Below are 144,179 nucleotides of genomic sequence, written 5' to 3'. Positions count from 1 at the left end.
AAGTTTGTCCACTCTTGCCTTCTTGTAACGTCTCACACACCGCTGCACTGTCTTATGAGATGCTCTATACTCGTTTCGTAGAAGCAATTTCCGCTAAGCATCACGGAGCTGTCTTATTGAAACAAAAGCTTCTAAACGTCATTGATTCGTATCTGTAACGATCTGAGATTCATCGTTTTAAAAAAAGTAAGGACCAATAATTCCACCAATTCATAAAATACAACAAGCAGTTATTTTTGTTGGTTGCAACAGTGTCTTAAAGTTTACTTAACCAATGATTTTCGAAATAAATGCTTACAATTTGGAAGCGTTCGTGAAGTGTCAGTCCATTCTTGTTGAAATAAACCCTCAAACCAAAATATACATAAATCATTTGACAGCTAATAAAATGGCTGCCAGTTCAAATAGTGCTGCCAACTTAAAGTTCTTTACTTAAAAAAAACACTCGTTATAAGCTGACAATTGTTTGACAACTGACAAATTAAGGCATAGTAAACATCCAGGATTTTCCAATAAAAGAAAAGGTTTCCAGTTTTTGAAAATATTTTAAAAATAGCTGAGTTTTATTATCGCCAAGAACCCATATAGGTTAAATCATTTTTATCCGCCCGTTTGTTTACTTTTCAAACGTTTTCTGTCTCTTTTCTTTCAACTAAAATTCACACTACCTTACCATTAACAACACAATATACACACCTACCGGCATAGTAACAATTAATTCTAAAGTTGTTGAAATTCATTTTAGAAACGAGGATCACACATTTTTCTTTAAGAACAACGCATTTTGGTCGATCATAAAAGATAACTAATAATGAAAGTTTGTTAGTAATGGAACACCTTCTGGTTTTTGAAATTTTAATGGCTCGTTTTGATTAAAGCTTAAATCAATCACTGATCAAGTCTTTTTGATCTTTTTCAATTACGCTCTTAACACTTGGCAAAGTTTAATCAACATTTTCGATTGTCTACACCCTCAATTTTCCATTTTTGACTAATCCTATGAACTGTCAGCAGTCAAAGAGTCTTTTTAAGAGTTGCCAGATGTGCGGAGTAAAGTTTGTACAAACAGAATAAGCATCATTATTGTTTTAAAAGTTTCGGTAGCCCTTACTTTATGAACCCTAAAATTAGGCAAACAAAACTTGACTGTAAAAGACTAAAAGTTCATCAAGAGTGATTAAAAAGAAAGTTTTTAACCAAATCCAATACTTGTACTGTATTATTTTTTTCAAGTTAGGAAAACAACTTAAAGTCACAGTCACACTTTAGAAAAAAAGAAGGAACAAGAATGAAAAAATCTCCTTTGGGAAAATCAAAATATCAACCTACTTCAAGTCAAGACGATACCGACGACGACGAACGCCACGCCACGCCATGCCATGCCACACCACGCCATGCCACGTAAAGAAAATGCTCAAGAACTTTGGTTAGTTTTGAAAAACAGGAAACATTCCAAGAGCATTATCCGCATGGTTCCTTATGTTTTGTGTTTTTCTTCCTTTTTTTCATTTCTGAAAAGGCAATGGTAACGATGATGATGTAGCTACAAACATAGCATATGTAGGTTCAATGTAGCTCGTGTCGTGAGACTTTAAAGTGTTGGAAGTTGGGATTGAGAATGATATGTTTTTTTTTTATTTTTTGTAACTTTAGCTCCCCTATATATTATTTTTAAGTAAATCTGATGATGGCAGAGAGAAGAATTTAGGGAGGGTGGAGCCCAAGCTCAAACTCGTCAAGTCAAAGCAATGAGGGTGAATATTTTTTTAAAAATTGTTCCTTTTTTTAAATGTTGCTATGTGGTACGAGTATTGTGGAATTCTACTTCTATGCTTTTGCGGTTTGAGATTTTTTAATTCGCAAGAGGGTAGAAGAATTTCCATTCCATCAAAATGTAAACAGAAATTCACTTTACCTTAAGTTTTGAATAATGTTGATGGTGTTTTTTTATTTTTCTTATTTTTAAGAAAGAAAACAGAAAAGTTTGGCAGCAGTGTGACAAATGTGAGATATTGGGGGATGTTTCTTTGACTGTTTATTCAAATATATGGCTGCCTACCTATTTGAAGTTATTATTGGAGCAGAATAAGTGGATAATATTTCTTTCAATTGTTCAAATATTAAGTTGTTACGAGTGCTGGGGAGGGTGTAGGTAGTTATCGTAAAGAACCGAGCGTGTGGTTTTTATGACAGATTTATAACTTATAAGGCGAAAGAAATATGTCTTTTTCGAGCCATTTTGAAAAAGTTTTTCTTTACAACATTTACATATTTTGAGTTGGAAAATAGTTTTTTTTTACGTACAAGCTTAGTTAAGCAAACCTTTAAGAAAAAGCCTCAAACTTTAAAAGCTGAGGTAGTTAAGATTGTTGGGTTAATTGTATTGGAAAACCTTGAAGAAATACGAAAAACTTGTAATTTTCTTTTAATTGTTGAAAAAATAAGCAATTTAATGTGTACTTTCGGTATGTGTTTAAGTCGCTAGAGTAAGGTTATGAAGGCAGAACAAAGTTTGTTTGATGGCATAATAAGGGGCTTATTAAAGCTCCATAACAAAGGAACTAAATTTTATTTGTGGGCCCTTCACAAAAAAAATACTCATTTAAATGTTAGGGAACTATTAACTTCTAAATAAATAATTTAGATGGCTAAGTTAAGCGTTTTATTGTTCTCAAAGCTACGACTATATTGTGTTGAAGTTGATATTAAGTTTGTATAGAATTCATGCATGAATTTAAAGGCAATTTAGCAGAAGGGACTTTTAAGTGTCAATTTACCCTTACATTTACATCGGAGTATATGTTTCGTATAAGTATTTTGCAATCACAACATAATCGCCATCCCAAATACAGCCCCAAACAGTGACACGTTACGTGTGAAGAAGCTTTTCAACAATAATTCTTCGATTTTCCGAAGATCGTTATTCAAATCATGTTGATGAAATATTCTCAGTTGTTTTTAAACGAAGCATACGGTTTTGGTTTTCACACTACTATCACTGGGCTATTATTTCAAAAATTGAAAATAATATTGAACGTAACACATAACTATAGTAGGGGAACCTAAGAGGGGTTTTGGGATTTAATAAAGCGTGGCATATTAATATATCAGATCAGTAATAAAAATCGATCATCTAAAATTTGACGATAAGAAGTAGTCGGGTTACAAACTTGTAAAAAAAACGTCAAATTGTTCTAGTTTTAAGTAGTTTATAGGTAGAATAGGTAATTAAAGTTAGCATTAAGTTTTATATTAAGGACCTTATTTTAAGTAGTTAAGTAGTAAAATAAAAAAAGGATATCAATATTAGTTTTTTTTTCAAATTTTCTAATAAATACAAAAATAAATAAAATTAATTAGAGTAAAATAGATCTTAGGGCCGAAATTCATTAGAATTAAGAATTATTGTTTAACTTAGAGTGTCAGTATGGGACTATTAAGTTAGTTGTAAGTTATGGTCCCCACCGATGAAAGTGTATATATGGTATGAAATGTTTTTCTTCTTATTATCTAAGCTACGCAATCCAATAGGTCTCTTTGATGCTCGAGTACTATTACGTAAAAGTCTTAAGCGAGGAAAAATGTATAATCATATTGGTAAGTGCTTACATTTTGAAATAGCGACTTTATATTTTTATCGTGAAATTTGTTTACTAAGATGTGGCAACACTGGAAACGCACGTGTCTTGTTTTGTTTTATTGTCAAACATTTTTAATTTGGTCTATAATATAACCATGAACTGTCTAACAAACGAACAACGCTTGCAAGTTATTGAATTGTGTTATCAAAATGCGTGCTCTATTTAAAAAGTTCATCGCGCGCTTCTTCCATTTTATGGTCAGTTTAATCGACCCACTGAAGCGGCTATTTGGGCTATTGTGACTAAATTTCGCATCAAATTTACATTGTTGGACATTAAACTACCAACAGGCTTACGTAGAGTGCGTTAATGATTTATCGATTCGTCGCCGTTTAAAATACAGCTGGTGTAAGAATTGAAGCTGAACGACCTACTGCATTGTAAAATTTTGTGCTATTGGAAAGTTGTATGAAGATCCACTTTTTTACCGAAACATTGTCAGCGACGAAGCTCATTTTTGGCTCAATGGATACGTAAATAAGCAGAATTGTCGATTTTAGAGTGAATGTCAGCCAGAAGCATTGCAAGAGCTGCCAATGCATCCAGAAAAAGTCACAATTTGGTTCGGTTTATATGTTGGTGGCATTATTGGATCGTACTTCTTCAAAGATGCAAACAAGGTGTCACATGTCACACACCACGCGCAACAATGGACTTATTGACAGGCGAGTTCGGTGAACATTTTATTTCACGTTCGGGACCGGTCAATTGGCAGCCTAGATCGTTCGATTTAACGCCTATAGACTATTTTTTGTGGGGATATATGTCTATACAGATAAGCCCGTTTTCAATTGACGCATTGGAAGACAAAATTGAAGCATTTATTCGTGCGATACCGGCCGAAATTTTGGAAAGAGTATGCCAAAATTGGACTAAGCGGATTGAACATTTGAGGCGCAGTCAAGGCTAACATTTGCATGAAATAATCTTCAAACATTAAATTATATGGACCGTACTATCGATTCAAATAAAGATTTCATGCATTGTTCTGAATTGCATGTGTTTTTTTTTTTTAACTTTCCTATAGCTTTTGAAAATCACCCCTTATTAATAATTTATTAAAGTTTTAGACAAATCAAAAGACGGACAAGGAAGATGTTAGTTTGAGTCGCATCTCAACCCCTTCTATTAATATAATATTAGAAAAGTAAGCCATAACAGAATAAGTCTAATTCGGTTTCTCAAAGCCAAATTAATACAGACTACTATTTGGGTACAGAAATAACAACATCAGAAACATTTTCTTGCAAACTGTGATTTCAATTGTATTGAAATTTTGATTCATTTATCCTACAACTTTCGAAAGTGGTGTAGTTTTCAAATATCAAATGTTAAATGCTTAAAGAATTACAGCTACCCTAATAGTGGGCTATTGAAAATGAAAGCTTGAATTAAAAACCCTTTACAAGAATTAAAAGAGTGTTCCATTAAATTTGAATTTTTTTTAACTACATGTCCTTAAAACTGTTGTAAAAAAGAAGTTTTTAGGTTGATTTCCTGATTAATTCTGTGATGAGAGTGGGTTTGAAAATCTTACGAGTTTCCTTTCATCAAAAAATTTGATGAGCTTACGAAATTTTAACAAGCTCACATTATATAAAAATATCTCTTATCACATCCAATCTCATAGGGGATATTAAGAACAGATTTCTGCCTTGATTGGGGCTCGAATTCACACTCATACACTAAGTTAGAAGTTAAGCTATCCATCCACTACGCCATTGATAGTTGAACTTTAAATCCCCCACACAAACCTAAGCCATTGCAATACCACCTTTACTTAACTTAACACTTAGAAATAATGACATCATGGAATTCCAAGAATCATGTTTTTTCACTCTCTGAAAAAGAAACTACAATCTCCTCTTAAGTGGGGATGACTACGATATCTGATGTATCCTTAACCCTCACCCCATCTTATTCTACATACAACGAGGTTGGAAACTCTTATTTGTCTCTCCTCTTCTTTTAAAACTCACTCGTATTTCTGTGAGAAGCTAAATTAAAAAAATTATAAAAAAGGAAAAAAGTTTCCAATTGCATTTGAAAGGTGTACTGCATGTTAACTATATGTATATTCTATCTATCTCACATACCTCCTAAAAGGATTAGAGATTAAAGTACTTTTATAAAATGTGGTGCTAAGCTTCTGTCTTTTGTCATCTGTTTTACCTTACTCAAGAGTAAAGCCAAGCAGAAAACTATACGACTTAGACTTGACAGGAAAGAAAAACCATTGGTAATTAATTTTCTCTTACCTCTGAACTGTATAGCTACATCAGACACGAGCATTATAGCCTCTGTTGGAGATATAAGGTCTAGAATTACAACGAAAAACATTCTCTTCCGTTGAAAAGAGGAAAACAAAAAATACATGAAACAAAGAGCCATTTGAATACGTAAAGGACACACTCTTCTGATGGTCCTCCTGATCCTGCCAGACTATACCGAACCGAGTGTATACCGACCGACATGGAGACGACGACGACGATGAACAACGCGACTTCTTTTAGGTCTAATGGGGATTTCTATTATATGGATGTAGAAATGTAGATATTTATTTTCGATTCTCGTCACATTCATGTTTTCATTTTCCAAATGAGAACACAACTGGATTACCATTAGAGACCATATAGTAGAGCTTATTTTGTTAGATCTGATGGGGCTTTGAATCCCTCGCTCGTTTCGTTTACTAAAAGAGTAAAACCTAAAGCAAAGGTTAGGACTTAGTCGAATTTAGAGGCAAAACGTTTATAGGCATACATAGGCGTCAGTTAAGGGTCATTATAGCTAATCACTTGCGCTAACTGGTCTTCCAAGCAGAGTACAATATCCATCAGGCCGGGTAGTGATATAATGGACAAAATAATCCAAAAATAAAAACGAAGGTGTTGAGAGAGGGTTTAAATCTCGAATAAATATGGACGTTCACCCCGAGTTTGGTGTGTTTAGTTTAGTCTGGCATTGGCATATTAAATTCAATAGGAAACGATGACTACGGACGACGCGACGGACGGACGACACCATCAAAGCGAAACTGATATTGTTGAAGGATATCAGTCCAAACAAACAAAAATGTGGAGGTGATTCTACTTTGTTTTTTAATCCATTAGAGTAATCCATTTCATAGTCTGGTCGATATATTTAAGGGAGGGATTCAGTTTGAAATAAAATTCAAAGTAATGCGACGAACGACGACGACGACGAGACGCACGGTGGCTTGATGCAAAATTGACAAATTTATATATACATACTTGATATAAAGCAGAGGGAAGAACCTATAAAATGAATTAAAAGAGATATTGCTGCATAGATTAGTTTCAAAGGTATTTTTTTAGGATTGCAATGAAAATCAGCTAAGCTTGTGTTTTGTATTCTTTTCAATTTTATTGACTGACTAAAAAATCGAAATCTTTTGTCAGTACTTCAAGGTTTTAATTTGATGCCGAAACAAAAGTATATTTAAGAAGATTACTTTTACATACAGTGGTGTGAAAAAATAGGCTGAAAGATCTTCAAAAAGGCATATATAAATTGTAAATGGAAACACAGACGCGTGAAATTAACATAATTTATTTGTTTGTATCCACTTTAAAATTATATAAAAAAAATATAACAAAAACAATTAAGTTTGATCCACAGACGAATTTTAACAATTTTGTGATGTGCAAAAAAATAGGTGTAAGAACTTGAAACTCAAAGTAATCCGAAAATGAAAGAAAATCTATGAAATTTTCAAGGATTTTCTTAATGTATAATGTACATCATACTTAATATTTTGTTCCGAATCTATTATTATTAGGAACACTTTGACACCTTTTTGGCATTGAGTCCACTAACTTTTGACACCTGTCAATAGGAATAGACTCCCAAGCTTTTTTTACTGATTGCCATAATTCTTCTTTTGAGGTATGTTTTTTTTTTTAGCCCAGAGTCCTCTTTACATCACTCCACAAGTTCTCTATTGGATTTAGATCCGGAGACTGGGCCGGCCACTCCATAACATCGATCTTATTCCTCATAAACCACGTCTTTGCTGCCTTCGACGTATGCTTAGGGTCATTATCTTGTTGGAATAACCACCTAAGGGGCATTTCTTCCTCAGCATATGGCAACATTACATTTTCCAGAATAATTATGTACCCTGCTGATTTCATAATGTCCTTAATCCAGAATATTGGACCAACACCTAACCAGAAAAAGCATCCCCATAAGATGTTCCGCCATTTTTCCTTGTTCCATAGAAGATGCTGCTGCGCAAAGTGTTTTCGTCTTTGTCTATGTCGAACAGTTAGCAATGGGCGTTTCCTCGACCTTCTAGAGGGTACTTTGTTTTCCAGCAACCTTCTCCTAATTGTTGAGGTGTTTAAATCCAGGTTAAGGTCCTTTTTTAGTTGGGTTGAACTAATAAACGGGTTGGTCTTAACAGCCCTTGTAATGTGTCGATCAGTGGTTATGAAAGTTTTTTTGGTCTTCCTCGAGTTTCTGGGTGGCTGGTCCATTTTAAGGCATTTGTTACCATATTTTGAGAATAACCAACCAGTCTCGCGATTGTTTTATAGGTATTTCCTTCACCTCTAAGCTTTTTGATAACTTCTCTAATCTGATGAGAACAATGTCGTTTACGGTCCATTTTTACTTGTTCTAAATCAATTTAAAAATATTTAAAATAACTTCATTTTAATGCACTTATTTTCTAACACAGCGAATTTAAACAACGGTTAAAATTAACGCGTCAATAAATCAAATGCAATGGCTGGATGCACGTGAAACAGCAAAAAGGCGATACAAGAGCATGCAACATATTTTATGTATCATTTAAGTAGCACTTGTTTCACTCTTTCTTAAGGAAATTAACACCTTTTCAACCTATGCAATATTGCACCTATTATTTTTCACACCACTGTATACATTTATTGTTTTCAATTTTAAAATGCTCTTCCTTCCTTTTCCTTTTTTTTCTATGCTTAGAGGAGAAAACTGAGCTGTCAAAAAAGATTTGTGTTTCTTTTTTTCCACAGACACATCAGAGCGCTCGGATCGTGTTTCTTTTTTCGATAAAAGCCAGCTCAGAGGGCGCTCTATGAATTCTAAATAAAATGAGTGAGCTAATTGAGAAAAGAGCTGTTTGATTTTATGTTTTTTTTTCGCATGGTATGAAAGAGACGGATGGTAAGTTATACACTTATTGATAATATTTGCAAATCTTGACAGAAAAAAAGAATACAACCGCATTGTTAGTTGACATATCAAAAGCCTTTGACATGGTTAATCACGAAATTCAGATTAGCAAACTTAAAAGTGCTGGTTTCGAGGTTTAATTAGCCATTGGTTAAGGTCTTAATTGTATATTATAGCTCAAACCGCGACAAATAAAATAAAATCCAATGTTCAGCTTGCCTATGTATAAGCGGATGGCTTCGCACGACTCCATCTGCGGCACTGGACACGTTACTCTTTCTAACACTTCCTGATATATTTAGCAAACAAATAGCTGCAAGCTCTGCTATTCGCCTCAAATCTGCGTCGCAGTGGACTAACAACAACATTGGCCACTCCGTTATTCTTAGGTATTTAGAATCAATTCCAAAAGCATACAGACTACACCATCCCCCAACTGCAATTCGACAGAAACTTCCAGATTTCTATACCTTCCACATATTTCTGGAAGGATAGGGCATTCTTGGAAGACGAGTCGTCTATTTAAACCAGTATTGCCAACAAGATAATAGCACAGATAATAAATGTATATAAATTTATTATCTGTGATAATAGTTAAAAAAACAACCTTTACAAATATTCTAAGCAGTATGATGGTTAGTCCGTTATAGGCTGTCATTAAAGAGGCCTTGGATTTAATTTCTTAAACATTAACTAATCGTTATCAATAATATTTTCCATTTGATAAAATAAGTCTGATTTCAAAATCGGTTTTTAAACCCAACATTTTTAGTGGAGAACCAATTTTTGACAGTTCTAGCAACAATTTTTTGACAGTTTTTATTTTTTATAAATTAAAAAAACAATTGGATTTTTCTAATAACATCATCTTATGTTAACCATACAATTTTTTAGATTCTCATTTTTTTTTCAGTTGAAAGTTTTACATTTACGAAAATGAACCACTTAACTATAGCACAACGCATACAAATTTTTAAAACCCACTACAGAAAAGGTGATTCAGCCACAGAAACATATCGTGTTTTAAAAGAAGATTATGGTCAACCTATTCTTTCAACTACGCAAACAATAGGCAAAATTGTGAAGAAGTTTGACTGGATTGGTTACAGATATTGTAAGGCCTGTGCATCATCGTTTCGCTCGCTGAAAATATTGCTGCTATAAGTAAAATAGTGGCCAAAGACGAGAATCGTCGTTCTCAGGAAGAAGGACTGCCTTACGAAACCTAATGGCGTATTTTGCATTTGGATTAACACCTTCATCCATATAAAGTTCAGCTTACACAACAACATTCACAAAGTCGTGGATACGTCGAATGGGTAATTAATAAAATGCACAACTGGGTCGCACGAACTTGCTCCTGTATGCAGAGAGTCTGTTTAAAAAAGTATCTATGTGTATAAGATTTAAAAATATACCTGAAAAATAAGTTTGTCTTTAAGGATATAAATGCGATTCATCCCAAGACACAACTCATCCTATACATGTCATCAAGGAAATGACAAATACTTGTAAGCATACTTAACGAAAACAATTTTTTGTGTATTCAACTAGTTTGTTCAAAGATGTTTGGATAGATTTATTTCAATTTCATATTAGAAGAACCAGGATGGAGAATAAATTATCTGAAGATAAGAAAGAAGCAGAACACGTATGTTTAAATTGTAAAACGATCGCTTATTGGTTATGTAGTTAGGAAGGTGTCTAATACGAATAAGGAATAGTTCATTGGCGTGCTCAGCTTTATACAGATAGATCATGTGCACTTTTGATAATCAAATATTGTTAAGGCAACATAAGAGCTTATTAAAAAAAAAATAATAAAATCGGTTGATAAGTTGCTGAGAAAATTAAAAAACAAAATAACGGTTTTACGAACGGTACTTTTCCGAAGCAATACAAAAATATGTTTTTCTTATTTAAAGAAGCCAAGATAAAAAAATCTATAGGTTTGTTTTTGAGAAAAATCGAATTTTCGTTTTTTGACCGAAAAAAATTGTATGGGGGCCATTGTTACTTTTGACGGCAAAATTTTCTTCAGCGACGAAGCACATTTCACACTCGGTGTGTATGTCAATAACAAACCTGCCGAATTTGGGGTTCTGAAAATCCTCAAGAAACTGAAGTGAGGCCATTAAATTCGCAAAAAGCAACTGTTTGGTGCGCTCTTTGGTCCGGAGATGTGATTGGAACTTACTTCTTCGAAAACGAAGATGGAACAACTATCACCGTCAATTTGGAGCGTTATGGTCATATAACAACTGACTTTTTTTCCTGCTATTGAAGAATACGGCTAAGAGAATATGTGATTTCAACAAGACGGTCCAATATGCCACACAACTCGTGCGAATATGGATTTATTGCAAGAGACATTTCCTGGCTGGGTATTTTCTCGTCTTGGTATCAACTGGCCACCAAGATCATGCGATTTAACACATAAATTAAATTAAATAAATTGATTGGCGCAACCGTCCGTAGAGAACCAGGCCCTAGTGACTTACAACTCGCAACCATTCCTGCGTGCGAGTATTGTTGTCAGGAATGGAGGGGACCTACAGTTTTAAGCTGAATTCGAATGGACAATTTGAGAATGCACTTTTCATGACAAGAATTACCCTTGGAGAATTTGTCAATACCTCGCAAGAGGCTACACGAATGATTGTTTTATGCAGATAAACCTTTAACTCTTGAACACTTAAAGACCAACATTCGTAAGTTATGGATGAGATGTGGTCGAAACTTACCTCAAAAGAATCGATGCTTGCAACAATTCGCGTGGTGGTCATTTAAATGATGTAGTGTTTTACACAATTTCAAGGCTTAGTACCCAACTACAATTTTAAGGTTTAAACTTTATAATAAAAAATAAATATTATGAACAAAATTATTTTATAGTATGTGTTTAATTTACGTTAACTTTTGAAACCGCATAATGGATAACATTGTAAAATAAAAGTCGTTTGAAGAAAAATTGTTTCCCAAACTCTCCCAAACACTCATACATTTATCTCTCTAAAATTCTTTAATTAAGATTAACAAGAGACATTAAAACTTCGAAAAATGTCAACTTTTTCAACTCGACAAATCGGACAGATTACAATAACTTTCTATGGAATGTTAAATATCTTTAAAAAATACTTTACTAATATTCTATAAAAATTTCTTTTCGACAAATCTACCAAAAATGTCAAATTAAACTGTTTAAAAGTCATTTATATCTCGACATCGACAAAAAGAGCATACTTTTTAAAGTACACATTTTTCATCTTGTATAAACGTCAATGAAAACAGTTTTCTGTCAAAATTAGTACCTAAACTCTTTTAATCCAATAATTCGCAAAATAAGGAAATTATTTAATAATACTTCCGGAAGATAAGAAAATTCTTGTATTATTTTCCAGAATTTTCTTTTCCTTACCTTTTGTATATTTTCCTAATTTCAGTAACTTATGACGCTCTGTTTTTTCCTATGCTAAAGTACCTCTTTTATACTTATACCTAACCTTCCATCTCTCCTTAACCAAACTTTCCTCAAAACAACGCAACGCAGGTATAACACATCAAAATCCCTTAATCGCTCGAAAGCAAAATTCTAATCCCAAAAAAAACATGGTTATAATTCCCCCGAACTAAAGGCCCAACTTGTGATGAACTTTTAACTTAACGTTGGTTGATGCCATTCAACCATGTCGCTGTAGCACATTTTAACCTGGTTCTGCACCTTTCATAGGAGCATAGGTACAAAAGTTAGTTATGGGTACATATACACAAAAAAAAAATAAGTCTGCTAAACGAGCTCCAGTCTCTTAAAGCAATACAGGTAGACTTCCTATTTCCATTCCATTGAGCAATTTGTTACACTTTTCTAAGCAATAAGCTCGTTAGGTATATAGTAGTTAGCAACCTTATAATACTAAAGGTTTAACAACAACAAAAACCTATATTTTTCTTTGGTTATAGGTACTAGCTATTTTCTAATCCATGTTACATGTTTACCCACAGGAATAACAGACCAATCCTTCTTCATCCCCCTATCATATACCCATTTGGGCATTAAAAGCCTTTAGTTCTTTTTTCTTTATTATCGAACGGAAAGAAGTACACATCAAAACGAACCATCAACAAAAAAAAAATACTGACGAAACAAAATAAAATGAAAGGCAGTTTCAGGAAATGATTATGTCGCAACCACCCCTTAGGCAATAATCACCATCCCCAGTGGGGGAGTCTCAGTGAAACCAAACCCACATGTTCTCGTAAAGAAGACGACGAAAAAGCAAAAAGAACTAATGCAACCCAACGATAACGACTAACGTACAAACGCACTTACAATTCTGACAGACCTCTTTTGACATCCGTCAGTCAGTTAATTTGTATCACGCGTTTCGTTCAGGAGCCAACAACAGCAAATAAATTCTGCTGAAAAAACTGTCTACGACCCATTACAATCCCCTTAGGAGAAACAAAGCCATACAATTTCGATTTCTTTTTTATTTTCCCTTTATAGCTATGCAACGCAACCCTTTAGAAGAGTTGTACGAGCTTCAAATATCTACCACCCCCGCCCAGCGACCGCCTCCTGTCATCACTTACCTTGCCATTTTGATGAGAAATTTCCTCCAAATTCAGGTCCAAGGAAAAAGATTGGTTTCCAATATTTAATCAGGAAGTATTCCGAGAAATTTCGTTCGAGTTTATCAAGAGTTGTTAATTCAGGTATCAAGAGGATCAAAAGTATAGCACTTTACCGAGGGCCTTGAATACGCACTTTAAGAATGACAAAGATTGATCGAAAATTTAATGTTCGTAAGTGAATTTCCAATGGAACACACGAGCAGCTCGATGACACATGAATTATTCTTGATTTCGCAAAACTCGTATCGTACGTATGACAATTCGGAGGAAAAGAAAACTTTCGAACTAAAATATTTCCCGTCTAATCAAATTACACGCTATCGATTGTACAACATAATATCTGCTTAAATTATAGTGAGAGTAATGTGAAACCCCGGGGGTAAATATTATACTTAAGGACCGTTGCCATTGCTGACTAAAACCATATTTTTGGCCACACGATGATGAAGTTTCCTAAATTACACGCAATTAATTGGAAGAACAATATTTCACTAACACACTCTCATGACTCGTATTCTCTACACGCATCTGCTAAAATTTATAATTGATATGTGGACGAGAAATGATTGAAGAGTTCATTTATGAAATGCACCTTCGAGTTCTCAAAATTCTGACAGACCGAACGAATGTAAAATTTTCTTTTTTATTCGCAAACCAAAATCGTCCTTTACGCCAAACGACCGAATGTCACCAAATTCATCCTCTAACTGAATCAAGTCAACAATGTTTCTAGCAAAATTACTGTTAGAAATTATTCGTGTATGGTGAATAAGAAATGCAATGTGGTGAATATGCAATTTTGTGAAAAGTGACAGATGATAAATGCGCATGACATTTGTTGTGTTTTATGCTCTCAAAAGCCACGTGATATCCTTTTTTGCTTGTTTTCTTCTTTTTTTTGTTTGCCTTTGTGTTTGCTTTGTTGGAGTCTCTCTTTCTAGGTAGGTTTATTATGCTATGCAATTTTTACTCCCCTCAACGCCAAAAAATAATGCAATGCAAACATTTGTTCCTGTTAATAACACAATGAAAGCCACCACCATCACCACAATGCCATGATGATGATGATGATGATAATAATGGAAAGGCAAAAATTCAAAAGAAAAAGGCATTCGGAGAGGAGCGGGAGAGGGGTGGACTGTTGAATTAGTTGGAGCCGAGTTAAAACAGTAAAAAAGTAGGTATGGTGCAATAGTATAGATGGCGTAGGTATACAATAGAGAGTAGTTTAGTTTTGTGCCCCTACCCATACTTCTACCCTTTCCATTCTTTGTTGTACATTTTTCCTCTGTCATTCAGCGAGCTCTCGAATGTCAAGGTGGCTAGATATCTACTTCTATAGTCAGTTTATTTTTTTTTACGCCTTACTGTACCTTTTTGTGTCCTTATTCTTCTCTCTGTCTCTCTCTCTCAATGTCAAGTAAATGAGAATTATTAAGGGTTTAAGTAACGGCAAATGGACAATTGGTGATGGTGGTTCGATGCCACTTATAAATACTCTTCTTGACTGACTGGGACTGCAACTGGCTAACTATGGGTGTTGCACTTGGTTTGAAGGATACCGTATTCGTATCCTTGTTTTGTTGTTTGTTACTGAAACCGACTAAAAACACAAAGTCCTTGAAAAAAAAGAATAAAACACTTTATAAAAGTGAAGGCATTTTTATTGGACTTATGATTTGTTATAGGAAACTATACCTTATACTTACGGATTGTCAGGGACTTACAGTGTGAGGGTACAAGTATATGCGTTTGAATTTGAAAAAAGGATATTTTTAAGGACTATTGACATTGGAATGGTTGTGTGTAAGATTGAAGGTAATTTTGTGGGTGTTTAGTTGGTATTATAAGTTTATCGATTATTCGAGGACAAGCACAGGAATTTAATAATGTAATGAGCTAAAATTTAACGGAGGATTGATTGATTCAGTAATTTTTTAAAACTTTAAAGAAACGTCATATTTAGTTACCTATGAAATGTTTGTGTTATGTTAAAAGCCTTGAACCTGAAAGTTATCAATCAGTTTTAAAAATCATCATTTAGACTATTTAAATGATGGATTAATATTTCGAACTGACATTGACATTTCTGACTGACATCTGGTGCACTTGTCAGTTAAGTCAAGAAAGTCAATATTATTTCACAGTTGAATGCTGAATCAAATGTCATTATACTATCACAATAGTTTATGATAATATGAAAAACTTCGTGATGTGAAGACAATGTTTTCTGTAGATGTAAATAACCAACTAGGTCTTCATTTTTTGCTTGAAATCCTCCTCCACTTACTAGCATAAATACATATGTCAATTTAGGTAAGTAACATTTTTTCAGGAAACTATGGTTCTATTTCATAAAATGTGAAAATTGTGACGGTTGGCAATAGAAAAATACCCTGCAATTGTCAAATTTTCGTTTCATCAAGATATTGTCATGACATGACAATTAATTGTCAAGTATTTTCCAACAATTTTCAATAATTTTCCGACTAATTTGTGCTGACAATTCTTTTATGAAATTTTTAGAATTTACATATTTGTTAGTATAAAATTGACAGTTGCGACAGGAAACTCAGTTACAGTCAAGTGTTGACAGTGATTTTGTGAATGAAATATATTTATTTATTCACTTACATTGAAAATGTTATTCATCAATTATTATTATGTTTTATGCACTTTTTTTTTAATAATAAAACGCGATTTTGTAAACTTTGACATTTAAAATTGGAAAGAATCCGTTACTTGTAACATCGAACAAATTTGGTCGTGAAACGATGTAAATTGAAACAAAATGCTAAGGTTTTATTTCATGTGTCAACATTTTTTGATCATAAGACATTTCAAGATTATACAATGAAATTTTCACGATAAATGTGTCAGCAAAAGACAATGAAAGAATTATTATGCCAAATTTATGATTGTATTTTTTAATAAATTTGTCACCTGTCAATATTATACGAAAAACAGATTTTACGGATAAGTTAGACAAATGTCAGCTGTAATAATTTGTCTTCTTTAGATCAGAGCAAAGACAGCCTATTATGAAGATATAAATTCTCAGTGGCCATTTTGTTTTGCTCAAGTGCCAACAAACGGCTGGTTTAAGAGATAAGAGAATTGAATGTGTGCGTGAATTGTTTGCCAAAAAACTTAGGAGATAATTCTATGAATGCGTTTATGTACACATGATCAATATGGATGATAGAAATGAAATAAAAAAGTAGACTGGAGACTTAAAATGTGACTCAATATTTAATAACTAGATGAATCCAGTTTTGTGTAAACATTGCCATTCCATTTTTATGTTGCTATTATTTCTTTTTTCTAATTCATAAGAAATACCTAACAAACAACGAAAGTAGAGATGAAAGATGGCTGTCAAATAACTATCAACATTATAAGTAATTTTAAAGTTCTTCGTGTAATAATGAACACATATTCGAATGAGAGTTCGAAAAATAATAGTATAGACGTTTGTTTTTCACTCTGGCAATCATTTTTTTGGAGTAAGTCTTTTTGACAGCTGTCACTAGATTTATGCTTAGTTTGGTTTGCCAAATCGAACTCGCTGGTATCGAGGACATTCTCGAGATGATTAGAGTTTGTAACCCGTCCTTTCCGATGCATAACTGTGAAGTGAATGGTCTTTATAGGAGTGCCATTGTGGTACTCAATAAAGAATCCTTGGCTTCTCTAGCCTTAAACAAGGGCTCTATAAACTATGGCTTCGAATCCATTGAAATTCGAATTTATAAACAAGCTGAGGTTAACGCGGAAAGCGCCCCTCCTGCAACAACCGAAGGTGAACTCGCGCTTGGTGGGCCTGGGACTTCATCGTCTTCTCTCCTAATAGAGGGTGACAATGCACCAATGCCCTCTAAAAAAGTCGGAGACATTCCATCCTTAATGGATACTGAGGACGACCTTAACAAGATCCTTCTGAACGAGGACGAACTCTTGGGTTCATCTTCAGACTCAGAGGATCAGAACAAAACCAAGGTGGAGGTTGATCTGCCTAATTGTAGCCAAAATGCTGCAGTTACTACAGATTAATTTCCAACACTCCATAAAGGCCTCGCCCTCACTTCTTCTCCGTCCGTCAAGAAATGGGGAAGACATTGCCCTCGAAATTATCGGCAAACTGATTCTGCTTCATATAGGAACTCGTTACAAAGTTTACTAAAACCTGGACTATCTATAGTCCTTCCTCGAATGCTAATGAACTTAACAACAAAGTCAATGACCTTACCTCAGCTATGAACAGATCGCTAGAAATTGTTTGTTCACTTATACACATAAGAGGAAAAAGGAAATCACAATGGTGGGCCTAAAAGCTTGATTTCTGACATAATTGCACCAATCCTTGAGGCAACTTCTACCAGCTGTCTTTACCTGGTCCATGTTCCCTCGGCATAGAGAGAAGTTAAAGTGGTTTTTATAACCAAAGCAGGTAAATGCTCGCAAGTCAATCCTAAAGATCTATGACCAATAAGTCTATCATCATTCCTTCTTAAGACCTTGGAAAGATTGATTGATATCCATTTAAGGGCAAGTATTGATACAAGACTTCTTTCTTCGTCTCAACAAGGCTACTGTAAAGGTAAATCGGTGGAAACAGCGTTACACACCTTAGTATGCACCGTCGAATATTCCCTCCATCATAAAGAGTTCACTATGGTTGCTTTCCTTGACATCGAATGAGCCTTTAACAACGTGGACACATCTGAACTAACATCTCTAAATGTAGAGAGTTCGCTTCGGGAGTTAATTCATTTAATGCTTACTAGCAGAATAAATAACTCAAAACTGGGCAACTCTTCTGGTAGACAATTCGTTAGTGGAGGGACACGGCAAGGTGATCTTCTATCCCCTCTCCTCTGGAACCTGGTGGTAAATGAAATCCTAACTGGTCTGGATGCGGAGGGTTTCAGAGTGATAGCCTATGCGGGCGACGTTGCTATAGCAGTTTCAGGAAAGCATCTTAACACCCTAAAAGAACTATTACAAAATGCCTTGGACAGACTAATACTTTGGGCTGATCGATGTGGACTGGGTGTTAACCCACACAAAACCGATTTGGTTTTATTTTTGAGAGGATGCAAAATTCCATTTATCAACCCTCCCTATATTAAAGGAATCCAATTAAAATTTTCAGACGAGGCTAAATACTTGGGTCCTGTTTTAGATAAAAAACTAAATTGGAAACGCAACGTACAGGAAAGAGTCAAAAAAGCTTTTATAGCTCTCTTTTCTTGCCAAAAAGCTATTGGTAATAAATGGGGTTTACAACCCAGAATCACGCATTGGCTATACATATCGGTAATCAGACCTATTTAAATGTACGGTGTTGAAGTATGGTGGACTGCTTTAGAGAAAGGTATAAACATTGATAAGCTAAATAAAAACCAACATTAAGCTTGTCTGTATAAGCGGATCACTTCGCACAAACCCATCTGCGGCACTGTACACCTTACTCTACCTAACACCGCTTGACATATTTATGTAGCTCTGCTATTCGCGTCAAAGCTTCGTCGCAGTGGACTAACAACAACATTGGCACTCCGTAATTCTTAGGTATTTAGAATCAATTCCAAAGTACACAGACTACACAATCCCCCAACTGCAATTTAACAGAAACTTCTAGATTTCTAACCTTCCAGATATTTCTGGGAGGATAGGGATTCCTGGAAAGAAGAGTCAATCCATTTTTATACAGATGGTTCAAAAACAAAAGAAGGGATTGGTGGAGGTGTGTACTCTGAACGATTGAAATTGAGTATCTCATTCCGCCTTCCCAATCATTGTAGCGTGTTCCAGGCGGAACTTTTGACGATAAAAGAAGCCTTGTCCTGGCTTAAAGAAAAGGTGATATCAACATTTTACATCCGTGTCTTCTCAGATAGTCAGGCCTCTATCAAATCTCTGGACTCTCTCTCATCAAACTCTATAACAATCCATAACTGCCGATAATCTCTAATGGAGATGGGGCAACAGTTTATTATTCACGTTTGCTGGGTGCCGGGCCATAGAGACATTCCAGGTAACTGTAAGGCAGACGAACTCGACAGGAATGGTACAGTACAGCCCATCCTACCACGTCTGGTAAATGCTGGCATACCAATCACTACTTGTAAACTGTTGCTAATGCAAGACGCTGTGAGGAGGGCAGGCACCAGGTGGAACAACATCACTACGTGTCAAGTCACAAAAAAAAAATCTGTCCAACAATGGATTTAAAACGTTCAAGGTGCTTGCTCTCTCTAAGCAGATCGCATATAAGCTCGATAATAGTTGTCATAACCGGACCCTGTCTAATAGGAAAGCACGCCTCGCGGCTAGACGTATTATCAAATGGCTTTTGCAAAAGCTGCATGGATGAGGAAGAGGAAGAAACAGTTCTTCATCTTTACTGCACATGCCCTGCTCTGGCTCGAAAACGCAAGAATTACCTATTAGAATATTCTTCTTTAACGATCTAAATCATATCAGCATAATCAGCCTCTCACGTTTCGTAAGGAACTCAAAATGGTTCCATTGACCTTAGGAGGAAGCCTAAAGATTCATGTGGTATCACAATAGGCCATTAAACTGGCGTAAGTGTGTCCGAACTATAACCTAACCTAACTTAAGGTAATTTAACTCAGTTTCAGCATTTTTTCGTAAGTGTCCGGTATCATTTTTTATATTGTTACAGAAATGTCATGTTTTTTGTAAAATGACTGTCAAATGTCTGCTGTCACTTGTGACCACCACCTTACATAGTAGAAAATGGTGGATTTCATCGATTGTCATTTATCAAACATCACCTTGGGCGATTTCACCCCGCCGTTTGATTGAAAAGTTTAAACATTTTAAGAAACTCAGTAGTCCTATCGATAGTCGCTTGTCTCAAGGTTGCTTAAAGCTTGATGCTTTATAACGATTTTATTATCTTCAGCTCTTAAATGCACGCAGACTTGTTTACATAATGGTCTCTTAAAATTATACTGCACCATCGTATTTTGTCACAATATCCATTATCTGCAATTGAAATCTGCAAAACACTCAACCATCTATTTGATCTTCAATCAAATAAATAAAAAAAAAATAGAACTCTTAAAATGATTATTTCTTCATCTTGAATCATATGAAGGTATATTCAAAGTCCAACTCAAGTTAGATAGTTCCTACAAAAATATACTAAATCTTCAAAGAAACCCCTTAAGTCGAAAACGATAAAATTGATGAAGAACCTAATCGATTATTTACCCCGATATGTGCTTCCATCGTCATCATCACAGGCCCAATCACCCAAAAGGTCACTTTTTTAGCTACGTCTTCGTGGGTAAGTAAAAAAAACCTTTCCTTCCTTTCCAAAAAAATAAAAATAATGTCTACATAACCATAAGTTTTCCAACATTTTCCTCCTAGAAAGGTATAGGTAGATAGGTTTGTACCTTCCTATTGTAGGTATACTTGAAAAAATCGAAGACAAAAGAAAAACGAGGTCAAAAGAAAATGATGAAATAAGACAAAAAGCAACAAAAAAATCAAAAAAAAATATATTATATCGAAAAAAAGGCCGCATTTTCATTATTATATCTATGACCTAATTTCCCAGTACTTTTCTTTTTCGTCCTTTTTCTGTTTGTCGTTCTCGTTGTCGCTGTTAGTGCGATTTGCCACCACCACCGCAACTATAATATGTACATATTTTCTCTGTGTGAGCAGTGAGCCGCTGCCATAATTTCCGGCATCAGAAAACTGACATTATATGCGGCAGCTCTTTTGTGTCACTGATGTTGACATTTAACACATCAGCAATATATAAAGACGAAGAGGACGACGACTACGACAAGGATGAGGATGAGGATGAGGATGAGGATGAGGATGATGAAGAAGAGAATAACGATGAGGATATGACGATGACGATACACTCTCGGAGGATGCACCCACTATAAAATGCACACATCAGGATAAAAGGATATATAATGGGTGAAAATTTGGACGAACCTATGGAATGGACAACATCTGGGGTGAATTTCCCTTAACCATAGAACAGTGTTCAATATGTGCAGTCAAAATAATAGGAACATGTATTATTTTTGAGGATAACTGTTTTGTTCCACTTCAATGAGAAAAATTCGAGTTTCTTAAATGGCGCCCAACGTGGGATTTTTTTAAAACGATTTCGAAATAAAGTTAAAGCTTTGAATATGTCACATTTTAACATTAAGCTGAAAGTCAATCTATTAATCGCAACATGGGTGAGATTTCGAAACGTAAGTCAGCTCTGGAACGGTTCTCAGAGAAATTTTCAATTAAATGTGTTACTCATTTCCTCATAAAAAGATGTCAGTAACTTGACAGAATAAAAACTAGAATAAATTTAATTAAATAAATTTATTTGTTGCTTTCAGCAACTGAACTCCTGAATCTTCAAAACCAATATTACTTACAAATCACAAATAAACAACTAAACAAATTGATCATAAAGTTTAAGAATTTATTACTGATATTACGCAGGCACCTCTTCTTATTCGGAGCCCAGGCCTATAAGGAGCGATTTATCCGGCTCCCTGTCCTTGGAGTTATACTAAGGATCTTCCCCTCCAGTTTCGGGTTTGTACCGTCCGGGTGACTTGCTGGGAACGTAATAAATACCTTAGTTGCAAAGTACCAACCAGCCTCGTATACGGAAGGATTTACTGTTGACAACCTACGAATTAAGGACAACGAACTTCGGATATGCACGTGAAATGTTAGGTCCCTTAACCTCGTGCGGCAGACATCAACAACATCTAAGAAGTGCGATGGGATGACAGAGCAAACGCAACTAAAAGACTGGCATGTATACTACGGCGACTATTTGGGTGTGGATTTGTTGTTGGAACTAGACTCAGGCGAAAAGTCTTGAGCTCCAACAGTGTGAGCGAGTGCATCACGACAAACCGCATCAAGGGTAAATTCGCCAACATAAGCCTAATATGGGCACATGCCCCAACAGAGGAGAAATATGAAGACACCAAAGACATATTCTTCGAGCTCTTGGACAAGACATATGAGCAATGCCCTGGCTATGACATTAAAATTATCTTAGGAGATTTTAACGCCAAGCTAGGAAGAGAAGTCATCGGGAGATACAACCTGCACGACACCACCTACGACAACGGATTCAGGCTGATCGATTTCGCTGCGGGGCGAGCCATTCTGGTAGCTAGTACGCACTTTACACATCTCAATATCCACAAGGGGACATGGAAAGAATTCTCCTGATCAATTAACTGTCAACCAGATTGACCACATTGTGATCGACACACGACACTTCTCCAGTATACAGGATGTCCGAACGTTCCGAGGGGCCAACATTGACTCGGACCACTACCTCGTTCTAGCCAAGGTACGGCTATGGATATCCTGATCCAAGCTAAAACAAGAAAGTACTGTGAGAAGTTTCGACGTTAGACGACTACAATAGCAAGAGACTGCCATGTCCTTTTCCGATCGAGTCTCTAGTAACCTCTTAAGGTGCCCTATGCTTCCTGCGTTAAGCATTGAAAACTAGTGGCAACATTGTCTTGCAGCCATCAGAGATGCCGCCTCTGAAGTGCTAGGTTTCACATGGCCAACACAGCGAAATCCCTGGTTTGACGAGGAATGCCGGCAAGCGCATGCAGCGAAATGGCAGTGCATAGGAGGACTAGAGCTGCTCACGAGCTCTACGAGCAGAAGAGGAGAGAGGAACACCGGCTTCTTAGATGGAAAAAAAGAGAGCATGAGAAGCGCGCGATCCAGGAGATAGAGGGATGTCACAACAGAAATGAGGATCGTAAAAGGTAAAAAAAAACCTCTCAAGGGTACCAGTCACGAACCGAAGCCTGTAAGATCGATCAGGAGAACATCGTAGTAGAACCCCAGTCTATGTTGAGGATATGGAAAGACCATTTCTTTAAATTATATAACGGCGATGATGAACTGAAAACCTTTGTATGGGAAGGCGACGCAACAACAATTCCCACTACCCGACCTCGACGAAGTGAAGATAGCTATATCTAAACTGAAGTCAAACAAAGCTGCTGGAGCTGATGGCATCACAGCCGAACTATTTAAATTAGCAGGCGATGATTTGGTAGGGAGCATTCACCAACTCGTCTGCAAAATAAGTTCGGAAGAAAGAATGCCCGATGAGTGGAATCTCTGCATAGTTTGCCGATACATAAGAAAGGCGATCTTCTTAATATCGCCAACTACAGAGGTATCAGTCTCCTTAACATTGCGTATAAGATCCTCTCTGCCGTATTATGTGAACGTCTAAAGCCATTCGTCAACAACCTGATTGGTCCTTATCAGTGTGGCTTCAGACCAGGAAAGTCTTGGAAAAAACCCAGGAACTTCAAATCACCATCTCTTTATCGATTTTAAAGCCGCTTATGAAGAGCTATACCGAGCAATGTCTACTTTTGGCTTCCCTGTCAAAATTATCCGTTTGTGCAGAATGACGATGGAGAATACACTCTGCTCTGTCAAGGTCGGAAAAGATCTTACCGATGCATTTGGCACAATCTTCCAAGGCCAATCCAACTACTCGGATACGCAGATGATATTGACATAATTGGAAGATCAAAGCGTGATGTCAGTGGAGCGTTTTTGAGCATTGCGACGGAAGCGAAGAAGATGGGTTTAGTGGTCAATGAGGGCAAGACCAAGTATATGCTGTCATCAAAAAAGGACACTGAACGACGACGTCTTGGACAAAACGTCACCATGGACAGCTATAACTTTGAGGTAGTTAAGGACTTTGTCTACCTAGGCACCGATATTAATGCAGACAACGACACCATCGCTGAAATCAAACGAAGAACAACTCTTGCAAATCGCTGCTTCTTTGGACTAAGAAGGCAATTGAGAAGTAAAGTCCTCTCTCGAACATGTAAAATCACCATCTATAAGACACTCATCATCCCGGTTCTCATTTATGGCGCTGAGGCCTGGACCCTGTCAAAGATAGATGAGAGCGTCTTAGGATGCTTCGAGAGAAAAATTCTTCGGGTGATTTTTGGCTAGGTCATGTAGAGCGGATGGACATCAACGCTCCAGCCCGGAATGTCTTCGCTCCAGCCCGGAAGGTCTTCGAATCCAATCCCGAGAGGCAGCGCAGTAGAGAAAGACTGCGACTCAGGTGGCGCACCCAGGTGGGAGAGGACCTCAACCAACTTGCCGTGCGAAACTGGTGACAGCTAGTGACCGAGCTGACTGGGGATGCATGTTGGTTGAGGCCCAGGTCCGCCCCCAGACTGTATCGCCACCTTAAGTAAGTTAGGAAGTAAGCTTTAAAAAGAATTGATTTTGTTTTAATTTTTCCATCATTTTCTCTATATTTTCGCAATGAATACAGATGGACCTTTTCTATTGGCCGATCAAAATGTCAATTTATTTGAATGCTTTGCAGGAAACGTTTCTAATTCAACGTAATTATTGTTTTCGGCCTAACTCTTTCTTATAAATAGGTAAGAAGATATACATGCTTTGAAAATTCACCTACAAAAATATTCATGCAAATCTATTTTAAAGAAAAAATAACTCATCTTTATTGGAAATGGTGTGAACCTATTGTGTATTGACCGGCAGTGTATATACCTTCCCTAAAGGAATTCTAAATTAAGAACGAAGTCTATTCACAAGTGCTGAAAGCTTAGTTATCGAAAATGAAGTTGTGCTTCTATTATTTTGGCCATAGCTGTTCTTGGGTTTGTAAAGGATGGTAAGTACTATTATTTCTATTATTGTGTCCTTTTTTACAACAACATTACACAATATTAAAAGTTCAATTGTTTCCCCCACAACACCGTCCAGCCCCTCCCTTTCTTATCGACGACGACGGGAAACGATGATGGCTATTAAAATGTTGAAGAGATGGGATGTGTTCAAAGATGCATTTTAAGTGAGTAATTGCACAGATCTATTACACTCACCCGCATCACAAATTATTTCAAGGTTCATGAAAGCCTCCTATTTATGGTTGGGGGTTTGGCTTTCTGCCGGAGATTTTTTTAATGTCTATAGGCATCAGGCATCAGTTGGACAAATCTTAAAGCAATGAGTATAGCTTCACTTTTGAGGTTTAAAGCTTAAAAGCAATTTATCGAGATATAAACATTGACATTTAATCCTTAATACGATTATTTCGATTATATTATGTATTTCTTGTGGTGTGTGTGTGTGGCTTGATAATGCTGCGAACAATTAATTTGAGCATTTATTCATATGTATGTATATGCATGCAATATCCTTTAAGGAATGATAACATTTTGACTAAAGTGTAGGCGGAACCTATATAAACAATACTCGAATATAACACTTGTGGATGTTTGAACGGAAATATAATGTTTGCATAACACTTCAGGATTAGGGTTGTTGAATATATTCTCCTGATGTGGACCTACCTTCTTCTTCTATGCTTACTCGGGTGATGATGACTAAAGCTTATAAATAGTTGCTTTGAAATGATAAGAGCTGCTATACAATATCCTTTGTCATTGTCGGACCCAAAACGGAAGGATGCCATGATACCTTACACATATTATTTGGACAGGATATTCATGTGCATATCATTCTGTGTGGTCACATACCTATTGCACATACATTTGTTGGATTTGTGCGAGAGTTAGTGTCCATACATATTTCAAGGAACAAGCAAACGGAAGGACACAAATGCATTCCTCAAAATATAGGCATGTAGATTTTTTGAATCTAAAAAGTTTGTTTAATTTAAGAATTCGAAATAGATGAGTTCTCGGACAAATAAAGTCTATGGTAAATAGCAGGTATTATAGCAAATGTGGGTATGCATAGACATATAAGTTCTTATTTAACCTTTCAAAGACCCTAACCATAATTTTCAAATATGTGCATGGGTGTTCCACCTCAAAGTACCTAACCTCAGCATAAATAGTTTGCATTTTTAATTGTGGTGTGGGTATACTTTGGGAAAAGTTTAAGATTCCTAAAAAATGTTTGTTTTTATATAACATAGTAAAAAATAGAGCTTACCCTTTTTTGTTATTTTTCTATGTTTTGAGGGTTTTTCAACACAATTTCTGGTTTTGTTGTCAATACTCTAAGAATAGAATTAAGCATTAGCCATGTTTTTTGGTATTCCATATATTGTACAGTAAGAAATTGCCAAAAAACGATCCACAATAGTCCAGTGTATATATATTTTTGAAAGTTGATACAATTGAATATTTGCCAGAATAATTTATCAAAAAATTGCAAAAAAATATTGTGAAATTTACACCAGCGGTGACACCGGGTAAGCTGATTTTTAATAGTTGACTATCAAAATCAAGAAAATACGTCGTTGTAAGATGGTTTCAGAGTTTTAACCAAACAATTTGACATAAAATAAAAACTTCAACTAGAGGGTTTGTTCGTAGACTACTACATTAACACTTCAGAAGAAACATCGAAACACCATTTGCATTTTAGAAAGTGATGTCAAACTTAATCATTTTTAAATCTTCTTTAATCTTCTTTTATTTAATCTAAACTGAGATAAACCTTTGGTAGAAAATAGCAAAACTAAACAGTTAGTCCATTTTCATTAACAAAACTAAATAATATCAACAGTAAGAGATTGATTTGTTCTCAAACGGAAAACACATGATTCCAAATGCACAACTACTCAACGAACACAGCCATCGAGATAAAAATGTAATATCAATCGTCAGATCCATTTGAGACTCGTATAAATGTCAAAAACCCATCCGAAGTAAGATTCTACTTTAACTTTTATCGGTAGTATTCATACTACGGATATTGTTTTTGTTATTCTTGTAAAATTCTACTATACTATTCATAGATTTTCCAACAAAACACGGGTATTATAAAATTGGGAAAAGAAATTCAAAGCTTATTTGGTTCCTGTATGAGGATGAATTGAGAACTCTGTTTATAAATATTTCATTCTCCTGCTCTGTCATTTTGAGTGTGAAATTATCAGAAATATAAACTGACCAATAAATTTAAAAGAATTGGACAAGTTTAGCAACTTAAGGGACTTTATTCTTAAAATGAAATAACATGCAAAAGTTAATAAATAATCGATTAACAAAGTTCAGCATTTTGTTAAACGAAAAAATGTGACCAGCTGAAATTTGGAACACTTAAACTTGACTTGAAAGTAAAGGATTTTATTTTTGACTAACTTTCTAGTCAACTTTCCAATAAAGTTATCTTAATTGGAAGGCAATTTTTTGTCAGCTAGCAAATCATATACTTAAAGCCTGCCTTACCTTCAAGTACCTTATGTTGTCTAAACGTGCCTACTTCAAAGAGTCCAATCCATCCTTCAAGTTGTTTTGAAAGTGTCAAATTGTTCTTCATATTTCTTAAGTATTTTTTATTTCATGTAGAATGTAATATAGGGTTTTAAAATGGGCGCGGGTAGATTTTGGTGCCCCGTGGGTGGTTTTGGTGACATCTGTCAAATCTTGTTTATTACTCAGTTGTTTATGCCAAATCTCATGGCAAGTTTCACGATTGAACAGCACGTTCAAATGATAAAACTTTATTATAAAAATGAGTGTTTGTTTGCGCCCATTTAACAGTAGACGTGGTGGCCCTTCACAGTCGACTCTTCAATGTTTGGTACCCAAATTTGAAACGACCGGTTTAGTAAAAAATCGGCTAACACCAGTACGTTCAAGGAACGCAAGAACGGGCGAGAACATCAGCAGAACCCGAGGCAGTCCATTCCTCGCCGTGCACAAGAACTCGACCTTTCGCAGACTTCAACTTGGCGAATTTTTCGTCGGGACTTGAGTCTACACCCGTACAAGATCCAACTGCCCCGGGAGGTCAAAGTTTATGACCTTAGACAATGACATTTGTTCGCTGACTGGGGTTCGAATCGTTTGGAAGGGGACCGCAGTTTTAAATGGCTGTGTTAACACGGCGCGTAATTGGTCCGTACTTTTTTGAAAACGACGTTAGTGAGGCGGTCACTGTCAACAGCGAGCACTACATAACGATGATAACTAACTACTTATGGGCCGAATTGAACCATATGGACCTAGTCGACATGTGGTTTCAACAGAACGGCCAGCGCTACGTGCCACACTGCAAACGCCACGATATCTACACACAACATCTACCCGCCATGAAAAACCCATATTTTCGTCGCTAAACAAGTACCTAAATGATTTTTTAATGAGCTTACAAGCTTATAAATCATCAAACAAACACCTACTTCAAAATTTAAGCAACTTTAAATAAAGCGTGGTTACATTTTAAGGTTGAATGTGAACCAAACCCAAACGTCAAGTTTTGTCTGCATTTTATTTGACATTTCTCAATTTCAGACAGAGTCGTCTACCTCAACGTTGAACTTCAATTTGCAACAATTCAAGAGCTTAAAGATTAGATAATTCGTCACATTAACGGCATAGAACGTCAGATGGAAGTACGCCACCGAAGCCCTATAAAGTTTTACTATATTATAAGAGTATGTTCAGGGTGTGATCTTAAGTCGATCTCTACGAACAATGACTTGATATATAATCTCAGAATTCCAAGAGCACACTCAAGGAAAAGTCTAAGCCAAAGGAAGAGAGGATTTAAAATGTGCTGTTCAAATTAGTTTTGAATTCCTGAATATTCGACATTCGCATAGTACGGCTTAAAAAAGAATCTCTGTACGACTAAAATTTGGTTTAAAAGAGAAATACGGCTGGCTCTTTCACTAAAGCATAGTCCGTTAAAATTACGTAGGACACGGAAGATGCTATTAAAGAGGAGTTATCGAACCTGTAAATACCACCCGATTTCTTATTTTCCACTGTTTAATTCTAAGAAGACGAATGTGAATTCGTAAAGGAATATGAACAGCTAAGAAGGAATTAGATGTTGCAGTCAGGAGATCATTGACTAAAAATGAGGAAGAGTATCGGGGATAAAACGGAGCCTTGTGGTACACATTTTAAACGCTATTGCCCATGTTCTACATTTCACTTTTTGTGAATATAGGTACTTTGCGAGAGTGAATTTGGGTGTTTCACAATTCGTTATTGTGAATTGAATTTTCGAACATGCATGTGGATGTTCTGTATTTCGGTTTGTTAAATTTTTTTAACGCATTCAAATCACATTTTTTATTTCTCTGAATTTATCTTTTATTTATCTATCTTCCTTCTGTAAGGAATCGGAGAGTTGCAGAAAGTTTTTGAATTGAAGGAATCGATGAAATATTATAAAAGTTTCTATTTCCCTAAGAACATATAGAAAAACGTCTTTGCTTAATATAAAATTATAATGAAAGATTAAAAGAGGAAATCAAGAATTTACTTTATTTATCAGAACAATTCTACATAATTTTCACACACTTATGTACGTTGTGTCAGGTAAATCCAATATATTTGATTTGTCTCCCAAAATTCGACTTCTTTTTTTTTCTCTTGAATTCTGCTAAATTCAATTTTAGGCATTCACCTCAAAATGCAAATGATATTGCATCCATCTTCAAAACAGCAAACATTTTACTTCAGTAACAAAATGAAAATGGATGATCCTTCAGTTCTGACAGTTCGAAGCAATTTCGAAGTTTTCGAAATCGATCGAATTGAAGAACATGTAATTTCATTCCACGTGAAATCGAAATTCAATTCACTTTTGATCGATATTTTTGCGGACTTGAATACGTAAAAAAAAAGAGTTGTATTTAAAGGTTCAAAAGAAAATTTATCATTTAAATCGAAGAAGGGATTCGTTAACACCGAAAGTTGGCTTTGAAATTTCAATCAAACTTTCTTGGAGATAGATTTCTAGGGTTTTTGTTTAAATTTCTAATTATAAATAAAATTAAAAGCGTGCATAATTTTAAAACACCAGTTTTCAAATAAATGAACCATCAAACATTTTTTTGGGGGTAAAGTGGACTTGTGACCATTCAAATTAAAGGTATCATTCTTAACTTCCATTATGAAGGAGCATTGCTAGCTTATTCGTTCTACATCATGTAATTTATGTACGTACATGTGAACGAAGTACAAATATATTTATCTACATACTTGATGCAAAGGTTAGTTATAAGTGGATTTTCTTTTTTTAAAGTCCTTATTATAGTCACCACTTTCATTCCGCTAAACACAATTATTCCATAAATAATTAAGTAGTCATGAACGTGAACGTGAACGTGGACGGTAACTGTAAGCGTTACCTTGGTCTTGAACACAGACCAGAAGCAGGAGAAGAACAGAGGTTTAACTCCATATGCACCGTGCATCGTGCACCATAAGTATAATTTCTCATGGCTCATCCTGAATGGGTACAAGAATAATTCTACTATAGTCTACACAAAACGTGTGTTGTACATTATATGGGGGGGTTATAAATAAACGAACAGCCTTGACCTTGTTCTCAAGGCAAATCTTTTTGCGCTCTGTTTAGTTTCTTGCTTTTTTTATATACGAGTATTTAATATGTGTTTTTGTCGCCAGTACGACTGACTGCCAAAGAGTCAAAGCCAACAAACAACAAGGAAATAAAATAACCCCACAATAGTTAACATTGGCAGTGCCACTGCCACTACCACTGCCATTGCCACTGCCACATGATTTTCGAATAGAATATCCTTTTCATAAAATACAAAGTGGAAAGTTGAATTCGGAAAGGAACTTTCTGTGTGCTTAGTATACAGTTTTTTGGTTGTGGTTTTTTGGCATCTTTCCAAATCTTTAATGGAAATATTTTTTTCTTTAGGTATGTAATTGAATATAAGTATTTAGGTATACCAAGATACTATAAAATAACTTTTGGATAATTTATTGTTTTTTAAAATAATGTTTTCCTAATATGTCGTTAAATAAGAATTTAAAGATAATAGAGTAAACTAAATAATTGTGGGGCCACTGGTTTAAAAATGCTGGTATGGTTTTGAAAACTACGTTTCTGGGTGCTGATTTCGAATCTGAACTATTTTTAAAATAGCGTTATTTTGGTATGTTATCCACAATATATTTAAAAAACAATATAGCATTATTACTCATGAATATTTATCGAACGTTTTATGAAATGCTGTCGGCATTCTATAAATAGTATAGTAGAAAATTCCCAAGAAAACCCATCGGCAGTAGTCAAATTTTTGTATTTAAAAATTGGTACAACTGAAAGAACTCCTGTCAGAATAATAATAAAAAAACACAAATAGAAGAAAGTTTTATGAAAATCAAAAGTTGATATTAACTTAAGCAAAAAAAACTAACTAAAACTAATAAAATGGACAATTTTCAAGAAGAAATGGTAAAAAAACAACTGGAAATTGATATTTTATAAGAAAAGTTTTAACAATTGGGGTTTGTTCGTAGATTACTACATTAACATGTGGTGTTAAAGCGAGCTTGAAGCTCGCATCAATTCTTTATGTACCTGAACCGAGTTGGAATGAGCTTGATTCTACTCGATTCCGGTCGGGGATCGGAGTAGAGCCAACATTTTTGAAGAAAAACCTATGTGCTGAAGTTGGTTTTACAGATAATGCATTATGGCCTTTATGGTGCTGAACTAATCAGTTCTTCATTGTCCAACACGAAACAAACTATCTCACTTGCACTTCATAGGAAACATCGAAACACCATTTGCAATTTTAGAAAGTGCTGTCAAACTTAATTATTTTCAAATCTTCTTGTGCGGTTGAAACACCAAAAAGATTTGTTTAATCAAAACTGAGATAAACCTTTGGTGAACAAATATCAAAACTTAATTATCTTTTCTATTGTTTCCTCTTGCAAAATAAGACCAGTAGTCCATTTTCATTAACAAAACTAAATAATCTCAACAGTTACAGATTGATTTTTAATGATGATAAAAAGTAAAATTTTGAGTCGAAAAACCCTCCGCCTTACAGAACTCCCAAAAGAACTGAACAGTAAAATTGCGAATTCCAAACTAAGTAACTTATTGAATCTCACTGAATCGATAGGAGACCTTGGATCAAAGGTGAAAACCTTTGAAACTTCTATATAAGTAAAGCTTTTAGAGTCTCTTGCCCAGTTAAATATAGCCGTAAAACCCTTCCTTCTTGGTGGAATGAAGAACTGTCCAGTCTTAGGAAAATATCTGCCACAGACATAAGTTTTACCAACCGTATAAAGACTCTCTTAAAATTTACAAGCAAGCCCTGTCATCAGCAAACAAACAATCCATTATAAAGAATTTACTCTTGCCACCTTCCTAGACATAGAAGGTGCTTTTAACAACGTCCTTACAGAATCCATAGAAGAATCGCTCGTTAAGTTCGGTGTAAAAGACTTCATTCGAGAATGGATTATTTCCATGCTCAGTGGTAGGAAGATTCGAGCCTCTCTAGGCAATACAATCGCAACAAAACACGTGAGTAGGGGAACACCCCAGGGTGGTGTCCTTTTGCCTCTTCTATGGCTTCTGGTCATGGATACAATTCTCTTTAAATTAGAGAGATGTGGAGTGAAGGCGGTAGCTTACGCGGATGATTTGGTGCTATTGGTGTCAGGAAAGTACACCTCTGTGATTAGTGAAATCACGGATTCAGCTTCGAAGAAAGTTAGCAACTGGGCCACGAGTTGTGGACTAGGAGTTAACCAAAGTAAAACTGAACTGTTGCTCTTTTCCACCAAAACTAAAGTACCGCCCTACACGCTACCTCGACTCAACGGTCAAATCCTAACATTGTCTTCCAGTGCAAAATATTTGGGAGTTATACTCGACCTTAAACTAAATTGGAAACTAAATATTGAAGTACGGGTTAAGAAGGCCTGTGTTGCCTTCTACGACTGCAGCAAAACTTTCGGCAAAAAGTGGGGACTTCAGTCGAAGATGATTTTATGGATGTTCACAGCCGTAGTACGCCCTATCTTAACATATGGTTCGATTGTGTGGTGGCCTACTCTTAGCAAAGCCTATAACATTAATAAGCTAAAGAAGGTTCAGAGAACAGCTTGCGTGGGCACCACAGGGGCCATGCGTACTTGCCCAACGGACGCCTTAAACGTTATTTTGGATCTTCTACCAATCGACCTTTTTATTAAATACATAGTTTCCTGCAGCGCTATTAGGCTGAAGGAATCAAATAACTGGTTGTCAAAACCTTACGGTCACAGCAACACTACGAAATTAATTCCCTCAGATATTATCTCGGTAGACACTGACTACTGCCCTCCTACTTTGAGCCTTAGTAAGGGTTTTAAGGTTATTTTCCCATCCAGAGAAGATTGGGAGGATGACAACGTGTTGATAGGTTTCGACAAAACCATCGTTACTGACGGCTCAAAGATGGAGTGCGGAATTGGTTCTGGGATCTTTTCTGAGTCCCTAAATGTAGCCAAATCCTTTAGGCTTCCTGGCTCTGCTAGCGTTTTTTAGACAACTGCTGGCAATAAGGGAGGCATGTAAGATACTTAAACAAAACCTCAACCAAAACCGAAATGCTGCTATCTTTACAGACAGTCAGGCAGCTGTCAAAGCCATTAACTCGGTCATATCCTCATCTAAATTGGTCCAGCAATTTCGCGATGAGCTTGCGAACCTGAATATTAACCTCGGTGTAACCCTGATCTGGGTTCCGGGCCATAGTGGTATCGTGGGAAATAAACGGGCTGGCGAGCTAGCCATGGAAGGATCGGCCCTTCATAGCTCACTTGCGGAAATGGTGCTATGAAGGGTAAAATCTTTTCTATCTACCAAACTGAATCAAACCGAAGGTGGAGCAATTTACCCAACTGCATTATATCTAGGAAGATATGGCCCACCTATAACAAAACCAGTACAAACGATCTTCTATGCAGGCCAAGGCAAGACAGACAGGATTGATGCGGTTTGTACCGGACATTGGCCTATAGGAGTTCATGCAGAGAAGTTGGGTATCTGTTACAACACCTTTTGCGGTGACCGAAGAGAAAGTGAAACGATAATCCTGCTTTGGCAAACACTAGAATGAAATACTTTGGAAAAGCATTCTTTCACGAACTTGAGGAGCTATCTGAGACAGGGATTAGAGACCTGATCTTTTTTCTCAATACGACAAAATGGCTCTAACATAATCGCTATGAAGCTTCTCTGTAAATCTATCCCTTTCAATCAAAGGTCAAACGAGTTTTTGGTATAAAAACTGCGCAATACAGCGCTATTTGGATCTCAGGCTAGATTGCCTTGAGATCGCCATTTCTACCTACCTACAGATTGATTTTTTTCCCAATGGAAAACACATGATTCCAAATGCACAACTACTCAACGCACACATCCATCGAGATATTAATGCAATATCAATTGTACCAACATCTGAGAACGAAATCACATAAGATTTATTCGAGACTCGCATAAATGTCAAAAGCCCATCCGTAGTAAGATTCTACTTTAACTTTTATCGGTAGTACTCATACTGCGGATATTGTTTTTGTTGTTCGTGTAAAATCCTACTATACTATTGATATATTTTCCAACAAAACACGGGTAATAAAGGTGTTGTTCGTAGACGTTTGATTTTTAATCAGGCTATTCCTTTTGTTTGGAGTTGGTAATTTTGACAGCTGTCACTTAGTTTATACCCTGTTTGGTTTGCGAATTCACAATGAAAAGACTTACTCCTAAACAACGTTTGGAAATTGAAACCATCAATTCTTGAAGGAAACTTTTGGTGAGTGTATTATATCGCATCCTCCGAGATCGTGTAATTTAACGCAACTAGATTTTTTCCGTTGTTATGTAAAGTTGCTTGCCTACGTAGATAAGCCAGAGACAGACTTGAAAGAGAATATTTGAAGCGGTTTTGCTGACATACGGCCTAAAATGCTGCAAAAAGTGGTACAAATCTGGCGTCCATTTCCTGCACTGTTTGCTGTTCCAAAATGTTAACATTCATTGGAAGCTAATGCATTCATATCTGCAAAGCTCAAGATTTGATGAATGCAGGTTACTGAATATAATTTGTATGACGGGGTTTTTCGTACTTGCTATTTCAAAGGGTGGTTTAATTTTAAAGGCCGATTCTGATTTTGAATAAAACACAAGTTTTTTTTTATCAAATTATTGTAATATCTTTTTCTTATGATTATATTGGTATGGTTTAATTATGTTGCTTATACTTACTTACTTAGGGTGGCGCTACAGTTTGGAGCGGACTTGGGCCTCAGCCAACATATGTCACTCCAATTTCGCACGCCAAGCTGGTTGACGACCTCACCTGAGTCACGGTCTATCTTTACTGCGCCGCCATCCCTCGGAATTGGATTCGAAGACCTTCCGGGCTGGACCATTGATGTCCATTCGCTCTACATGACCCAGCCTTCTAAGCCGTTGGACTTTAATTCTGCTAACGAGGTCAGTGTCGCTGTACAGCCCGTACAGTTCGTCGTTATATCTTCCCCTCTATTCTCAATCTATGCGTACGGGACCAAAAATCACCCGAAGAATTTTTCTCTCGAAGCATCCTAAGACGTTCTCATCTTTCTTTGACAGGGTCCAAGAAAGACGTCGTTGTTCAATGTCCTTTTTTGATGACTTTCAATTATGTCTATATCATCTGCGTATCTGAGTAAATGGATGGACCTTTGGAAGATTGTGCCTCTAGTGTTGCAAAATTCTTTCCAGAACGCCTTGCCTTAAACCTTTTTTGACATGAAATGCATCGGTGGGATCTTTTCCGACCTTGATAGAGCAGCGTGCATTCTCCATCGTCATTCTGCACAAACGGATAAGTTTGACAGGGATGCCAAAAATGGAAATTGCTCTGTAGAGCTCTTCCCTATGGATGCTGTCGTACGCGGCTTTAAAATCAATAAACAGATGGTGGGTATCGATTTGAAGCTCCTGGGTTTTTTCCAAGATCTGCCGTAGTATGAATATTTGTCCAATAGTGGACTTTCCTGGTCTGGAGCCACACTGATAAGGACCTATCAGGTTGGTGACGAACGGCTTTAGACGTTCACATAATACGGTGGAGAGAATCTGATGCCTCTGTACTTGGCGCAATTAAGAGGGTCTCCTTTTGTGTGTATCGGGAATACTATGCCGATATTCCACTCATCGGGCATTCTTTCGTCCGACCATATTTTGCAGATGAGTTGGTGTATGCTCCCTACCAAGTCATCGCCTGCTGCTTTGAATAGTTCGGCAGCGATGCCGTCAGCTGCAGCAGCTTTGTTTAAATTCAGTTTAAAAACAGCTATCTTCACTTCCGCTAGGTTGTGTAGGCGGAATTGTTGATTTGCGTTGCATGGGTTGAGTGTTTCTATCTCCCTTATAGCGGAATTTGATTCGTCATCGCCGTTATATAATTGGGAGAAGTGGTCTTTCCATATTCTCAACATAGACTGCGGTTCTACTACTTCCCCAGATCGTGCTTACAGCCATTGGTTCGTGGCTAGTATACCCTTGTGAGGTTTTTTACCGCCAAATGGCAGCCGCGACTCTGCGGTACACCTCCACCCGATGGTCCAAATTTGTAATGACACTGAGGCATAATTGACGTTTAATGCTGTTGATGTGCCGAATTATCTTATTCTTAATCTCTTGATTTGTTGCTGACTTATTGACGTACACCTTTTCTTTCAAATAACCTCAAAGTAAGAAGTCCAACGGTGTCAAATCACATGATCTTGGCGGCCAGTTGACATCGCCACCATTTATGATAACACGGCCATTGGAACTGTCGCGCAAAAGAGCCATTGTTTCGTTAGCTGTGTGGCAAGTGTCATCGTTTGTTGAAACTACATAGCTTCTAATTCGGACCATAAAAAGTTCGTTATCACCTGACGATAGCGAACATCATTCACAATAATTGACTGACCATGGTTTAAATTGAACTACTCTGAAAATGAGAAATGTCAAATGAAATACATTTAGTTGTGGTTCACATTCAACATCGGCCCTTAAAATTAAACCACCCTCTAGTTATGAAAATAGCACATCGAAATAAATGGATTTAATTTTCTTGCTATCTTTTGTCGAAATTTTTCCCATAATTATTTGTAAAACATTTTACTAAATTTCATTCCCTCCTTCAATAGAGCAAAAGTGGGCGTGTCGCCATAGGCTTTAAATAAACCTACAAAATTCGAAATGAAAATGTATTTTTAATTTATTACCAAATCAAAAGACAAAAACACAAATTAAATCCCATTTTTGTGTACAAAACAAAATAGAAACCCAAAAATTTTGGCAAACTAACAAAGGTTTTGAAAAACAAACTCTTCCATCAATTTCATGCTGAGATTTCGTATTGGAACCAAAATAATGTGAACAAGAGGAAGAAAAATGCATCGTTTTCAATCGATTTGTTGATATTTTCCTTGTTTTGTTGCTCCTTGCTTCCATACTCGTAGTCGTTCGTATATCTATGAACATACACCTTCCTGAGCACAATAGTCATCTATAAGCTCCTAACTACCCAACAACGTCAAGCACAAGAGCACATGCAATTGTATAACTTGTATGTATGAAAAACGTGTGTCCTTGCGGATTATTGATTTTGAGCCTTGATTTTGAAATTCTCTTGGCAAGGAAACAAGGCGACCGAAGGATAATGACAAAGTGATCCGTAGTAGTTTTCAGGGTTATCACCAGTAAAACAAAAATAAATTACCCTGATGAAAATTCAAAGTCAAAAGTTTGCAAAACGTAAACTAGGTTTGAGTCTTTCACAATAAATCAGCAACTTTGTGAGATTTTAGAAAAGGAAACAAAAAGAATATTTGTGTAAGAGATAACCTGTGATTTTTAGGAAATGCCGAAAACAAATAGTTGGAATTCCAATGCAAGCATGACATAATGTTTTTGAATTATGGGTAGAATGTTCAAAGGTATCATTATAATGGTTGAGTCATGTCTGGAGACACTTTATATGTTTTTTTTAATAATTAGCCAACACTCAAGGATTTGAAGACATACCTTTAATATGCCAGAAACAAAGTATGAACATTAAGAAAAATCGAGGAAAGAATATGTCAGTCTACATTGGTTTCGAATTCTTGAATATTGCAATGACAAGGAAATGTAGCGAATGGTGGTAAGGCGTCCCACATTCGCGTAGTACGGCTTAAAAACGCATCTCTGTGTATTTTAATGGTCATTTCCAAAAGCGAAAGTTAAGGATCAGCTCCGTGCGGACGAAATTAGATAATGCTGTAACATTTTTACCATTGAGAATTAAGTTGATATAATCATTGTTAAGGTCGTTTTTTCCCCATAAAGCTCGTCGGATTGTTTGAAAGATAAGGAAATACGTTACATTTTCGTTTCTTGGAGATTGCTTAATGTACATTAAGTGTTCTCGTTGGAACCGTGTGGTAGTTGGTAGTTTAAACGCGAAAATTCCCCTCTGGTTTTAAAAATTAAGGCTATTGTAATAATAAATTTTGATGTCGAAATAATTCTTCAAACCCATGTCGTGATTTAATTGTCTGTATAGGGTTCGGGACTCACTTTGTTGAGCGGACCTGCAAATTTGTCAAATAAAGGATGCTTTCATTTTTCCAAGCAAAAGTCAGCATAAAGCTTACCTATCTTCCATGCTTGATTCTAGTACCTGGATATCATGCTCAAGAACAAGTCGATTCCACTCTTCGAAGAATTAGAAAACAGATGATAGGTTGTAGCTCTGTAACTTAAGTATGCATATACTGCAGATGCAATTTGAATGTGCAGATATAGAGGGACGCCATCCACTCCTGTCTTTAGGTGCAGCATATAGGTAGGTGTATTTTAAGGGAGCCAGAAAACGTGTTTCTTCCTTAAAAATGTTCTATCTTTTTATACTGCTGAAATTCCCATACCTGGCCAGCTTAGCATATAATATCGATCTTATTACTGCCTTAAATAGTTTAAACTTTATGCTTGGGGCAATATGCTTCTTGCTTTAGACCTCTTTCTATTTGCTGTTGATAGCTTAGTTAGTGAGTTGGACTGTCATGCAAGGGGTCTTGGGTTCAATACCTGAATGTGCCATCTTACTTTTTCGCGGGTACTGTCTATTGAAATTTCCTCCAAGAGTAATTCTTGTCATGAAAAGTGCTTCCTCAAATTAGCGGTTCGGATTCGGCACATAAACTGTAAGTCCCTTTCATATCTGACAACATTACTCGCACACAGGAATATGGTTGAGAGTTCTAGGTCACTAGGTCCTGGTTCTTCATGAACTGTTGAGCCACCTAATTTCTTTTTTTACCTTAACAGCTTAGCTTGTAGTACAATGTACGATAATAAAGGGTTTTTTAATAAGTACGGGTAGATGCTGAAATGGAATAAAACAAGCAGTGTGCGAGGTATTAACAAAATTATATATTTATTTGAAAGACGCATGTGTGCATTAAGTGTGGAATATGACATCATTCAAATGCCCACCTCGGCTTCTTACGGTGGCACTCATCCAAGTGGTCCAAATTTCCATAACCTTACCCTCAAATCGTTCATGCAAAATGTCAATCGTGGCGTTTGCTGTGGGCCTGATTATGGGATTCGTGGCGAATCGTTTTTGCTAGCGATTTTACCAATTTTCAATGATTCCTTTCACTTTCGCCTTCTTTGTTTTGAATTCGACCAATTAACGATTTCGAAAGAGAATTTGAAATTTCATAATGTTTGTTGGGGATTTGAAATCCGACAGCTTTTTTTGGCGGATTTAAAGTCGAAAGAGTGTTTATTCACTGTTCGATTTCGTGGATTCTTTCTTGATTGTAATTATATAAAAATGTGAGTTAGCTTTATCTTAATTTTCTTAGAATTTCCATAATTAAATATAAAATTTTGAATAAATCACCGCAAATTTCACAAATTCAATCAAAACAAAACAAGCTGTCAAATCACTGGAATATAGGAAGAAAAAGTCAAACCAAAAGTGTTAAAAAATCACTGGAATATAGGAAGAACTATTTTCGCTTCGCAGCAATATTTCGTAAATAAAGAAATACGGCGCAGGTCGAATTGAAAACGATCTGCGGCGATCCTCATAATCAGGCCCAAGGGCATTGCAAACCAATGGCGCAAATTTTATTTTCATAGAATGCTGTTTTTACTTCTAGCTTTTCCTGTTCATTCATTTTAAAATTTATCCTTTTTGGGCACAACTTTATCTCAAGAATTTTAAGAGTTTCAGACAAAACGTTTGAGACTGTTGGTTGTGCCATTCCAAGAAGAACGTCTTGTCCAACTTCTTTTTGGTACGATCCCTCAAGAAGAAATCGCAGAGTATCGGCAAGCTTTAAAATTGAAGGAATGCCATTGCTGTTTTGGTCCTTATGAATACCTCATTGATCTCTTATAAAAATGAAAATAAAATCTTCCTTCGGGAAAAGTCGAAACAGTTTAAAAAATATATTAAGACTAAGTGTGTAGATTAATTGATTCATTTGATTTAAACTAAAAGGAAAAAATACTTACTCAGTTGAAGAGAGATCCCGAGGAGAAGATTTCCTTCTTAGTAGTCTCTTGGACACCCGTAATCTTGTGGATTCCTGGGATTCCTCAAATTTCTGCCTTATAGAATAAATATACTCTATAATTGATTCCATTTTTTAAATTTAGTATTGTTTATTGAATAAACCGCCGAACATTTCACAATCAAATATTCATTCAAAACAAAACAAAATTTGTGGAAAGCTGTCAAACCAAAACTGTCAAATCATTGGAATATAGGAAGAAAAAGTCAAACAAAAAGTGTTAAATCACTGGAATATAGGAAGAACTATTTTCGCTTCGCCGCGAACTCGTTAATAAGGAAATACGACACGAGGTGAATTTTAAGGGTCGAATTGAAAACGATATGCCGCGATCCTCATAATCAGGCCTTAGTAACTTTTTGAGGATGCATTATCCCCTGGTGAACCTTGCGTGGGTTGGTGTTAGACCTGTGTCAATCGTGATTGATTCGGTCTTTATGACCCGTTCATCAAAAAGATTGAATGATTGCAATCATAGTAAACCAAATCAATCGTTCTCAATGTCAATCGTTTCATCATGCTGTCTTTCGTTTTAAAGCCTAGTACGCTGCTGATGCGAAACGAAATTTTTCGGTGGTCTCCAAGTGTAGAGCGAAATTAAAACGAAAACCACAACGGAAAACTATTTGTGTAGAGTTCTGTCAGCTGTGGAAAACAAAAAACAAAAACACCGAAAGTCACGAGTAAACAATTTTCAATTTTGATTTGTAAACAATTTTTTCCAATAAATAAATTAAACGTCAAAATTTCGCAAGCAATTAATATACCGGGCAGTTAAATTGAGAACGAAAAGAGTGGAGAATTGTACTAAAAAACCTAGTACAGCTATCCACTAAAATGACACATTTCGTTGTTCAGCAGCGTACTGAAAAACGAAAAGCACAGCGAAATTTTTCGTTTATGATTTCGTCATGTCATTTTTGTATATGAAATTTCGTTTCGCATCAGCAGCGTACTAGGCTTAAAGGAAAAGAAATATGTTTCGTTCATCCAACTTATTCTCATTCAAATGAAATGATATAAAATGGGAATTAAACATAGCTTTGAAACAACCAATCAATTATTTCAATACTAATCGTTTTAAAGACCGAAACTGAATGAAAATGAAGTACCTTAACCTTACCTACTCTACTGCAAAAAGTTCCATATGGTTCCACTCGCTTATTTTCCATCCATAAACCAAAATGAAACAGAAACGTAAATGATTGAAAAAGTGAACGATTGGAATAGAATGAAATTTGCCCATTTTATTCGCATCCAAATGAAACAGATACCAAAACGATTGAAAAAATGAACGATTGAAAAGAACGAATCATTGAACTGAACGACATATGAACGATTGAATCTTTTATAATGAACGATTGACACACCTCTAGTTGGTGTCGTCTCATATACGAACATTTTTCTTCTTTACAGAGCCATTCATCCAAAAATGTGCCTCGTCGTTAAAGATGATTTTGCGTACAAAATGGGGGTCCTCTTGCAAAGTCAGCAAACAAACGGCGTTGTCTATGGACATAAACTTTGAGCTCCTGGGTCAGGAATAGACTGCTTCGGGTTCTGCTGTACGCTTTTACAAACCGTGGCGATGTTGTCGGCCGATCTTGTGTTCCTTGAACGTACGGGTTTTAGCTGACTGTTTTCTAAACCGGTCGGCAAATTAAGGCACCAAAAGTTGGAGACTCGACTGTGAAAGGCCACCACGTCTACCGTAAAATAGGCCCAAACGAATACTCAATTTGATAACAAAGTTTTAGCATTTGAACGTTCTATTCAATCGTGTAACTCACCATGATGATTTGGCATAAACAACTGAATAATAAACAAAACATTTGACAGATGTCACCAAAAGAAAATGGCCGCCACAGGCACCAAAATCTACCCGCTTGACAGAGTTCAAAAAAATCTAACACGATAATTTGTTATTTCGTTCACGAACGGAAAACGATATTGAATATACGAGTATATGATATAATAATTGTTATTGCTTGATCCAGAATTTCGTTTTCAACATAAAGATAATCAAACTGTTACCGAGTCGAATGAATAAACGTGTGAGTGTGACAAATTTGTATTACCGTTGGCGAATTGAGAACTGCTGATTCGACTTAAATGGTCGCATTCGAAAAGCTAGTGGCTACGTAGTCAAGGGGTTCTGATTGGCTAAATCTAGCTACAAAAGTAGTTGAAATTTCCCCTCCGACGTAGTGTAAAAATTTCGGCTAAAAAGTTAGTTGGCACTGATTTTGACGTTTCACAATCAGCTGTTGAAAAAATTTAAAAAAGATACAAACATTTCAAAATGAAACTTATTGTGCAGTATTTAGAAATAAATTACGAAATAGAGGCAGATGAAGAAATTTGCAATAAAATCTTAACAGGTAATGTTTTTTAAGTGCAATAAACAAAACAATTCACTTAACAATTTTGTTTCAGATCCAGTGTATGCCGCAGCATTCATGGAACAAAATTTGAGTGCCCAAAATGCAGAACATACGGAGGAAGGTAAATTTGAGTTATTTTGAAAAATCTTAAATTATTTCAATGTAGTAAGCTAAAAAATATATCTAACAATATTATTACAGATTCAGTGTCTACTCCAACAAATCTTGATTATGCACAAGAAAACACAGGCAATATAGAGAAAGGTAAAATTAAATTGTCTCTTATTTAAAAAAAGAATACCCTATTCATAAAGATTTAATTTTTTAGAATCTTCTTGGGAGCACCGCACCGTTCTTCTGTTTTTAGAAGAATGTAGCAGGCATAAACATGAGCTAAGAAACCCAAAAATCAGGCGCAGGACGGTGTTCCTTAAAATTAAGGAGGCGATGGAGGGTAAAGGCTACAATTTTAAAGAGAGCTCGCTGGAAAAGAAGCTGGGCAATTTAAAGATAAGGTATAACCGCATCCTGGATAACAACAAAAAAACTTCCACAGGTCGAGGGCGCATGTCCTGGCCCTACTTCGAACAAATGTGCCTAATATATGAAGACGAAGTTAATGTCAGGGATGCGCCTACAGTGAGCTCTCTGAACCCTTCATCGCTGTGTGCTCCCTCGGATTGCACTCCCTCGGATTGCACTCCCTCTACCTCCAAACAAGCAACCCTTCGCTCAAAATTAGTTGCACTGGAGGAGGAAAAGGTGGAAATCGCGCGAGGGGTGCTAAATGAATTGAAGGAAATGCGAGTTCTAAAACAGAAAAGGTTGGAATTCGAGATGCTTAAATACAAGGAAGAAAAAGAAAATAGAACAAGTAAGTTAATATAATTTCTTAAAATATATTCTCCTAATATCATTTTATTTTTTAGATAACTGAGAACTTTGCAGAGATTGGATGGAGAGTTATCGTGTGTATTTTTTGTTAATGAATTTTATAATTTTTGTTTTTAACTGTGATGAAATACTTTTTTTTTAAATGAATTGTTTTTTTTTTGTTTAGTATTAAGTGTGTTATTTTTATTTTTAAGAAAGCTTATAGTTAGGTTAAGATTAGTTTATAAGTTTAGTAATAAGATTTTTAGTCATGAAGACAAACTGAAGTTCCTTTTTTTGTAAACAAAACAAAGTACAAATAAAAAAATTAATTGAAAAAAGTACATATTTTATTTTTAAAAATTGTTCAACAAGAAGTTTCTTTTTCTAGCACAGCTGCTTCTTTCTTGGTTTTCCATGTTTTGACTTGAATTTAAATCATTTCCCAGATCGTCATCATTTTCAGATTCGATGTCAGAAAAATTTCCAGATTCATTAAATAAATGAATGTGGTTTAGCAAAATGCAACTAGCTGTTATAATTTTATTGGCCAGCATAGGACTTGAAACATCCAAATATTTCAATCGACGAAATCGGCCTTTGAGAAAACCAAAAGTTCGCTCTATGGTTATTCTGGCACTGCTAAGGCGTGTATTGAAATTGATTTGCCTTTCGAGAAGGTGTCCATTGTCACGGAAGGGAGTTATTAGGTTTTGACCTAGAGGGTAGGCAGCATCTCCTACAAGATGGTAGTCGGCAGGCAAGAATTGAGCCAATTTATCAGAGAGAGGGCTATTTCTAAAAACTCGAGCATCATGTAGTCGACCAGGAGCGCCTACATAAATATCGATGAAAACAGCTCGATGGTCACAAACTCCTTTTAAAGAAATTAATATGTAAATATATTTGTTAAAATTAATATAATATTAAGTGTACCTTGTAAAATAATCGAATGCGTATTTTTTCTGTTGTAGTAGTCTATAGGGTTCTTGACCGGCTGTTTTATTTGAATGTGACACCCATCTATCGCACCAACGATCCCGGGAATATAACCTCCTGATTTTTCTCGAAATACCTTCATTAGAATATTTATGTATGTGTTATTTCAAAATGATGAACTGAATTTGTCAAAAATTTTATGTACACATACCCGGGATATATCATTATATTGGCTTATTGATGGCCACTTAATGTATTGAGCCAAAAGGGAACACAACAAATCCAGAATCTCACAAAATGAATTGTGTGCTGAACTTGGTGCTAAATTGAAACGATCGCCAGATGACAAAAAACTCTCTTGTTTGCTTAAAGTCCAAATAGTATACAAAAGTTTTTTTTCCAACTGATGAACACACTTGAGATTTCCAATCTTTGTCATAAGATCCTTTAAAGAACTAATTAATAACATACTTATATAAACAAAAAAAAATTACCGAAAAACAACTTCGACTCATTCGAAAATGGCACCGGAATTCTTCTAAACTGTAATCTGGAATTACTACTTCATAATAGTTCGTATTCCTTACGCGATCTTCTTTAATGTTTTCTTGAAGTTGGTCAGATAAGGAACCCACTGCGAGGAGATCGTTTACGACAATCACAGCTCTAGCTATTTGGCAAATATATGAAGTGTCTTAAATTGACCACAATTAAACTATTTTACATACCTATGACTTCATCTTCTTCCGAATCGCTCATTTTATCTAATTTTTTGTATTTGTTTTTATTTAATTTAAAAATATTGTTGTTATTTGTTTAAAATTCTTAAAACTTTCTCAAATGTTTCCGATTTTGCGTTTGTTTACTTTTGCATCTGTCATTAATATGACAGCTCAGGATTGACTAGCTTTGTAGTGAAGTTTTGCATTCACAAATCTAGTTGAATTTCGACTACGTAGCCACTAGCTTTTCGAATGCGACCAATGTCATACATTTTTCGAAGATTGGTCTCACTCTTGGTGTTTTTCTTTTTTAGTTCAGAGCAGGGCTCGAACTGTCAAAAGAATAATTATGTTTCTTTTTGAGCTCTGATCGTTCAGAGCTTCGAATTCGTGTTTCTTTTTTAGTTCTGAATATGTTCAGAGCACGCTCTATGAGCTCAGAATAAAATAACAGAGTAAACGGAGTAAAATGCTGAACACAAACAATTTGATATTTGAAAACCGGGAAATTAAAAAAAAATCATCACCAAAACAATAAAAATGGCGGAAGAGGCAGGTCGCTTTAGTGCAGAAGGAAAGATAATTAAGAAAAAGTTTAGAATTTTGAATGCCTTTAAACAGACATTTAAAATCATGACAGTTTAGTGCTCAAGTTGTTTCATAATTAAATAAGATAGCTCTGAACATACTCTGCTCAGAACTATACTCTACTCTAGTCTGTTCGCTCAGACTGTGCTCAGTGCTCAGCTCTGAACTAAAAAATAAAAACGCCATCTATTGTCGTTAAAAGAATGTTTGTTGACGTGTTATTTTTTGTCGAACGTTCATATTGTGTGAGAAAAGATCGAAGCTTATGTAAAAGAAATGTCGAAAAATAAAACAATGTATGCATATTTCATATTTTTTATAAAATAATATGAATCAATGCATTTTTATTAACTGTATATGAACTGTTTGGACTTGAGCAAGCTGTACGGCCAGAAGGTATTTGGTATATCTTGCCAAAATTCAGAGGACTTATTAATCGGCTACAAGACATGTAAGTGCTCAATGAAAAAGACTGGTGGAGCCGATACCTCTTTGGTACCACGTTTCAAGAACTGACTGATTGCTGCAGTGCCATACAAAGGAGTAATGGGTCGATCCAGGATATCTTGCGTCAACATAACGAATACACATTTTATGGTCATTCGCCCTAAAAACTTGCACTAAAAACCAAAAGCTACTCTCGGGGAAAACTTACTATCATTGCGTTTAAACAGCTTAATTGAAGCAACGATTCCTATATGGGTCCCGTCAACACATTTTATTACTCCTGGTAACCTGGCCGTTAAAAAATAGAAGTTTCGTGCTTTTTGTTTCTCATCGGATGACATGTTGAGACTGATCCAGGTTGGACATAATTTGTCTTCATTGGAACACTTAACATTTTTTAATACTAAGGTAATCGAGGATTGTGACGAGCCTAAGTCCAAAACATTTCCTACGCTGCTCTGATAACTCCCACTAGCAAAAATTCTAAGGGCAAAAGCTAATTTTTATATAGCAGGGATTGAAGAAATGCTTGCATTTTTAAATTGGCCTGTCAACTTGTTTAATACGAAAACAAACGCTTCCTTATTCAGTCGAAATTAAAAGAACTATTTGTTGTACTTACAGATGAGTTCCAAGAAATTAGAGTCGTCTCTAATATTCTTTAATCATCAATTAATGAACACCACAGTTATTTTTTGAAATTTCATGAGTTGACGCTTATTTATGCCGGTAATATTTTGTTTGTATGGTAGAACTGAATTTCGAACTCGAATTGTAAAGTTCGCCAACCGTGGTATGTCGAATGTGTTAGTTGGCTAATGAAAATATCTTACTTCGAACGTTCGATTCGCTAACCATAATAGGGGTATGTATTTGTAAAGGTCTTTCTAAATTACCAAGTTACCGCTCTAATGGATTCGCTAATAGTCCCAAGCTAATTTTGGTTTTCCGAACGAAAGGTATCCCATTTAATCCCTCTTTTTTCGATCGAACATCAGCCCAGAGTTGGGAAATATACTTAAGCTTTGGACAAATATATGTTTTGTGGATTGCAGCCACATCAGAAGGAGTGAGAACTATCTTGCATCTTTTCAGAAAACAAATGCATCTTGAGGCAATTTTGGTGACATTTCGTATGCATGATTGTTCCACAAGAATTGGTCAATTGGTTCAGTTCAGTTTTATTGACAATCTCTTTCATAGATTGTGGCAATAGGTATAATCTTCCTGTAACTATACAAGACTGCATTGGGTTTTAGAAGCATCAAGCAAACCAGAAAGAGTGTCAGAGACATGACAGAGCCCTGGGGCACACTAAACGAAGCAGGAACTCGAAAAGATTAAAAATGTGTTTCGAAGTTCGTTAAGATAAACTATAAGATCATCATTTGACGCATTTCGCCAAAGAAATACTACTGGTCAATAAGAAGCCTTCGGTCTTCGATATATCTCTATAGCTGATCATTTATCAGCGTTTCCATGACCTCAAAAAGAAGGTCCATTATCGAAAACCTTGACGAATCTCAATTTTGCATTACTAACGGATTACGATGGAATTTGTGATAGGCCTGAACATCTGCTTTCAGAATAGTTCCCAATGTTTAGAGGAATAAATCTCTCAGCTTGAAGAAAAAGCTACGACGGTTCCACTCAAAGAACGAATCAACTAACAGCAAAAACTACTAAGAAACTAACCTTCACTAATAAACATCTTACGGGTTTTCGGATCCAATCGTATCACCAACCATAAGAACTTAGTAGGAAAACGGATCAGAAACGCATTGATACAATTATTTGAAGGCTCAAGTGCCAGTAGAATGGATAAACGCTTCAAAAAGGTAAAGGTTTTATTGCAGGACAAACAAAGAAGTGGTATAAAATCACTAAGAAAGGCAGAAGAGCCAGTAGACCGAGAAGCACGTGGAGAAGGATTGTCAACATTTGGGATGAGCTAGAGGGAGTCTTAACAAGTCACTGGAAACCGCACACGATGACGCGCAGGATAATTTTAAGCCTATAATTATGGCGAGGGGCAGGGAAATGAGGGCATTGGTAGGAGTAGGAGCTCCTTCAATTCGTTGGAAAAGATAAAGCTTATCATAAGTAATTTTGTGTAAAGAAATGCAGATCCAGAAGCTAAAGATTAGTTATTTTTTAATATTCCTTTCCAATTCTATTGAGTGTCTTCTTGTTTTGTTCATTTGTCCATTTTTCAAGTAAAACGTAAAAAAAAGAGATATTTTCATTTTGTTTTGTTTAAGTATTTTATTTCTGATTAAGTTACAAGCTAACATCCCTCGAAACTTTGTTTTGTTTTTGTTGTTTTCTTTTTTTTTATTTATTTCAAAGTAAACAATAAAGATTTTTTGTGTTGTATGGTTAAAAAAAAATATTTAATAATTTATAAAACTTATAAAATAATAACTCAATTGTTGGCCACCTAAACTACTAAAGATAAATCTTAGCGTTTTTCATCAACTTAAAGGTGCGCAAAAATAATTAAAAAACAAAATAAATTTCTCACTAACGTAAAAGTGATATTTTAAAATTATAAACGTATATAACTAATTCCTATGCTGATGAGTAAATAATATTTATGAATACAGCTTTTTAATTATGTCTGGTTTGTATGTTTATTTGTTTTTCTAAAACTAATTTAAAACTTCTGATTTATCGACTTAACTAAGTTGCAGTGTGTGTTGTTGTTGTTGTTGAGTGCTTACGTATTATGTCCTACAATGCCGTGATTACGGCGATTAACTCCAAGTCTTGGCAAAGCTGAACGGGCCACAACGATTATGAGCGTCGACTGCTCGAACGGCAAAGTAATATCGCTGTCCTTCTTGGAATTGCGTCAGTGTCACAGCCATGGGGAGGAGCATAGCCTTGACATCACCCACATGCCGCCACGATTCGACTAATGGAGGGCCACTGGTCTCTTGGTAGGCATAGATCTGGTAGCTGGTACTCTCGGCGTACTTTTCCTTGGCCGTGTCCTCTATGGTCCAGGAGATAACAATTCCACTGTCTAGATTACTTATCCGGATCGTAGGTCTAGCCGGGGGAAGCTTCCACAGCGGGTTGCTACTGTGAATCGGTTGATTTGGGAGCGGGGCCGGATGGCGATACCGCTGCGGGAGTGGAGGCGTTCGTCGTACAGCGTTTGCGGCAGTACCATTTGGTTTCGCAGCCGATTGGGCAGCTATTTAAATAAAATAAAATTAAAATTAAATTTCGCTTCAAAATGGTTTTTGTTTCGAGGTTTTGACTCACCATTTTGAGGAGGGCGTGCAAGTGGGGCTTTTGGATGAATGGGCCTTGGCTGCTGCTGCTGCTGTTGCTGGAGCTGTGATGCAGGAACAACAGAAACCTTGTAAGGGCCAACACGATGCATTCCCGTGTTAGCCTGTTTTTGTGATGCGGTCATTGCGTTGGGAGCCTTTGGGCTGGGTGTTGGAGCCACATCATCTTCATCTGTTAAATCAATCACAGATTTGTTTGGTGTTTTCGCCACCAGTGGGGAATTGAGCGCAGGACTCTGTGGCACTCCCATTGGCGAGGAAGCATTTTGCGCTGTGGTGGGTGACGGCTGCGCTGGAGCTTGTGGCTCGGATTGCCACGACTTGGGTATTCGCTTGCTCGCTGGGAAGCTCTTCACCATTCCCCCAGTTTTTTTCCTAAAAAATTAAATATTTAACATTAACAATTTTTCTTCATAACCTTTTTTTTTTAAACTTACGTAGCTATTCCCTGTGACATTATTGATGCTGCCTTGGCTCTTTCTGGGTCTGGACCCGTAGGTGTCGCTAATGCATGGAGATTGTGTGCCTGCTGAGGTAGACCTGAGTTACTAGCATTAGACTGTCCCATCGGCGATTGGGACAGTCGAGATTTCGGGGTTACTTGTCTGTTCAAAATTTTGGGTGAAGTGTCCTTGGGGGTCATTGGGCTAGGCGTAGATGAGGACACCACACCTGGTGCAACTCCTCGATTCGGCATTGCGCTTCGAGGCCCATCCGGCCGCATAGGGGTCAATTTCTGAACGCATCCTCGACGCGGTTGATTGGCTCCTTGCGGTGCTACTGGTAGTGGTGCGTGCGGGGCTGAATTGGTCATAGATGTCGAGGTTGAGACGGGTGTTTTTTCTGGAATGCTGTTGGTATTGCTGCTTGCACTTATACTCCTCGCCAGAGTGGTGGGTGAGGGTGTGTGTGCCGAGCTCGAGGCGGGAAGAGATGCCATTGGTTGATCGTATTTCTTGTTTGGGAAGAAAACCTGCAAGCCAACGGCTCGCGTAATCTTCACCGGCATTATAAACTGTGAATTCTTGGTTTCCAAATCCTTCAACACTCGATTATGAACCATTTCCAAATCACGGAATTGTTTATTCAGCTCGGTTATCTTACTTCTATGGCCAGAGATGATCTTTTCCTGTTTCTCAATCAATTCACGCATCTCGCTGAATTCACTCTTGTGTACGATGGCTTCGACGATTTTCTGCAGGACAAGTTCCTCCAAATCGGATTTGTTCATTTTGTGAATGGATTTCTTGAAGCGGCGAAGGAAATCCAAACTCAGACCAACTTTGGGCGTGTTGAAATTCGGCGGTGGATACAAGGGAAGTGGCTTAGCGTCAACTGACTTCATGTCGGGCTTTTCTTCCGCTTTGACAGGTTCGACTTTAGCTGGGATTATTTCCTCGAGCAGTTCTTGTGGCTTTTCTTCTTCGACTTTCGATGATTCCACATCGGTCTTGGGTTTTTTGAAATCCGATGAAATGGATTCGCTGCTGTGGACACGCTTAAGCGTCTTGTTTTCTTCATCATCGTTGTCGTTTATTTCCATCACATCATCGTCGTCGAGAAGTTTTGAAGTTGTATCCTCTTGACTGGCATTCGAGTTCCTGCTGCTAGCTTCGTCTTGACTCAATCGGATTCTCTTGGCTGGTGGTTGCTCATTTGGTTCACTTCGTGATTCATCCCGCTCGATGGCGTTGCTCTCTTTCAGAAGATTGCTGCTGCTGTTGCTGTTGGGTTCCGACGGCATGGGAGTTGATTTTTCGACTGAGTCTTTTGGTTCATTTTTGTCTTCCTTTTCTTCAGCACCATCACGAGCGTTGTCAGAGTTGTCTGAAAAGAATGCCGATGGCTTATTGGCTGCGATTTCGGCGGAAGAAGTCGTGTCCTTTTTCTCAGCAGCTGAGGGAACGGCTTCATCTTCGTCGTCATCGTCTAAATTTATTACATCAGTTTCCAAGAGGATCTTGGCAGACACTTCTGGCACAGGTGTTGCTTGGGGAATTTCTTTTGCATCAGAGGATGTTGGCGCTTCTGCAGTTGATTTAACAACTTCTTCACTTGATTTGACCAATTGTTCCGATTTTTCCTCCGATTCATCTACTTTTGCTTTATCAACCTTTTCATCTGCTGTTTTTGATTCCTTATGCACACTTTCTGCGGCAATATCCTCCTTTTCAGTAACCTTTTCCACTTCAGGCAAATCTACATCATTAGCAACTTTATCGGCAGCATTCGTAGGAATAACTTCAGTTGGTTTCTCCTCAGTCTTCTCATCCTGTTTGGGGTCTTCTGTTTCCTCAATTGAATCATCTAGACACACGACATCGTCGTCATCTTCTTCCCTGGTTTCCGATGGCTTTTTCTCAGAAACAACTTCAGTCTTTTTCTCAATTTGTTCTGCTTCATTTTCAGGGATGGAAGCCTCTTTGTTCTTTTCTACTGGTGATTCTTCTTTTTGTTCCTTCTTTTCCTCCTTTTCTTTATCTATTTCATCAAGTTTCAGTTCTTCGTGTGATAATTTTTCTTTCTCTGGTATTTTTACTCCTTCTTTACTGGTTGTAGGTTTTTCAGTGTCCTTGGACTCAGTTTCCTTCATTGGCTCATCATCATCTTCTATCAAAAAGATATCGTCATCTTCTTCCAATGCTGTTGATGAGTTCTTTTCATTTGTTGCAATGGTTTCTTCTGGGGGGCTAATTTCCTTTGACGGAATCTCTTTTTCTAAAACTTCCTTTTCAATAGATGGTTCTTTTTCCTCTTTCTCGTCTTTAGACGCCGGAATTGAATTTTTAGTCGAAGGCAAGGAATCTTCTTCTTTAGCAGGTTCTGTAGTATCGAGAAGTGTTTCCTCTTCCTTCTCCTCTGGCAGAGGACTATCCAAGCAGACGATATCATCGTCGATATCCATACTGTCTGCTGGGATTGATTCTGATAATTTTATTGACTCTTTCACAACTTCTTCCTCGGTTTGTTTAACAATGTCAGATGCAGGTGCTTCTGCAGTTTCTGCTGCAGGTATTTCTTCAGCAAGCACTCCTTCTTCTTCAGCAGTATCTTGTACAAGCATTTCTTCTACAGTCTCTTCTTCCTCTTCAATTTTTTCTTCTACTTCTTCTTCCACTGTGTCAACGATTTCTTCCGCGCATACTTCTGAAATTTGTTCATCAACCTCTTTTAATGTCTCTCCTTCGGCAATTTCAAGATCACTTCCCGTCAATTCAAGTCCATTTTCTTCTGCGACGTCTTCTGGTGAGTTAGGTACAGACTTATCTTCGAGAGCTTCCTCGTCACGTGTCACATCCTCTTCAGTTTCTGCTTTTTCCTCTGATTTGGATTCAACAATTTTTTCTGTCTCAACTTGTGAATCGTCTACTGTGAATGCTTCTTCAACTCTTTCATCCATTTCTAGTAGACAGGAAGCATCTTCTTGAGTTTTCTCTTCATCTTCTTCTGCTTTGACTGTGACATCTTTTACTTCTTCGTCTTCTATCTGAGCCGAAACTCTTTTATTCACAACCGTTGAAGAATCTACTTTAGCCGATGGAGGTTCCATGCAATCCTCGACCAAATCATTGATTTTCGAAAGCAAAGTATCAAGATCATCTCCCGCATCTCTTACATTAGAAGGATCAGTTGTTTCACCATTTGTTACTTTTTCCTCCGCTTCCCCTTCTTGTTCTAAATCCAAATCAAAAATATCTATATCATCTGTTTGTGCTGTTGTGTTTTCTGCATCTTTTTTATTTTCTGTTTCACAAACTGTACTATTGAGCTCCTCATCCATATCATCTTCTAGCAAATCCAGTTCCATACCTTCTTCCAATCCGGAATACTTAGAGTTGCCATTTAAAATTGGTGTAGATGATTCTATGTTCAAAACAAAGAAAAGAATTTTTGTAAATAATAATTAAGAAAAAGTATTAGAATTTCAGTTTTTAATAAGACTCTTACCACATTCTAAACTAGAGTTAGGTTTATTTTTTACAGCAGCACTACTTTCAAGTAGTGTGTCCATTTCTTCATCTTCCTCTTCAGTTGGGAGTCCATTTGTTGCATTTCTAAAGTCCATCTGTGACGATGGGGAATGTTTCACTTCCATCATATTTGTGTATGATAATCGAGCAATTGGTTTATGATAATAGTTTAACTTGTCATTGATTGGTTCCTGAAATTAAAAGAGAAATCGGTTTTTGAAAATCTTTACAATTGATTTGGAAGATCGTAACACATACAAAATATTTTTACTCGTATTTGCTTCCAAGTTAAACGCATTCTTATAAATAAACTCAGTTCGATAAACGGAAAATTTGGTTAATGTATTTACATAATTCTCCAAAATGGTAATTAGGAGTTCAGAAAATAAATTCTAAACTCTTTCATTTGCTATACATTCAATACTGATTAGAGAGAATCTACACAAAAAGGACCATCGACGTTCTACAGATCATTTGTTAACATCTCGGCTCAAAAAAATTTATCGTGTAGAGAGTCAAAGGACTTTTATTGAGGCATATGAGAATTGAGCATAAGGTAACTCTTTTTTTTGATTGAAAAGTTTTTCAATGTTAAAGAAGTTTAAAACAAAAAAAACGATGCAGCGATGAAAAACTGTCGTTTTAAGGGTCAAACTTAACCATCACCAACCTCTTGTAATGATTTGATTGAAAGCCTAACTCCAAAGTGTCTCATAACTCAAGTTTTGGGAACAAACTTTGAAAACAGTTGAAAAGTGGTAGAGGGTTTGGTAAATTGTTTAACAGATACCCTTTTCAATGGAGATTCCTGTAGAAGATTCTGTTGAGACAAACAAATCCAAGACATAACAAAAGATCCTTATAATCAGATTTTAAAGAAGCTTTAGATTGGCTTTTGGGAAGTCCATATTTTAATTCCTAAAATTTTATTTTAGTGGTCAGAATTAGAGCGTGCTTCAAAGACTCTTTACGGGAATTGGTAAACTCTTAAGATACAACTAACAGGAGCAGAGTAAAAAATATCAATAGAAACAGATTGTGCTACTATAGTTCGATGGCCACAACGTTTAAGGGCTGGCATTAAAGCTGAGATCGTCATCATCATAAGTACAAACGTACGAAGAAGACCTGGCAAGATAGTTAAGCCATTGCGAAAGTAACAACAAAATAAGCGGAAATGAAGGAGAAACTAAGAATACCAGCATGTCTCTGGAGGACTTAAGATTACATTTTTCAGGATTGCTAAATATCTCTTCGGAACAACTAGTATGGAGTTATGCGACACCACATACCGAAGATGATATCCTTGATGCGTAGATAACGGTTTTGGAAGTAGAAAGGTTACTAGAGTCGCTTAAAGATGGCAAGCAGCTGGCACAGACGGGATTCCACAGAGTTCTTCAAATATACTTCCAACGAATTTAAGCAAAAACTGGCACAAGCACTCAACATCATCTTTAGTTTTGCTGTACATCCCGATTGCTTTGATGAGGCTATTATATAGCCAATTCTTAAGAAATGTGACCCAAACGACCCAGCAAACTAAAGGGGAATATCATTTCTTAATGCAAGTTTGAAGATTTACACTTCAATACTAAATAGAAGGCTTATTAACTGGGTACATTTAAACAACAAACTAACCGAGTATCAGTCAGGGTTTCGGAAAGGTTACTCTACAGCCGATACATTTTTATTCTTGGATGTATAACACGAAGCAAACTCAACCGTACTTTATACCTTTTTCGTTGACTTAAAAGCTGCATTTGATACAGTTGACAAAAAATGCTGTTCTATAAACTTTACAACTTACAGCCCGTTCACACGATCCCGAATCGGCGGTTTTGCCGTATCGTTGATTTTACCGTATAAGCCAGTGTCAATATAATTTAAATTAGTATATTCAGACGATACGGCATTTAACTGTATACGGAAAAATTACCGATTAGGTCAATTTTGTCGTTCGGTTTTGCCTCTGCAAAACGTTTTCGGTCTTACGGTTCGGCTTATCGTGCCAATGTATTTATAGACAGTGCGTTCAGACGATTCGATATTTTGACCGATAGTGCGTCATTTTTTGTCTGGGCTTCTGTCGAATAGTTTATTGCTAGTATATAGTCGTAGTGGGTTGTCGAATAGTTTGTTGCTAGTATATAGTCGTAGTGGGTTGTCGGTGTAGGGTTGAGTACGGTGTACGGTTAAATTACTTCCTTGTGGAGTGGAGTTTGAAAGCTTAAAAATAAAAGCAATTCTTTATGCTGATGACGTTGTCATTTTGGCAGGTTCCAGCTTCACTGCAGCGTATGATCAATAAGCTATATGATTATTGTACAATTTGGAGACAGGAAGTAAATTCTGCAAAATCTAAGATAAGGAATACTATTTCAAAATGGTGCAGGTTGGACTGCAAGAGGAGAAAACTGGAGATATGACGGAGTAGGATTGGAAGTAGTCAAGGATTATGTTTATCTGGGAATGACTCTCACGTTTAATTTGAATATGGACAAACACCTTAAAGCCAATGCTGATGCCGCTAGAGCGGCTATTTGCTCGAATTGGAAGAACAACAACAAACACCAAATATGAAGTTTTTAACGCAACTGCAAAAGCAGTTCTGTTTTATGGAGCACACATCTGGGGTGTTCGGAAATACGAAATTGTTAAAAATTTGCTTCGATTTTTTCTTAGAAAAGCATTGTATATGTATCATTTGGAAACAGGGCTTTCGACACTCTTTGTATAAACATTGAAGCTAAGGGCAGACTATTTGAAACAGGTGACTAATATGGACCGAAACCGATTGCCAAATATTATGTTGAGAAGTGTAATGCGTCGAAAAACTGGATCATACAAGGATTGGATTGATCTTGCTGCAAATTGTGGTATTATTCTAGAACTGCATTGATGTACTGGCCTTCAAATGAAAAAGCACTTTACGAGGTTATCCAATTGATCGAGGTAAATGAAAGGAACACATTCATAGAAAAGGCTCAATTTTTTAAGAAAAACTATTGGAACTATTTTTAAAGTAAGAGGTGAACTTCTTAACCATATGCCACACAGAAACGATTTGGTTAAAATTTGCACCTTATGCAATATGGGAGTGAACGAAAACACTATCCACTTCATCGGAGTAAAGGAATTAGGGAAGTCTCGAAAAAGCTATCTAAGCGACAATGATATAGTAAGTTACCTAAATGGAGAAGATTGGTTGCTGATCCAAAAATATACCACCGAAGCGTTGATTTACAGAAAAAGAATCGTACTTACTTAAAGTAAGCAAATGTACTTAAAAAAAGTTAAAGACTAAAAGTCACAACTACTCTCCTTTTTATTGTTTGATTGAATTAAAAGTAAATTTTGCTACAAGTCAATAAGTAACAATTACTTGAAAAAAAAACTAAAAATTGTATGATTTTAAATTGAACATTGTCACTCGGGCTGACGACATTTTTATCATGAGTACAACAACGTTCCGGATGTAATCGAACAGCCGTACAATTTTGTTTGGTTTTGTAAGTTAGAATAAGAGACATTAAAACTTTCGTCAATTTTACCAGCTATTGCACGTTTGTTTAGGTAGTTCTCTTTGAAAAATGCTTTAAGCCTTTTAAAACGTTACCTTTTAAAATTTTAATGAATATAATAATCACCAAATGTTTGATTTTCCAATTTAATTTTAAATAACCCGTTTCTATTTTTTTGTATATAGTGCGCGCACTCGAGGGGATATGAATACCCTTATAATGATTATACACAGTGCAAGCAAATAGGAAGGGAGGATAGGATTGGAAAGGAGATACCGATGAATATTGGTTTTGAATGCCTGCACATTGTAATGAGTGGGAAATATTGAGCCTGGTAAAGCATTCAACATTCGTGTATTGCGATTAAAAAAAGATTCTCTGTACTTTACTGTGCGTCCGAAATTGGGCTCAAGAAGAAACTGATGGGCATTCCTAAAAGAACGGGTATTACGGTAAAATTGTTTTAGGGGAGAAATGCAACTGGCTATTTCAATAGAGCATTGTTTATAAAAATAACGATAAAACAATGATAGGCATGATACCTTGCGGCGGTGTCCAAGAGAAGCAAATGTCTCGGTAAGAGAACGATCTCTTACCATTTTTAGAGCTCTTTTTTTTCAATTCTATCCAGAAGATTCAAGTTCGTTATTGGGGCACCAGCCGAAATTTGAGAATTATACTCGAGTTTTGGACAAATAAAAGCCTTGTAAGTTATATCCAGACCAGAAGTGGTAAAGAATTTCTTGCATCGTCTCAGAAAACATAAACACTTAGCAGCATTTTTGGCGATGTCAAATATGTGATTACTCCACAACAAGTGCTTTGTAATACACATACCTAGGACTGAAAGCTGTTCAGTCTCCTCGATGCAAGTACCACTCATGTATAGTGGCATTGTGGGAGGGTTACGCTTTTGCGGCGGTAGACAGCATTGATTTTTCGAAGCATTTAATTCTACACAATTTTTGATTCCCCATTGTACAATGCTGTCAAGTTGCCGTTGGTAGTCCACATCCGAAGCACAAGGATGCGAATCTAAAAACGAATATGAGAAGCTGAGGGTACTGTCATCAGTGAAACAATAAAGTCGGTAGTTTTCCCAGCGGTCAAGAACACCTTTTCAGAACAATAGCCGGGATACTATCCGGCCCAGCGGATTTGTGTATGTCAAGATGTTTAAGTACTCTATTAACTGAACGTGTAAGAAAGAAGATTCGGCCCATAGAATCGTTTACGCTTTCATCATGTCATGTCACTCATTGGCATCGTCGAATTAACAGCAAACTGTGCTGCAAGCAAATTGAAAAACTTGTACATCTAAACTTATAAATCTGGTTTTCGAAAATTGATTTTATTTTTGGATTGTTTCCACAAATCTAAGAGAGTATTGGTGGTATTTTGATGTAAGAATGATATTTTTAATATCGTTCTAAAGCTGATGATAAGTACACAATTGGGTACAATGTTGAGATTTGGTATATTCTAAACCGTCTAATCTAATAAACAATCTATGGTTCCGAAAACGAAGGAATTCAAAGTAATAAATCATGATATCAGGTGAGTTTGATAAGTTGAAATTTTCTACGAACTTTTGAAACTATACAAAATTTGGTTTCAAAAACTAATTTAAACAAAAAGCATGCAAGTTAAATGACAAAATTAATACAACAAAAATTAAAAAGGAGATCCTCAACAACTTCCACGCCAGTTTTAAAGATTTCATTGTTTTTTATCATTATTATAGTGATTATAGTGACCATGGAAAATTTCTATCATTGAAAAAATGGCCCTCATAGAAATCAAGCATTTAAGGTAAGAGTTGACCATTGAAAGCAGGACTGACAGTTTTGTCAATTTTGCTTGGATAGTTTTCTAGAGAAAAAATTCGTTTAGAATGATAAAATTAAAAATTTGTGGTTCATTGAAAAAAAAAATATTACTAAACTTGTTTTCCTTACACTAAAAAAAATCATTTGAACCAGTTGATATGTCCATGAGTTTTAATTTTTACTCGTAGGGATATTAGATGACAAAAAAGAGTTGCCATTGTGGTATTTGAAGCAGAATAAGTTATTAAATTAGCCGTGCAAAATGTCAACATGTTTTAGTTTAAACATTTTTGTTAGTGTCATACTTTTTTTTTATAAATATTTCTTTATTTAAATCTGCCTAACTTTCAAAACAACCGGACATGAAATATAATAAAAAATATAAATAAATAAACTAAAACAAAAAAAAAGAAATTTAAAACTAGTTTGCAAAAAAATGTAATTAAACATAAAACAAAAACGAATACAAAACCAAAATAAAAAAAAAAAAAAAAAAACAAAATTACTTTCATAATCTCTGACATTCCACCATAGTTTCTATCTCCATCTTTATAATTAACTCTTAATAATGTAGTAGTTGCTGTTTTTTCCAAACGTTTTGATGATGATGTTTGATATCTTGGTGTTTTACGACGTTCAGTCATTGGCAGTAGACCGTCTTCTTGAAATTTTTGCAAATGACGAATGACAGTTGATTGAGCACATTGAGCTACTTCGGCTATTTGCCTTGAAGTTAGTTCCGATTTATGCAATGCAAGAATTATATCTTTCTGCTTTTCGGTTAATAATTTGAATCTTTGTCGCTCCATCAAGAATACAGAATAAATTGGTGTGTAGCAGTGGCGAGGCGTGAATCATTTCTAAAGGTAAGTCGGAGAAAAATAAGGGACTAGGAAAAATATAAGAAATGTACTTGCTGAAAAAGATATTATTGCAATGGGTCCAATTTGTCAAATTGAAAATGTTGACATTTCTCGGAGTCGAAATAAAAGATTTTTAGAAAGATGTCTGTGCGTTCGTGTGATCGTACGGTCGTACGTCCGTACGTCCGCGACGTTTTTTCGTCGTCAATAGGTCATGAACCAGAAGAGATATCAACTTCAACTGAATTTTGTAATGCAGATAATAATGCAGAAAGATGCAGAAAGGACTCTCAAGAAAATTGCGTGGGTGGTTTTTTTTACCAAAGCAGTTAATGGTGACCATTTTGGTTAATCTTAAAAATTACTTTACAGACTTGAATTAAATTTTATATTATATATTGTAAGGTGTAACAATAGAAATATGTTTTTGAAAAAAAATCCAATTAATGTTTTTTTATAATTAAAAAAACTAAAAAAAAATATTTTTCACTTCGAAAATATAACAAACAAAAACTTATTTTATTTCTAAAAAAATGTGTTCAACGAAGAATAACGTTTTTTACATCTGATAAAATTTCATTCACACATTCATCCAACACAAACATTCGTTTTCGTGATTGTAGGTCACAGCATCACGGCTTCCTGGAAGCTTTACGCTCATCAGGAAAGCCACCGTTGTTGACTCTCAGCGAGACTTTACTTTCACACACACAATCATGGTTTCGACAAGTTGTTGGATGAGCTTCTTATTTTTCGAGAAAGTTCAAAGAAAAACAAAAATCGAGAAGAAGTCTTTTCTAGGCATTTTCCTATTACTTCTAATTACGCGCGAGGTTCGAGGTGTGAATTTCGTACTAACCATTACGTTAAATTAAGCGACTTTAAAAACGCGGCATTAAAAACCTGAAAACTGAAATAGCTTTTCAAAAATTAAAAATATTGTCTTTAAACTTTTTTTATTTCACAAAAAATATTATTTTCGATATTCAGTAGTTTTTTTTTTATAAAAATCCAACAATCCGTTTTTTTGTAAAATATAAAATCTACAAAAAATAGTACGCAAATTTGGTAAAAATTGATGTTCGGTTATTTATATCTCTCAAATCAAATTTGTAAAAATTTAAGAAATGCTACTAAAACATTTGTTTTCGCCAAAAATCAATTTAACAAAACTAGATTTTTAAACTAAACTTCATATGAAAAAATATTGTTGGTAATTTTTAAATTTTTAAGAATAATTCAACTGACAACTTATTTAACCCATACCGAAAACCTACAAATTTTTAAGCTAGACAAATCGACAGAGAGGATGGGAAGTTATCAGTGTGGGTCGCATGCCAGCCTCATTTTTTGAATATAATTGAAAAAAAACACTAATTTTCGCAAAAATTTTGGAGATAATTATGAGAAAAAAAACAAACGTCATTGAAAGATAAGCTCAAAGGAGGGGTAGAGAAAACCCTATTTCTATCACTATTTTTCTTTAATAAATTGTGTTTCTCAATGTTATTACTTTCATCTAATAGAAAATCTGTCAAACAGCAATCTATTACTATAAGAGCCATTGTGACTATTGAGTAACTGAAATTTATACAAAATGCAACCACTTTTCAAAAATCACTTCCAATTCAAACTTTAATGAACTTTTTATCTTTAATTAATAATTTGTTTGTTCACACTTTTATTTATACACCTTGCACTGCAATCTGCTTGTAAACTCTATTTTAGAACAAAATCTCATTTGCCTGGTTAATTTTGTGCGTACTAAAATACAGTAGCTCTTGCCAAAAATTATTCCAATATACAATTTTCTTTCATCGGCAACCCTAACTTCTAAAACTTCATTCGCCGAGAATGAAGCAAAATATCCAATAAGTCCCTTAGAGACGGGTTATGTTTGCTTTTTTCCTATACAGAATGGTTCAATTTTTGTTTACTCTATGAAATGAATAACAAGTCTAGTGCGTCAACGTACTGCTCTGCTTTGCTTAGACTCAACCTGACATGCGCAATGCGTATTTCTCCCTTAAAACTCAGATACATACAAATTCATCGCATGAAAGTCGGTGACCATCGGGTTATTTCTATGCTTAAGAAAGCGTTGGTTGAATAAAGAAACACGCGCCTAGCGAGTAGTAGAAGTGGAAGCAGGAGAGAAAACAAATTTTGTTCTATTCAGCGATAAAATAATAACCCGGCATACCTTTAAAGAAGAAAATACATGTTGATTGAATATTTGTAAAGTAATGTCGATGTCACACGCGTTGCTGTTGTATGATTTGTTTCTATACATGTTGCGTGAAGTTTTTTTTTGTTGATATTGAGATTTACAAAAGGTAAGTCGATGGGAATCGACTTATATGGTGCCTTCGCCACTGGTGTGTAGGTATGTATGTAAGTGTTTTTTTCTTAAAGCCTCTTACTCACTTTGTAAAAATGTTTTTATCACATATTATTAAATAGTTTGACAGTAAGTACCAGAATAGGAAAGTTGGCCAAATTTATTGATACCCCTGAAACAGGTATAGATAAGTATTTTTTTAATGACATTTATAATTTTTGTTAAATAAATGTTAAATGTCTGCGAAACTTATTGCAATGAAAAGAAAGGCAAACTGTCAAAACATTCAAATCGAAACTAACTGAAGAAAGTGTCAGCTTTATTATGAAATTCTATAAAAGAAAATCAAAAATGTATTTTTACAATTTGAATTCTTTGTGATTTTGTATTGTCATTTAATAATTAGTTTGGACTTTGAAATATTAATCAATAAACATCAAAAAAAAAACAGGAAACATGACAAAAATGTTTGTTCGAAAAACTCATTATTTCCAGATTGACGTTTTGTAAATATTTCCAGGACAACTAAATATTTTTTTTAATCTGTTTAAGGTTTTTTTTCCAGATTCACATAACTTACAAATCTTTAAAAAAGAAATAATAAAAACATTTTTTTATTTAATGTTAGTATTGGTTATTTGCTTTATTATGGTAACACTGCAACATAAAAAAAGATTATATGGGGTAAATCATTTTGTAGTTTCAAGTTGGTAGCGCTAGAAAGATAATTTAAAGAAATCTAATTGCATATAGAATTTGTAGGACTTACATTTATTTCAGGTGTTAATTTGATTAAAGAAAATTTCGAACGCCTTCAAACAGCCGACATAATGACAATTTAGTTCTCAAGTTGTTTCATAATTAATTAGAGAGCTCTGAACATACTCTGCTCAGAACTCTACTCTACTCTGTTCGCTCAGATTCTGCTCAGTGCTCAGCTCTGAACTAAAAAAGAAAAACGCCAATTGTACCACCGTAATACACGTTAACCCGAAAGAAATTGTTGCTGCATACGCAAGTTTTGCTGATGTTACATATTTATTGATTTTCCGGCTTTTACAGCTATATACATAAATGGTTCCAACAAGACGGGGTAACAAGTCACACAATACCACCATTTAAGGCTTTATTGCGTTAGAAGTTTTATGCTGAGGTAATTTCTACAGGTCGGCCCATAAGACCTTGAAAAATACAGCCCAACATGTGCAAGAATCACATGCTTCAAGTTTTCCTGAGGCTGCAATTTTAATAGAAAAATGATAACCTGTGAATTTTGTCGTTTTTTTAAACTTATTCATTTTAATTTCACGAAATTATATCTTGGTTTGAAAGGAATAGAATATTAAATTTTCAGATAAGTCAAAACTTTAATATTGAAGCACTGTCGCAAAATTTTAAACAACCTATTGTTAAGACTTTAACAATTTACAAGTTAGCAATTTGTTAAACATTTAGCAATTTACTAAGGGAGTCCAACATTTTAAACCTTTCTTTTCGTTTTTCTAACTAGTAAATTGCTAATAGCCTTTTATTACAAAATGAGCATCCAAACATGTCTAAAAAGTGACAGTTCGCGAAAATAAACAAAGCAAATACGATTAAACTGTCCTATTTATTGGTCTGGACCAATCCATCTACTGGACTTTTTTTGCTAAATTGCTAAAATTTTATAGTAAATTTACTAAATCGTTTACAATTTTGCTCCACTGGTTTTATTGAAATACTTGGAAGCTATACCAAACTTTACAAGACAAAATGTCACCTGGTGTAAATAGAAAAACGTATTTTTGGATCACAAAACAAGTTTCAAGCAAGTTTCGGGAACACAAGCAAGTTTCGGGAACACAGGGAAAATAAAACTCGTCTATTTTTATTCACAATTAATGGTTACTCGTAAGTCCAAAATAGTGTCGCTCTTACTTTTACTCAACTTCACTTTCGAAACTTAAAACGTGAATGACCCTTTATTTCAAACTTCTATTTAAATTTCTACTTTTTTTTATCAAATTCAATTATTTTCCTAAATGTTTATATTGCACGTTAGTTTAGATTTATAAATTATTATTTTGTATTCCAATTATAAATTGTTTAAAAATATGTTTTTGTATCCATACATTTTTATTGAAGTGGTAACACTATTTTGAATAACATTAAGTTTACAGCTGATATGTTTGAAACTTTTTTTAACTTATTTTTTAGAACTTACATAGCAAAACAAATCACATTTTTTTTTATTAAAAATAAAAACCTAAAAATACATTACAGAAAGTTGGTAAAAGTTGAATTTCAACTCAAATATCTGTTCAAAAATTTGGGATTATGGCTTTCAACTAATAGTATCTTATAAGAAATATTGTTTTCAACATTCGGACAAATCTTGAGAAAAATCAAATTGACAATTTAAAAAAAATAAAAACCTAGGTACACAAAAAAATTAATAACAGTTGGTAAAAATTGATTTTTGACTCAAATATCTTTTCAAACATTTGTGATTATGGGGAAAGTACGATAACTCAGGACCAAAATTTTAATGACGGATTTGTATAGAACAGTTAAAAACAAGCATTTTTTACTATGGAAGGGGGTCTATCTCCCCTGTTTAGGCGGTAGGGGCAATTTAAACAAATTATTGGTAATTTTCAATTTTCTCAAGAACTAGAAGACATAAAATCATCTAGTTTTCAGTGTTTGATCAAAAACAAAATAAATTCTAAAATAAAAACAATAGTAGATAACTTTGAAGTATTGAAAAATTACACTTTAAACCTTTTTTTTAACTTTTGTTACTTAAATTTTGAGTTTAAAATTATTATTTTTTAAACTACAATAGTTTTGACTTGATTTAAATTGATCTTCGGTTCTTGACATCTCTCAAATTAATTTCATTCATCTATTCACTTGTAAATTTTTTTCGAATAAAAATCTATTCAACAAAACAAGACTTTCAAGCTTAAATATTTCTTTATATCAAAAATATTGTTGGTAATTTTAAAATGTTTAAGAATAATTCAACTGACAACTTTTTTAAACCAATACGAATACCTACAAACTTTAAAGCAAGACAAATCGACAGACGGGATGGGAAGTTATTAGTGTGGGTCGCATCCCGCCCTCTTTCAAAAAATTAGGTTTTTTTGTTGAATATTTGCATAATTTATCAATAAATAAACATTTTGCTTTCTTTTCCACATTAATTTCCAGATAAGTAAAAATTTTAAACGGTTTAGAAAAATGTTAAAACAATTTTTAGCAATTTTCTAAGCTTATATTTAGAAACATGTGCTTTAAAATTTCGTGCCACTGTTTTTTTATTAAAGACAAAATACCATCTGATGTTAAATAGAAGAACTAGTTTGTGGATCACAAGCATAAAACAGGATAAACGATCTGATCTGGATCACGTTAAAAATAAATCACGGCTATAGTTTTTTCACAATTAATGGCAAAGTCAAAACATAGATTAAAATAAAAAATGTATCGGATTTAGTTTTATTCAGCGTTTTCTTTTGAAACCAAAAAATGAATATATATATTAGATTTCTAGTTATTTTTTTAAATTCACCTATGTTCCCAAATTTTTCTATAGCATCCTAGTTAAGATTTGTAAATTAATGTTTTGTATTCCAATTTTAAAAAGTTTAAGAATATGTTTTTTTGTATTGGTACACTTGTTTAAGGTGGTAACACTTTTTTACGTGATATTAATGGCTGAAACACAAACACGCTTCAGCTTCGGCTACGTCTTCGTTACGTTGGGCCTGCTTCGAGGTTGCTTTGAATGACACTTCCAATCACGGTTGCCACATTGGTCATCTGTGACCAAATTTGGTCATTATTTTTTTACTTTGTCAAATGGTCATATTTTGCGAAAACAAAAAAAGAAGTTCGAAAACGAAAACGTTCTTTTAACACACTCACTTGGCTAAACAGAAACAACGGTTAAACTCATTTAAGCAACTTTGTGAACATAAAAACTTGATCTGATTTGGACTTAGGGAACAGAGAAAATTATCTACTTATTACATGACTTAAAATTCTCAAAATACTTTAGTTCTTTTAATACAATTATTGTAAAAACAAACGCTTTACATTTTTATTTATGTATATAGAATTTTTAAAACGACTGCTACAAGTTATTTAAATTAAACCTTGGTAATAATAATTTAAGAAATGTATCCAAAATTACTCCAAAAAGTTTTTTGTCGGATTTCGAAATTTCAATATCATCTTTAATTGATTTTTTTCTACATTGGTTCAGGGTCATCCCAAAGATGAAGTAATGGAATGGACGAATCTAATTTAATTAAGATTGATAGGGATTTTGTAAGTTCATTTGTACGTAATTAAAAAATAAACGTCATCTGCATAATATGGAAAATATGTTAAGAAAAATGTGAAGAATTAATTAATGTGTGTTTACAAATTGTTAGAACTTGAACTAATTATGTTCTTGATTTTAACCTACAAGTGGTCATTTTTATTTTAAAATTTGGACACAAACTTTTTTTCAGGTTGGTAACCGTGCTTCCAATGTTATTTTTAAAATGGCCTTTCTGTCATTAGCAGCTGTTATTTTGTCTCAAAATAAAAAAAAAATATGAGTTGAAATCGAAAGAAATTAATTTATATCGGAAGTAGATTACACAGCCCTCCAAAAGCAAATGCATTTTGCTTGTTGACTTTTTTACAGCTGTTGAACTGTCAGACAAAGCAAATGTTTTGCAAATTTGAACTAGAGCTTCCGTTTGGAGTCACATTACGTAACATCTCTTTAGATTGTCAAATGCAACGTGAAATCGAAGCTTCATTATGATGGCATGCTTTGAATTTCTATGGCTGAACTCGTAAACGTCATGCGAAGCCGAAGCTGAAGCGTGTTTGTGTTTCAGCCATAAGTTTACAGCTGATATCTTTGAAACTACTTTAAACTTAATTATAAGAACTTACAGAAAATCCAATTACATTTTTATTAGAAGTCAAATTTTTAACTTCTCATAGGAAGTTATTGTAATGGTCCGATTTGTCAAATTGAAAATTTTGACATTTCTCCACGTTTCAAGGTCCCTAGAGTCGAAATAAAAGATTTTTAGAAAGATGTCTGTGCGTGCGTGTGTACGTACGTTCGCGAAGTTTTTTCGTCGTCCATAGCTCAAGAACCAGAAGAGATATCGATTTCAAATAAATTTTATTATGCAGATAATAAAGCAGAAAGGGCTCTCAAGAAAATTGCGTGGGTGGTTTTTTTTACCATAGCAGTTTAAAAAAAAGGTGAAAATCTTGGTTACCCCAAATATCTTACGAACCAAAAACGCTAGAGACTTGAATTAAATTTTATGTAATAAATTGTAACGTAATATTAAAGAAGCATATTTTTTGAAAAAAAATCCATTTAACGATTTTTTTATAAATCAACAAAAACTGAGAAAAAAAAATTTGTCACCTCTACAATTTTACGACTAAAATATGATTTCATCTCCAAAACAATTTTGTGTAACGAAGAAAAATGTTTTTGACGTATGATAAAATTTTGAGAAAAATCGAATTGACATTTTTTTTACAAAAAATAAAAACCTAAACTAAAATTAATAAAAGTTGGTAAAAATTGATTTTCGACTCAAATATCTTTTCAAAAATTTGAGATAATAACTTCTAACTAATTTTTACTTATAAGAAATATTGTTTTTAACATTATGACAAATTTTCAGAAAAATCCAATAGACAATTTTCTTACAAAAAATAAAAACCTAAAAAAAATGTATAGAAGTTGGTAAAAATTGATTTTCGACTCTAATATCTTTTAAAAACTTTGAGATATTGGCTTTAATTTCCTTATATTTTTCAAAAAATATTGTTGCCAACATTCAGTAAAATTTTGAAAAAAAATCTAATTGACAGTTTTTTTACAAAAAATTAAAAAAAACTTTAAAAAAATTTAAGAAAACTTGTTAAAAATGTACTTTCGACTCAAATAGCTTTTCAAAAATTAAAAATATTGGCTTCAAACTTATTTTATTTCACAGAAAATATTGTTTTCTATATTCAGTAATTTTTATATAAAAATCCAACAGTCGGTTTTTTTTCATGAAAAATAAAATCTACAAAAATTAGTACGCAAATTTGGTAAATATTGATACGATTACATATAGACAAACTTTTAAGCAAGATAAATCGACAGACGGGATAGGATGTTACCAGTGTGGGTCGCATCCCAGCCTCTTTTTATATTGGCAACATACATATTTTTTTATTTCAAGAGGTTGTTTCGTATATTATGCATAAAAGTTGTTTTCCAAACAAAACAAAATAAAACTTTTATTCATGAAATCAAAACATGAGCAGTGGCAATACTGCCCATAAATACAAATTATTTATACAACACTTAAAACTCTTTAAGATAGATATTTTAAAAAAATATACAAATAAAAGTTAGATGGCAACTCTACACACATAAAGTATTGCATTAACGTTTGTCTACCTGTAATTATACTCATTTTATTTATCTAACATCATGCAAACTGGGAAAAGGCAAATGAACTGCGGAGAAGAAAACGAATCAACGGAAGAAGCACAAGGCTATTACATATTTTGTATTTTCAGGTAAATGTGATCAGACATTTCTTTTTAAGGTTAGATTTAAATTTTAATGAACTCGAACAATAATCCAAATATTTCATTTTCCTTCTAATTTACCGAACAACATCGTGAACAAGATTACTAAAAACGTGACTTTCTGAACTTCAAATAATTAATTACCATTTACAATTCTAAACTACTCAAGAAAATATTCATACTTTTAATATTTAGTTTTATTAAAATTGTATTATTTTTTGGTTTCGTAAAAATGATAAAACCAAAAAAATTAAGTAAAAACCTAAGTGAGTTTTTATTTTCATCTGCAAATTCAAAAACATTCAAAACGATAACGAACGGGACGAGAAAAGAGAAAATGAAAAAAATAAATACCATGTGAAAAAACAGAACAGCTGCGAACTGCGAAGCGAGGCAGAGCCAGAGGGTAAAATAAAACATACCACGCTGTCGCTATAGTCTAAAGATACAAATACAGAAAGTAGGTACCTAAGTATATTATGTACATATTTCCTTTATTTATTATTTATATTTTGTTGGATATTTTATAAAATTATTTCAATAAAAGTTTAATCTTACCTAATTTAATATTTTTTTTGAAAAAGTTTTATTAAAATACGTCAATTTTTTAACACAACTCACAAACACGCCCTGTTGAAAGCACGTGGAGAGATGAACTGACTGCGGTGTAGTCTTTTTCTGTGTAGACATTTTTCTTTGCAACCAAATCCGATGGATGAAATAAAGCAGTGTCAAAACACAGCTACTGTGGCGGTTGTGTGCGACAGAGCGAGAGAGTGTTATGTTTTTAAATGAGTGGTTTATTGTTGGTCGGCTGCGATTTTGCGAATTACGGTTCTGAATTTTCAAGTCTGCTAGCTTCGTCAAGCCTTAGAAAATTGACATGTCAAAGTCAGCAATCGGAGTTTTGGAAAATTTAACAGAATGATGTTGGGTTGCCTGCCAGTTGAGTCTGTGGTAACCATTATGGCGGAAAAAAATGAAGGGTGTTCAATGGAACTAAAATTCAGAAACTCAAATTGAGTAGTACCTATACAAAATATAGGTATTTTTACTGTTAGATTATTTAGACACTTGACAGCTACCAAGTGAATTCAATAGTGTGACAGCAGCTGCAGCTCGCTAAGTAACGCCAAAGATGAAGTGTTAAGTGGTACAAGAAATAGCAAACTTTAAGTTCTGCTACAAGGCGTTCTCTTGTTAACATTCGTCAACAATCTATATGCAATGTAAGTTAAGACTAGGATATCAAGACTTTGTATCACTGATATTGATATACATATAACGGGTACCTTACGGTAAAAAAGAAACAAATAAATAAAACAATTTAACGAAATATATCGTTTTTCAAACGTGTTGTACAATGAACGAAATTATGGAATATGTAATTAGATGCTTTCTTTTGACCGCATTATAATCAAAATTTTACTTTCTTATTTTTTTGTATTAAAAAAGCTCTTAAGAAAAAAGCTTTTCAATTTAAAAGCTTACAGAAACAGAGCAAGCCACCGAACTAAGCCTACATACTTCAAATAGGCTTAGTGTTTAATAAAAAATGATACTCTTCGTGTGGAATAGGGTTGCCATCATTTAATTTTATGAATAATTTTTTCATTAAAAAAAAATGTGGCACTTTTAGTCAATTGGATCGTTATTATTTTAATGATAATTTTTCAACACTTAAATTTTATAAGAGTATAGCCCAGCAGGTTTGATGTTTGTAGTAAAAATGAATATGAATACATTTTAAACCAAATAAATTCTTCAAAAAACACGAATAGTACTTTTTTATGTAAGGACAAATTTAGGTTGTAAATAAGACCATAATAATAAATAAATTGGGTGGCGCAAGAGTCCGTTGAGAACTAGGGCCTAGTGACTTACAGCTCTTAACCATTCAAGTGTGCGAGTAATGTTGTCAGGAATTTTTGGAGATCGGCTGCTCTAAATGATTTTACATTTTGATTTAATTTAGTGTGACCACACTAACATTTTATTTTTCAAAGAATCTTATTTTTAATTCAGTTTCTTAATTTAAAAATTAAGTGAAATAAATAAAGTGAGAAAGAAAAACATTCAAGACATGAAATTAAACATTCTTTCAACTAACGTAACCATTTTGGTTTCAATTTCTATGTTTAAAATGTTATGTATATTCGTCACATGGTCACACTTTCAATTGAAATGAAAACAATCAAAGTTTATGAACTTCAAATCTGTTTAATTTTTCTTATTTTGGACAAAGTAAACAATGACAATAGTTTTGTTTCTTAATGAATATTAAAATGGTGAAGAACGAGAACATCTTTTAGAAGAAGGATTAGGGACGTTTAAGTTTGTCGATTTAGGGTTTACAGAAAAACCATTTTTTTAACTCCGGATTCTCCTGCATCAACCTTACCAGGACTTCTTAATATAACCAATTTCGTTTAATTATCGTATAAATATTGTTAAAACTTACAAGTTCCTTTAGCTATTCACTTTTTTATTCAAATTTTGAAATTAATGTAAAGGCTTGCAACACTCATGTCCTACCTAAGTGATTTTTTGAAATAAATAAAATACAAATAAATTCACCAGAAAATATCTGAACGACACAAATATGACACTTCATTCGAAAGTCAAGGTTTACTTAGTGTTTATTTTTTGAAATGAACTTTCGATTGAATCAGCAAACTTTCGAATCGATCGAATCTCAAAATAAAATCTTCTCGCATTCGAATAACTTTTGATCGAAAACGAATCTTCAAATATGCGTGACTATGAAAATTTACTAAGTAAGTTCAACAGAATGTAGGGTGTTTCAATAAGCGGTTTCATTTTGATATTTAAAAAACAAAAACATTATTTTTAAAAACATTAGAAAGGGAAAGATTGGCCCTATTCATGCACATTTGCGATTCTATATCGAATCTTGTGGATTTTAAAGAGTTGACAATGTTTCTCATATCGTCAAACGAAAAATAAGTTTCAAATCTCAAGATCTTGTGGGAAAATTGTGAAAACCTCTTCGAAAAATAACACCCTACATTGTCAGCAAACTTTTCTTGCACAATTTTCATGTATATAAAAACGAAAACACCATTTTATGGTTAAAATTAAATGAATATGCAATTTCGAAAAGGCCACATCTCTGAAAATTAAAAATGTTTAGAAATTAAAAAAAATGGTTATTTAAATGTTTAGAAATTTAAAAAAATGGTTATTTTTTAAACTAGTGCATACATTTTATTTTTTTTTTTTAATGTACAAGCAATACGTTTATAGTAGAATTAATATCAGAGATTTGCTGTTTTCGATCTTAATGGGTGTAGACAAGCATTGGTATAAAAAAACGTATTACAAAATATCCGACATGTGCCCTTTTCGAAATTGCATATTCAAATGCATTCGGTGTATTTTTTAATAAAGCTAAATTTTAATGGTTTTACTTCATGTTTTTTTTTTACTAAACACCAACCGTTTTCTGAGTTATCTTGACCATGTTAGCATCGGTTTGTATTCAAATAACAAACAAATGTTACGTTCGCATTCAAATATCAAAGTTATCGTGTCCAAATTAGAAAACCCTATTTTTAACTAAAATATTAACCGTCGTAAAAATGTTCGTAAAAAACAAAACAAACAAAAATTCTAAATTCATAAAATTTAAACTTAGCCCAATAACGAGTTTTTTTATAAATACTATTTTTGGGCGATTTTTCATTACCGCAGCACGAATTTCTTTCTGATTTTTTTTTTAACAGTCAGGTAGGGGTCTCAAAAGAACATGTTTTAAATATTAAGGCGAGGAAACACCTTTAAGTCATAGAAACAAATATTTTCTTTTTCGGACTTAAACCTATTTTTTTTATATATTATTTTTTGAGCCTTAAACAAGTTTTTTTTATTTGATAACACGGCGTACTAACACCTAGGAATGTAAAGTGGGCCCTACTGCCCCCCTGCAACCTACCTGCTTGCGATCACTATAGGATTTGGAGTGGGTGCGAGTTTGGGTATATGCAAAGTACTTTTTGCATTTGAGCACTAAAATCCCCAACAGAAAAAGCAAGTATGGCAACACTGAACAAAAAACATGGAAGAAATGTCAAAATCAACCATTTTTGCGTGTTTTGTATGTAAAAAGTGAACTTTGAAAATTAATTTAAAATAGAAATAAATGTTTCCTCGCTCTAAAATTCCTATAGTTACTATTTATTTGCACATATCTATCAAATAAAAGAACCGCGAGTCAGAATTCGTGCTGCGGCAATGGAAAGTTGAGCCACTATTTTTAATTCATTTAGATAATAATTGCTAAATTTATTCAATAAAAATCAAATCACTTTTAATTCGAGCAATTTGGCAACCCTTTCAAACTACATGACTCATATTTTAGAATTATTTAATTATTAATTATTTTATATAAATACTTAAATAAACCAAATAATTTTAAGTTGATCAAATGGCAACCCTAATGGCCTTAATTATTATATCAAAGCATTTTCAGTGCATAGATTCCTAAAATCGGTTTTAATTATTTTTTCATAATGTATATTTACTTAGCTTCATTCATTACTTTACATCGTTTAACTATCCTTCTAGTAAATATTTAAACATGCAAGTTTGTTGGTAGATATGTATGTATGTAATAGGTAGCTACAAACACATGTTTTTATTTAATTAAATTGTAATCCCTTTAGAAGAAAACTAACTGAAAGATAACTAAAAAATGTCTTCCATTAAATTTTAATTAATTCATTCTGCATACTTTATTTTAGCATAGCTTTAAAAATAAAAGAAACATAAACATTACTAAACTGAAAGAGAGAGTGAACTAGAAATAGAAATGGCAACTGTAAAAATGCTGACACGTTTTTCATTAGAAAGAAAACGCTAATAAATGAAATTTCTAAGCTCGGCAAATTTTGTATGCAATTTATTTGTTTGTTCATTAATTAAAAGTTTATTTTTCTTACCTTAATTTATACTGTACAGTTAGTTAATTATAATCAATTTTACTTAAACTGTGTAAAATTAAGTCACAAAATGTACAAATACGTTCAATCAGACACAAATGGAGAGATAGACTGGTTGGTTCACATATTTCTCAATTTATTCTCATACATATATTCAAGTGGAGACTTTGGAGACATTTTGCTTTTCATGTGCACGCCATTTCGTTTTCGGTGATACTGCTACAGTTAGGTAACATACAACACATAAACATAACATATTCATATTGATATATGTATACAACAAATATGGACGTTGTGCAGCTACAAATAACAGGTTTTTTCGAACAAAAAAAAAAACAAAAAATTGCTCAAATTTTTGAACTTGAAAAACAATCCTAGGTGACGTCACTCAACAAAGTTATTTTTGATGCTTTGAAACAAAACTAAAATTAAATTTGTTGCGAATGTACAAATCGGCTCAATAACTGATATGTTCGAAAGTTTTTAAAAAAGTATTTAAGTAGCATCATTAACTTGAATTTAAAAAAAATGATTGTCTAATATTCTAGGAACCTAACCTACCATAATTTATAATATGATTGTGGATTGAAATCAAAAAAAGAGAAACCAATCAAATCTTAAGAATCAATATATCATGTCATGAAATATGTGATTTATTTATTAATAGAACAAAAAGCAAAATCAGTGTTAGTTTTAAGCACATAATAAGATTTAAAAAAAAAAGCTTTTTTATTGATGTTGTTAAATGAGCTTTCTATCATTGAACAAGATTGATTACACGTTCCATGAGGAATACTTTTAGGAGTTTACTCTGAAGATGATGCAGTTACTGCATTTAGGCGAACAAAAAATTCAGTAATGTCAGGTTAGAGTTGCCTTCTACCTTTTTTAGCAATATATGATTTGTATTTATTTTTGTTTATCAAATTTTGTATTTGACTTTGACATTTATTTGATTTGTTCGTCATGTATTTGTTAATTCAAATTAATTGGATGTTTGGAGCCGGCATTTCTGCAAGTTACTGGCCACTTTAGGTTTTATGCAAAATCTCAATTTTCAGCTATTTTAATCAGGTTTTCGAATATTGTAATTCATTTAAATTATTTTGTATACAGAAAATAATCTATTCCCTATTTTTTATAAAAATAAAACAAGAGATTTATAGATTTTTTCGTATAAGCTAATAGTAATAAAAATTCTGCAGTACCTATGTCTAAAAATATGGCATTCAATTGCTTTGAATTAATAAAATAAACACATTAATGAAGAAAATTATATACAAATTTTAATATCTACAAATCTTTTTTAACAAATTTGAAATTTTTGTAATTAATTTAAAAAAAAAAAATAGGAAAATAAAAATAATAAGGCATAGTTATGCTACAGATAATGATTGTAACGATTGCGTGTTTGAGAGAATTCGTTAAATTTTTATTTGTTTAGACGGTACATTTTTTTAAGACGAAATAATATAATTTTACTGTTAGTTGCTCCTAAACGGGTTATGTTTTGTGTTTTATTGTAAGCAACTCAAAAAAACAAAACAAAGAAAACAGAAAATGAAAAAGGTTAAAAATAAATTAGGCGGAGAAAACAGTCCGTAGAGAACTAAGGCCTAGTGACTGTTGTCAAAGTTAGAAGGAACCTACAGTTTATATGCCGAATTCGAACAGCTAATTTGAGAAAGCACGTTTCATGACAAGAATTACTCTTGGAGGATTTTTCAATTCCTCGCAAGAGGCAGTATCCGTGGAAAAAAAAAAACTTTAGATGATATAGGCAAGGCAGGGATTGAACCCAAGACCCATTTTTTTCGATTCCTAGCATTAAGTGGGTTTTTTGGTATTCCATATATAGTAAAGTGAGAAATTGCCAACAAAACGGTCCGCAGAGCCAGATTTTTGTATTTAAAATTTGGTACAACTGAAAGAATATCTGTAAGAATAATAATAAAAAAAACACACAAATAAAAGAAAGTTTTGTGAAAATCAAAAGATAAAATTGATTTAACGAAAAATAATAACTAAAACTAAAAAATGTACAATTTTCATGAATAAATGTTAAGAAAACATCTGGAAATTGAGATTCTATAAAAAAAAGTTCATTTAACAATTGCTTCAAGGAGGGGGTTTGTTCGTAAACTACTACATTAACATGTGGTGTTGTTGTCGCCTCAATTCTTTACATACCTTAATCGGATTGAAATGAGCTTTATTCACCTCGATTCTGTTTGGGGATCGGAGTCGAGTCAAAATTTGCGAAGAAAAACCTGTGTGAAGGAGTTGGTTTTACAGATAATGCGTTATGGTCTGTTTATTTGCATGTTTGTGTACAAAAAATATAGTTTTGGTTTAATCAACTAACTATTTAGTTCTTCATTGTTTAACACGAATCAAACTATCTCACTTGCACTTCATAAGAAACATCAAAACACCATTTACATTTTAGAAAGTGCTTTTATTTTTAAATCTTCTTGTGTGGTTGAAACACCAAAAAGATTTATTTTATCTAATCTGAGATAAACCTTTAATCGTAATATTGCTAAACTTAATTTTCTTTTCTATTCTTGCAAAATAAGCCCAGTTAGTCTATTTTTATTAACAAAATAAAATAATATCAACAATAACAGATTGATTTTTTTCCCCCAATGGAAAACACATTCCAAATGCACAACTACTCAACGAACACTGCCATCGAGATACGAATGCAATATCAATCGTACCAACATTTGAGAACGAAATCACATAAGATTTATTCGATACTCGTATAAATGTCAAAAACCCATCCGTAGTAAGATTCAACTTAAACATTTATCGGTAGTATTCATACTGCGGATATTCTTTTTGTTATTCGTGTTAAATCCTACCATACTATGGATAGATTTTCCAACAAAACACGAGTATTACCGTTTCCATTAGTATTTCATTCGTGGGCTGTAAGTTAATTGGCTAATATCTTGAACTGCAAGACATTGATATTATCAATCATGATTTTTTCTTGTTCTTGTCTTGAGATCATCTTCTTGTTTTAAATAGACACAAAAGGCAAGCTAATAGAAGGGGAGAGGGAAAAGGAGAGGAGAGCGAGAAACAGAAGGGTGAAAGATATTTTTAAAGGGGAAAGCAATTGGACTTGAGAGAGAATTAGCAGCAAACATTGAAAGAGATGTAAACCTTTCAAATATCTTTTTTTTACCCTGTTTCTGTCTTTCCTTTATGTTTTTACAATGCCACAATTATTTATTTCTTCCTTAAATCAACAAACAAAATTCGATTTCGATTTTTTTTTTTCAAAAAACGCACACTGATTTTTATAATTTGGAACATTTTGAATTGTTTTAATAATTTAATTTCACTTTTCCACGATTGCAAAAATATACAAAACAAATACATTATTTACTTTAAATTTAATGTATGAAAAATTTTAACTTTTCTACTACAAATTTTTAATTTATTTTCTACATTCTTTTTCGCAAAAACACTTTTAACAAAATAAAGAAGGTAAATGAATAGAGAATGAAAACACTTTTTTTACAATCACTTTAATAACAATTAATTGAATTTACACTATACTATTAAATATCACTACTATTTAAATATCAATAAAATCATACTACGAGCAATGCACAAAACAACCGACTTACAAAAGTGAAAAAAAAAAGTTATTACAACGTTATTATCCTTTTATTTCACATTTAACACAACCAAATAGTTATTTAAATCAAAGTTTATAAGATATTATTTTCGTTTTATGAAATGGCAACCCATTTTCTGTATCACTTTCAAAGTTGTTCATTTTTATGACGACATATCTAAACATAAATTGAAGACAGGGAGATCAGATATCTTCCTTGTTTGTATTCTATCTCAAGTTTTGTGTGACCCTTATCATATTTTCAATAAAAAAAAAATAGGAAATCCTTGGTAAACCAATTAACAATGCAAACAAAATGTGTATTATTTAAGGGAATTATGTTCTTATCAATAAAATTGAAAATACGTTTTAAGAAGAAAAATAATATTTTGGACACCGAGTGATAAATATAAGACGGCTTTTGCAGTTTATTGTTAAGAAAACTTAATTTAACAAAAAACAAAACAATTTTATTGAAAACTCCTCTTAGCTACTTTAACTACCAGCCCTACAAGGGGCAAATTTTTTTGTTAAAAGTTAGTACTCACTTTTACATTCACGATGTTTGATTTTTTTGTATTTCTCCCGTATTTTCAATAAAATTAAAATTAACACTTAAAAACTCATATTTACCAGTAACTAATCCGAACGTACGACACTTTTCGTAGGTATTTAAAGAAAAAAACGAAGGAATTCCAATTAAGTTTAGGTTTCGAATACCCGACGGCCAAAATTGTTTGACATTTAAAAAACCTAATGCTGGCAATCCTTTATAATTCTTGTCATGAAAAAATGAATCTTTCTCAAATTAGACATTCGGCTTCGACGTACAAAATGTTTTCATATCTACTGTCAAAAGTGAAAGTTTAGTGCCTTAGTCGCTCCGGTATACTTTCTGTTCTTTTTTTTAATTAAAAGTTAAATTTAAATAAAAAGTGTTAAATCCTCTTCTTGAACCACTTTTCAACTCTAAACACACAAAATCTCATCTGTTAAAATACAAGGTACGAGGTTTTTTAAACTTTATTTCAACAAAAATATTTTAAATCTCGCCAGTACGGTATTTTCCTTATAAAAAATAATCTTAAAAAAAGAGAAATATAACCGAAACTTCTCCTAAGCCTAACAACGACTACAAAAAATATTTTCACCTTGATAACGATAAAAAAATGGAAGTAGGAAAGTTAACTACCGACGAATTAAAAAACACTTTAAAGAGCATCCTTGCGGAAAAGCTAAAGAATCTCGCTACAGGAGACGATTTATCGAGGCTTCACAGATAAATTATCTCTCTAAAAGCAGTTAATGAACAACTTAACCACAATTGAAATTTGATGACGGAAAGATGCGATCTGCTAGAAAACCAGCTAGAAATCATCTCACGAAAAGCAAATGAAAGTTTAATTATTGTAGTACACCTTCCTCCTATCAGCGCAGAAACCAATGCAACTCATTTAACTTTACAGCACGTGTTGAAGTTCTTAACTTAAACTTTATGCCTCATCGAGCAGATTTACGCCAAATCGGTTGGTTTTGAAATAGAAGAGAAAATGAAGATATAAACCATTTCATTCCCATTTGCCCAATACTACAGAAAATCCGCCGACTCTATTTTAATGCGAGCTACATTTCTCCGAGCAGACTTTACGAAATAATAAACGGAGGACTAGGATGGTGTACTTTATATAATTATTGCAAACACGCGTTAACCTTCCGCAACCAGTTACTACAGTTTAATGCATCGTATTTTTGCGTTTCAAATCATTTAAAAATTGATTTTTTTTGTGTTCCAAATCACTTTAAAATTGAAACAATTGTGAAATTTTAGCTTATGAAATAATTCAAAATTTGTTAATACTTTTGTGTTTTAAATCATTTCAAAATAGAATAATGAGAGACATGAAACCTTACGACGGTGCTCGAGAGATGCAAAAATTTCAGTTAGACAATGGTCACCTATCATTTTTAGAGCTCACCTTTTCAACAAGGCTTTATTGCAGGAAGATCCATTACCACTAATCTTTCTATCTTTTCTAATTTCGTTTTAAATAAACTCGAAGAAGGCTACCAAATTGATGTTATCTATACGGATGTTGCGAAGCCTTTTGATAGAGTTAGTCATTCTATTTTGATTGAAAAACTGAAACAATTTGATTTTCACTCAAATATGTTGAAATGGTTGGAGTCATATCTAAGGGGTAAAATTCGTTTGTATTGATCAAGTGCTCTCTAGTCCAATTATTGTTACCTCGGGTGTCCCGCAAGGAAGCCATCTTGGTTCCTTTCTTTTTTTTAATTTTCATCAACGACCTGGCTGATATCTTCTTAAATTCTAGTACACTTTCATTAGCAGATGATTTAAAGTTTTTCAGATGCATACATTCTTTAAATGATTGTATTCTTTTGCAAAATGATCTCCAAAAGTTAACAGAATGGTGTACAAATAACCAATTATTCTTGAACGTTAATAAATGTCAAATTTTTTCCTTTTGTCGCAAATTTTCGAAAATTTCTTTTGATTACAAAGTTAATAACTTTGTTCTTGAAATAGTTTTGGAGAAAAAGGACCTCGGTGTAGTGTTTGATTCAAAACTAAACTTTAGCAAGCATATAGAATATATTGTAGCAAAATCCAATTCAATGCTAGGTTTTAATAAACGTAATAATAATTGGTTCTAGGATCCTTTTGTTCTTAAATCAAACTTAGAATACTGTTGTGTGATTTGGAATCCTTACTACAATATTTATTCAAATAGAATGGAAATGATCCAAAAAAAATTTACAAGGTTTATAATTCATAAATTAGGTTGGAACATCGAAATCCCGTCGTACTGGACTAGATGTAAACTTCTTGGAACTCAGTCAATTGAAAATAGAAGGAAAATGTTTTCAGTAATGTTTATATCAAATGCCCTTTCCTTTTATAGTTGATAGATTTGTTTGCTCCCTCGCGTCAAATAAGAGAACATTGCTTACTCCGAGAAAAGGAACATAGGGTAAACTATGCTTGTAATGAACCTTTACCTCGCTTTTGTTAGAGAAACCAATCTCATTTTAAATCATATTGATTTTAATTTTCATATAAACAGATACACTTTGAAAAATAATATACTTTTGTTCTTATCGAATTAATTAATCAAACCATGTTTATAAAATTGTTATTTTAAGCACTTAATGTTATGTATTATTACGCCTATTTTTTTTTTTTTTTGTTACAAATGATTATTTATTTCTTGACCTTTTGTAATCTAATTGTAGATGTTAAGATCTCTAATTGATGTGAATAAATAATTAAAAATTTAAAAAGAGTTACATACATATATATTTTCTTAAAAGTACAATATTGGAAACTAAAAACCATACCTATGAAAAGAAGCTTACCACTTGGCAACCCTTTTTAGATTAAAAAAACTTAATAAGAAAAAAAGAAACAATTTTGTTTGCACGCTGCTATTCTCGCTATCTATAGTACCTTACCTATAGCGAAGTGCAAACAAGTCTTCGTAGAGAACATACAACAGAGAAGGGAAGGTGGAAGAATTATAGTTTTTTTCAGGTTTTGATGGATAAGGTACAAATTTTTGTAATTTTTGTTTGCAAAATATATAAATAGGTACATTTTATAAAATAGATTCTAAAACTAAATTAAAAAATAAAAGAAGACAAATATGGGAGAATTATTAAAAAACCGCAACCAAATAAGTTATACCTAGGTACCTACGTATGTAATAAAATTAACTCAGAAACTAACTAAACCCGACAATAATTTACCAAGATACTTCTTCCTAAGTGCCTGTCTACATAAGTACACCCGTTTCTGTCAAAATTTCGATCAAAAAATTATACCGACGGAAAATGAAATGAACCCAAAAAATAAGGTTACGTTAAAATATTCCCATATAATAAGAGTGAGAACGAGTGAAATGAATGAGCAGCACAGCAATAGAGCACCAAGAGCCATCACGCCACAATGAATCATCCTTCATCATAATCAACGCAATTCCTCAATAAAAAACCCATCAAACAAACCTATCTAAATATTTATATGACAACATAAAAATACAAACAAACATACCCATTTAGTAAAATTCAAAATATATTTCATCAAAATCAAATCAACAACTTACCTTTTTGAGCAATATTTAAGCTAAAATATAATCTTAAAACACAAAAAACACTCCCTGTTAGTTACACTTGATTGAGAGAACTAAATTCACTGTTGGCAATGTTTTGTACAGTCTCGGTGTCGGTCTCGGTCTCGGTAGGAGCGCAGCGCATTTTGAGCGCGTTAAAGATTCTCTTTAATGTATCAATGTATGTATACCTATATGAATTGAATTGAATACAAGTATTTGTGTGAACGTGTGTGTTGGTAAGTTAGCTGTCAATTAATTTTGTATTTTTGTCAACTAACTTATAAGTACCTATTTGACATTACAGATTGTCAAAATTGACAATGTCTTACTTGAAAAGTTTGAATTTCTAGAAAGCATAGATAGATCCATAGCAACGGTTTGTAGTATTCATGTCATGTGACTGAGACCTAAGTCACGAAACCAAATCAACGGCCAACTTTAAGCAATGAAAAACTAACTGTTAATACGCCTACTGTAACTGTTAGAAAACAATAGCAAAACATTTTTGATCACATTTCCGTCATACCTCAATTGAATAAGATAACGGTCATTATCATTGACCTTATTAGGCAGAAATAATTGAATGGGTAGGTACAAAAAAAATCTCTACACCAATTTTTACTCCTGCATGAAACGTACCTTTAAATAATTTAGATTCTTTCGTCACTATAGATACATATTCCGTATAAATAGAGGTACTCAAAGCTATGGGTTAGGTTACTACCTACCGATAGTTGCTCAATTCTAAAGCAACAATTTCAATAACATCTCTTTCTAACCTTTGACCTAAAATGTGTTGATATTTGAATTAAATTGGATTAAACCATTTAAATAAATACAACTTAATAGTTATTTTAATTATATATTACTTTTGAAAAAAACATAAATTTCTTTGTTTCCAAAAAGCTCATGAAAGCTCTAGGTTTATTTATTGTTCGACATTCTTTTAATCAAAATGTTAAGATAAAGAAGAAAAATAAGTCTTCGACGAACGGAACGCTACGAGATTCTACACCAGTGACATGTTGGAAAATCAAGTAATAAAGGTATGTATTTCTTTAAATCCCTTAAAATTACCCTAAGTTACTAAAGAGTTTGTAGGTAAGTATTTTCCTCAATTCAACTTCAATTTGCTGTCCGAAAAGTCAAAAAAATTCAGGTTTTTTTTAATTTTTCTTAATTATCTGAATTAATTCCGGCTAAGTTTTCATTTACTTGAAATATTTAATTTAATATAAGTTTTTATTTGATGACGTAGAAGTAAATAACGAACAATACCCACTTTTTAGATTATGTACCGAAGTGTAAATATTTATTTCTTGTTTACATGCTACGTCATCGCTATCATCGTCGACGCGCTTTGTTTTCGTTTAATATATTATGTACCTCTAGCAGACAGATCTTTCAACTTCTCACTTTCTCTCTCTCTCTCTTTTCCTCTCATTCAATTACTCTATAGTGGTATGAGATACATATAGAATTGTACATAGACATTCTTTGGTGAGCAAGGGAAACTAAAGTTGAGATAATGCCAACATTCAAAGCTGACATTTCGATTAATTTTATTTAGTTTTTGTTTCGTAAAATAAAAAACTCGGCTAAGAAGTTTATTTTTTTAAAAGTTGTAAGTTGTACCTACAATATTTTGACTTGACATTTCCGATAAATTTTTATTTTAATGTGCTATGGCAAAATATTGATTTCTTTCTAGATATTCAAAAAAGAACAAAACAAGATGGATGCCTTTCTACGAAAACTGCACACCCATTCTTCATATACATAGTTTGGTATACATACATTTTTTTCTTTTTGCAGCGCTACATTTTTTTAAAATATTATTTTTATTTTTATTAATTATACGTTCAAAACCCTAACCCCCTTTCCCACTCCCCATTTAGGTACATCATTTAATTATGAATTTGATAATATTGTAAATGATGTTCTTCAAAAAGTCGGACAAATAAGTTGATTTTTGAAATTTAAAATTTCTGTTCCTTTACCTAGAATATAAGAGATTTTGTTGATAAGAGATTTATTTTATGAATCTATGTACCTATAGTTATGTGGAGATAAAGGTACAAAACGTTTATAGTAGATACAAATTTGAATTTAATTAGGTTACTGCAAACAATTCGTATCGGATATTTCTATTTAGTTGTGTAGGGTTGCCATTATTCGTTTGTTTGGTTTTTTTTTTAACTTCTTTTTAAAATTATTTTAGTGAATTTTTTTACTGGCCAATTATATTTTTATAGAAAATCGAATACAGTAAAACCCGAATATTTGCCTCCGGCTTTTCAAACTTTTTTTGAGAGAAAAAAATTCTAAGGATTTTTTTCATATAAAACGCGTTGGGTTCACGGTTTTTAAATTCACGTTTTTTTATAATCCTTCTTTTTATAATCCCGATTTTTTATAATATCTCTCTATATAATCTCGTTTTTTTATTATACCGGTTTTGCATTCAAAATTAATTGCGATTTTTTTTTAATTAAACAACTAGTTTTGATTGCAAAATTGAAATAAAAAACAAAATTAAAACAAATTAAAAAATGAGATATTTTTCTAGATTAATTTTATTGTAACCTTTAATAAATACAACTTATCGAAAAAAAAATTAAGTAAAACAGAATTCCTTTAAAACAAACTCAAATCAATTAATAAAGTCATCGATAGCAGTAAAACTGTTATCGAGAGGCAGATTTGCTGTATGATGCATATTTTGTGTGCAAGAGTTAATATTGTAAACAAAACTTAATGTTTATTTACAGTAAAAACAAAACAAATTACGATATTATAATATTTTAGTCCAGTAATTTAACATAAAAACCTTTGATTCCAACTGTTATTTATTTTAATGCACGTATTTAGTAGAAAGAAAAAAAAAACGGGATTATCGGGATTTTAAAAAGCAGGATTGCAATTGATCGGGATTTAAGATAAGCGGGATTTCAAAAAATCGGTTTTAGAAGACGAAATTATAAAACTTTTTTTTCGGGATTATTTAAAAACAGAATTTTAAAATGCGGGATTGCGATACGCTCCCTAAAAAAATTATTTCAGTTAAATACCTACATTTCACTTATTTAGATTTCCCGCTTAACGATCTTATATTGTTTTTACTTTAAACTTACAAATATTTTTTAAGCACAGATTTAAAATCAGCTTAAGGGCGTCAAGCTTTTTTTACGTTGGGCCCGCAGCACTCTAGGGGTTATGAATACCCTTATAATTATTAAACACAGTGCAAATAATTTTGAAAAGAGTATAGTATTAGAAAGCAGATACAGATGTATATTGGTTTACCCATTGAAATGAGTCGGGAATTAACATAACTTAATTATAATTAATAAGTTATTATATTTAAAAATACTTAAATATTTTCTTGTCATCAATTTTAGTATTTTTGTATATAAATATTGAAAAATGTTGGCATAAAGGCTAAGGAAATTATACGGGTTTAAGTTTAGTTTTTCGATTAAAATCTATTTTTGGCTTGTTTTATAATATAAAAGTATTTTAGTAGGCAGTTATTAGTACTTATAAATTTACATTTTAATTTCGTTGAACAATGTTAATTTATTTCTGTGATATTGAATTTTGAAACAAAAAGAATTATATTTGTTTAAAACAAAATTAATGAAAATTTTGATCATCATGTACTATTAGGATAATATAAGGCTTGTAAAGAAAAAATTAGTAAAATCGGTTCATTAGCTCTTGAGAAAACTTAAAAACAAAATAACGGTTCTTTGGGGCGTACACTTCTGGAGCAAAACAAAAATATTTGTTTTCTATTGGAAGAAGTCAAGTTAAGTAAAAAAATAAAAAAAAAAATGTTAATAAAAATCGATCTGTTTGTTTTTGAGAAAATTCCAATGGTTTGGGCTGAAGGGGCGCGTACAGACAAACAGACAGACGGACGGAATCGTGGACCCACTTCTTTATTTCTCTACTATCGTAATGTCATGTTTGATTAAAATCGCGAGTTCGAACTTTTAACGAATGCATATAAGTCCTATATGTCGCAATTAAAAATAACAAATACATAATTTATAGATCGAGAACAAAACCAAAACGGAGAACTTCGGATAAAATGTGAGGAAGAAACAAAACAAATTAAAAAGAATTTTATAAAATTAAAATACAAACATTTAATATAACACTTTTTATTTAATAATTATAATTTATAAGTACTACTACACTGTCCGCAATAATAACGTAACATTCATCTTAAATAAATATAAAACACCAATTTAATAAATATTTAAAACAAAAATACAAAAAACAACAAAAATTCAATAACTTATTAAATTTTAAAGAATATATTTTTTTAATATATCACAATTCGTTTTTTTTTTCAATTGCCACATTATCCCTTGTCCCCCTAAGTTCAGTTTAGTTTTGCGTACAGACATACTTATAAGCCGATTAAGTGGTGTTCTGTAAGTCCAAATTTAACAAAAAACAGTTTTACCAACTTAATATCTACATAAAAAAATATAGAGGTTTCATTTTCAATTACCAGCTATTTCCAGGTTACTTGCAGCTGTCACTTTTGAAACTAAAATAATTTTATATTTCACATGCAAATGTTACACCATTATCAGAAATACGATAGACGGTTAAAAATTCATAATAATAAGTGTGAACATTTTGTAGGGCCGTGTGCTAACAATTGCATACACGAGATCTAGTGATATTACAATTTTAAACTATTCTTCATATTTGTCATGAAAAATTGTACGCTGCTACAATCATAACCAGATATGATTTTTCTTTGTTAATGACACTAGGCCCTGGTTGTCTACGGACTGTTGAGCCACCTAATTTATTTAATGTTTTGTACTTTCTTTAAGTTTTTTTTTAAGTATAGCAAACTTCAATATTTCTTTTTATAAAAATATGTAAAGTGATAGAAAAAATAATAGAAAAGATGGAAAAAATGCCAAAATTCTCAACTCCATGTATTTGGGATCGAATGTAGAGTATTTTGATCGTTCAGATTTTCCATCACTTTATATATCAAATCTACCGATGAACTAGAATTATTTTTTTATATGGTTAATTGTTTCTTTATACTGTTCCTACATCCATATTGTGAACTAAATAACCAAAAACTAAAAATTCTAAACATTTTGAACAACTTAAATAACAAACTTTGTACAAGACAATAAAAGTTGTACTATGGCAACCCTATCAGTTTCTAATGAGTTTGCTAACCTACGAACAAGAAAAATACAATTTTTTTTCGCCGACAACAGTTTACAACATATTTGTTATAAATTAATTTTAGTATGTTAATGTATGAACGAAAATCCATAGGCCGTCCAATGAGGCTTAACTTAGGTTAAATGAGCATAAGCCGAAGAATCAAGTACTGTCAGGTCAAGTTCTTATGCTATGTAAAAATTACCTAAGAGTAGATTTCAGGTTTGCGATTAAAAGAATAAAACAACCAACCAATACCTATCTCTCACAGAGAGAAAGAGCGAGAAAGAAAAAACAACCTAACCAAAACCTAAAACCTAAAACATTCGCCGCCGTAGTGCCCTGATAAATAATTGAATGGTTTAACAACAACTAAAGTTTAAAATAAAATCGATTTCCTTTTTTCCTATTGAATAATTATTTTATATATATTTTTTATTATTTTAATATTTTCTTACCAAATTTTGAGCACAAAAACGAACTAAAATAAATCTTAAAACACTCACAAAGCACTCCCTGTTAGCTACACTTAACGTAGAGAACTAAAAATTGTTGCAAATGTTTCGTACAGTCCCGGTAGGAGGCGCAGCGCATTTCGTGTATACCAACAATTCAGAAAGAAAACACGTAATAAGTGTATATACCCATAAATACATGTTTCATGTGTTTGGCTGATTTAGTAAGACCGATGTTAGTAAAGATTTTTTCGAAATTTGCATTAAGTTTTCAAATGTTTGCCCTAAAACAGTAGTTTTGTTTTTTTATTTTGCACCACTGTCTTGAAAAAAAAATCAGTCTCTTTTAAATTTTACAGAAAAAAAAGGAACAGATGAAATGTTTAACAGGAAACGCTACGATTTTGTCTTGCTACAGAACCTATCTAAAAATAGCATCAATAGCATTTCAAAACCAACTTCGTTCACAACATATGGTTGTTAATAATTTGAATGTTTTTTTGACATATCTTCCAATAGGCTCATAATTCTTTGGTCTCCAATTTTTCCCACGCTCAATCATCGTCTTACTTGCAACAACAAAAAACTAACACGCAATTGTAGGAGACGGAGAGCTATGCGAGTATCAGTTGCTCGGTGAACAATTCGAAGCCTCTTATCTCTTGTGTAAACTATTAATTAATCCTTCTTTAAACTTGCTTTTAAACTAAATTCATTTTATCTTTTAACTAAGTTCGATATGTATTTATAATTAATATTAAAATATTTTGATAAATAATAAAATAAAAATATAGTAACGATATCATGGCAAAAAAGCTCTCAAAAGCTCTTAGGTTCATTGTCATGCAAGTCAACAACGATTTAAAGAAAACCACAAATAAATAACACCACCAGTGAGAAACAATGTTTCAGTAGATAATTTATGTCAATATTAATTTTGACGAATCTCATATAACATATTCATCAAAAGAAGAAGCTGCGATGACGGAGACATATCACTACGCTGCTCAAAACTTGATTACATTTAAATAGTACACCAAAGTTATCTAATGTACCTTCATAAGTTCCAACCATTAAGATATCGAATCGAAGGCATGTCAAATTTTTAAATATCATAAGATACATTTTGGTAATTCGTCAAAATTTGACAGCATCTAAATGAATTCGAAGACCGTATACCAACAGCAAAAACAACAACAACAAAATAACATTGGGCGTAAGCTTTAGCTTGAGTGACGCAGTTAGGTTGTACATAATGAACACTCAATCAGTGGAACGATTATTTTTTATACGAATAATGTAGATACAAATATATTCGGCTATTCGACATATTATTGTTTAAATAATATTTAGGATGTCTTATTACATACAATTAGTTTAATGACATAATTTCAATAGACTTAAGATATTCTCTGTTAATTTTTTGTTCTCTAAAAATGGATCTTTTTTCCAACTTGTCTTCTCTTTCATACAAGCTACATTTTGTATCTTTTTATACTTAGCTATGACGATGAAATATACTTTTTACAAAACATGTAAAGTTCAAACTACAAGGTAAGGTGTTTACATACCTACATAAACAGGAATTTGGAACTTTTTGGGTTTTGGTAGAATTGTATGATTATGATTTGATATATTTTGGAATATATGTATACAGAGTAACTATCTAGTTATGTTAATAAAATCTCTGACGAGAATGTGCAAGAATTGTATTGATTTTTAAAAGTCGCCCGACAAAACAAAATGGCAGCTTGTTGAAAGCAAAAAGTAAGTTCAATTTTAGAATACCTTATTCTGTTTTGTGAATTATAAGTGAGTAAAAGTTTGTTTTTAGAAAAATTATAAGAACCTTCCAATAATAGTCTTTAAATTTATAGAATACTTTTTTGTGTACATTAGATACATGCAATAGTTTAGGAAAGAAGAGACTTGCGTTATAAGTTGTATTCATTTATAAAAACAGATTACAAAAAAAATATGTGTCTTAATTAAGCGATGAAGGGTTGCCGTTTGTTTTATTTGGTGTGTTTATTTCGGTTTGTTATTTAAACAATTTAAAGTGTACGAAATTCAACCTAATGTACTTTATTAAAATCTATTATTGTCTAAAAACCATTATGAGAACAAACTTAATGCCACCTTAAGTAAGTAAGTAAAATAAACTTTAACAAACGTACTTCCTTAGGTTAGGTTAGGTTATAGTGGTTGTCCAAGATGGAAACGGACATACTTAGGCCAGTTTAATGGCCCATTGTGATACCACATGAATCTTGAGGCTTCCTCCTAAGCTCAATGGAACCAGCTTGAGTCCCTTACGAAACGTGAGAGGCTGATTATACCGATATGATTTAGATCGTTTAGATCGTTAAAGAAGAATTCTCCTAGGTAATTCTCTTCCTCGTCCATACAGCTTCTGCAAAACTCATTTGAGAATACGCCTAGTCTCGTGGCGTGCTTTCTTATTAGACAGTGTCCGGTTATGACACCTATTATCGAGCTTATATGCGATCTGCTTAGAGAGAGCAAGCACCTTGAACGTTTTAAATCCAGTGTTGGCCAGATGTTTTTTGTACACGGGGTGATGTTGTTCCACCTGGTGCCTGCCCTCCTCACAGCGTCTTGAATTAGCAACATTACAAGTAGCGATTGGTATGCCAGTACTTGCCAAACGTGGTAGGATGGGCTGTACTGTACCGTTCCTGGCGAGTTCGTCTGCCTTACAGTTACCTGGAATGTCTCTATGGCCCGACACCCAGCAAAGGTGAATATTAAACTGTTGTGCCATTTCCATTAGAGATGATCGACAGTTATGGAATGTTATAGAGTTTGTAGAGACAGAGTCCAGAGATTTTATAGCGGCCTGGAAAATACGGATATCAGATGTTGATATCACGTTTTCTTTAAGCCAAGACAAGACTTCTTTAATCGCCAAAAGATCCGCCTGGAACACGCTACAATGATTGGGAAGGCTACAATGATTGGACACGCTAGAATGAGAGACTTAATTTCAGTCGTTCAGAGTACACACCTCCACCAACCCCTTCAGGCACTTCCTTAGTAATCACTGATATATGAAAAGTTGCCAAATAAAATTACAAGGCAATAAGAGGCTAGATCGGAATTTTTACTGAAAAAAAGTTTTATTTCACAATACCTACATAATTTTTTTCTAAAAATATAATTTTCTATCTAAAACACTAATTTTTCTAAACAGTGAATTATGTCATAAATGGGTCAACTTGTGTGAACAGATTTCTGTGAGGCCAGTTTTTTTCCACTGTTAGAAATGTTCAAAGATATATCAATGATAGGTGGCTTAAAATAACCAAGGTGCAGAATTGGCTTTGCTAGCAATTTAATATCTTAAATCTTGACTTCATTGAGAAAAAAAATTAATAAAATACTAAAACTAACCTGTTTTGTGTGTCCATCAAACAATATAATTTATCAATAAAGTAAATTTTTAATGAAATCAATATACACGCATAGAAAATCATTTCGGGAACTCGTCCTAATGTACAATCTTTAACAACAAGTCCAAAATATTATTGAAAAATGTAATACACCGTATTTTGTATACAAAATGTAGTTTAAGAGAGGATACTAAAAGATTATTTATTTTTAACTACAAAAACGCCAAAACAGTTTGTCCAATACCACACAAGTCATTTCAATGAACATATTGATAAACGATCAAAAATAATATTAAGTAAATCCAGCCATTCGGTGTCAAACGTCAGTCGAGGAAGAGAACAATAACAAAGCCGGCTGTCAGAGTATTTTTAGTCAAATAAATTATATCTAAATGTTAAGTACCTTTCTATTCATTATTCGTAGAGCGTACATCAATAGTCCGTCATTCCATGAACGTATTTATTACATTTAATTATTAGTGAAATTTTTTTTTACGACTCGAAATAACAAAGAAACTTCAAATATGTTTCTACCTATTGACAAAGTCAAATCGTATTTAAGAAAGCCGCCGTATAATCAAAGGGTGCTCTTAATTGAAATCGTCATATCGTGAACGTTCATTTCGAGAACGTTCTCGGACATGATTTGACGTATTTTTCTTGTAGAAGATTGTGTGTGTATTGTTTTCATTATTTCTTATTTAATATAGATACATAATAGACCCATGTTATAAATCAAAGCTTAAATTATGTGCTTGCTTTGTTTTGTTCTTGTTGATTTTATCAAACTAAGAAAAACGTTCCCGAATTGATGGTTTCTATGAGATATTTAATACTAAAAAATATTTCTAATAAAATATAGAATTCTGTGCGCTGCCCTGTCAAAGTTTATTAATATACAAATTTTAAAACAGTATAATCTAAAAGTAATTTTTAGCTTGCATTTTTTTTTTGTCAGAAAACCAATTTTGAAATTTGCAACCTTGGTGATTTTGAGCCAGGTATCAATGATTAAAACCAGTGATACCATACCTATAAGTTGCCTTAAGACTTTAAAACAGGAGGTTATTAAAAAGACGACAAAAAATGCAGTCATCATAGGTTTGGAGTGAAAACGAAAATCGGTATTTCTGGTACTTCTTTTACTTCAACTAAAAGCATTGATAATAAAATATTAATGTTTTAACTCTTTTTTTAGAAGTGTTCTAAATTATATAAGTATGTAAAATGCAAAATGATATGCAAGAATTTGTCTGTTTAACTCATTAGTAAAAAAGTTACTTTAGTTTTTAAAGAAGAAGAGACTTCTTGAATCCTTGAATTTTATTTCGAAACAAGTTTCTTCTGATATCGCTGTAAAATTTAAGTGGATCAAGATACAAACTAAGAGAAAGGTACATAATGGAAGTTAACCAAAATGTCAACTTTTAAAAATAAACTAAGATTTACATATATAAAATATTTATTTTTATTCCAGTCTCTCGGACTGCATTTAGAGAAGATCTTTTTAATTGATTTGTGACAATAACATCATTAACTCATTTTTTGAACTTAGTAGTAAAATTTGTCATCTAACCCTATTTTGACGGACTATGAAATAGCCTGCTGCATTTCTCCCCTTAAGCAGTTAAACCGTAATACTCGGGATTCTAGGAATGCCCATTCGTTTACCATTGAGCAAAAATTCGCTCGTGCAAAGAATTCTGTCTTCCTTTTTCATTTAAATATCCAAGAATTAAAAAAAAAAAAAACAATGCAAACGGACAACTCCTTTTTAACCTATTCTTTTTTTCCTAAAATTCAAACAACAGTGTCTCTGGCATATTAATGTTGTGGCAATTCCTTTTTTTTATATATTAAAGGGATAAGAACAAATACAAAATTCAAACAAAATTAAGTTTGGGTAACAATATTTTACGAATATACAAAAAACTCATATAAAAAAGAAACCCTTGCGCTTATAGGAAACTTAATTAAAAGCACTAAGATCTTTTTTTAACATTTAGGCTATTTTTAAACAAGAAAAACTCCAATATTAAAATTTTAGATTTTCTTATATCCGTGATGCACTGTATTTTAACATGGTAATGTACATACTACCGGTACTTGGTTTGATCCCTGCCTGTGCCATCTAGTTTTTTTTTTTTTCAAGGGTACTGCCTCTTGCGAGGAATTGACAAATTCTCCAAGAGTAAGTCTTATCATGAAAAGTGCTTTCTCAAATTAGCCGTCCTTTCCATTCCTGGCAACCATTCCTGGCTCACAGGAATGGTTGAGAGTCTAAAGTCACCTAGTTCTCAACGGACTGTTGCGCCATCTAATTTATTTATTTTTTTTATAATGTACATACTATATTTCTTAACATACAACAAAAAAACTAAATAAAAATTTTAAATTGCTCGCTATTTAAACAGTCTTATGACATTTGAGAAGTAAAAGCTATCACTAAAAATGCAACGATATAAGCTTCAACAACGCATTAATGTTGTTAACATTCTTGGAGGGTTTATTGTTTAAAACAAAAATTTTAAAAATCAATCTTTAAAAGAAAAAATGAAGTATGGCATCACTGAAACAAACAAACAGGAAAGAAATGTCAAAAAATATTGAATTTTGACAGTTATTTAAAAATTTAAATTAATGTTTCCTCGCCCCAAAATTGCAATGATTCTTATTTCAAATTAAAAAAACGAGTGTGGAAATTCTTAGTGCGGTAATGAAAAGTTGTGCTTAATTTTGTACAAAAATGGTGAAAATTTTGCAATTGTGTTATTTTTCAAAGAAGTGACCATGATTGGAAACTGAAGCAGTTTTACTGATATCGTTTTCCATTTTTTTTTTGCTCTTTACAATATAATAAACATTATTTGATATACCTTTAAAAAATAATCATTTTTCTTAAATGTCAAAATAAAGCATTTTATTGTAAGACTCCATTCAACTACCTTATTGTCAAATTAAATGCTTCCAAGAAAATAAAAAAAGCAATCAATACTCCCATTAAAAAAAAAGAAATGGCAACCCTACACCGAGTGTCAAATGTAAAGAACAAACGAAAATATACCTTTCATTTTTACCAAACAAAAGAAAGCAAACAAATTTGTATTCAAATAAAAGTCTAGAATCTAGAAAAAGACACATTTTTCTATAAAAAACATTGTTTGTTATAAAAGTTCGACTTACCTTTCACTCGTAAGAAGAAGATAACAAAATAAGAAACTATAGAAAATATTTATGTATGTACCTAATGTACATGTGCCACACGAAACACTACCTTTTAGCTTCAAGCGAACGCGAACACTGGTGGCAACTTTGCGAAACAAAAACATAAAAGTACGTCTTCTCGGTCTCGTTGATGAGAGAAGAGAACGTTTTTTGTTCTTTTTTTCGTAATTTATAAACAAGATGGCGTCGTGTCGTTCGGTCGCTGAGAGTAACACAAATTTAGTCAGTAAGAAACCGGTAGGTATCTATAGATATATGCATGTACCTAAACGTTTTGTCGAAAATGTGACATTTCGACAAAAAGGTCACATTTTGAATCAAATACTCTGTTTAAGGATTTTAAAGTGTACCGGACAAATAATGTTGTTTTATCTCATATAATATGTATATACTTATATGTATACATATATTGAGTATAGAATAGGTATGAGGAGACCATCAGAATTTGATCAATTTTAAGATAGTTTTTTAACGTAAAGGTTCTTTTGAGAGCAAAGTACTCAAAAATCCCTAGTGACTAGAAATATTGATGCCTATAATGCTTAGGTAAAATGCGATCAATATTTTCTGTTGTCGGTCAAACCACTGTAATACTTAAGAAACCTCAGGTAGGTTACCTTAAAGTCTAAAAATATATTCCTTAAACTTGGAGTTATTAACAAATTTTACAACAATCTAAAATATATTGAGGAAAAAGTGGGAATCTAGGTAGGTACCTATAAAGAATAGTCGAACCCAAAAAGCTAAAGAAAAAAAGCTATTTTTTTTTGTTTCTGGTTGGCACCTTCATATTACACAAAGCATGGAATGAAAACAACATCAATCCCCCCACATTTAAGTTTCGTATTAATTTTTGTTCATTTGAATAAAATTTTTCATTCCCGAAATTTCAAAAATCAAAAAGTTATTGAAAGCTAATTGTGTTTCTTTCTTGTATTACCTTCTCCCTAGCGACGACGCGGACGGCGTACAATTTAGCTTTGTTCTTTAACTAAGCTTTTGTCAAATTTAACAGAACAAAATAACAATTGTACATTGCCCAAGCGGGACCCTATTTTATCTTTCAATTTAGAAACTATTTGCTTTTATTTTATTTGATTTAATGTTTTGTTTTTGTATTATTCCATCTGAAAATTAGTTGTTATAGGTAATTCAAAGTAAAGAGTGGAAACATACATATTAATAATGAAATGGTCCCTGCAGTTAATATAATTTTGTCTGCTATTATTTCTGTAATATGGAGAAATAAAACCAGATGGATAAATGCAAAGGGTTGCCACGCAATAATTCTGAGCACAATTTTTTGGAAAAAAAAAGATTTTTTTTATAATAATTGATTGGATTATGAATCTGAGTAAAAGTCAAAATCTGAATCGGACTTATTATCGTCAGGTAATATTTTTGGAACTGGAATAGGTTTAAATGTTTGTATTGTTTATTTATGACTACTAGAGAAAGTGGTGTAAATGACATTTTTAACTATTGCCATACTATTTTTTAAGGTGATTAGCTATCTAGAAAATATGCACTTAATGTTAAGACTTATAAAAAATAAAGTTATTCTTTTTTTTCTTTGCAATACAAATTTGTGATTTTATTCTTTGTGCAATAAAATGGATTCTATAAAAAGTAGACATGCCTTTTTTTAATAATCCACCGACAATATTCAAACAATTATACGAGGGTGGATTGAAAAGTTTCCGGCCTGACCAAGAAAAATAACGTTTTTAAGAATTTTTTTTTTATTTCTCAACATAATCTCCTCCAATGCTGATACATTTCTCATAGCGGTGTTCTAGTCTAGTAATGCCATCTCTATAGACTGATTCATCAAGCTCCTCAAAATACCCATTTAGAGCTTCGATTACTTCTTCATTGTCCGCAAATCTCTTACCACCAAGCCATTTTTTGAGGTTAGGAAACAGATAAGAGTCACTCGGGGCTAGGTCTGGAGAATAGGGGAGGATGCGGCATCAATTCAAACTTCAGATCGTTGATTTTAGCCATCGCAACGATTGACTTGTGCGCTGGTGCTGTTAGCAAACGCGGCACCCATCTTGCGCAGAGCTTTTGCATAGGCAAATGTTGGTGCAAAATATTTTGCACACGTTCATTTGACATCTTACAGGTCTTAGCTATCTCACCCACTTTTAATCTGCGGTCTTCCAGCACTATTTGATGGATTTTTTCGATCATATCTGGATTTGTGACCTCAACAGGGCGTCTTGAGCGAGGCTCATTAGAGGTGCTCACACGACCCTTTTTAAACTCGGAAACCCACTGCTTAATGGTTGAATATGATGGGCAGGATGTCCCCAGTGTTGAGTCCATCTCTTCTTTGATTTCCTTCGGCTTTAACCCCTTCAAATAGAAGTATTTGATGACAGCACGATTTTCCAACTTTTCCATTTTTAAGAAAAACACAGAGGCGCCTTGTTCAGTGTGCTCTCAAAACTAAACTAACATGGCAATCGGGCGGAAACTATAGCTACAAGCTATCTAAAGATGGTACTATAGAACGCCACCTCAAGGTAGGCCTAGTGGCGCCATCTCTTGGTCAGGCCGGAAATTTTTCAATCCACCCTAGTAGACTATTCAACCTATGAATGAATATGAATGAATATATTATTGCAATGATTCTAGATCATTTTTGTCAAATGTACGCATTCTAGCTGGCCGAAATAATAAGTCATCGGTCTTTGCTATTGATGTGGATACAATGGCATTACCATTATATTTATGAGTTAGATTCCCGATTTTCAATGCTAGTGGCTTTGAAAAAAATTAAGGATAATAAGGCACCGGGTTTAGAATGACATACGGACTGAGTTTTGCAAAAATGCCAGCTCACAATTTCTATAACAAATATAATAACTATAACAAATTTTACTTTTAATAAACAAGATGTTTATAGATAAGACAATTCCAAATAGCTTTCGATCTTCATATATTTCTGAGATCTTTAAAAAGGGAGATCCTAACCTACCGGAAAACTATAGGGGCATCTCTAACGAGTGTTGCTAAACGTTTTATTGATGAAAAAAAGAACCTCTAGGCATTTTTTGTAGATTTCAAAGCCGCCTTTGCCACTATAAACAGAAGGTTACTACTTTTCAAATCAAACTTACAGGTATAGGCTTGTCTACAAAGTTCAATATATGAACAATTAATATCAAATACAAGTTCAGTAGTAAAACGGGAGTACCACAGGGTTGCATTTTGAGTCCCTTGATTTTGTACCTCTTTATTAATGACATTGAAGATCAAATTCCAGGTGGTGTTATTTTTGGAGATGTACTTATCAAGGTGCTTTTATATGCAGATGACCTTGTCATTCTAACCGATAATTCAGAGACTTCGCAGCTTTAGATTAACAAAGTAAAACAATATTGCGATACTTGGGATCTTAAATTAAATACTTCAAAGTCAAAGAAAATGGTTTTTAGATCTAAAAATCGAAAGAAATAGGACTAATCGAAACTAGCATCTTGACGGATCAAACGTAGAAGTAGTGATTGATTACAAATACCTAGGATTTACTATAACACATAACCTAATTCTTGGAGCTCATTTTAAGAGAAGCTGGCAAAAGCAGCTATCAATTGTATGTGGTCAAACTTCTTCAAGAGTTACACTATAGATGGGTCGACTAAATTTCGAGTATTTGAGACAACAATCAAAAGTTCTCCCTTATACGCTAATGAAGTTTATAGATACAAGGAATTAGAAGCAATCGAATTAGTCCAACGGTACTTTTTTTCAAACATATTTTCAGACTCCCTGCTAATACACCAAACTACGCTATTTACATTGAATCAATCTGGCCTGTCTCCAATTTACTTAAAAACCTCAAAGCTAACGCAGACTATATTGTTAAAGTCATGAGTAGACCTAATAATAATATTCAGAAAAAGATTACTTTGATAGCTAATAGAGTTTTGTTTTAAACTTATCCATGGATTAATTTATTTAAAATATGTGACTCAGTTTATGGTGGCTTTTGACTCAAAAACAAAATTTTGATAAATCAGTAGTTAAAAATAAACAATGAATTATACTTTGTTTGGAAAATCTATCAATAGTATAGTAGGATTTTACACGAATAACAAAAACAATATCCGTAGTATGAATACTACCGATAAAGTTTATGTAGAATCTCACTACGGATGGGTTTTTGACATTTATACGAGTCTCGAATGGATCTTATGTGATTTCGTTCTCAAATGTTGGTACGATTGATATTGCATTTGTTTGCATCTCGATGGCTGTGTTCGTTGAGTAGTTGTGCATTTGGAATCATGTGTTTTCCATTGGCGAAAAAAATCAATCTAGTACTGCTGATACTATTTAGTTTTGTTAGTGAAAATGGACTAACTGGGCTTATTCTGCAAAAGAAAATAAAAGAAAAGATAATTAAGTTTTTCTATGTTTCCAACAAAGGTTCATCACAGTTAAGATTACATAAATCTTCATGGTGTTTCCACTGCACAAGAAGATTTAAAAATAATTAAGTTTGACAGCAGTTTCTAAAATACAAAGGGTGTTTCGCTGTTTCTTATGAAATTCAAGTGAGATAGTTTGATTCGTGTTAAACATTGAAGAAGTGAATAGTTCAGCAGCATATAAGAATATATGTACTACCTACTCCATGCAAATAAATAGACCATAATGCATTATCTGTAAAACCAACTCCTCCACACACAGGTTCTCAAATTTTGACTCGACTCCGATCTCCGACTGGAATCAAGTCGAATCAAGCTCATTTCAACTCGATTCAGGTATATATTGAATTGAGGTGAGCTGCAAGCTCGCATTAACACCTCATGTTAATGTATTAGTCTACGAACAAACCCTCTCCTTGAAATTAACTTTTTTTATAGAATCTGAATTTCCATTTCTTCTTAAAAATTATCCATTTTATTAGTTTTAGTTAGTTTTGTTTACTGAAGTTAATTTGAAATTTTGATTTTCACAAAACCTTTCTTCTATTTGTGTGTTTTTTTTTTGTATTATTATTCTGACAGATCTTCTTTCAGTTGTACCAATTTTTAAATACAAAAATCTGGCTACTGCCGATGCGTTTTCTTGTGTATTTTCTACTATACTTTTTATAGAAAGCAAAAAAAACACGGGTAGTTTCTTCTTCCTTCCCATTGTCCAGTATCTCTCGTTGTTGAAGGACACCAAGTGAAATGTGGCTTTTGGTAAAATCATATTTGTAGCGTTCAATTCTTTGTTTCAATTTTCAATTCTTATTCTGGAGTTTCAATAAAATTCTGTTTTTATTTCATGTTTCCTCTTTTTCTCTACAATTAGTATTTTTATTAGGTAATAGCGGTTTAAAAGTCATAAGCCACCTTATTAATTATAGGCCTGGTCTTTTATGTTTGCATACAAAAAATAAATAATTACTTTACGCATACAACAAGAAAAGACATCAGTTATATTAATTCATTATGAAAAAGCTCTCAAAAGCTTTTTACTCCTACGAAGGAAACAAAGCTGTATAATTTATTTAAAAAAAACTGGATTTCTATAGCATTACAATATTCAAGACAGCAATAGACGATAAATACTTCCTCCTAAAGTTCAATGAACGTAGACAAAATTTAATAAAAGTGAACAAAACAATCGATCTTTTTGAAATGGAATAAATAATATTTTTGTAAAAGCAATTTCCATAAAAACGTCACCATACATAATATTATGTTTTAAAAAAATTCAGGTTTATTCGTCTTGGAAGGAATATTCTATCATCAAATTATGACGACATATTTTCATAATTTTGAGAAGTAAAAATATTGAAGAGATACAGGAACCAAGCTACGTAGGTTTTGTGATCTAACTCATGAGTTGTACCTACATGGGAAAAAAATAAGTAGCATTTTAAAGGTACTTCGACCAATAAACTTATTTTGAAGCTTTATAGGTATTAACTAATCTGTAAATCGAAATATACCTACTAACTCTCAATTTCTAAAATTCAGAACTTTAAGAAGAAAAACATTACATCTAGGAATAAGTAAATGCAATTTCCCGAATTTTTAATTAATAAAGCTTTTCATCTCTTTAAAATATTGAATAAGCCATAAATTTTATTTGATTCCACAAATCAAAAGAAATGTACTTAGGTACCTTACCTACATATCAATGTTTTTATAAGAAAAACTTCCTTTAAATCAAATCGGAGTTTTAAAGAAAGGCTCATTCAGCAGCTGCTTTATATCTATTTAATAATAGAGCATACAAAAATCAATAACAATCCCCGAAGGGATATACCCATCGCTGCGAACACAAGGACACCTGAACTTAGCTCAATTATTTCTCACTACACCCCTTCCGAAACACGGTTCTGGGTAAAATGTACTTTTCTATGGAGAAAATGGTCTTCAAGCATTAAAAAGAAAACACTCAAATCAAATGTATTGAGGTATTATTGAATAGTCCCTTTGATACCAAAAAACCACATTATCATGAAATATGATACCCCTAAAAATTGTCTAATAACAAACTTACCGCCAAAAGAATTCACTTTCGAAATGAACAATCAATTTTTAACATACACTGTAATCCGCCCGGTGTCTTTTTGTTTTAATTATAAAACTCGCTTGATATCTTAACAATTTAAAATGAATAAATCGATAAATACAAGAAGGTTTTCTGTTGGTCTTGCCGTTCACTTAAACAACTGAATGACTAATTAAATATTCTCAATTAGATAGTCATATAAAAACATATATTCTAAGATTATTTATTTGATTTTTATATTGCAAAATATAGAAAAAACGAATCTAAAACAAATTTATTAAAAACTTCAATGCGATTTTCCGAATGCCAAAACTCCGAAACCAAAGCAAAAGCACCAAAACCAATCAACGCAACGCGAACGGTGACGGAACGGCAACGAGCACACAAATGGACGCTTTTATTCGTTTCAAAAAATTGACAACTAAAAATCATGACAATTAGGAAAGAATTTCAAAAAAAATGGCGAGTTTATGTTACTGAGATCTCACCCGTAGAGGATGAAGATTTGATTTCATTATGTACATAGATAATTATCCTTTTACAAGGAACAAACAGTTATATCTTGTCTACATTTCTGAGAAAAGATTTTCATAAATTACCAGTTCTTTCTTGCAAGAAACAAACAAAATGACAAAATCCATTTTTTTTAATGAAAACCTTTAGAAAAATTAGTGAGATAAGATTTTCATTAATTTTCAAATTTCCTTTTATTAGTAATTTTTTGAATAAACCCGATTTTTCTTTTTATGTACTTGAGGTTTTTTTTTGCATTCAAAAATTATTTCCAAAGTTTTAGTACCAATAACAGAATTCGGAAATTCGTGTTAAAAATGTACGATCTACTGACAAGATATTATTGGAAGTAATTCTGGAGAAACTCGAACGCGGACATATTGGATGTGTTTAAGATCTCCCAACTACCTATGGGCCTATTATTGTTTACAGATGTCAGTGACGGTCATCTTTTTAAAAATAAAAAAATATATTAATTTGTATTGTCCCATGAAATTCAAAAACCAAATTTGTATTGTAAAATTTGAAATTTGTATTTTGACACATCTAGATCAAAAATAAATTGATTTATTTTACCCATGAAGAACAATATAAGTAAACACAAATTAAATATTTTGTATAGATAACAACAATAGTTCAATATATTTAGAGAAAGAACAGACCATGATTTACTTTACCCATGAAAACACCTATTAGTAAAAAAAATTAACAAATTTGTATAAATAATAACAATAGTTATTAGATATTTAGAAAAAGAACAGACCAAAATTGTGCTCCGCAACTCCGAATTGGCTATGGCCGCGTTCGGTTGGTAATCTGATATCTGAAATATTTATGTCTGTGAGCGACCTCAACCAGTGTCAAAACATAAGTAAAACAGCAGAGAAAAGGAAAAATAAATTAAAAAAACAGTGAAATCGATTTGTTAGTTGATTTGGACACATCTTTTTGGAGTTTTCAATTTTATATGCAATGCCATTATACGACTGTTAATTTGAAATATTTTTTGACGGAAAAGAAAAGTCAAACAATCATCAAACTGTTCGGTTCCAGAAAACCAAAAGACACTGAAATTTAACCACAACATAGTTAACCTATCTGGATAGATTTGGATTGATCGCCGAATGCATACTAGGAATTTTAAAAATTAGAAGTATTAATGACATATTGGGCAAGGTTTACGATTTCTGTGAATTTTATCAATTATATTGACAGAGTTATAGTTGAATAAATACAAAATTCAATTTCACAATTCATTTTTACGTGAGAGTCAAATGCATTGACATACTAAATATGGATTGCTAGTAGCCAACTTCGCGTTGGTGTCATTAAAGCTACTAACCCTTCTATAGACTCAGCAGAAATACGAACAAATGTTGGATTTTAATTTTGTATTTTGTTTATTGTGATGATGTCTTTAGTTTCCGTGCAAAAGAAAGCTTTTCATGGAAAGAAACAACAGATGGCGTTGAAAAATTAATTCTAATTTTGTTCGCAAGCATAGCTAAAGAGATGGAATCACTTTTAAGGGGTCTTTGAATTAGAATTACTAATTAGTATCGATAAGCAGTCTATATCTAGTATGTCACTGGCCAAATCGGTTTTAATTCTTTTCTCCATTCAACAATCCCTGAGATCTTAATTTCATACCATTTTTTTTTATTAAAAAGAACCCTTCAAAGCACATTTCAATAAAGCAAACATCTAAATATCAGAATTTGGATCCGAATCTCACTTTGAATCGGGATCGAAAAACTTAAAACAGGTTTATGATCCAAATCTTAAGAAAAAATAAGTTTTTGCAAAATCCACATTCCAGTTATCTTTAAATTAATTACAGTAATCCAAAAATTAAGTTTATTTTCAAGCACTCACTTTGAATAAATTAAATCAAAATATTCTCGATCTAGATCTGCCAAATAACACATTTCCCTGTTTTTACATTCCATGGGAAAAAATAAATTAATCCATTTTTGATTTAAGATCAAATCTACAGATCTGGATTTTTCAGCTAGCTAGGAATCAGACAGGAATTTAATACAATTAGTAAAAACACAATTCCAGTCGTGTTCGCCAGACAAAAAAAAATAAATTTTTGAAGGAAATCTAAATTTAACAATGGAAAATGCCACAAATGTATTTTTCAATGTAAAATATCTTTATTTAATAATTTTGAATTTGATCCTTTAATGCTTTATCTAAATTAGTGTCAAAACCATGAAATGCTAAATTTTCTTATAATATTGTTTGGTAAAAAATTGGGGAGCTTTTGTTCCCAATCAATAGTTCTACGCCCTTTACTCAGTTCATGGCCTTCAAAAAATAAATTACAACAAACTTCAAATTCTTATTTTAATGCAAATTTCAATTTTTTATTGTTTTTAAATTTTCAGCTTAAATAAAACCAAAAACTGAAAATCATATAAATAAAGAACTCTGATTTCTCTATTTAAAAATAGTAAACATTTTTTTGAAATTGCATTTTTTAGTTTCGTATGACATAAGAATCAGCTGTCCATGAATAAATGGGATAGTGCTACATAACCAACAAAACATCTTTGCCTCTGCTTAACCTCGCAGAAAATGGCTCTTTTCTTGAATACCATAATCCGCCGGTCAGTTTCCAATATAAAAGCCAATTCTTTTCGAATTTTCGGTGGCACTTTAAGTCAAAATAGTGCAATCGTTAAAACACAAATCGCCACTAAACTTGCACCCCCACAATCCTCTGCAAATTTGTGTTCCAAAGCATTTGATGTGAGTACGAATGTTGCCAAAGATGTCATTCTCTTCAAATATGAGAACCCAAAGTTCTATAAAATGTTGAATGCCTTTGCGATAGTTCAATTCCTCTTTTGGAATTATCTATCACACTCTGCATTTACAACACTTCGAGATGCTCCGGTGGAAGAGGCTGACGAAGACGCCCCATGGTATCGACAGATAAATTTGGGTGAAAACAAATACAGAAATGGCATCACAGTTTCTTGCTTTTTGATTGGTAAGGAAGGGTTTTTCAAAGACGAACAAATAGTTTGTTTTATTCCTGTTATATATTTACAGGCTATGGTGTCTTGACTGTTGCATGGATGTATACTCTACGATCAGTGCGGTTTTTGGTTCTAAGGAAAGGTGGCACTCAACTAAGTTTCGTCACCTATGGACCTTTCAATAAAAATCGCATCATCACTGTGCCCATGAATTGTGTCTCAGCAATGGAGTCTCGAGGCACTGCTCGGGTTCAATTGCCAATAAAAATAAAGAACAAAAGTTTCTACTACGTCCTGGATATGCGAGGTGAATTCAAGAATACCAAATTGTTCGATTACTCCGCTGGCTTGAGTAGGAAGCTTTAGAATTTAAGTTAATAAAAAGTCTCGTTATTACAAAAGTTAAAGTTTTTTTTATTATTTATAAAAGTTATTAATAGACAGGTGCAGGTTGTTGTGTTAGGAGAAGGCCAAAACGTTTCTTGATGATGATTCTTTGGCGAGAGTACTTGTCTTCAGGTGAAAACCTTGCTGGATGGGCTGAGATGGTAGGTAGTCCACTGGCAGTGCGTTTCTGTAAATACAAAATTTGATTTGATTAGAAATCTAATAAAAAGATTAGTTTAAAAGTAATTCTTACGCTCAAAGTGTAAACGCGCTCGCCCTTTTCATTCAAAGTGTACATGAGATACATTTTTGTAGTTAATTTTTATAAAATTTGGAAGAAAACAATTTTTAAAAATATTTACGATGCACGTGCGAATCGTTGTGCTTGCTTTTCTGTTCAAATTTTGTGTCAAAAAATGTGACAGATGAGCTGTCAAAAATTTAAAGTGAAACAAAACAGAATGGAACATAATCAAACAATTGGATGAGCATTTTTACTAGTCATTTTCATTAAAGCGACAGCAATGTAAAACAACAGCAATGAGAAATCTTTTAACCTTTGGCACAATGCGGGATTTGTGGTGGTGATCACGACAAAAAGGTCCTTTATATTGTATTTTAATTGCCTTTCCCTTCTAAGCTGAATAAAGAGAGGATACAAGATATCAATTAAAATCACAATTATTGGATATACGCAGTTGACCAAAAATGTGGAGATTTGTATGAATACAGATTATAGGAAGTCCCATAATGCAGACATGAATACGAAAATGTTCATGGAGACACATGGAGTCCCATTTTTTTTGTACGATGAAAATACCGATCATACAGGGTAAAATTTATGCGGCTATAGATTAGGGTCACTTTTGTGTATAAGAACTATTGTCGGTAGAATATACAGGAGCGGCACCTAGTGGATATGGTGACGTTAGATAGAAATTCAACTTCCAACGAATTTGATGCATTGTTCCAATCTATCTGCAGAATTGTATCCCATTTCCGCACAATGAGACTGTTATTACCGTTGATTTCAATGTAAACAATAAATATGCCACATGAGTGTATTATCGCTTCCAAGCACATCATACTATTGTGTCATATCTGCGAAAACCGTTTGGCAATAAGCCGGAAAGCTAACTTAACGACTTAATTCTTTGTGGATGGAGTCATTCGGCAGGTTCAGATGACATAAGGGGCTTGCAAGTAAGGAACGTTTAGTATTTGATTGGCCATCTGTCAAAAAATTAGCTTCCGATTACCAAGGTTTATTAGAAAGTTGACTGGAAAGTTAGTCAAAATGACAGCTAATTATGATTTTTAAATTAACTGAAAGCTGAACTTTATTACTCTGTTCTGCTTTTTATTTTCTGCACACAATTCTATCCGATGTTTTATGTGAAATGGTTCTTTGTCAAATTGGAAATACGAAATACAAGTCGAAATGGAATTGTAGCTTGCTTAAGGAGTGTTTTGTAGGCAATTATGCTGTTGGTAGTTTATGTGCGATCAACTGAAGGCAGAGGTTAGTGAAGTAAAGTTGTTCCGAGACTAAAGTTTATAACATTGAAAAACTAACTGGTTGCCTTGGTCAAAATGTAAATTGCCCTATTGCAATGATAACGGTGAGAGGTTCATTGACTTCTGCAACGCCAATAGCTTTGTGATTGGTGGCACTTACTGAACACATACTCTGTCATAAAATTAGCTGGATGTCGACAGACAGGCAAGCGTCTTCCAACCAAATTGACCACTTTGCGATTAGTCGACGATTTAGGAGGAGTCTCCTGGATGAACGGAACAGAAGAGGCGCCGATATGGGACTTGCCCGTGACCACCACTTAATGATAGCTACACTAAGATTGCGTACAGCTACAGTTCGAAGATCCAATTGAATAACACGAGTCCCCAAATTCGACTAAAGGACAACGTGACCTGTCAACAATTTAGGGACCACCTGTCACACGAAATTAGAACAATCAGCAGCACAGTACATCACGACATCGAACATAATTGGAATACTGTGAAAAATGTTTTCAGGTGCTGACAGAATAGTCGGTCGAAAAGAAAGAAGCAACAACATTTGGCTTTCAGAAGAATCTTGGGCAAGGATGAACGAACGCAAACAGTTAGGGCTCGAATAACTGCTGCAGAAGGGGAAGAAAGAAACTAGCTGGAGTCCTCGTATTAATGCATTGGTGCAAGAAACAGAATATGCTGCAAACAGGTGCGACAGCAGGACCGTTTACAGAGTATCCAAATAGCTGACCGTTACACACAGGTCAAAGCATCACCTGGTGAAAGAAGTAGACGGTACTATGATAAGTTTGGTGGATGAGCAAGTCAGAAGGTGGAAAGAACACTTTTCCTTGGTTTTAAACCGAGTGTTTGAAAAAACAACGTGCAGCCGATACCTTCTGAAGCACCCGAAGAAACTAATCCCCAATCCACACTGCACCTCCCAGTAAAGATGAGATTGTTGCCGCAAGTAAAGCACTTAAGAACAACAAATCTGTAGGGCTTGATGGAATTCCCGCAGAGCTTTTACAAGCAGTGCCAACAACATCAAGCGAACTGCTTCATCCGCTCATAAAAGAAGAAGAAAAGAAGTACCACCAAAAGCTTCCCTATGAGTTTAAGAAGGTAATTATTGTCAAGCTCCCAAAAAAGGAGATCTTACAAAGTGCGAAAACTGGAGAAGAATTTGCGTTCTACCTGTCGTTTCCAAGATAGTAGTAAAAGTCATATTGGAACGCATCGGCCACATTCAATGCCGAACAAGCAGGATTCCGCATTCGATCCTCCTGTATTGATCATATTAACATCCTGCGGATTATTATTGAACAGTACGTAAAATATCGATCACCACTACACCTGCTGTTCATCGACTTTGAGAAGGCCTTTGATAACGTTAACAGGGAATATATCTGGTTAGCTTTGCTGAGGAGAGACATCCCAAAAAACGAATTGCTATTATTAAAGAAACATATGATGGATCCAAGTGCACGATGCTAGATTGTCAGACGATTTTGAAATTCGAAGCGGAGTCAGACAGGGCTTTATTCTGTGGCCAATATTTTTTTTTGTTGGTGATAAGCGATGTACTGCGCTCAGCTCTGACAGGTAGCGGAGGGATCCAATGGACTTTGCCATCCTATTTAAAGCACTTGGGTTACACGGACGATGTTTGCTTACTCTCTCATAGGATCATGGATCTCCATCAAATGACAACAAGTGTGGAGAGAGAATCAGAAGTTGTGGGGCTGAAAATTAATTCCGGCAAAACAAAAATGATCAACCTCGGAACCCGGCCATCCTTTCAAATAAATATTTCCTTGCAACCGGTTGAAAAAGTGGAGAGCTTTTAATACCTTGGAAGTATCATCTCCATCGAAAGTCGAACCGAACAATACGTCAGCTGTTGCATCGGAAAAGCAAAAGCGGCGTGCAATATATTGTCGAAAATTTGGAGGAATAACTCTATCAGCTTAAGAACAAAGCTACGGCTGTTGCGCACAAATCTCGAATCTGTACTTCTTTATGGATGCAGCACTTGGAAGGTTACTTTAGCCATAACAAGAAAGCTTGCAAACTTTAGTGAATAGATGTCTTCGCATATCAAATGAGGTCCTTCATAGAAGGACAGGTCAGGAACCTATAGAATCTATAATACGAAGACGTAAGTGGCAATGTATTGGACATACGCTTCGAAAAGGTAACGACTTTAATGTAGGCCAAGCAATGCAGTAAAATCCACACAAGAAGGAAGAAGAGCTGGACGACCGAGAAGCACATGGTGCAGGACAGTCGAGGTGGAATCAGAGTCACTAGGCAAAAGTTTGAGGGAGCTGAAACACATCTCCGGAAACCATACACGATGGCGCGTAGGCGTAGTAGAGGCCCCCAACAGACTTAACAGGTCTCAGGACCTAAAGCAACCCTGCCCATTCTACTAACGTAAAATCTATCGTACCAATTGTTTGATGAGAGTAAAGAGGTTATCAAGATCAAAGATATAAATTGAGGAAAACTTGAAATAAGTTCAAGGAAAGACCTTCAACCTGTATCTGGCCCAGATTATATCCCTTTTAATATTCTGAAGAGGAATTTTTACCGCTGGCAAACCCACTATGCAAGTTTTTCCAGTTTTTCTACTCTACAAGTCTCCGGGTGGATAGGAAAAATAAATCGTCCATCTTTAGCCTGTCTCTTAAAAAACCGAATCATCCTTCCCCTTTTCTTAATGTCATGGGAACCCTGATCAATTTGTAGGTTCTTAATGACGGGCAGTATCACTTTCGTAGAAAAAGTCCCAATGGTTTATCATTGTATATCTCAACGGACAGTCTAAGAAATCTTAACATCGTTTAGGAGGAAGTAAGATTATCGCACTTGATATTCCAAAGACGTTTGATAGTTTTCTTTACTAAAAACGCATGCCTTCGGTTTTGACAAATCCCTCCTTCGTTGAATTAGAAATTACCTTTCAGGCAGTTGAATTGAAGGAGTATTGGACGGGTCACATCTGATATTCAAACAATTAAAGGCTGGTGTACCACTGGGCTCCCTTTTGTCTCCGACACTGTTCCTTGTTTTTAAAAATGACCTTTTGTCTTAAATGGGTTATACATTTTTAAGACCAATACGGTTAAGTATAGAGATTATTTTTTCAGCCGTTTTACACGAATGTGGAATGCTTTAAAAATAAATAAATCAAGTGGCGTACAAACTCGTTGACATCCAGACCCCCTTAACCATTCCCAGTGGTTAAGCATTGGCAGGAATCAAGAAGACTCACAGATGCACTGCAAAACAAAAATAAAAATTCGTTCCATTTTAATAATATGATGTTGGTTGTTTTCCTTATATTTTGTATATTTTGCTTTTTGGAAATTATTTTAATTGTATTTCTTTTTTTGTAATAGTTTTTGAGTCTACTTATGAACTATAAAATATATATATTTATAATATTAATAATAGTAATAATAAATTTAAACAAATTATTAAGCATTAAATATAAATACTATAATATTTATTTTAGCTGCAGTTTTCTGTTTTTCTTTATTTTTTAAAACTATATTTATAACTTTCTCTGCGTGTTTTCTTTTTGCGTTTATAATAATAATTACAAAGCATTCTCATTATTCGAATGCTTCTTCCGACGTCGGTTGTCCACGATGTTCTCATTGTTTTGTGTGTTGCAAAACAGAAAAACAAAGAAATCAAATAAAGTGGAACCGTTTTGCTAGTTCAAGCTTCAGTATTTTATGTATTTTACGTTTTCATTCAAAATATTTATTAAACAAGAAACAGAAAGAACACAAAATTTTCGTCCAAAAAATAACAGTAATAACGATTTTAGGGCACCCTTTGCATTAAAATATAAGTGTTGACTTCACAGCGTTGCGAGAATTCGTGTGAAGCCGAGACACGCCGACACTATCGTTTGCCCCACGCCCCAAATCATTGAATAGATTGGCGACATGGGCAGGCACGATGCTTGATGCACAAAAGCTATGACAGCGCTGCTTATCAGTCCGCTGGTGGCTGGAGAGGCGAATCCCATCACCAGAATCAAAATCGAAAAGAAACGTCCGAATTTGTGTTTGCGTAGAGTTACGAAAGCGACCAAGGCGGCGCATGTGTGAATGAATATCGAGGAAAATAGCGCCCACAGGAATATATGGTACCACATGTCTTTAAAGTGCACTAGAGGTCTCTGAGAGCGCAGTCCCAATACATTTGAGATTGGGTCGAGCTCCTCAGAGTTACCACCATTAAACAACATTACAAACCATTTGATGTCGCGTTGTGCGGCGGCTAAGTGAGATACAGAGCAGCGTGTGTGTTGGAAGTGTGGTGTGACGTGTGTCTTTTTGATCCTTTCTTTTTCTTTCTCTCTGTTGATTTAGTTCTTTTTTATTAATTAGAAAACATTTAAGAACGTTGCATTAAATAATGTCTTGTTTGTTTAATCAAAGGTTGTTCTTCAATATTGTTTTTTTACTGTTCTGTTTTTCGAGGTTCTTAGTTTTTTTGCAAATGCGCTCGAAGAAATTTGCAGTGCAATTTATTTTTAGTAGTTATTGGAAATGTTTTGCAATGATTTAGTTTTAGTTATTTTTATTTGTTTTTTAGTTTTTGATCACATTACTTTTAGTGGATCTCGTTGGCTGTAGATCAATCGATGTTTCGAATCGAATTGACTTTAAAATGCACTTTTTGCACTCCGAATTGTCGACTAATAATTAGCTGATTTATTGGAGGCTCTACGAAGCGCCAGCAAAAGCGCTTATCAAATACGTTTGTGTGTTTTTCGTTTGGCATTATTGTCCACTTGATTTATCTGCGAAAGAAGAGAAAGTGTTATTCATGAATATTAAATAAATAGTATATAAGTTGTTAACGAAATGCTGTTTAAACAAAAAAATAAATTAGGTGGCGCAACAGTCCTTGAGAACTAGGGCCTATTGACTTACAACTCTCAACCATTCCTGTGTGCGAGTACTGTTTTCAGGGATAGAGGGGACCTACTGTTTTAAACCGAATCCGAACAGTTAATTTGAGAAAGCACTTTTCATGACAAGAATTACTCTCGGAGAATTTGTCAATTCCTCGCAAGAGGTAGTACCCGTGAAAAAAGCTTTGGCTGGCACAAGCGGGGATTGATTTCAAGACCTCTCGCATGACAGTCTAACCATCATGCTACGGCTACTACAGAATTATGTATACCATTTGTTAATTTAGCTTATAAGGGTAGAAAACAAATATGATTTTTTCATTGGGCAGGTTCACACGACATTACGGACTAGAAAGTTAGGCAAGTCTCTAGTATCTGACTGGCAACTTTAATGGAAAGTTAGTCAAGAAAAATGTCCCTAACTATTGGCTGCGTTCAATCATGTCAAAAAAGGAATCCAAAATGAGATGTCAAAAAAGGAATCCAAAGGTATCCAAGAATTTTTGGGGTATGTAGGAATCTGACAGAACAGCTGACTCAAAACATGGCTGAATTTCAAGAAACTTGAAAATTGATTTTAACTTTTTGTATTTGTTGGTAAGCAAAAAGATACAAATTGATTAAGTGATATTGATGGTGGGATTTTACTTCAGAAATATTGTTGTAATGTTGAACAGTTGGCCATTTAATATACTCTCCGAGCAATAAACATACCACTTGGAGAATTTCGCTGAATTCAAGATGAGCAGAACTCTTAACTGAATTGAACCTGTCTCCAGCTGATAAGAAACTTTTTTGCTAACTCAAGATCCAAACAAAAAACCAATAGTTTTTTCTCCAAGTTAAAAGTTCTTTCATTTGGCTGCACTGAGAGATCCTAATAATTTGAAATCGTTAATAAGCAATTCATTATAGATGTCAAGACTAGGTTGTTTACATTTTATTGGCTATTCTAGTTGATGGTGTACCTTGAATGGTTTTTAAATAAACGTTGGAAAACCAAGCGCAACAAAAGTTCTTGCGTTGGTCCCACCACAATAAGGCAAAAACTTTATCTACTGTGAACAAACCAACTCAAAATCTTAACGTAAAGCAACTTCTACTCATACGGAATTGAGATCGAAATTCTTCCAAACTATATCTAGGTATTGGGCGCATTCATACGTAATCAAAATTCAACTAGCTTTGTGAATGCAAAACTACACTACAAAACTAATCAATCTGGAAATGTCATACTATTGACAAATGCAAATATGTATATAATATAAGAAACAGTTTTGATTTGATAACTTTAACTTATCTTTTGTGTTTTTAAATTCAATAAATCAAATTTAAGACATAATTTGACTGATTTATACTTGTATTTAAATACTAAACGATTTACATATTTAATTTTGAATTCGTGTGTTTTAACCGAACAGCTGATTGTGAAACGTCAAGATCATTCTCCACTAACTTTGTAGACGAATTTTTTACACTACGTCGGAGGGGAAATTTCATATATATTTGTAGTTAGTTTTAGCCAATTACAATCCCTTGACAACGTAGCCACTAGCTTTGTGAGTGCGACCATTGTCACTTCATAATAGTCTTCCTATCTGTTAGGATAGTTTTCTGTTAAACGTAAATCGTTTAAAATCGGAGACTTTGCAAGTAAATTATTAATCGTATAGAATTCCAATTGAGCTAGGAGGAAATTAAACATAGATAAAAGATTAAGGTTATCTCTTATTTATTAAATTGTTACGCATCTATCAATTCATCATTGTCCGACGAATCAGTTGAATTATCCATTAAATGTTTTATCTTACAACAATTTTGACTTCGAAGCTTAAATGTTTCTCTGCTTTTTGTGAACAGCTGAAAGTTGATTATATTTTTTGACATGTTTTCGACATAGTTTCTTCAGTGATTAGACAGTCTGCAGAACTTTCTTCCCAACAAGAATACAAAAGGTTATGCAATCTCAAAAAAGAACTTTATTTAAAAGACACTGCTTCTAAGCTCGTTGAATGCAAGGACTCGAGTGGGCGGAATAGGAGGGTATTGTTCACAATTGATGAAAATCTACTTGCTAATTATTTTGAAACTCTACTTCTGCCTGACCCTAATCTAAATACAATGAGCTTTGCATTCCCTAATGTCATTATTGCTGAACTGGATTCCAATCTTACAATGGTTGAACTAGTAGCTGCTTTAAAAAAAAATGAAAAATAACAAAGCATCTGGATCTGATGGGATCCCAGTAGAGTTTTATAAACATGCTACTCGTGAGTTTTTGGAATATCTGTTAGAATTTTTCAATAGAATATTCATTGAAGAGACAGTGCCTGAAAATTTTCGTCTGTCTCGAATTACAGCCATTTTTAAGAAAGGTAACTGTGATTTGCCAGAGAACTATAGAGGAATTGCTGTGCTTAACTCATTACGAAAAGTGTTTACACAAATACTCTATACTAGACTTACGACCTGGTTAGAAGATAATAACATAATTAGTTGCTTTCAAGCTGGTTGTCGAGCCAACCTTTCAGCTATTGATCAAATTTTTGTACTCAGCACCACTGCTAGGCGATTTATTGATAAAAAACAGAACTTATATGCCTTTTTCGTTGATTTAAAAGCGGCTTTTGACACTATTAATAGGAGGTCCTTACTCTATAAGCTCTCAGCAATTGGCCTATCTACTAAATTTATCAGAGTCTACGAAAAAATTCTCGAAAACACGATGGCATCTGTTCAGAATGGTGGAAAAGTATCTAGAGAATTTAGTTGTGAAGCAGGTGTCCCTCAAGGATGTGTTCTAAGCCCTATCATGTTTGCACTGTATATGAACGATGTCGAAAACAGTATACCTGGGGGAGTTCAGTTCGGGGATATTACACTTAAAGTCTTGTTTTATGCTGACGATTTAGTGATTTTATCAGACAGTCCGCTTACTCTACAGCTCCAGATAAACAAGCTGAAACAGTTTTGTGATCTATGGGATCTTAGAATAAATACCACCAAATCCAAAATAATGGTTTTTAGATCTCGAAATAGATCAACTGGCTATGGGCGGAATTGGACTTTAGATGGTGAGATAATTGAGGTTGTTAATGAATTTAAGTATCTTGGGTATACAGTGACATATAATCTTAAAATTCAAACCTTTATAAAAGAAAAAACAACCGCTGCAAAAATTGCAATAAATACAATGTGGTCGCAGTTCTTCGCAAATAAACTCGTAGATCCAATCTCAAAATTCAAAGTCTTCAATGCCACCGTGAATACTTGTTTTTGCTATGGTAATGAAGTATATGGTTTCGAACAGTTGGAGGAAATGGAAAATATACAGAGGTATTTTTTCAAGCGAATTTTTAGGTTACCTATTAACACTCCTAATTATGCTATCCACCTAGAGACAGGCTTACCTCAAATTTTCTTGAAAAACTTAAAGGCTAACGCCGATTTTATGATCAGAGTTATGAAGCGATCTGACCAAAACTTGCAAAAAAGACTCCTTAAAATTTGTTTTAGTAGTGGATATAGTCCGGTCAAAAATTGGTATGATCTTGCTGTAGCACATAACCTTTCAATATCATTGCCAGTGGACAATGTGGAAGCAATAAAAAATGCATTATATGAATGTATCTCTGTTATAGATGACTCGATGTATAGGCTTTGTGTTGCGAGAGGGACTGCATCAACATCCAGGAATATATACAGACAACTTAATCTGAAACTTGGTGAAAGAAACTATTTTAGAGAAGAGTTTACAGTTTCTGAAATGAGCTTGATCTTCAAGATAAGAACGGAAATGCTCGATTTGAATTACAGACCACATAGAACAGACTTAAACCCTGTGTGCTCTCTTTGCAACCTTGGTCAAAACGAAGATGTTTTGCATTTTTTAGCACTTTGTCCAATATTACAGGAAATCCGAAGGCTCTACTTTTATTCTAGTTTTCTTTCTCAAGAGGAATGTGTCAGTGTACTAAACGGAGATCGTGGCTTGAAGCCTCTTGTGCGCTATGTCTCACATGCACGAAAATATCGAAACGAGTGTTTGAGTTTGTTTTGAGTTGTAAGACGATGTTAATGTGATTGTATCTTCTCCTTTCTTTTTTTTTTTGTTTTTAACCAAATTAAAAGTCCTTAAAATTAAAAAAAAAAAAACTTGAGAAATATACAGTTCTTTTCCTATTTTTTTGCTTTTTTTTTCTCACTTACAAACCATAATCTGTTCTATATTCTGTTATATTCTAATATTTTTCTTTTTTTCCTTAATTTTTTTGTTTTGACTAAACTAAAAGTCACATTTTTTATTAAACTTATAAATACCTGTTATTGCTTTTTTTATACTATATATATAGTTATGTCTTTAATTACCCGCTAAGGTAAAAAAAACCATTTATACTCCCGTCCACTCGGGAGTTTCAAATAATAAAAAACACAACACGAAATTTTTTATTTAGTCTTTTAGACTTTTTATTTAAACTTTATAAATTTTTACGCGGAGACAATTATTTCTTAATTACAGTTTTAAAGATTAATTTATTGAAGCTTCTGGTCCCTTACCGTGGGTCGGGGGAAACCATAGGCTTATACGAAGTTATGAATGAAATAGACGACTCATCGACTGTTACAGGCTTATTTATAACCAACCGATCATCCCCATTCTAATATTCTGATATACGATCAATACATGATCTAACGGGAATGATGGTGACACAATCGATAAGATGTGCGAATCAGCACATTTATGTTTACAGCGAGTAATTGTTTATGTTACTCGCTGGGAAGAATTTTTATCTGTTTAAGATTTTTGTCACTGGTCATTGACGGAAGTTATTGTTTATATTGGACGGCGCCGATAGCTCGATGGCTATATCCGTCCATCACGTTAAGTGATATTGTAGGTATGGTGGTGGTGTATGTCTGTGACATAACTCCCCCCTCCTTAAGATTCTCCTCCGGAGAATAAGAGTTTTTAACTTCAATATTTACGTTTTTGTTAATTTTCCTTTTACGAAGGATGAAAATTATTATTAAAATTGCAAATGTTAATACAGCTATTGTGCTGAATGAAATATTTCTAGTAATAGAATGAGAGTACCTCATTTCTTCAATGATTTGTCTATTTTTTATGTTTTTAAGATGCAACTCTGGCATAGAAATGTTAATTGAGATATTTCCTATTTTAATTTCGTTAAAATTCGGTATTACAAAATTTTCATTGATGGTTACAGTTTCATAACATATATCATTAATTTTTATTTTACAATTTTCAAAAATTATTAGATTATGTCCCCTTAAATAAGTTTCATATTGATTACAATTATGCTTAATTTTAGTTTTTTGTATATTTTTTACAATAATTACATTATTTGTTAATTGCTTTATTTCTTTTTCTTTATTGATTTTATAATTACATTCCGCATTTTCTGTTAGCAGTTTTGATATACAATTTTCTTTTATTCTTTTTAAATTTTTCTTTAACAATGTTATTTTTTCTTCGTATTCAAAGAATGAATTATTACTTAATATTACAGTGTAATATTTTGAATCTAATTCTAAATATTCTTTATTTGGTATTGGCTCAATAAAGGCCTTATAAAATATTTGCTTAGAATAGTTTGGAATTAATACAACAAATACTATTTTATTTTTATATAATAATGCTGAACTTTTAATCGACATTAAATCTTTAATAGTAATATTATCTTCGGCTGAGAAAATGTCTCTGCCTAAAATGTTTAATCTACATAACATCAGATTTTCTTTTACCCTCTTAATCTGCTCTCTTAACAGTTGGATGTCGTATTGAATTTGAAATACGTGTTGAATGTGTTCGATCTCATTTAAGTCTGATTCTACTTGTAGCGATATATTTGAAATTTGATCATTAATTAAGTTTTGTTGTCTATTTATGTGGTCTGTTATCGATTTCATTGCATTAGTTAGTTCGTCATTTATTTTTACCTGATCATTTAGATCTTTTATAGCATTTTTATTATTTGCTTCATTAACTTCTAATTTTTCTTTTATTTCTAACTCGTCGTCCGAGTCCATTGTTCCTGCAATCCATTTAAGTCCTTTCCCTACTATATTCAATAAACCTCTTCTCTTCCTATAATGTGGTATTAAGCTGTGAATTTCTTTTTCTAATGAATTAAAACTGTGTAACATTGTTGGAAAATGATCTGAGTAACTTAAGTTAAAAATGTTCTGTTTGATTATGACCAAATTCTCTTCCCAATTGTTGGTATCAATTATGTGTAATATTTTCCTATAATTTGTAATAACTTGTAATTCCTGGTCTCTAATTAAGATATATCCCTCTCCGTAGTTTAAGTCAATTACTTCTAGTCTTTGTCCAGTTTGTCCATAACTAAGTGTGTCAAGTCCTTGTCCTGATATTGTCCTTAACGTCAAAAAGAGTATAAGTGTTGTTTTAAGCACTTCCATCTTGTTCCTGAAATTTTCGAGGTCTTTTTATTTTACATTTATGGTATTGTTTATTATTAGTGGCGAAAACTGTTACTTTATTATTTCTCTGTGTATAATATTTTTTAAATCTTGGTTGTAGCTTTCTTGAGTACCTTATTTTATGATACAATCTGTCTTTTTCTTTGTATTCATTAGGATCATTTCTGTTTATATTTCGTTTTTCTATTACTTTATTTTTCTTTTCACATGTGTCTAAATAAGCTTTTTCTTCTAATGCTTCTGGTATTCTCCTATAAAATAATTCAAACGGTGTATATTTTGTTGCACTACAAATTGAGTTATTATATGCAAAAATTGCTCTTGGTAACGCTTCATCTGTTGTGATATTATTATGATTTTTTAATATTCTTAAATGTTCTAAAATTGTTGAATGGAATCTTTCTACTGGAGAATTTGAGTTTGAGTTACTTATTGTTGTGAAATGCAAATTTATTCTTTCATTTCTTAAAAATTCCTGAAAATCTATTGAAGTTGCTGCCTTTTCCTGATCTATAACTATTAGTTTTGGTTTGCCGAATGTACTTATGTATTTGAGGATAGCGTCTTTTAAATGTATTGAATTTCTAGATTGTAGTTCGTATGCTTGTGCAAATCTACTATATTTATCAATAATTGTTATTATGGGTTTACCTTTTTGCAAAAAGAAAATATCTACGTGAATGATATCTAAAGGATTTTTTGGTGATTCTGTGCTTTCAAATTTTGGTTTTGAAGGGTTTCTGTCATACTTTTCGACTTGGCATATTTCGCAATTATTTATGTATCTTGTTAGTTTTTCTTTTATATTTGGAAAGAAATATTCGCGTTTAATACGTTCAAAGGATTCTGTTATGCCTCTATGATTGTTTTCCTTATGTAAATTTACAATAATTTCATCTTGCTCTTGCTCATTTTCTACATCTTTTAAAATTCTTGTACACCTTAATATTTTAAATCTTTTTGATCTGTGGAAATGGTTTTTAAACACATTTTGTATTTGAAGGTATAATTGGAGATCTTCCACGTATATAGCATTGGTGCTTTTAGGGTTAAAATGATTTTTTATAATTTGAATGATATCTATTTCTGTAAAATTTTTATACTTTATTGTCTTCCTAATTTTGTTAAAAATATTTTTAGTCCTAATTTGATTAGCTCCACTTCTAAGTTTCTCTATGATAAATTGATTTTTGAATAAATTTAATGGAGATTCTGATATTGGGATGTACCCATGGTCATCTTCACTAGCACTATGAATTGTAGCGTCAGTTGTTATTATTTCATCATGATTTATTTCAAGGGGTATTCTACTTAAAGCATCTGCATTACTGTTTATTTTACCTGGTTTATAGTCTACTTGGTAATCAAATTCTTCCATTTGTAATTTCCACCTTACTAATTTACTGTTTGGCTCTTTTAAATTCATAAGCCATTTCAAAGGTTTATGGTCTGTTTGAATTTTAAATTTTGTACCGTAAAGGTATGGCCTGAAGTATTTTGTCGCCCAAACTATGGCTAATAGTTCTTTTTCTATTGTTGAATAATTTTTCTCGTGATCGTTCAATGTTCGACTTGCGTAACATAAAGGGTGTTCTAATCCTTCTTGAATTTGAGATAACACAGCTCCTATTGCATAATTAGATGCGTCTGTGCTTAACAAGAATTGTTTACTAAAATCTGGGTATGCTAGAATTGGTTCTGATGTTAGCATGTTTGTACAGTCTCTAAAGCATTTTGAATATCTTTCGTTATTTATATCAATTTTTTGACCTTTCTTTAACTTTTCTGTCATTGGTTTTGTTACTTTTGCAAAATCCTTAATAAACTTCCTATAATATCCGAGTAATCCTAAAAATTGTTTAATCTGTTTCTGTGTTTTTGGGATTGGGTAATTTTCAACCGCTTCTATTTTCCGTGGATTTGGCTTAATACCATCTCTAGTCACAACGTGACCAAGGAACTCTACTTCTTCTTTAAGAAATTTGCTTTTTTCTATTTGAATTTTTAAATTAGCATTTCTTAGTGCTTCAAAAACTTTTCGTAGATTTTGAGTATGCTCAATGAGATTTTGGGAGAATATTATAATATCATCCATATAAATAAAACATATGACATTTATTAAGTCCTTTAAAATTGCATCCATTACGCGTTGAAATGTCGCGGGCGCGTTTTTTAACCCAAATGGCATTCTCGTGTATTCGTAATGACCATTATTAACCGTGAAGGCTGTTTTCTTGATATCTCGCTTATCTACCTCAATCTGGTGGAATCCCGATGCTAAATCGAGTGTGGTGAAATGGGAACATTTGCCTAACATTTCCAATATTTCTTGTATGTTTGGTATTGGATACCTATCGTCTATAGTTTTTTCATTAACTTTCCTGAAATCTATGACTAATCGCCATTTCTTATTTCCTGATGAATCATCTTTCTTAGGCACTATCCAAACTGGTGAGGACCATGGTGAACTACTTGGTCTAATTATTCCTGATTCTAACATTTCCTTTATTTGTTTTTGAATTTCCTCCTTGTGAACATAGGGATGTCTATAATTTTTTACATATACAGGTCGTTCGTCCGTAGTTTTAATTTCATGTTTTACCTTATTCGTAAAAGTAAGGTTTTGCCCATCTCTCTTAAATACATCTGCATATTCCGTTAGAATATCTTCCAGTTGCTCTACTTCCTCACTATCTAAGTGATTTAATTCTACTTGTGACATTAGATCATTAATATTTTCTGATTGTGCATCTATTCTGCAATAATTTATTTCTTCCTTATTCTTATTTACTTTTTCATTAAGTATTTCTGTCTTTTCGTTATTTTCGTTATTTTCATAGTTTATTTGCGGCTTTTTGCCTGTCCTTTTGAACTTAGGTTTTTTACCTTTAATATTCTTCTTAGTTTTATCTGGCTGTTTGCCTATCTTTTTTGTTTCATTTTCTCTTTCTTTTCCTTTTACCTCATCATATTTATTTGGTTGCATATTAGGAAACTGGTCAACTGCTAAGTTGACATCTAGAGATTCTTCTGCTGCTAAGCAAATATCTTTCTCTGGACCGTAAAGCCGTTTGGCTTTTAAAGGTTGTCGAACTCTAAAAGTTAGAGGGTGGTTTGTTTTGTTTTTCAACGTTAACTTTGCCAACCATTTCTTAGAACAGTATACGTCGTCTAAGACTTCAACATTACCTAAGTTTCGTTCTAATATTTGTATGTTACCACGTTTTTTATCTACGGGGATTTCAACGCAAATAATCTGCCTTGGTTCTAACTCATATTCATATGTCCTTACTATTGGTTTAAATTCCATTTTTAATTTAAAATGTCCTCTTTTAAGTTCTCCTTTCCCATAATCTACAATTATTTTGTGTTCACTAAGTATATCGTTTCCGATTATCCCGTCGAAATAATCATGAAATTTATGCAAATAAAATGTTACTACTGGGTAATCTAACCCGAATTCTTCGAATAAAGTCATTTCAACTTTTTGATTAATTGTTGTGTTACCACTAAAAGATTTTGCTACTCTAGGTTCTATATCTATAATTTTTCTCTTATTTATACCTTCTGGACTAAGTATGGAACTTGAAGATCCAGTATCTACTAACATTTTTAAATTCTTATTTTCGTTTACTTTTACTTCTACATACGGTAACGTACTTAATCCGAGGCTTCTGGCCGAAAATTTTCCTGACAATAGACCTCATTTGGTCTAAAATTTCTATTATTCTGGTTTCTATTCAAACCCCTTTGAATAGTAGATGGGTTTGGATCAACATCCATTGGTTCGCCCCCGTTAACTGTTCTCTGTTGTCCAGAATTATTATTCCTATACCTAAAAGAATTATTTTCGAAATTGTTTCTATTATTAAAATTATTGTTGAAATTGTTATTTCTATTTGAATTATTATTGTTAAAATTATTATTTCTATTCGTGTTATTATTGTAATTATTGTTTCTGTTCATGTTATTATTGTCGTTGTTTCTATTCCAAAAATCATTATTGTTATTGTTTCGGTTTTGGTAATAATTATTTGAATTTCCATTGTTGTACCTATTTTGATAGTTATTATTATTGTTATTGTTATAATTATTTCTGTTGACCCGTTGTTGGTTATTATTAAAATTTATTGTAGACGATCTACTAGCTTCTGCTAAACTAAGTGTAATTTCGTACGCTTCTTCTAAAGTGTCCGGATCTCTGGACATAACTATTGTTCTAAAAGGATCCCTTAAGCCTTTTACGAAGGTTTCCAAACCTTCTTTAATATTTCTTCGTATCATTCTATTACGTATTTCTAAATTGTCTTCGTTTTGTCTGACTCGTGCGTTAAGCGTTGTGATGATATCTAAAATATCATCGTAAAACTTAGACAAGCTACTAGTTTGTCTTATCAAACTTAATTGATTATAGAGAGTTCTTTCATCCCTGTGATCTTGAAAATGTCTATAAAGTATGTCTTTAATTCCATCCCAGGTATCTGGATTGCCGTAGAGGCGTAATCTATCTGAAGCTTTACCTTTGATCTTGTTTCTAAGAACTTGCAACCACAATTGCAATGGTGCGTTTTCTATTGTGCTCAGTGCATTCCACACCAAATTCGCGGATCTCACGAATTCTTCCAATTCTGTTGGTTTACCAGTAAATTCTGGTAAAGTTTTGAGTAGATCTGGGGTTTTTAAGAAATTCATTTTGTTTTATTTTTTTTTTTTTGTAGGTAGGTATTCTTATTATTTATTTATCTTCTTTTCTTTTATACTAGACAAACACTGTGGTAAACTGATATACTTAATACGGATTATTGCATAAAAATAATATTATATAATTTTTTTTTTTTTTTTTAATATGAACAAAAATTTGTATTTATCATAATTCTTACTTTACTTATTCATAACTGTCTGCTACTTTAAAGTTGATTGATTTACAGTTGATCTATAGCTGATTTATAGTTGATTTACAGCTGATTTAAAGTTGATTTTAGTTGATTTACAGTTGATTTACAGTTGATTTAAAGTTGATTTAAAGTTGGTCTATAGTTGATTAGATGATTTATAGTTGATTTACAGTTGATTTTTCACGTTACTGTCTTTTTTTTATTTTTTTTTTTTTTTTTTTTTTTTACTAGGTACTGTCAGTAGTTCTATTATTATTATTTTTTTTTTTTTTTTTTTATAATCTCTTATTTTTTTCTTTCTTTTTTTTTTTTTTTTATTAGTTAGGTATTTATTATCACTAAAATTTTCCTTTCATTTTGTTTTGTCACTAACAATTTTCTTTCTTCTTTTTTTTTTTTTTTTTCTAATTATTTTCACTGCTTATCGTAAAATTTCCTTTTTTTTTTTTTTTTTTTTTACTTCTTTAATTTATTTATTTATTCCTTCAATTTTAATTTTTTTTTTTTTTTAATGCACTATTATTTTATTAGTATAGTAGTAAAATTTATTTTACATTTTTACTTTTTAATTTTATTTTTCACTTTTCATTATTAATATTTCTTTTTTTTTTTGTATTTATTTTTATTTATTTTTTTTATTATTATTTCCCACTTTTTATGTTAGTTTTGGTCTATTCACTTTTATTTTCGGTTTATTCACTTTTCGTTTTTCCGTTCGGTTTTAAGGAGCCCGTTTCCGACTGCGCCAGTTATGTCTTTAATTACCCGCTAAGGTAAAAAAAACCATTTATACTCCCGTCCACTCGGGAGTTTCAAATAATAAAAAACACAACACGAAATTTTTTATTTAGTCTTTTAGACTTTTTATTTAAACTTTATAAATTTTTACGCGGAGACAATTATTTCTTAATTACAGTTTTAAAGATTAATTTATTGAAGCTTCTGGTCCCTTACCGTGGGTCGGGGGAAACCATAGGCTTATACGAAGTTATGAATGAAATAGACGACTCATCGACTGTTACAGGCTTATTTATAACCAACCGATCATCCCCATTCTAATATTCTGATATACGATCAATACATGATCTAACGGGAATGATGGTGACACAATCGATAAGATGTGCGAATCAGCACATTTATGTTTACAGCGAGTAATTGTTTATGTTACTCGCTGGGAAGAATTTTTATCTGTTTAAGATTTTTGTCACTGGTCATTGACGGAAGTTATTGTTTATATTGGACGGCGCCGATAGCTCGATGGCTATATCCGTCCATCACGTTAAGTGATATTGTAGGTATGGTGGTGGTGTATGTCTGTGACATAACTATATATATATATCAAAATATACTTTAATGGTGAACATTATTCCATATGGTTCACTATTTTCTTTTTTTTTTTTTTCTTTGTTTTGACTAAACTAAAAGTCACATTATGAAAATAATAATTTTAAAAAAAATTGTTTTCTTTAATATTTATATTAACATTTTCTTTTTTTAACTATGAAACTTATTTTGTGAAATATTCTCTCTTTTTACTCAAATTGTACTTTTTTTTTTTTTGGTTGTTTATTTAATTAGTTTTTTTTCCCGGCAGACGGCTTATAAAGCCATGCTTTGTATATCTTTTATCATGAAATATTGTACTTATAAGAAAATTGAAAAAATAAAGAACTTATCTATCTATCTATCTAATCTATCTATATTTTTTGACAGCTATCCAATTCGTTTAACAAGGTATTTAAAAATCCACCTATCCAACACGAAATTGAACGCAACCATTAAGTCAAGTCTATGACAGTTGATCATTTTTTTTCCATTCAACTGAAAGCTGAATTTTATTTCTCTATGATGTATTTATTTTTGGCACAATAACCTTTCTGTAAAAGGGTTCCTTGTCAATTTGGAAAACAAGTAACTAATTTTTTTTTACTATACAAAATACAAATCGTGATGGACTTGTAGTTGTAGCTTGCCTGAGGACTGTTTTGTAGACAATAATTTTGTTGGTACTTTTTGTACTATGAACTTAAAGTATACGTTGGCGAAGTAAAGTTCTGAATTTGAAATTCATGACACTTGAAAAACTAACTAATTGCCTTGGTCAAAATGTACGGCAAAAAATTATTTCCCTTAAGTTGTCTGAACCTGCCCATTGATTCAAACGCGTGTGCGACAACTTAACTAACTCCTAACTGTCAGCCAAGATTGAACCATACAAATCTATAAGAGAACTCAGCATCCTAAAAAAACTGTCGCCATTATTTTGGTATTCATCACTAGAGGCACAATCTTCCAAAGGTTCATCCAATTACTCGAATACGCCGATGATATTGACATAGTTGGAAGATCAAAACATAATGTCAGTGGAGCGTTTTTGAGCATTGCGACTGAAGCGGAAAAGATGGGTTTAGTGGTCAATTGGGGCAAGTGATTTTTTAGCTATTATCTTTTTGGTCAATTGGGGCGAGTGATTTTTTAGCTATTATCTTTTTGGAAACACTGGTTTAAATAGCTGACGCACGTTTCGTGTTTTGTTTCACTGTCAAACATCTTTAGTTTGGTCTATAATTTAACCATTTGAATCGTCTTACAAACAAACAACGCTTGCAAATTATTGAATTTTATTATCAAAATGCGCAAACAACGAAGCTCATTTTTGTCTCATTGGGTACGTAAATAAGCAGAATTCTCGATTTTGGATTGAATATCAGCCTTCTGGCTGCAAGAGCTACCAACGCATCCAGAAAAAGTCACAGTTTTGGTGCGGTCATTGGGCCGTATTTCTTTAAAGATGATGCGAATCGTAACGTAACTGTGAATGGTGAGCGCTACCGTGAGATGGTATCCAAATTTTTTTTGCTCAAAATGCAAGAGCTTGACTTGCATGACATGTGGTTTCAACAAGATGATGCCACAAGCCACACAGCACGCTCAACATTAGACTTATTAAGAGGCGAGTTCGGTGAAATTTTTTTTTCACGTTCGGGAACGGTTAATTGGCTGCCTAGATCGTGCGATTTAACGCCTTTAGACTATTTTTTATGTGGCTATGTTAAAGCTCATGTCTATACAGACAAGCCAGCTTTAATTAACGCATTGGAAGACAACATTGAAGCATTTATTCGTGAGATACGCGTACCGGCCGATATGTTGGAAAGAGTATGCCAATATTGGACTAAGCTGATGGACCATTTGATGCGCAGTCAAGGTCAACATTTACATGAAATAATCGTCAAACATTAAATTATATATGGACCGTACTATGGATTTAAATAAAGATTTCATGCATTTTTCTGAATTGCATGTGTTTTTCTTTTTGAAAAACTTTCTTATAACTTCTAAAAAATCACCCTTTCTATGCTGTCATCAAAAAACGTCTTGAACAAAACGTCACCATGGATTGTCACAACGACACCACCGCTGAAATTAAATGTGGAATAATATAGCGCTAATGGTCATAAATGCTACAGCCCGGAAAGTCTTCGAAACCAATCCCAAGGGACGGCGCAGTAGAAGAACAGCACGACTCAGGTGGCGCAAGCAGGTTGAAGAGAACATGGTGTGCTAAACTGGAAGCTAGCTAGCTACCGAGCTGGCTGAAGAAGCATGTTCGTTGAGGCCTTGGTCCATCCCGGACTGGAGAGCCACTTTAGGTAAGTAAATAAGTAAGATTTTTGTATGTAAATAAATAAAATAGAGGCTACAGTTCGTAGAGAACCAGGGCCTAGTAACTTACAATAATTCTCAACCGTTCCTAAATAAGTAAATTAGGTGGCGCAACAGTCAGTTAAGAACTAGGATCTAGTGACTTACAACTCTCAATTATTCCTGTGTGCGAGTAATGTTGTCAGGAATGGAGGGAGCATACAGTTTCAAGCCAAATCCGTACGGCTAACTTGAGAAAGCACTTTTCATGACAAGAATTACTCTTGGAGAATTTGTCAATTCCTCGCAGGAAGCAGTACCCATGAAAAACACTTTAGATGGCACAGGCAGAGATCGAATCCAAGACCTCTGGCATTATAGTCCAACGCCCAACCATCACGCTACTGATACTTAACCTCAACCATACCTGTCTGCATATAATGTCAGGGAAGGATGGGACCTACAGTTTGTATGACGAATCAGAATGTTAGAAAGCACTTTTCTAGACAAAAATTGCTCTTGAAGAATTTTCCAATTTTTCGCACAGGTAGGGATTGAATTTAAGACCTTTAGCATGACAGTCTTAAGCGCACTAAACATCTCGCCACGGATAATACAATTTTATGTGGGGTAGTTTAAAAAGTAACGCCAGAAAGCCGAAGAACTTCGAAGAACTCAATATGAAAAGCTGCAACAGCTGTTATAACCCCAATGAGATGGCGATGCACTGAACCATTCCGCATTCTTTAAGTGCGGCTTAAAAAAGAATCTCTAGCTTAACACCTCGTCCAAAATTGGGTTCAAAGTTAAACTGCTGGGCACTTCTAGAAGTACAAGGATTACAATTGAATTATTTGAGTTAAGTAATGCAACTATTTTGCAAGAGCATTGTTAATGAAAGCAACTTTAATTTTTAGAACACTCTTCTGTATTATGTCTGTGAGAATCAAGCGGGTTATTGGTCCACCTGTCGAAATATGGGTATTGTGCTCGAGTTTCGGTTGAATAAAGGCTTCATAATTTATAGCCAGATAAGAATTGTTGCGTCTTCGAAGAAAACTTAAAGCGGCAATAGGGGCGAATGCTTTCCCCATTTGACATAATGCAGTTAAGATCAGAATTTAATAAGCTTATTATACGCTGATGGTAGTTCACAATAAGAAGACAATAATATGAACAATGGATGTCAACCTTAGTGGGGTAAGAGGTTTAAAACAAAAAGATCATTTTTATCCAAATATGAAATTTTACATTCTTCTGAACGATGTAAACTTTGTTCCAGTTTTCATTTACTTGTAGTTGGACCATAAGATCACTAGTGTTTCTGGTTTTGCGAAAGCAATATTGTCGGCTTTTAAGAAGCCTTTGATCTTCGAAATATTTTGTATGCTGAAAATTGATTATCTTTTCTATGATCTTCGATAGAAGGGACGTTAGATCATTTGAACTGAATTATTTTATTTAGAGCTATATCTGATGGAAAAAAAAAATAATAGCCCGAGCGCTCCGATATGTCTGAGCTCAAGAAGAAACTTAGATCTTTCTTTAACAGCTTGTTTCTTTTCTGTGAGCCTTTAAAGAAAAACGCTTTTAGCTGCATACCATGTTTTGGTGGTTTGACGCTTGTATAACTTACTTTGGCAATCCATCATGAATATGTTAACGCTAAAACAACGTTTCCAATTTTTAGAAAATTTACTTTAAAAATAATAAATCTCTTGATAGAGCAACTCTCAAAGCAGTGGAAGCTAATATTAAAGCTACCAACGACATATATATATATTTTCATCGCCACTTGAATAGGACACCCTGTACACTCTTTTTATTTTGCTTATGAATCAAAAGCGGAATGATAAAATAATGACATCTTCTTTTTGCAACTCTTTTGTTCTTTCTCTATGACAAACTGCAAGTTCTGGAAAAAAGCCGTTATATTTTTGTTTTTACTTTATGTTAACATTCTTTTTGATTAAAGCAATATTTTTGCGCCACTTGAATAAGCTATGCATTTAGTTTAATCATTATCTTTGTCACGCGGAATTTTATTTTTCGTTGATCAAACTATTTTGTAAATTTCGATTATAATAGAAAAAGAAAACCTAAAATGGGACGAGGAAAAGTGTTGACCGAGGCGGAAAAAGGACAAATCAAAGCATATATAGACGCTGGCTTTTCTATTGCCAAAATACAGTTGTGTTCATAAAAATAGCAGTGCTCTCCAAATAAAACATAAAGGCCTTCAACTTCAACGTTATATTTCAATTAACTTCTAATAACAAACTAAAATATTGTATTCATAATAACAGAAAATAAGTATTATATAAGTGATGAGGTTAAGGTCGGGTATTGAGCGGGCCACTACATAACAGATAACTTTTTCTGCGCAAACCATGGTTTTGCCTTTTTTGATGTATGCTTTGGGTCATAGTCTTGTTGATATACCCAAACCAACGACATTTCCTCTTCAGCATAGTGTAACATAACCTCCTCGAGAATTTTCACATACTCGGTTGCATCCCTTATACCCCCATTGGATAAATAGGCCCGAACCCGTAACATAAAAAGCAAGCCCATATTATAATTTTTCTACCAACATGGTTCATTGTTTTTATAGTGAACCGTGGATATTATGCTGCATTTTAGGGTCTTGTTACATATTCCCGACAACCATTGGACCCAAAAAGGACGACTTTGCTTTCATCGGTCCACAGAACATTTCTCCATTTCTCTTTTGACCGATCTCTATACGCTTTAACAAATTCCATTCTCTTTGCCACATGCCTTTTCGTCAAGAATGGTACCTTGCGTGAACTTCGGGCTCGTAACTTCGCTTATAAAATGTCGTCTTCGTATTGTGGCAGCGTTAACAGACAGTTGAAGTCCATTTTTTATTTTCCTATAGCATATGGAACGGTTCTGTTTTGCTAACTGAACAAGTTTTCTGTCACTTCTTTTAGTAGTCATCTTTTTTGGGCCTAGCGTTTTCGGTTTATTTAGCCATTTTAAGGCGTTACTGACCATTTTTGCTGAGCAGCCTTCGATATCTTGAATATTTTGGTAGGTTTTTCCCTCCAAACGCAGTTTTCAAATAAGTTTTCGACTTTCTATATTTATATTTATTAATTTTGTATATGCTAGTATGTTACAAATACTTAAGACTTTAAATATTAAAACATTCACCTACCGAAAAATAAAAAACAAATTGTATTTTTAACACTTTTTAATTATAAAATCAAATGCACTGCTATTTTTATGAACACTCTATATCCAGAGAGTTTGAAATAATTTTTGTTCACCGGGAAAAGTAGAGTATAACTTTAAGCTAAAAGTCTCTAATATGAAAACGAAAGGCCGTTAGAAGCAAGTAACATGATTATTTTTTTGTAAGAATTTCCATCATTTAAATAATTGACAATCTAATAAAATGTGACCAGCAGTGCTATTTTTATGAACACAACTGTAGCTAAAAAAGTCGAGAGAAGTCAAATTTTTAAGTAATGAGCTTTAACATGGAAAAAAGGCCGCACACTGTGTGCTTACTAATGCGGAAAGGCGACTTATATTAAGAAAAGCGTCAAATTCTCACGACTCTTTGGCAAAAATCAGGGAAAAAGTGGTGTTAAAGTTAAAGTCTAACAACCATGCATCGTATTATTTCGAAAGCTTAACACATAAAAAGACTTAAAATCAAGAAGAAGCCACCCCTTAACCTAGTTCGAAAAGAGCAACGCCTCAGTTTTTGCCGCGCTCTTGTTACCTGGATTTCTGAGTGGCATCGAGTGGTCTTCTCCGACGGAAAAAAAATAATTTGGAAGGTCCCGATGGATATAGCTACTATTTCCATGATTTTAGAAACTCATTATCTGGACCAGCTGCATAGCAGAGTTGGAGGTGTAATGATTTGGAGAGCTATTTCCTGGCACCTGCAAACTACATTTTGTGTCAACAACAATGAATGCGTTGTCTTACAATGGTATATTGAAAGAGGCCTTTCCATACTTTCAAACCATTTTTGGACCTCTGCGCTGGATTTATCGTATATACAGAGCCAAAATGTGGAGCAATTAAGCTGGCCGCCCTACTCACCGGAGTTGAATATCATAGAAAATATTTGTCAAGTCAAGTATACGGATCAGTAAAACAATATTCAACTATATCCGAACTAACCCAAGCCATCGAATTGGATTGGAGTTCGATTTCGCTAAATTATTTGGACAGTTTGAATGCATCCCTTCCAAACAGGATGTGTGAAGTTTTGGAGCAGAAAGGTGGCTCAACACACTATTAAAACATTTTTGTTTGTTAAATAAAATACTCTAGTTCTTCCAATTAAAGTAACGTTCGTAATAAAAAGAATAGCAATACTCTAAAATGGTTTTTTATTGCAGTTTGCCTGTTTTTGATCAATAATTTTTATTAATACTTAAATCCTTAGCTTTAAATTTTTTTTCAAGTGATATAAAAACAATTAACTGAACTTAAGATTAAAAATAAAAATAGGTCTCTAGCATGTTTGGTTTGGGAACTATGGACAATAGAAAAATCCTAAGGGGCGTCCTATTCATGTGACGAAGCGCAAATAACTAGATTTATTGCAAAAAAAGAAGTGAAAAGTTTGACTGATTGCATACGCTATGCAACTTGTAACATTGGAGGACATATGCCAGGTATCATATTCATATTCAAAAATTATATGCCATGAATGTATCTACCAGATTATAATGAACAAAAAAGCATTCCAACAATATTTTTGTCCTTAATTACTATTATTTTAGGTTCTCAAAGCTTGTAAAAACAACATACGATGCCTATAGGATATTAAAAATAAACAAAAACTAACAGTTTGTTGTCTAGCAAACACTTTAAAATTTCTCCTATCACAAAAACTATCGGTAAAGAATTCTTTACTGCAAATATCAAGATTGTAGTATCGCTATCTAATGAAACATTCCATCGATAAAAAGCGGTCCCAAAATCGACTTAATATTAGTCACCTCTAATTAATCTTATGTTTTTTGTTTAGTCGATGAAGACAAAAGCCACCTAACTGTTTACAATCATAATGTGCAAATTGCCTTTGATTAGTGAATTTTAATTATATTATTTCAGGCCAAGGTCTTTTTGTTTTACAAAAATAAAGCCGTTACAGGGAGGTACCTAGAACCAATGAAATGAAAGTGAAACCATTTTTGTAACTTAAGTTACATTACAAGTGCACAAAGAGATAAGGCGGTTATCAAAAGTGTGGGTAATGATTATGTATTTATTATATTATTATAAAGTGTCAAGCTAAACTATATAACTACACAACTATAAGCTTCCAAGTCAACAATTCGTTTTTCTTTTGAAAAGGAAACAGTATGTAATTGGATTAAAAGAAAACAACTATGACTACAAAATCAAAACAACATCCAACACTCGAATTGATAAACTATACATATGTTTATAGATATATGAGAACAAAACACCACGACAAAACCAACGCCTAAAGCAGAGCCGGAAGTTGTTTCCAATTGAATTCCAGACCGACCAAAAAAAAAGAAACAAGAATTTTAATGCAGTTTTATGTGAATCGATCTGACAGCAAAGTTTTTCATAGAGAAACTGCTTAAAGGCTCCAATTCCCAATAAAGCCAATCGATTCTCTGATATTTTAACTCAAAATTTGCGCTGTTAGAACTTTCTGGGAATTATCAATGAGTAAGGAAATCACAACAAGGCGTACCCGAACCCGTTTACTTGGTGTCATAAACCTCGACTTGGAATCAAGCACTTTGTTCACTTCACACAACAACTAGTAAAAAGAGATAAGCTTATCGCTAGGAAGTGCGCGACCACATAAAATGTTCCAGATTCTTTAATCTTTAATTCGAAGTGGTTTCTACAATAATTTATGAATTTCTTTCGTTTTAAAAGGAAGCTTAATTTGTTTATTTTTATATTAATGCCAAAGACACAGAGGAGAACTTAGAACCAAGAACCTTACCTGTATCAGCAAACCAACTGGCTCCAGCGTCAACACACCCCTAATGATTTTTCCGTCTTGGTAAAATCATTTTCCTTTTTTCGAGACGACCGCGACGTCGAGGAAACAATCAACAATCCACCAGATTTCTCCTCACTGGCACTTGATTGTTTAAGTTTTCACTTAAATATGAAAACTTTAATATTTATTCAATAATTAACTGATTATTTGATGATTTAAAACAAAAGTTTTCTTTTCTTTTTAGACCTTGGATTTTCTTTAATAAACTTTTTGATTCTTTTGAGAATTTTCGCTTTGTGACAGATTGTATTCTTCTGTGTACATATTACTCTGTCTGTCTCTCACTAACTAGAGTGATTTAGATTTTGTATGGAATTTTAGGTTTTTGTAGGTTGGTAAGAAGGTTGTTTTCTTTTAATTTTTTGACATTTCGATGGTGACAGAAGTTGTAGTAGAGGCAACGAGACTCGTATTGTGTGCAAATTCGCATTGGGTGTGTTCGTTTACATTATCAAAAACGAAAATAGTTGTTTTAAAGGCATATAACATAACTTATTTTGTTTTAGCAAAAATTAGGGCTCGGACATTTTGAGTTTGTAAAAATTGAAATAAATTGACTCAATTTCTTTACAATCATTCAATTTTTAGGATTTTTTTTTCTAGTTTTTTATTAAGTAGCTTTCTCTTATGAAACTGTCATATTTTGACATAAGACATAGCTAAAATAGAACGATAAACACTTCATTATTACAATAAAATTTTAAAAATTTACTACAAGAATGGTGAAATATTTTCATTCACTCTGTTTTGTTGCATGAATAGTTTATTTATGACCATAATATTTCGCTAATAGGTGATCACCATTGGCTACCGAGTTGTTGCGATTTAACACTTGTATATACAAGATGAGAAGTTATAGAGGATATACAGACATGAATGTGTGAATTTATCTTGAAAAAATCCAGGAAAATAATAATATACTTTTGACGCACATTTTAAATTGTATTCAGTTATAACTTGAATTTTGCAGAATTTAAGTGAGTGTAGAGTTTTGGTATCATTTACATAAAATCAGTCTTTCACGAAGCCCCAAATAAAACCTTACAGTGTCAAATCACATGAACTTGGTACCCAATTCATATCACCAAAACGTTGTTGATCAGGGAACACATAATAAAGAATATTTAAAGTTGTATAGCTTTTCAGTCTACTTATGGCTTAACTACATTGAAAAAGTATATAAAAAGTGTAAAATTTGTACGAAGATTGTGTTTACTACCTACTTTAAAATTGTAAAAAAGGCGCGTTTAACAAAAATCTTTGATCTGAAAGACATCAATCACTCAATTGCTTCAACTTTATTTGTATGTATTGGTGTTTTTGAAAAGTTAACATTAAGGCCATTTTCTTCTCACTTTTGGTTTATAGAGATGAGAGATAGAAATGTTCAGTGTAGATAAAGGGTAGGGCCAATAATCAAAATTAAAGCTAACTTAAATATTTAACTGTGTTTTAAATATTTTGCCATACCAATAAACAGTTTAATAGTTAAATTTGATTGAGGGGAAACACAACTATAAACGGACAGTTAAATTGAAGTCCATGGTTTGCACTATCATTTTGACAGTACACGGAACAAATACTTTTCAGGTCAAAATAGTTGAGATTTATTGTGATTGTTGTCTGCTGATTCTTTGTGGCTATATTTTATAAAAAAAGTAAGTCGAACAATACTTGTTTTAATATATATTTGTGATTTTGTTCTAATAAATATCAATCATTTTAGAAATGGTTGAAAAACAAAATTTAAAACGGAGCTGATCGCTGATTGGACGATGGCAATGAAGGAGCTACTGGTCGAAGCAGCTAAACCACTTGCGCATGTTATAGACTCTAAGTTAAATGATGGCAAGTTATTAAAAGCCAAAGCTATAGCCTGGCAAAATATTGCTACAACGTTTCAGGCAAGTCGCTTTGAATTGACGCTGAAACAAGTAAGGGACCGATGGAGCCGCTACAAGCAGGAAGCGCGGACCAATTAAAGTCAATTTAATCCATCTCATATTGAGACTGGTGTCGGAAAACCTCCTAAGGAACCCTCTGAGATCGATATGAAATTGCTGAAATTTTCACTAAAGATTTTGTCGAAGATATCGCAGAATTTGATTGCGATGCAATATGCCTTGATGATTATGATGACAAGTAGAATATTTTCTCGATATGATTTGCAATTGTTTTTAAAATATTTTTTGTATTGCAAAGAAAACATACCATCCCCATAAAATCCACCAGAACCTGAATTGTATGGATATTTTATCTGCCAATGGACGAGAATTGTGCTTTTAAATGAATTTAACTTCATTTCCTTCACTGGAATTTGATTGACAGATAGATTGCCTCTAAAATATAACTGAATCATTCCGAGAGTCATTTATATTTTATTATAACAAACTGTAGTATTTATTTTAAGTTGTGATAAGAATATAAGTACTATTTTCTTTGTAGCATGTTAAGTAGAATCGGTTAAGTTAAGTTTAGTTTTAAAACATGAACCAACGTATGTACCCTTTTTAAAAAGTCATTAATAAATAATTGTTACTCAAACATTTGTTTTGTTTTCATTTTTTCTATCAAAAATTTGAAAACATTTACTATTTCGAACTATCAATAATTTTAATTTAAATATTGTACAATTTAATTTTAATTTTTTGGTTATTAGTATACACGCAAATTGATTCTCTGTTAAAGTTGAACTCAACAATACCTAAACGCGTGTTTAGCGGTTTTTTATTGATAAGGCCCAAAGCCAAAAGAATTTTTCACTTTTGCATGTTTTGAAGTTGAATCTAGTTAGACTTTTAGAACCCAATATGGGCCAGAAAAAGGCTATTATGTCTCATGTATCATCAGCAAGATTTGCACATATTTTCCACTAAGGAGTGCGATTCTGACAGCTATAACGCTACATTTTTTTGATATGTCTTCACATTTTAATGACTGCTTGCATAGACGACCGATTACGACTCCTTCAACCAACGTGATCAGTATTCACGTTTGAATAACCACTTTTGTAGTAAGTTTTAATAATTTAAAGCTGTGATTGATTGTTAGGCAATCTATTATCGTACATGGCAAACATTCACGTACTAAGGCTCAACTTTCCATCACTGCAGCACGAATTTCGACATGAGGTTTTTTTTATTTGATAGATATGTGCAAATAACTAATAATAATTATAGAAATTTTAGAGCGAGGAAACATTTATTTCTATTTTAAATTAATTCTCAAAGTTCACCTTTCACATTCAAAACACGCAAAAATGGTTGATTTAACATTTCTTCTCTGTTTTTTGTTCAGTGTTCTTTGATTTTAGTGCTCAAATGCAAAAAGTACTTTGCATATACTGAAACTCGCACCCACTCTACATCCTGTAGTAATCCAAGGAGGGTTGCAAGGAATGCAGCGTGCCACCCTTACATACCTAGTTGTTAGTACGCCGTACTATCAATTCAAAAAAAAAAACTTGTTTTAGACTCAAAAAAATTAAATACAAAAAAAAAATAGGGTTAAGTCCGAAAAGAAAATATTTGTAGTATGACTTTACGGTGTTTCCTCTTTTGTATATTTTAAACTTGTTCTATTGAGATTCCTACCTAATTGTAAAAAAAAAAATCATAAGGAAATTCATGCTGCGGTAATGGAAAGTCGCCCCTTCATACTATAATACTTCAAATAACAACTAAGTCTGACATTTGTAAAATGACAACACTGCCGATTGTCAACCACGAAATAAATTATCCTTCATTTTAGTTCATCACTTTGTTACTACCTGCAAATATTTTGAAAATACAAGTCGTCGAGTTTTAAACTTCTCATATTTTCTGCAAAAAGATCGATTCTGGAAGCTTTTGTTTTATCTACGTGGTAATTTTTTTTAGATATTCCGTTTAAAGGCAATATTTTTCACAAATAAATTTCACATTTGATTTTATGCCAATCAATTTTCATCTAAAATTGAAACTTCAGTTAGAACATTTTTGTTTTTAAATTGAACAAGCATCCGAACGCGGCTTATGCTTAAGTACTAGATTTTTGATATAAAAACCGTTGACAGCTGCCAATTCGCATACAAAAGCACCTTGCACTACCACTTTTTTATTTCCTCGAATCCATCCTTCCACCCGGCCCGGCATATTCTTTGGAAAAATCCATTTTTATTTTACTAAGAAAATTCAAATTCTTTGTAATACTAGTTTCAGTATTTTTTGAGTTAAAGGTTTTCAATTATTAGTTGAAAAAATAAACTAATCTAAAAACATGAACAAAGAAGAACACGACTACGCCTCGGACAGTGATGAAAGTGATGAAGATTTCTGCCCAGACAAGGCAAACAATTCCGGCGAGGACGACGCACCAAGTGAGGAGGATTCAGATGATCCAATTTCTGAGAACGAAGATGTACCTGCTAGTAAAAAACCCAAATCAAATCCAAAAAAGAAAGATCGAAGCAAACAGACGCCGTCGACGAAAGTAAAAAAGACAAACAAAGAATCAGTTGTTAAGGAAAAGGAAAACAAAGAGGAGGAGCGCATTGTCACGACACGCAATCGATCAGAAACAACCTCCAAGACGTCGATAGAAAAGGACGAACTCGATTCGGACGAAGAGGATTCGAGTAGGAAAGAAGCCCTATGGGCGGACTTCTTAAGTGACATTCCAACAACCACCACCCCAAGTAGAACAAACAAACCAGCAGCTTCAGCTTCAAGTAAAAAAGAAGCGTCCACCAGACCTACAGTTGAAAAGCAAGACACTCCGATTGCTCCTAAGGAACCAGAAAAAGTTGTCATCAAACAGCTTTTTGACTTCGCCGGTGAGGAGGTCGTCGTAGAGAAGACTGTTAGTGCAGATAGTATTAAATCGAATGGCTCCTCGAGGAAACTTCCAGCGTCGTCGTTGGAAGGACCTCGTGGATCTGTTAAGCGACCCGCAGGAGGTGGAATAGGTTCGATTTTAGGACAACTAGATAAGAAGAAGAAGATAAGTGTGCTGGAGAAGAGCAAACTTGACTGGGATAGTTTTAAGACAACAGAAGGAATTGATGAAGACCTACAGACTTTTAATAAAGGAAAAGATGGGTAAGTTTTAAAAATCTGTTATCGTCCTTTAATTTAATTGTTTTATTGCAGTTACTTACAAAGACAAGACTTTTTAGAACGTACCGATTTGCGGCAGTTTGAAATAGAAAAGAGTTTGAGGGCGTCCAGAAGAAAACCCATGTAAAATATCCAAATGCTCGAGAATGCCTTGCAGAGCTGGAAACAACTACTATCACACATAAAACTATCAAACAATAGACATTATACAAAAGCTACATAAATGTAATGTATGCAACTTGTAATTATTTGCTGCCATGTTTTGTTTTTTCAAAAAAAAAAAAGAATTTACTGATGATAAAATAAGGCGATATGTATGTACCTAACCGTAATTATTGTAAACAAAATATTGCAGGAAATATTTGTTTAGTTACAAATAAAATTAAATGTCGTCTCCAAGATATGGTATGTCTTTTGTAGGTTTATTTATTCGAAGACATCAATACAATTTTCGAATGGTTTTTAGTGGTCTGACTTTTCAAAACTCGAACGGATTTCTAGTTTTGTTGGCTATGTTGGTGAATTAAGATTTTTGCAAGCTTTAGGGCCATTTGCTTATTCGATTTATAAAACCTGTTTAAAGAATGAAAAACCCTTCCTTGATTCTTTCTTTGAACTAAGAGAAGTTATAGGAAACACAAAAGTAGATGCAGCTAAATGGAAGGAAAAGCTAAGCGCTTGGCGTCGCGTCGTATCGAACAAAATGTCAAAAACTAAACGGAATATTCTTTGGAGAAATACCGATTTCCTTTACTGATTTTATTGAAAAAACAAAGCGGAAAAACGTGAAGCTGCTGCCCAGGATGCTCTAGTGTGCTCAGAAAGTGTTCATGAATTGGTTAATGATTTTTAGGGTGACAATGCAAACAATGATCGATATAAAAATGTAGCTGTTGAAAATATGCTTTAGACCGTAGATAATTGAGAGGCAAAACATTATATAGGTACATATATAGATCAAGCCTGAAGAAGATGGCTCATAAAAAACTAATCCAAAAGTATAAAAGTCAGTAACTAGAAGATTCAAAACGAATTTTAACGCCAAACGAAACATGTTTCTTAAGGCCAAGCGAAGAAACAAGTCTGAAGTTACCAAATAGTACCTTATATCTTCAAGCTATTGGGCCATTACTCTATATTACTCACGTTTCAAGACCAGATGTATCCTTAACGGTTAATCTTATGAGCAGACGAGAAGAAGCTTCAACTGAAAATGACTAGAAAGCTGTAAAAAGAGTTGTGCGATATCTCGCGACTTCTGTTGATAAATCTTAATAGCGCCAATCTAATAAAGAAATGGTTTTGATTTGCTATGTGGATGCCGACTGGGCTGGTTATTCAAAAGAAGGAAAATCGACTAGTGGATATGTAATCCAATTCGCAGGAAATGCCATAGCTTGGTCAAGTCGAAAACAGACCTCAGTTGCTATGGCATTAACCAAAGTGGAGTCTGTAGAGGAATCATATGCAAGGCGAGAACTAATTTGGCTACAAAGACTCTTGAGAGAAACGCAGGCTAATATTAATCAGCCTGCAATTGCATCTGACAAATGTGGAGCTAAAACCAAACATATTGATATTTGCCATCATCTTTTAAGAGATCAACGAGAGAAGAAGATCATTCAATTAAAATACTGTCCATCAAATAAAATGAGAGCTGACCTTTTGAATTAAAATGAAAGCTGACATTTTGACGAAGCCACTTCCCAAAGAAGTTTTCCTTAAATTTTCAAACTTGTTGGGAAATCGAACAGATGACCAATCAAATCCATCTGGAGCGAGAGGGGGTGTTGAAAATTGCTTTCAGATTGTCTGATATTTTAAATTATTTATGCTTTGGCTTATAATTTTGTTCCAAGTAAATTTTCTTAAATTGTTTTTGAAAATTAAAATATTTATTATTGGTTAACATCGTTCCTATAAACGAAATCATCATTCAGCTCTATCAGAATTCCATCGTAAACGGAAATTTTTACGAAATTTTTGAAAAATTTCGTGCAATTTTGCATTACGATCGGATTTCATGATACAATTTTTCGGAATTCGTTAAAATTCAAGATTACGATGGAATTCATGATAAGGCTGATTATTGGTCACTTCGTTCAGTCCTCTTATTGTTCCTAAAAAAATATCCATTCATAAGATACTTTTAAAAGTAACTCATAGTTACACACTGCTTAATAATTCTCATTTCTTAATGAGTACATAATTTCATTTAAGATCTAAGTCGTTGGATTTTATTCTTTTAACCATGTCAGTGTCGCTGTACACCCCGTACAGTTCGTCTTTGTATCTTTTTGCACACTTCATCTATGCAAATCACCGGAAGAATTTTTTATCGAAGTATCCTAAGAAGCTCTCATTTTTCTTTAAAATAGCCTCTGCGCCATAAATGAGATGGTGACTTTAGATGATCGAGAGAGGACTTTACTACTCAATTGCCTTCTAAGTCCAAATTGGATGGACGCCTTCAGCATTGATGGTTGAGTTTTGAACAATTCCCTCCAGAACTATGTTAAAGAAGTCGCATGACTGTGCATCGCGTTGCCTAAGATCTTTTTTAACTTAAAAGCGTCGTTGGTGAGATTCGCGAATTCTTAATCGTTATTCTGCACAAACAGACAAGTTTGACATGGATGCCAAAACTAGATAGTTCTCTGTAAACCTCTACCATATGAGATGGTGGGTATCGTTTTGAAGTTCCTGAGTTTTTTATAAGATCTACCGTAATGTGAATATTTAGTCAATGGTGGACTTTCCTGGTCTGAAGCTACACTGATATGGACCTTTCCTAGTTTCTCGACTAACGGCTTCAGACGTTCACATAATACAGCAGAAAGGATCTTGTATGCGATGTTCAGGAGACTGTGATGCCTATTTAGTTGGCGCAGTTCAAAAAATCTCCTTTCATGGGTATTGGAATGATGAAAATACTTGCTCTGAAGTAAATAAAGAAAACTGACAAGTAATTAGAAAACAATGGGCAGGTTCAAAGAACATAAAGAACTTCATTTGCAGTCAACTGCGTTCTTTGAACGTAAATTTAGACCAAGTCAACTAATTAGTCTTGCAACTGTCATATATGTACTTAAAACTCGAAACTAACTTTCCAGTCAACTTTCCAATAAAGTTGTCTTAATTGGAAGGCAATTTTTTGGCAGCTGGCCAATCAGATACTAGAATCTTGCCTTACTTTCAAGTCCCTTATGTCGCCTGAACCTGCCCAATTTCACAACTGTCATTTAATAACCGACATTTTGTCATTAAATGAAGAAAAATATTAATTTTAAATTCTAATTTCTAAAGCTTAGATGGTTTCCACATTATCGTAGAGTATGAAATTCAAAATTTATTTCTTATTCACAGCTAAATAGGTTCCACATTTCACTTTCACTCAAAACGAATTTTAAATCCATTGAACAATTAAATTTGTAGTTCTGAAATTCAGTTTTATCCATATTGGTATGTTTTTTTAGGGACGATAAAAGGAAATTGTTTGTAAAATAGAAGTAATTTCTGTGGAACGAATCTTCGAGTAGAACTTTCAAATCGCAGAATAAGAATATTTCAGGTTTTTGAAGTATTTCATAGAGTTTTTTGATTTCGGACACAAGATTTTCTTAGCTCTCGTTTCAGTAGCCCAAATTGGCAAGGAACAGTAAGAAATTATTAGGGTTTCCAAACTGTGTCTCTGGGAAAAAATTACTATAGCCCCCAGCATTCCTTATTTAAATTTTAAAATAAAGCTTTAAACTTGAAAAATTAAAACATCACTTTTAAAAATAAATTCATACCTTTTTTCTAAATGTTAGTTTTCAGAATTAATTAAGTTATCAGCTTTATGGACTAAAAATTGAAAAAGTGGGGTTTCTATAAGGGCTACACTATGAGCTACGTTCATATAGAACGGTTCATTTGAAATGAAATCCAAAAAAAAAACATAAAAAAAAAGTTTTTTTTTCACGGGTTCTACCTCTTGCGAGGAATCGAAAAATTCTTCATGAGTAAGTCCTGTCACGAAAAGTGCTTTCTCAAATTAGCCGTTCGGATGCGGCTTAAAACTGAAGGTCCCCTCCATCCCTGACAACCATACTTGCACACAGGAATGGTTGAAAGTTGAAAGTCACTAGGCCCTAGTTCCAACGGGCTGTTGCGCTACACAATTTTTTTTTTTTTTTATTTGAATGATTTGAGGAAGTTTTTTAAAATTAAAACATTTATCTTTTATTTGTTTATTTGAGGTCTAGTTAGCTCAAAGCTTCAAAGGTAAAATATTCGTCATTTATTCAAGATACGTAACGAAACCAAGCAAATTATAGCAAAAATGAGGTTAAAAGGAAAATCAGGAATGTTAGGGATAAAGTATTAATGAAGTGAGGGTCTTACACAATTCGGTAAAACCGTAACTGACCGACATTTATTTATATTTAGATTAAATCGATTCTTGTCGACATCTTATTAAATAGTTAATAGTTAGGGGCTCGAATAACTGCTGCGCAAGAGGAAAAAAGAAACGAGCTGGAGTCCTCGTATCGCATGAAAAAGAAAGATGTTCACCGCAGTGCGCACTGCGACAAGCGTTACCACATCAACGCATTGACGCAAGAAGCAGAAGATGCTGCAAACAGGTGCGACAGCAGGACCGTTTACAGAATAACTAAAGAACTGACTGGTACACACAGCTCAAAGCAACACCTGATGAAAACAGTAGACGGTAACGTGATAAGTTCGGTGGATGAGCAAGTCAGAAGATGAAAAAAACACTTTTCCTCGGTTTTAAACCGAGTGTTTGAAAAAATAACGTGCAGCCGACACTTTTCAAGCGCCTGAAGAAACTAATCCCCAATCCGCACTGCACCTCCGCAATTAAAGCACTTAAGAACAACAAAACGGTAGGGCTTGATGGAATTCCCGCAGAGCTTTTACAAGCAGTGCCAACGTCATCAAGCGAACTGCTTCATCTGCTCATAAAAGAAGCCTGGACCGCCGAAAGCTACCCTTATCAGTGGAAGATAGGAATTACCGTCAAGCTCCCAAAAAAGTGCGAAAACTGGAGAGGAATTCTAGCTGTCAAAATAGTAGCAAAAGTCATACTGGAATGCATCAGAGAACACCTCGAGGCCACACTCAATGCTGAACAAGCGGGATTCCCTGCTGGATCCTCTTGTATTGATCATATCAACACCCTGCGGATCATTATTGAACAGTGCGTTGAATATCGATCAACACTACACCTGCTGTTCATCGACTTCGAGAAGGCCTTTGATAGCGTTAACAGGGAGTATATCTGATTAGCTTTGCGGAGGAGAGGCATCCCAGAAAAAATCATTGCTATTATTAAAGCAACATATGATGGATCCAAGTGTCACGTTCTGCACGATAGTAGATTGTCAGATGATTTTCAAATCCATAGCGAAGTCAGACACGGCTATATTCTGTCGCCAATATTGTTTTTGTTGGTGATAAGCGATGTACTACGCTCAGCTCTGTCAGGTAGCGGAGGGATCCAATGGACTTTGACATCCTATTTAAAGCACTATGATTACATGGAAGATGTTTGCTTATGAGATCATGGATCTCCATCAAATGACAACAATAGTTTGGAGAGAGAAGCAGAAGTTGTGGGGTTGAAAATTAATTCCGACAAAACAAAAATTATCAGCCTCCGAACCCGACCATCCTCTCAAATAAATATTTTCTCGCATCCGTTGGAAAAAGTGGAGAGCTTTCAACACCTTGGAAGCATCGTTTCCATCGAAGGCGGAACCGAAAAAGACGTCATCTGAGGCATCGGCAAAGCAAAAGCGGCGTTCGGTATGCTGTCAAAATGTGGAGGAATAACTCTATTAGCTTAAGAACAAAGCTATGACTGTTTCGCACAAAGTGGCAATGGATTGGACATACGCTTTGAAAAGGTAACGACTGTATTGAAGGCCAAGCAATGCAGTGGAATCCGCTCACACAAGAAGGAAGAAGAGCTGGACGACCGAGAAGCACATAGCGCATGACAGTCGAGGTGGAATCAGCGTCAATAGGCAAGAGTTCGAGGGAGCTGAAACAAATTTTCGGAAAACATACACGATGGCGCGTAGGCGTAATAGATGCCCTATGAGCCTTAAGGGGTCCCCAATGGACTTAACAGGTCTGAGGACCTAAGTAAGTAGTAAGTCTAGTTGAATAAATTAGGACCATTATGTTCTTCCAAAACTTGATTTAGAAAGCGTTAAGTGAAATATGGAAATAATTAGTATTCAATTTCATATATTTAATGGTAAGCATGAATAGTAGAGGACCTTAATGGCTGACTTGGGGTGCGCCAGATGTAGCAAGAAAAAGGTTGGTTAAAGCGGACCTAAATCAAACATTTTACACCCGTTCGATACCAAGAGTATAAGTCTTTTGCGGTTGAAATTTGTTTAAAGTAAAATGGCACAAAATGTGTTTAGTATGTTTAAAGCATGAAAAGCTTAATTTGAGAAGAGGAATCTCAAGCTTACATTAAAATTTGTTTTTCTGTTTTAAGTTCAAATACCACAACGGCTTTCTTGTGAAATATTAATTTTTCAAATTAATAAAACTTACATGATTTTTTACAAAAGAAAACGATAAAATTTTAATGATAAAATATATCTAAAGCCCCATGTGACTGTGACTGGTTGAACCTATAAGCCGTTCATACATTAAGTAACTAATTAAATTCGACATAGTCATTATGATAGCGCAAGTCAAAGTTGAGTAAAATGATAAAAGCTTCTTCTGATTCTCTTAATTTTTATATTTTCTTAAAAAATAATTATTACTAAGACTTACGACCAAAATATACTTCTCTT

At 33.5% G+C, this 144,179-nt stretch overlaps 8 protein-coding genes and 2 long non-coding RNA genes across 18 annotated transcripts; 5 read left to right on the top strand and 5 right to left on the bottom strand.

The window, feature by feature from the left end:
• The first annotated feature begins 43,018 nt into the window (after window positions 1–43,018).
• LOC129952514 (uncharacterized) lies at window positions 43,019–44,498 on the top strand. 2 transcript variants are annotated; one of them, XM_056065124.1, is made up of 5 exons: window positions 43,019–43,278; window positions 43,334–43,402; window positions 43,483–43,545; window positions 43,610–44,155; window positions 44,211–44,498. In XM_056065124.1, the coding sequence occupies exons 1-5, from the start codon at window positions 43,200–43,202 to the stop codon at window positions 44,216–44,218; spliced, it is 765 nt and encodes a 254-aa protein (XP_055921099.1). In that variant the 5' UTR covers window positions 43,019–43,199; the 3' UTR covers window positions 44,219–44,498. The 2 variants fall into 2 exon arrangements, with proteins under 2 accessions (XP_055921099.1, XP_055921098.1); XM_056065123.1 differs by having other exon boundaries at window positions 43,610–44,498.
• Window positions 44,483–46,079, bottom strand: LOC129952513 (putative nuclease HARBI1). 2 transcript variants are annotated; one of them, XM_056065121.1, is made up of 5 exons: window positions 45,822–46,079; window positions 45,588–45,763; window positions 45,305–45,538; window positions 45,091–45,229; window positions 44,483–45,031 (listed from the first exon to the last, which is right to left on the bottom strand). In XM_056065121.1, exons 1-5 carry the CDS (start codon window positions 45,850–45,852, stop codon window positions 44,511–44,513), a joined length of 1,101 nt encoding a protein of 366 aa, XP_055921096.1. In that variant the 5' UTR covers window positions 45,853–46,079; the 3' UTR covers window positions 44,483–44,510. The 2 variants fall into 2 exon arrangements, with proteins under 2 accessions (XP_055921096.1, XP_055921097.1); XM_056065122.1 differs by having other exon boundaries at window positions 45,588–45,759.
• A 3,004-nt stretch (window positions 46,080–49,083) lies between these two features.
• Window positions 49,084–101,196, bottom strand: LOC129949135 (titin). Of its 7 annotated transcripts, none has more exons than XM_056060404.1 (5): window positions 59,983–60,306; window positions 54,101–54,314; window positions 50,590–54,016; window positions 50,124–50,527; window positions 49,084–50,052 (listed from the first exon to the last, which is right to left on the bottom strand). In XM_056060404.1, the coding sequence occupies exons 1-5, from the start codon at window positions 60,283–60,285 to the stop codon at window positions 49,607–49,609; spliced, it is 4,794 nt and encodes a 1,597-aa protein (XP_055916379.1). In that variant the 5' UTR covers window positions 60,286–60,306; the 3' UTR covers window positions 49,084–49,606. The 7 variants fall into 7 exon arrangements, with proteins under 7 accessions (XP_055916379.1, XP_055916382.1, XP_055916383.1 ...); XM_056060407.1 differs by lacking the exon at window positions 59,983–60,306 and adding an exon at window positions 100,841–101,196 and having other exon boundaries at window positions 49,086–50,052; XM_056060408.1 differs by lacking the exon at window positions 59,983–60,306 and adding an exon at window positions 94,283–94,385 and having other exon boundaries at window positions 49,086–50,052.
• LOC129949137 (uncharacterized) lies at window positions 82,117–82,930 on the top strand. Its single transcript, XR_008782006.1, has 3 exons — window positions 82,117–82,256; window positions 82,325–82,607; window positions 82,693–82,930. It is a non-coding gene; the product is annotated as an uncharacterized LOC129949137 (long non-coding RNA).
• On the top strand, window positions 83,305–89,389 carry LOC129949138 (uncharacterized). Its single transcript, XR_008782007.1, has 2 exons — window positions 83,305–83,807; window positions 88,206–89,389. It is a non-coding gene; the product is annotated as an uncharacterized LOC129949138 (long non-coding RNA).
• LOC129949222 (protein GVQW3-like) lies at window positions 96,257–96,733 on the bottom strand. The gene has a single exon (XM_056060543.1). The coding sequence runs from the start codon at window positions 96,731–96,733 to the stop codon at window positions 96,257–96,259; it is 477 nt and encodes a 158-aa protein (XP_055916518.1).
• Window positions 101,197–103,700: 2,504 nt separating the features above from the next.
• Window positions 103,701–104,762, top strand: LOC129949977 (transmembrane protein 223). The gene is made up of 2 exons (XM_056061729.1): window positions 103,701–104,366; window positions 104,429–104,762. Exons 1-2 carry the CDS (start codon window positions 103,949–103,951, stop codon window positions 104,719–104,721), a joined length of 711 nt encoding a protein of 236 aa, XP_055917704.1. The 5' UTR covers window positions 103,701–103,948; the 3' UTR covers window positions 104,722–104,762.
• Window positions 104,746–105,156, bottom strand: LOC129949978 (H/ACA ribonucleoprotein complex subunit 3). The gene is made up of 2 exons (XM_056061730.1): window positions 104,996–105,156; window positions 104,746–104,929 (listed from the first exon to the last, which is right to left on the bottom strand). The coding sequence occupies exons 1-2, from the start codon at window positions 105,047–105,049 to the stop codon at window positions 104,789–104,791; spliced, it is 195 nt and encodes a 64-aa protein (XP_055917705.1). The 5' UTR covers window positions 105,050–105,156; the 3' UTR covers window positions 104,746–104,788.
• A 4,587-nt stretch (window positions 105,157–109,743) lies between these two features.
• LOC129949264 (transmembrane protein 170B) lies at window positions 109,744–132,537 on the bottom strand. The gene is made up of 2 exons (XM_056060614.1): window positions 132,194–132,537; window positions 109,744–111,085 (listed from the first exon to the last, which is right to left on the bottom strand). The coding sequence occupies exon 2, from the start codon at window positions 110,525–110,527 to the stop codon at window positions 110,135–110,137; it is 393 nt and encodes a 130-aa protein (XP_055916589.1). The 5' UTR covers window positions 110,528–111,085; window positions 132,194–132,537; the 3' UTR covers window positions 109,744–110,134.
• Window positions 132,538–136,325: 3,788 nt separating this feature from the next.
• On the top strand, window positions 136,326–137,750 carry LOC129949800 (craniofacial development protein 1). Its single transcript, XM_056061449.1, has 2 exons — window positions 136,326–137,331; window positions 137,383–137,750. Exons 1-2 carry the CDS (start codon window positions 136,511–136,513, stop codon window positions 137,474–137,476), a joined length of 915 nt encoding a protein of 304 aa, XP_055917424.1. The 5' UTR covers window positions 136,326–136,510; the 3' UTR covers window positions 137,477–137,750.
• Window positions 137,751–144,179: the final 6,429 nt, after the last annotated feature.

Source organism: Eupeodes corollae, chromosome 3, assembly GCF_945859685.1.
Source record: "Eupeodes corollae chromosome 3, idEupCoro1.1, whole genome shotgun sequence".
Lineage (NCBI taxonomy): Eukaryota > Metazoa > Arthropoda > Insecta > Diptera > Syrphidae > Eupeodes > Eupeodes corollae.
This window is presented reverse-complemented; position numbering and strand designations above follow the sequence as displayed.

Coding starts and splice junctions, on each gene's coding strand:
- LOC129949977 (XM_056061729.1), top strand. CDS start 103,949: ATGGCTCTTTTCTTGAATACCATAATCCGCCGGTCAGTTTCCAATATA. Junction 104,367..104,428: donor AGTTTCTTGCTTTTTGATTG/GTAAGGAAGGGT, acceptor ATATATTTACAG/GCTATGGTGTCTTGACTGTT.
- LOC129949978 (XM_056061730.1), bottom strand. CDS start 105,049: ATGTATCTCATGTACACTTTGAATGAAAAGGGCGAGCGCGTTTACACT. Junction 104,930..104,995: donor AGCGCGTTTACACTTTGAGC/GTAAGAATTACT, acceptor TTGTATTTACAG/AAACGCACTGCCAGTGGACT.
- LOC129952513 (XM_056065121.1), bottom strand. CDS start 45,852: ATGAGCGATTCGGAAGAAGATGAAGTCATAG. Junction 45,539..45,587: donor TGAGTCGAAGTTGTTTTTCG/GTAATTTTTTTT, acceptor AGTTCTTTAAAG/GATCTTATGACAAAGATTGG. Junction 45,230..45,304: donor AATATAATGATATATCCCGG/GTATGTGTACAT, acceptor ATTCTAATGAAG/GTATTTCGAGAAAAATCAGG.
- LOC129949264 (XM_056060614.1), bottom strand. CDS start 110,527: ATGTTGTTTAATGGTGGTAACTCTGAGGAGCTCGACCCAATCTCAAAT.
- LOC129949135 (XM_056060404.1), bottom strand. CDS start 60,285: ATGGAGCGACAAAGATTCAAATTATTAACCGAAAAGCAGAAAGATATA. Junction 54,315..59,982: donor GAATGTCAGAGATTATGAAA/GTAATTTTGTTT, acceptor TTTTAATTTCAG/GAACCAATCAATGACAAGTT. Junction 54,017..54,100: donor TAACTCTAGTTTAGAATGTG/GTAAGAGTCTTA, acceptor TTTTGAACATAG/AATCATCTACACCAATTTTA.
- LOC129952514 (XM_056065123.1), top strand. CDS start 43,200: ATGAAACTTATTGTGCAGTATTTAGAAATAAATTACGAAATAGAGGCA. Junction 43,403..43,482: donor TGCAGAACATACGGAGGAAG/GTAAATTTGAGT, acceptor ATATTATTACAG/ATTCAGTGTCTACTCCAACA. Junction 43,546..43,609: donor CACAGGCAATATAGAGAAAG/GTAAAATTAAAT, acceptor TTAATTTTTTAG/AATCTTCTTGGGAGCACCGC.
- LOC129949800 (XM_056061449.1), top strand. CDS start 136,511: ATGAACAAAGAAGAACACGACTACGCCTCGGACAGTGATGAAAGTGAT. Junction 137,332..137,382: donor TTTAATAAAGGAAAAGATGG/GTAAGTTTTAAA, acceptor GTTTTATTGCAG/TTACTTACAAAGACAAGACT.
- LOC129949222 (XM_056060543.1), bottom strand. CDS start 96,733: ATGGAAAAGTTGGAAAATCGTGCTGTCATCAAATACTTCTATTTGAAG.